The sequence below is a fragment of the Onychostruthus taczanowskii genome, unplaced genomic scaffold, assembly GCF_017590055.1.
Source record: "Onychostruthus taczanowskii isolate IOZ18803 unplaced genomic scaffold, ASM1759005v1 scaffold3, whole genome shotgun sequence".
Taxonomy (NCBI): domain Eukaryota; kingdom Metazoa; phylum Chordata; class Aves; order Passeriformes; family Passeridae; genus Onychostruthus; species Onychostruthus taczanowskii.
The window spans coordinates 7,902,866-8,047,044 of NW_024500349.1; the positions used below are offsets into that span (position 1 = coordinate 7,902,866).

Consider the following 144,179-nt stretch of genomic DNA (forward strand, 5'->3'; position numbering starts at 1 on the left):
CTCCAAAGCAGGTAGAAATGTAACTCAGGAGTAACTGAGGCCCCAGACATGATGTCTCCTCCTTCCCTTACCTTTCCACTTGCTTAGGGAGAGCAAGGGAAAATTCTTTCAGGGCAGGAATGGAAAAAGACCATTGCTGCCAAACTGGGCTACCTCCAGCACACGATGCAAGTGGCAGTGGGAGCAGTGGGAGCACTGGGAGCACTGAGAGCACTGGGAGCAGTGGTCAGGGTCCTCTGAGTGCTGCTCACAGATACCAGCTGCCATCAGTCCCCAGGGCTTTTAAGATGCTGCCACATCCTGTTCCTGTTCCACTTCCCAGCCAGTGATTACTGAGCAGGGGTCAAACCTCACCCCTCACATCTGCACATCTATACAACAAGCAGTGCTAGTGCAATGTCTTCCCTGCTCTGCTGTGCCCTCTCTATATTCCTGTATTTGCCAGCTTTCTGGAGGAGGTTCTCTTTTTTTTATACAGAAACAGTAGTTCTCAATTTCCAGCCACTGGTGCCTCAGTGCTGCTTCAGTACACAGCAGTCATTATAGGAACAGAAAACATGCTTGGAAGATGAAAAAGAGGCTGAGAAAAAAATGCATCATAGTCTTAAATCTAAAATAGTTAATAAGAAAAACTGAGAGAAGCAGAATGTAGTTTGTTGCACATTTGGATGGCCAATACTTGGAATGCTCACTTCAAGTATTCTTGGAGAATTTTATATACATATACATATATTGCAGCAGTTTTTCATCTAACTGTTGAAATACTGTAATGATCACATGTTTCACTTTAAATAGAAACTCCTACTGAAAAAAGATCTGGTAGGTAATTTTCTTTCACATCTGTGATGGGAGATGTATTATGCATTTGAAGTTTGAGCCAGCATTTTCTCTTGCTTCTTTTTTTCCTTTTTTTATTTTTTTTTTCCTCTGAAGAGCCAGCAAGAAAGAATGCTTCATTTTACTGCTCTGCAGTTTTGAAAAATGAAATGGGTTGGACCATGATGAAAAGCTGAATATTTTGATCTGTCTGTGCTTTGGCTAGGTTTTGCTACAGCATGAGGAATTCAGATCTCCCCACAAACAGTGCTCTAATGATAGGGTACCACAGCATAGCCCCAGTGGCAGGGGAGCTCTACTCCCCTTACTCACTCTGGCATGTTTAGTCCAAGTTTTAATTCTTTCAGGAAAGACATTAGAAACTATGCATGTCTTCATCTCTGCTCCATGGCACCATCTTTATGTTGATTTTACCATGTTAAACGTAGGCGTTACATCACACCATAGGGGTGAGGGCTGGACAGGATCAACATCTTTTTTGGCTGCCTCCCTTTTATACTCTGTTTGTTTAGCCTGCAAGTTCAGGCCATGTTCAGAGGAACAGCTCATAACACCCATCAAATTTGGGTTTATTGATCAGCTATTTCAATTTGCAATGAATACAATAAAGGATGTCATCCATATGTTCAAGCAGCAAAGGAAAAATTCTGTGAAAAAGACACATCAGCAGTTACAGCATATACAGAAGGAATTTCCTTCCTTCTTTTCTAGGACTTCCAAATTCTTCATTAAGGTGTTTGGACCCCATCCTTGCCTCATGGACATTGGTACAACCTCATGAATACCAGTGGAAGTGAGGTTAATTGAAACCAGCCCAGAATCTGGAAATCAAATGGCTTATTTTGATGCCGTGAACAATAGCTGAGGCATCAAAACTATAGATAATAATTTACATAAAATGCTAGACTAAAAAAAAAAAATCCCCTTATATGGAATACTTATTTGTTGTTTGTTACATTACTTATGTTGCAAGATGATATCCAACTAAAATACCCCAAATATATGTTTTATAAATATTTTCTGTCCTGCTTTTATGACATCTTATTCTCAAACTATCAATGTGCTTGTTTTAATCAATAGGTAGTGTGGTAAAGCTGACACAAGAGATTACAGCACATGGCAAAGGAATTCTGCTGCTCTACAATGATGCTTCTAGGTGATCTTTGTCTTTAAATGTTCAACAAAAAAGCCAACAGTAATAAAGAATTGCATTTACATCACTGTATTTAGGTTTATATTCCTATTCACAAACAATGAGTCTTGATATCTTCAAGCAGCAACATACTTTATAATGCAATCCAAATACTTTATCTTGAGTTACTACATAAAAATATTATAGATCATCCAACAATATGAGAAAATGTCACTGTATTCATTTAAAATAGCTATCTGTGAAATGTGTGTTACCGTATTTTGCTTGGGGCAATATATTTCCATGCTTTATGAAATTATTAATTCTCATTAAATTCTAATGATCCCGTCTGAAAAGAGCAGAACTAATTAACCGCTCCATTAAAGTTATTACTTACTCCTGATGAGGCCTGTAAATGTTTCTACTTTGTTAGGCCAGTGAAAGTTTTCTGAACCACAGCTCCTGGCCTTACAAGGAAAATTCCCCATTATTCTATAACAGTAAAATTACCAGGTGCTAACCACACCCATATAGCCTCTAAGACTGAAGTATGAAAAGAAATATTTCTCTGAAACAAATATTTTCATCCTCTCACAAATAAAAGAAAATTAAGCAAATGCTGGCAGGAAGGATCTGCAGAACCTGCATCAGACAGGTGATGTCTACTTGGGCCAGCACCTATACAGAGAGCAGTTGTTTAAATATCTTTAAGGGTTTGGACTGCAGTGGCTCTGTACCTCTGCTGTCACTTGTAAAACCAAAATGACTTTGCTGCTTCTGCAGAAGGCTGTGAAAAATGATGACACCCGTGAGGGTCTCAGCTGCTGTGTCTGCTGGGGCTCCACCCCTGCCCACGGACAGAGGGCAGAGCCGTGAGCAGCAGCAGAGCCTGGAGAGCAGCCCTGTGCCCCCAGCCGGCACACCGAGCTGGAGCGCTCAGCATAAACTGGTAATTTCAAAAGGATACAGCCTCATCTTCAAAAATGGGATCTGCTTGACGACCATAACGACAGCAAGAGGTGAGTTCCCAGCGTGCACTAAGGACAAGCAAGAGAGCTTCAGCAGTCTCACACTGCCAGGTCACGATCACAGAACCTCAGTGAGATGTCACCAGTGGAAATGAAGGGAGAAAAGCCTTGATCAGAGCTGACAGGAAAAGCTTGCTGACTGAAACAGCAAACAAAGTGCCACAGTTGCTTTCACAACCACGTAGTGTGCAAACATCCACATGTGAGGAAGATTTTAAAGACACAGATGTAAAAATCTCCCATGATAAGGCTATATGCTGGTCTGGCCACAGAACTGGAACACAGCCCATTATTGCTACTGCACCTCTGACCAAGAGCTACTCCAGACGAGTATCAAATACTTTAATCCATCAGGTAATAATTAAAACAGGAATATATTAGTTAAAGAATTTGAAAAAATTATTACTTTGGTGATCTGTTACATTATTTACATACAATGAATAAATTATGTTTTAAATTATTTGCTCAGCTTCATTATTAAGACATTTTTCAAAGTTAGATTTTTTTTTTTTTAATTCTTTTTGAGGGAATTTTTTTGTGGTTTTTTTCAGTGTTTATTCTTTTCTAGATAAAGGCTGAGTTTTTTAGGAAAATTAAATAGTTCTTAATAATGCTTCTCAGATAGTAAACACAAATCTTTTTTTTGACATTCAACTCCCATCACTCCCCAAGAAACTCTTCAGTTTGCAAGGTTTCTGCCACAAAACCAGTTTTTTATAGTGGCCATTGATACTTTGGAAAGGATCAGAAGTTAGTTTTGCAACCTCAGTTGACAAATACACCCTGTATTTTGACTCATTCCATGCCCATCTCTGCTATTTAGGCTCTGAGATTTGGCTGAGAGTTTGGATGCTTCTCTGAAGCAAACAAATACAATCTGAAATACTGACTGCTCTGGAAATACTTTTTCCTCTGCTACGTCACCCCTTTCAGTCACAATAACAAAATGATCAATTCTTATAATTTGCCCTTGTTCCAGCCTTTTGAAAAATGTCTTGCCAAACATTTGCAGTTACAACTTTTGACAGCACAAGCTTTCCTTAAACCCTTCCCTGCTTTTTCATGGCCTCCATGTGCCCTGGGCATCCCCAGGAAGGGAGCTGATTCCCACTTGAGACAATCCCAAGAGGTTGGTGACCAACTGCACTTTGCTCAGTGATGGTCCACGCCAAGGTCAGTAATGCTGCTTTGGGCCGAAGGCAGCTGTGCAAGGAAGTGTTTCTAAGCAAGGAAATTCCAAATTATTTGAGTTGTCTGAGCAGCAGAAACAGCAACAGGACCTAAACCACACTCACACTCTCAGGCTGGACTCCTCTGAGCAAGCAAGCCCCACGCACAGCCCAGGCTCAGCTGCTTCCTGGGAGAGGCTGCACAATTCCCTGGGGGCACCTGGCTCCATCGCCCACCCCAGCCTGGCGTTCCCACCACCCACGTGCTCCCCGGAGAGCTGTGCCACTTGCCCAGAGCTTCCAAAATAGCAACTTCCCAGCCCATAAGCTTTTGAAAACATTTGCAACCAATTTTACAGTTAATTAAACCCAGATTTGCTCTATTCAGTCATTTGTTCTATAACTTTTAAATCTTTTTTGGTTTAAAGTTTAGGGTTTTTTTTTTAAGTCATGTGCTAGCTTTTGCTGTAAATAGGTTAATTGCAGCTCTGATCTTCCTCCAGCTTCTGCCAGTAAAGACAAACAGTTTTCAAACATCCAGGCCTAACAGGATCACAGCATTTCAAGGTGGGACCAGTCCCATGGCGCTGCCAGCAGAGAATCCCATGCCAAATCATACAGCTAGTAAATAGTATGGCATCAATTCCTCAACAATTTCCATAGCAAGAGTTTTAGGAAAAGATCCAAATACTCCATCAGTAAATCTCACAGAGTAGGTAAAGCCTTTGCAGTTGCCATGTATTTCAAGAGGTCTTTCTCTCACATGTGGTTGCAGTCCACAGATCCAAAGCTTACACAAACTAGATATGCCACAAATTTTGAAACTCTCCTCTCTCCTCTGCTCAGAACAAATTGTATGATGGAAAATTAGTAGGAAAATTGTATGATGCAAAATCACTCACTTTTTCTCAAGAAGACAAAAAAATCATTATTCGTGTTTTTCTTTTAAAATCAATATTTCCACCAAGAAAGAGAAGTAAGTTGTTGCAAGAAAGACTGTCTGGCTTGAGTTTAAAGGCAGGCTTCTCCTAACTGGCAGTTTCCCCAGCAATGTGCCTTTCTCTAGTTCCAAAGCAGAATTTCTTATGACTCGTACCTTGGGTATGTAAATGAGGAAATACCAGTTAAAATTAAGCTCCTGCTCACCAGAGACCAATCATTGATTTTATTCCTGTCTTTATTCAATGAATAGAACAAGCAAGATTATAAAAGGTTTTTAAAACCTTTGGGAGAAAAATTACCCCTTTAAAAACATCTGCAGTGAATTGTAAACACTAACAAAAACCCCCATGTCTTGCCTCCATTTCTGGTGAGTGCTATAATGATTATTTTTTTTTTTTGGGAAATGAGTGATCCATATTCACTGAATAATGTCACAGAAACCCAGTGCCTTGAAGAGCAACTGGACAAGCAGACGTCCTTGGCAGCTGTGGGCACCTATACTTAGCCCTAGCCCTGGACAAAGGAATTCATCCTACAAAATCTGAGGTGTCCAAGTGCATAATGTACTGGTATGTCCCAGAGACAGGCAACAGGTGCTATGGGAGCTACAAGCTGTTCTTTACAGAAAATAATGACTAATTTACTTAAAATGAGAGCTTAAATCCTTCCTATATCAGCTTGCAAGGTGTGAAGTGATGTCCAGTAAAATAAAAAAAAATCCTGTGAACCCAGATCAGTTTCTTGGTTTTGAAAGCAAGTAATTGATTTATTCCTACAAGCAAAGCCCATTTGTGCATTAGAATTATCTCAGTGCCTTAAACAAACTTTCAGAAAAGCTTTCCTATGTAGCAGCCAGTAAAGTGAATTGTTGAAAATTTCATTTCTGACATTAAAAAAACCCAAAACCCTCTGGTGTCTAGTACCTTCAAAGTGATATTAGATTATATTAGAATTCTTTTTTAAAAATCACTGTGCAATTCGTTAAAACAATGACATTGGTGCCACTTACCATCATCTGCTGCTGCTGGTAGGAGACCACAGGGCGGGAGCACAGATGCCAGTGAGAGCCTGACTCAAGGCCAGAGCATCACCCCTGCAATCCTGCCTGCAACAACAAGCAGGGTGAGATTTCCCAGACCACATCCAAGCTCTGGGGATTGGAGATACCTGCCAGTCATTCCCCACCCTGGAGACAACGCCTACTCTCTGAAAACACTGCTGCATTCTAGCACTTTTCTTTCCTAAATTGCACATCCTCACAACCATTTGGTTTTTAGACAGTTGTCTTTATTTTGCAAAGAACACCCTGTGTATTTTAGGCGAAGCTGCACCACACTCTAATAGACCAGAAGTGTGAGTCAGACACCATCCTGTCAATCTGTGGAAGTTTGAGCCATTCCCTAATACTTGGACTCAGGATCCTTGTGGGTCCATCCCAATTCAGAATATTCTGTGAGTGTGTGTGTGAAGTCTGACCACATATACAGCAGCCTATGTAAAATGTGCAGGATATACAAAATCCACATTAATCAAAAATATCACCACAATCTTGATATAAATCAAGACACACAACTCAAAATCCAAGACACTATTTTAAATAAATTGGAGTTCTGTATAAGGATTAAGATCACAAATTCTCCTTCTTCCTCTCATTTGAGGAAGTGTTTGCAGGGCTAGAAGTAAGGGAGTCATATAGAGGGATAATTAACCTTAGTTAACAAAAACAAAAACAAACAAAGAAAAACCAGGAAACCTGCAGATTCTGTATCCAGAATAAATATATTATGCCACTCTCATAAATATTCACTTTTTGAACCCATTCCAAAATTCACCAGAACTCACGCCAGTTTTTCTCCAGTTGCTTTCTGCATCAGTGAGACTCCTGACCTCACACACGACCACTTTCCTCTTTGACATTTTGACATCATCATTTAAAGGCTGTTGTTATCGTGGCAGGTTCTTTACAGCTGGAACAAAGAAACAGTATGGTTTTATTTCTTGGGAAGAGCATTTACTGAACTTCCTACAACCAGTCCTCTCCTAATCCGTGCAGACCAATGGCTCATGTTGTGGGGAAGTCAAAGGATTTGTGGCTAGTTACTGCACAAATCAGAAGGAAAAAACATATAGAGCTTCTTGCTGAAATTGTCAGTGATTGCAATTAAAAGTGAATTAAAGGAGGGACACAGATCAAGAATCACCAACGAATGGAGCATCAGGTAAAAGAAGAGGTAAAATGTGCATTTTTTTTAAAGAGAGAAGTATTCATATTGCCTTCAAGCTGCTGACCAAGATTCCTCTTTTCAATGGGTTATATATTACTGTAACCTGTTTTAATTCCTGCTTAATTAACAAGAATTCTACTATTTTTCAAATGTATCTTTCTCCTTTGTTTTGGATACCATTTTTAATCAATGAAAAACCTATTAAATTTTGAAAAATAGCTAACAGTTTTATGGGGCATACTGCATGAAGTACTGTTTCTTGTTAATTCAGACTTTTTTTTTTCAGTTTCATTGTTTTTGATATATTAACCATTTCTATCAGAGATGTGCAGAATTCAAGTTGCTAAACTAATTTTGAATAATTTATTTTAAAACAAATCAATTTACATTTCTATAAACATGATTTCCTGGAAAAACCTGATAAAAGGAGATTTTCTCCAAAGGATTGCCTGGAATCACTCTGGCTCATTCACGTACATTTTCCTCTTTAATAAGTTTAAGGTACTATGGCCTAATTTTAATTTAACCAAACACATGCTTGTTAAAATTAACATTGAGAGTTGTCATCAAAACTTCAAAATTAATTTTTTAAGAACATTGTAATTTTAAATTTCAAAGTCACATTTAAAAGCATAAGAAATCCAAACTGTAGACAAAGCAAAACTGTATTTATTCATTAATATGTTATTACTAACAAGAACGGGACACATAATTATATGATTGTATTTTAAGGTTATTTTTAGCAGCATCCCTGCCCTTAAGATCAAAAAATGGAGAAATGTATCAGTAATTTATATTGAAATTAGTAGTTAAAACATTTAATGGGATTGTAAATTTTTAATTTTTGTCATACTGTTTTCAGACACCCTGATACCCAAAAAAACCCCAACAAAAATCTAGAGAAAATGACTGCTTGCTCTATTGCTCTTCAGTATGTTTAACAACCACATTTCTGGGCACTGTCATAGCCAGACATACAGGAGCTATGAAATACACTTACAATTTATTGCCCATAATTAATTACACTAGAAATCCTTTACAAGGAAAAAATTGTACCAATAAAATGGAGACCTTATAAAAAGAACTGCGTATTACTTTGAAATGACAGGCTTCTCTAGCAGTTTCACTACTGCTTTTTGGCTAAAATCGTTCTTGTTCAAATGGTGAATTGTCCACCTGGGCCCAGCCCAGCTCTCTCAAGAGCTCTGACTCCAGACTGGCAGCAAAAGCTGCATTCTTCAGCAGCAAAGTTAGCAACCCCCAGGATTCTACTGCAAGCCTTGGTATAGCATGGTCTTGTGATTTTTTTTTTTTAAGCTTCACATCTTGGAATTAACAGATTACATGAAAAATCCAGCTTCCTTTAAACAAAACTAGTTTTCACCTTCACCGGAGAATGAGTTGAAAATAATTTTATGAAAGCTTGGCGATGTGGAAGGCAAATAAGGCCACGGGGTTTTTATACAGTAGAGACTTTTTAGGCTGGTGTATTGGGTTTATGTTCTATTTCATATTTTTAATGCTCAAGATTGACAACATTAATAGCGAGGTTTTATATCAAATGTTAAACACTGCAGAAGAGCAGCCACCCATCAGAGCCAGAAGGACATTTACAGGTTAGAAGAGCCGAGTTCCTCCTGCATCCCTATTAATAACAAAATCCATTGCTGAAATAAATAATTGGGAGGGGATTAAGCATAGTAAGAGCTTTGTTTTGGTGGACTTGTTCAGTGGAAAGCAAAATCGTAGTTAGTATCAACCCACTTACTTGAGAAAGTGAACTGGGACAACAGAAATCCCCCAAACCAGGAAATGTGTTTCCCAAATGATTTTTTTTTTTTTTTAATCTAGTTCTAATTTATTTTAAAATGCGATTCCTGGCTTTCCTACTGCAAACCCTGGGCAATCTCAAGCCCCTTGCTGTTGTCCTCTTGAGTCTGTAAACAGGCAGAATTAAACAACAGCGTTACTAAGTGCGGACTTACTCCATTCATCTTAATGGACTGTTAATTATGACCACTTAAATGCCCACAGTGTTAACCCTGTCACCGCTGGCTGCATTTCACCCAAAAAGGCAGTTTATAGATGTTGATTTATACACAAACAAGTAGATGTAAAATTCTCCATCAATGCACTTTTAAGTGAATTAAACAATTAATAAAGTTATGAATATGGATTATGGAGCCAGTTGAAAAATCTAATAATTGTATTCTGAAGTTTATTCCTTTCAAAGATTGGAGCAAGGTGCTGCTTTCAGAGTCAACACTGCTGGCTAATTGTTTGAGGGTGGAAGAGTTTCAAATAGGATGATGCTGAGTTTGTAGTGAATTTTCATGTAGTGAATTTTCAAGGGCTGGTAAGGGGTAGTTAACTGGTTGACTTTGCATATTCTAAGTGTTGCAGCAATATGTAATGCCAGGATATAATAAGGCTAGTTGACTTTTCTTTAATTTCAGAAATTTTTATAGAGCCATATAAATTATAAAACTATCTATTTTTAAAAGCCAGGAAAATCTTGGGGAAAAAAAGTAATAGATTTTATATATTGCTGCCTATAAAGCTGATGGAATTAACAGGTATGACAAATGGAATAAAATTTTTGGGCACAAATATATATGCATTTGGAGGGGGCACAAAAATCACAGTGGTTTTGAGGAATTTAAGAGAACAATATTTGGAGTACAGTCATGACAGGAATTGTATTTTTAATATTGTATGTACTGCAAAAATAATAATTACCAAAGCCTTAGATTTCATTGTCTCCCTAGTTCTCCACTGTCATTGCTGGCTATTTGAGGAAAATCTGAGCACCAAAAGGAGCCACGTCCATTTCTTCTGTCACACCACAGGTGTTTCAGTCATTCCTTCCATCAAATCTTATGGTTGCTCCATGCTTGCACGAATCCCAGAAACTGAGAGTATGTGGTAAGCTGGTTAGCATGGGGAAAAGCAAGAGCTCACAACACTCATACCATGCAAACCCCTTGTAAATATTTTCTCTGTCTGCACTGGCAATTACGGCCACCACCACCGCAGCGCCTCTGGCCGCCCGTGCAATGCAGATTCTCATTTTTACAGCATAACCACCATTTCCAGAGTCCACTAAACAGCCAATGTGACACTTCCACGACAATTAGAAAACAACAGATCCACCAAGTAAAGCAACTCTGAAACCAGAAACCATAATCCAAACCCCTGAGAATCCAACAACAATTTGTGCTCAAGCGTGCTGTCTGTTTTCCCCATTTGAGCACTTTGGGGTATTTTTTTTTTTTTTAATAAGAAGTAGTTGTAAATGAGCAGTCAGGCCCATGTGGTCAGCACATCACACTGGCAAGAACAACAGCACAAGAGGACGTGGGCCGATGCTTTGGGTGTGCCAGCACTGCCGAGACCCCCCTGATAGTTACCATAGAGATAGCAGGAGCCACAAAGAGCTTCGATCGCATTACTGGCTGGGAGGGGGTCAATTTGTATGCGCGAGCCCTGCTGGGATTGAAAGAATGCAGAGGAGGACAGGAAAGATAATAGAGAGAAAAATAAGTGAAGGGAGAATACAAGAAATGAGAAAAATGAAAGAAAGAAAGGAAAAGGGGGCAGGGGGAGATGGGAAAGCGACCAAAGGGAGTGAGGGTTCTCAGAAGAAAAAAATCCAGCAGAAAGACCAAGGGAAAATGGAGAGAGGAGAGAAAACATGAGTGAGAAAATTCATCTTGTGCAGACAGCACTCGTGTTGCTGCCTGACAGGAACTGCTGCTCCAGAGGAGCTAAGCCAGTAGTGTGGGTAGCTGAAGGAGCAGCAAGGATGGATGGATGGATGGATGGATGGATGGATGGATGGATGGATGGACAGATGGATGCTTGCAGCACCTGACCCACACCAGAAAAACTGCTCCAAACACAGAGCAGAGGAAGGAGACTGAATCGGAGAGGAGAGGAGAGGAGAGGATGGTTTGTTTCTATATGCTCGCATACAAACATTCTGAAACTATTGCCAACTGCACCAGCACCACAAAAACTAACAAATTTGTTTCTTTCTTCTTTGTGCTCCTCGATGAGAGGCATTGAGGGCCAGGGCAGGACAGCTTTTGCCTCTGAAAGCTATGACTACCTAGTCTGGTGGGGCTGGAGCTTCAGCAAATGCTCTGGGGTCTCCACGAGGACAACAGCAGCCTCCACATTCCCAGCTGCCTCCTGCAGACAGCACCTAAATCCCTAGTCCAGAAAGGCTGAGAAAAACAGTTTGAATCACTAACTAAATCAGCAGTCTCCAAACACCAAATTGGGGAAAAAATCTCTTAGGGATGACAGTGACCACTGTAATAAGTGGATTGTGTTGTTGCAAAAGTCTGCTGTTCCTCTGCAGGTTAATAATGTCACGGGCAAATCTGCTTGTCTGCCAAGAGGAATCTTAGCAAGGTCAGAGACAGAGAGAGATTTAATATAAAACCAGTAACAGTTAAAGAAAAACATCTTATTTGGTGATGATCCTCAGCCCTGTACCTTCCAGAAGGTGGGGGTAACAATAAATGTCTTGCTTTGGAGGCCTCATTGATGCCATCGTGCTGCAGCAACTCACCTTGCTGTTCCCAGGACACTTCACAGCCCCGAGCTGGTATCAGCTGGGATTTTATTTTGCTGCCAGAGGAATGCCCCAGAGGTTGGCAGGGCAGCAGACTGCTGCAGGGTGCTGCAGCCCCATGGCTGAGAGACAGGAGAATTTTTCCAGGGGAGAATGATCATCTGCTGAGTTTTCTAAAATACACCTTTTTTTTTCTTCTCTAGCAGCAGCACCAGAGTATTCCTCACCTTGAGGGCCATCCTATTCAGCCCTGTGGCAACAAGACAACATTCCCTGCATTTTCTTACAGAAAAACAGATTTAAATATGTTCAGTGAAAGTTTAGCATGGATTTCAGAGACAACCCCCAGCTGCCAACAGCATCAACTGGTCCATCTGTGTCATGGGCTCAGTACACACAGACCAGCCTAGAAGTGAATGTGAAGGTGCTACTTTTCTTTTTAATGAACCAATACTGGGTTTGTATCATTCCATTTTTCAAGCCAGCTGCCAAACTGACCATAAAGTAGATTTCTCCCTTGCATATTAACACCAATGTCAAGTTACCACTAAGATCAACAGCATTGCTTTTGAGTTAAAAGCACACAGATGTCTGTGTAACAGTAAAATTACTGAAGTATGTAAAAGCCTCTGGAAATGTTGGAAAGCAGCTTTTCCATATATAACAGTGTCACCATTTAAGTCAAATACATTGTGATTTTAGCTTAAAAAGCCCTCCAAAGCAACACACACTAAACTGAAAACACTTTCCATTCAGAGGAATATACTCTTTACATAAAGCTGCAAAGTAAAGCAAGAAAATGGCATGTATAAAACAGTGAAGTGCCTTTGTAGGAAAACCTGAATAGTTTTATGCGCAAGTTTCCAAACTGTCCTGTGCATTAGAGCTACTATCTTTTTTACTGTGATTCATAATACTGAATCATTTTTAAAATGGATGGTGTCAGTCCAGCCACAGATATACGCAAAGATTTCAAAGCCTTTTTTCAGCTCTTCCCTTATCACCACCACACATGTAGGGAGGGGATCCTCCAGTAAGCCCCACAGTTTCCAGCCAAGCCCAGCCCAGCCTCAACAGCCTCAGGCTGCTGAAGTCATTAAGATTTTTATGAACATCTACTAGCCAGATGAGTCCTCATTTCCAAATCCCTTACAAATTTTTCCACCACAAGAATACTTTCCAAAAGCTGGGTAATAGGCCCCAAACAGTTCTTTCAGTACTAATGTGAACTGGAAACTAAAAAACCATCCAGCAATGGTAATTTGCACAAGCCTCTTAAATCTTGAGAATGAGGCTATTCATTTTCTAATAATAAATCTTTACTACAGATAATCTTATCTTCCTTCCACAATAAACTCCTAATTATTACCTTTGCAGCCAGCATATCTGGGATTTTAAAAGTATGTGACAGCAGCAAAAGCAAGCACTGGATTTTAGGACTGAAAAAAAGGGAATAGTTAGGTTAGGCATACAGAAGATCCTTGATTTTCAAGATCTGGACAACATGATAGAAGAGAACAAGTTACAGGCAGGGAATGAACTATTCACAAGTCAAGGACAGCCACGGCCCCACCAGCTGTGGGGAAACTCCACCTTCAGTTTGTCCAGACCTGTGCTGCCCAAAGGAAAGAGGAAAAGTCCTTCCTTTTTTTTTCATCTTAAGTTAGATCCAGTCAAACCCAGAATCCATTGCTAAATATTAAGGGAAAATGAACAAAACATTTTTGCAAATATTTGTCTAAACTGAAAACTTGGCACATCACTAATGACCAGTTTTATCTCTCATTTATGCTGGAAGTACCCCTTGAGGCCCAGGAGTACCGGGCACAGCGTGTGTCACGGCACACACATTTCTCCATCACTTTCACTCTGCCCAGGCTAAGCAAATCATGGAGGGCATCTGCAAGGCTAATTTTTGAGTTTCAGAATATTTATGTCACCCAAGAAAAAAAAAATCAGATAAAGTATGTCCTCATGTTAAACTGAAGATCTTAATTTTGAGTAGTAACCACTTCTCACTGTCTATTTTCAATTGAACCATAGAAGAGGAAATATTTAGAGACATGATCTGAAGAGCACATCTGTCTTACAAAACCAGGAATGTTAGCAGGCAATCTGTGAAGTGGAAAGGAGACCAAAATTAACACTCTAATCCTGCCATTTTACTTCACTGCTTTACAATCATGTTTTAAACAGTAAAAGGGATTTAGCAACACCAACATTTGAGCAGAATATTTACAAACAACTCTCAGCTTGTTAAACCAATTATTCCTTATCAATATATGCACTACTCTAGCAAGCACTTAACAGTTGCTTGCAGAGCCTGATATGCCAATGACACAACAAGAAAATAAAATAACCAGAATATCCTGTCCATTTGGAATAAAATATAAAACATAAAATCACCAGTCCCTTGGCCTCAGTTATTTGGAAATTCCCAGCTACTCACTGCTCTTCTGGAAGGTGTAGATAGAAGAATTCCCACATATTTCCCTGTCTGTTTAACTATGGAGGTGCAATTTAGCTCTCAGGTTTTGCCACCAAAGTTATGATGATGACAAAGGAACTTAACAGAAAAAAATAATCCAAGTCTATCTTATGTAACAATGCTTTAAGTACACTAGGGCAAATGAACTTCATTAATCAAAGTCATACTCTTTACAGGAAAAACATTATACTGGCATTTCTCTTCTTGTGAACGCATTTCTTTGCAGCAAAACATATATTTTGAGCAATCATAAAAATAGTTTTTAAAGTAATTTATATTTATTGATTTCTATTTTAGAAATAAATTTATTTCTTCTACTTATTTCTACAAAATTTCTCTGTCCTTCATATCTGTGGGACAAAATACAGTGTTAAATCTCCTCAGTCCTTCTTCACACCCTGTTTCCTCTCTGGAACCCTACATACCTTTCACACATAAATCGGATTTCCATGACATTTAAATGCAGTTCCTTAAGCTTTCAGCAAATGTGACACAGCTTTCCTCTCTGGGCCCTACAGCAGCCCCCAGTATTACTCAATCTGGTTGTAATCTTCATGTTTCTTAGATAATATTAAAAATTTGAGCTGAGTGTCACTTTCATTTTCAAAAAAAAGACTTGCCCATTAAAAAGTCAGTGCCTGTTTTCCTAGGTTATTATTTCTAGACTATGCATTTTTTTTTCTCACAAGCACAAGTTTGTAATTTTAGCCTTTGATGGAGCTTGTAATTTGCATTTTAGTAATCTTGCTCACTCTGCTTTTCACAAACGCTATTCTTTGGAGATTCCTGTGTGCTACAATTATAAAAAAAATAACTAAGTAGCTGCTTGGTTTCATAGTGCCTTTGATTCAAAAAGTCTCAAGAAATGCTGTACCAACATCAGGATGTGTAGGAAAGAGGTGCTAGATATATTTTATGTATCAGTCCATGGGGGAGAGTATGGAACTGAAAAATTAAAGCAAAAATGTTCAGATACAGAAAGTAAACTGTACCAAGATGCTGAAACAAACAGGAACTGCATATGCAGTATCTCAGAATTTCCTTGAAAAATTAAAAACTTGAATAAGAACAGCACAGTTCTCAATGGGAACATTATCCTTAACAATTAAAACTGCTGCCCAAATTTACTTTATAGAAAGCAGTAAGTGAATAAAATCAAGCAGTTCTGTTTCAAAATCTTATTCTTTAATCTTCAGACAATGGTCTCCAGCCATTTCTGCATTATATTTTTTTAGCTGTCTTTGGGGTTTTCTGGGTTTTTTTTTTTTTTTTTTTTTTTTTTTTAAGTGCGTTGTTTCTGCTGTGCTTATCTTTGAAGGAGTAGGTCCAAAGTAAGCAAACAGCAACGAGAAAAGAAATAAATAAATAATGCCGGGGAAGGAGCCTTTCTGAGCCTGTGTAGCTGAACCACTGACTTATTGTCTCTGCTCTCACCACACCCCCCACTTCAGCCGGTTGTTCCTCTGTAAAGAAAAACCAAAAAAAAAAAAACCAAAAAAAACCCAAAAAACCCCAAAAAAAAAACAAAAAAAAAAAAAAAACCCAGAAAAATAACCAACAAAAAATTTAAATTTTGTGGAGGCCTACCATATTAACAGTCTTGCAATCTTTAGTATGGAAAAAAAAAAAAAAAAAAAAAAAAAAAACCAAAAAAAAAAAAAAAACACAAAAAAAAAAGCCATGGAAAAGCTATTTGTTATATGAAAACAAAAAGCATCTGAAATCAGCATGTTGTATTTGTTTTCACCATCAATTTGAGGTGGGGGAAAAAGAAAGAAAAAATAAAGACAGCTGTTAACCCATTTTAGTAGAAGTGGGAAAAATCCTGGGGACTTCTTAAGCCTAATTTCAGCCTAGAGTGATTTTTATGGCCAAACAATGAATACTTAAAATAATTGGTTCATATCATGAATACATAACAAACTCTGAACCCAGGCCTTGATTCAATTTCCAAGGTAATTTGTAGGAATACCTCCTTTGATTTTGGTGATGGTAACAATGTACAATACCATAAAAAATAAAAAATCTTTACCGATGTGTTCTGGCTGAACACAGAGCAATTGTTTCTTTATGTTGCATGAGCTCTGAGAGTGTTTTTGCAGCATTACATGTGACTTATGTCGATGAAAACAAATCGATATAAATCGTGGGTAAAAAAAGCACCATCACTTAGAGAGGTACTAAATTTCCAGACCACAGTATTCAGATTATGATTATTTATTGCCGTTGTAGGTAGATGAAAGGCTGTGGCGTTCCTTCCAGTCTCCCTGTTCCGCGCCAGCTGAATTCTGCGAGAGGGATGGTGTTAGAAATGGAAGGCTACAGTAATGTTAACTATGCTGTTTCCCTCCAACATCCATTTTGTTCCAAAGAAACACTTGCCAGAGATTAAAATATTCAAGATGGCTGTTTTCTGCACCCTTTCTGCGAGCTGTACAGTTTTTCATCTTTCCAATACTCCGCGTCCCCGTCTTTATTGAGACCACGAATATTTTATTTCCCATCTCATCTGCCTCCCAAGTCATTAAATATTGGCCAAAGTTCAAAGGGAGTCGCTCCGCCGCGGCCTCGCTGCCAGCCCGGACAGCGCGCAGCTCTGCGCCCGCCGCTCCCCCCCGCCCGCTGGCAGGAGGCAGCGGGAAGCCCCGGCGAGGGGCGGGGGCGGCGCGGATCCCCCCGGCTCCCACGCAGAGCCCACGTCTCCCCTGGGGCTTGCCGCGGCGGGGAAGAGTGTTCTTTTGTCCCCGCGCGTCCCCGTGTTTGTGAGTGTCCCGAGCAGCGGCGGGGTCGGCTCGGGCCGGGGGCTCCAGCAGTGCGGGCAGCCGTGTCCTCCCCATCCCCCAGGGCTCCGCTGGACGCGGCGGGGAGGGGAGCGGGACCCGCACCCGCAGGGAACGCCGGCTCCCCGCGTCCTCCATCCCGCAGCACGGGCACGGGCGGCCGCCGGCGGCTCCCCCTCCGCCGAGCGCGGAGCCCCCGAGGCGGAGGACCGCGGCAGAGCTGTCCCCTCTGTCGCCAGCCCGAGACACCGGCCGCCCCAGCCCCGCGTCCCCGTCCCATCGCCGCGCGAACAAAGAGCCGCGGCGCGTTGCGGGTTGCTGGGGTTTATCCGGGCGCTGGTGATGCCAGGTCGAGACAACGGGCGGTCCGCCGGCTCTAGGTTCTCCCGAACGTCTCGACGGCGAGTCTTCTCCAACTGCCTCAGAAATTGCTTGGAATATCGGTTGGGAATACTTACTCTGGAATTTATCTCGGTGTTTGTTAAGAGGTCACTTTGAATATGTCAAATCTTTTTCCTAAAAGCATCAGAGGGTGCAGTCCCCCATCACATTTAGAACAGCGTTTATCCTAGACTGCATATAGATAAATGGATTAAGGCAAGAGCCGGCTGGTTTGTCTGGGTACATTACACAGCTACGAGAAGCTTTTTCCATGGCTAAAAACAGAAAGCTTCACTGACCTCTGAAAAAAATTTTACTTCATACAAAGAAAGCTTCGATTCCCTGTGTAGTCCCAAAAATGTATCAGGTTTCCCGTTCTCCACAACCTTAATTGTAATTAGTTAGTGAGCAGATGGGATGAGGCACTTCCCATGCACGAGCTTTCCACTTCTACAAAATTAGTTTATCAAGCACTGCCTAAATGTCGCTTTGTATTACCGAGCCCGTGATGAGCCCCTCCTGTACACGTGTCGCAGGATCGCGGCGTGGATGCTCGCACCCCGCACCTATTTTTACAGGTTTCAGGGTGCACGCTTGCACAGCGACGTATAGCAACTGAGCCTCCACAAACCCCGTGGTCAGCAATAACCAGCCCTACAGAACCCATCTGTGACTTGCTAAGGGGAGCAAGACTTGCTTTATGGGAGCAGAAACGCCTGTCCTTCCTCATGAGCTATCAGCTAATTTTAGTTCTAAATTGTTACTGGTTTTCCAGACACTGCTGCTTCACACTGACATGATCAATTTTTGGTCGTGGTTCCTGTAAGCTCTTGATGCCTGTCTGCTAGCGCGGCGGTCCAAGCGCTGGCAAATGCAGACTTTTAGATTTCATCCGCTGCGAGGCTTTGCTGGCTGCAGTGTTACCGGGCTGAATACATCCTGCACTGCAAACAGCGTGGAAATATCGAGGAGGGAATTTACCTGAACCACTTTAGTTAAAATAAAATTCTCCCTAACAGCAGGAAATATTTACGGGTTAAGCGTGGCTAACGTGAAAGGGGGGTCCTGCAGAGAGCTACACCTCCCCTGATGCTCAGCACAACTGCTGCCAGTCTTTCAAAATGTTTTACCGAAATGAAAAATATGTGGATGATAGCAAAAAAAATAAAAAAAAAAAAAAAAAAAAAAGAAAAAGAAAAAGAAAAATACAATCATATCAACGATTTAAAGTTTACGACTTTCAAAAGATTTTCGGTGTTTCTAAATACATGTATTTTCTCTGCTATCTTGGCTAGCGAGGGCCGTATCTTGTCATCGATGGTAAATCAATGGCACAGCCTGACCTTTTAGAGGGTTGTATCCCTTATTCAAACCAGGCGGGTTGAACAGGAAGATCTGTGAAATACAGCTTCGCTGGGGAAGGGGCATTTTTAATACGGATCCTGTTTTCTCTAAACTGTAAATAGATCCTCTCAGAGCTGGCAGAGGTCGGGCTGGAAGGCAGCCGGATTTCACGCGACCAGAGCGCTCGCTGGAATCGGCTCTCGGGCTCGGATACGGCGGAGGTGCCAACTTCTAATTGACACGTTTAGGCGAAGCTCCCAGAGTAATTGCTTTTAACATTCATTTATGCAAAGCGGCTTCGCGCGGGCAGGGCGAGCCCGGAGCGGCCGCGCCGCCTGCCAGCAGGGAACGGGCCTGGAACACGTCCCGCCTGGGGCGGCGAGGGACCCGCGGGGCACGGCGCTGTCCCGGTGCTGCCGCCAGGCTCCCGTGCCCCGCCTGGCTTCGCCCGGCTGCGCGGCTCTCTCCGCCGCGGGGAGACAGACGGGGCCGCCGCTCTGGCGTTACCAGCGCGCCGCGGAGCGCCGGCCGCAGTCGCGCTCGGCAGCGATCACAATAATCCTCCTCGCAAGCGGCGACCGTCCCCGAGTCTCGGCTCCCACCCGGGCTGTCCGCCGGCGATCGCTCGAGTGCTGGAGCGCCGTGAGCGCCTCCCGGAGCAAACCCCAATCGCCCCGCAGCATCGCTCGTTATCCCGGAGCAGCTCCAAGACCGTGTTTTCCTTCGCACCTCCCGCCGCGGGAGCAGGGGGTGCAGAAACTCCCAGACACCCGGGTCCCCGTCCCCCCCCGGACAGAGCCCGCCGCTCCAGCAGCCTCATCGCCGCACGCGGGAGCAGGTCTCGGTGTCCCGCACGCCTCGCCCCACCGGCGTGGCACCGCCGTGCGGCCCCGCAGGAGCCGGGGCAGCCGCTCAGCTCCCGCCCCGCCGCAGCTGGGGCCGCCGCGCTGCGCTCCCCGCCGGGGGCCCCCCTGCCCGGCACCACGCGGCGCCTGCAGGGCCGCCGGCGCTAATCTCGCATCCTCCCCCGGCGCACACGCACAAAACGACGGCCGGCGGCGGGGGCGGCGCCGAGCCCAAAAGGGAAACCCGTCCCTGGGTGGGCTCGAACCACCAACCTTTCGGTTAACAGCCGAACGCGCTAACCGATTGCGCCACAGAGACTCCGTTGGTCTACCCTCCGCCGTGCTAACCAAGTGCTTCGGCACCGCCCCTGCCTCGTCCCCGCCGCCTCCTCGCCCCCGCTCCGGCACCGGCGGCCACCGCGGACACACCGAGCCCGGGATCCTAAACCGCGAGCCTCGCGACACGCCGGAAAACACTGAGGAAACAGCCAAAACAGCGGAAAACAGCGGCTTTTCTTCCCCTACTCAATGAGAAACCCTCCTTCTCAAAATCATTGTTCGCAGCAATGCTCTTTATTTTAGGAAATAAATTAGTGAATCAGACTTAAAACTGCTTCTTCTTGGATGCTGCTAACTGATCAGTTACATATGCAAACCAAAATATAATTTCAAAATATCATGGCAAAACTGCTCTATTAATATATTTAGGAGGTAGTTTGAAGCAACTTCAGGGAACAGTTAGACTCTCTAAAACAGGCAGCAGTCCTCTGTGTGTGTAGGTTAAATGTATTTACAGTTCTAAGTAGTGGAAACAGTCGTGAAGAAAAGCTAACATTCCTAGTTATTATTCTATCAAAATCTTCTTCCCAGAGTACCTTACAGTAAATCTATACCCACAGCTCTGCAACTACAAAGTTTTACATCTGAACCTGAGCAATTGTTTCCCCTTTGCTCTCACAGACTGATACTGTTTGAATCTCTTTGAACTCTTACAATATTGTTGGCTTCATGTGGTGCCTATGTCTCCCTGACGCTCTGCCTGATGACTCTTTTGCCCATTAAAAGTCCTCGGAGTCGAGCAGGCACATGGCACTCACAGCACCAGCACAGGCACTGACAGCTTTCCAAGCAGTGCTGGTTATCTCCTGGTATCCACCCATCCACAGCCAAGAAGTTCCAGCTCACTCCTGAAACCAGAGACTCTCATATTTTGCACAGTGCTGCTCATCAACACTGTTTGACTTCATTCCTCATCCCAGTGAGTAACTTTATACTGATCATTTACTGATCACAGCTCAACCTTTCCAGTTTTCCCAATACTTTGAAAATGCCTACATAAATGCCAGCATTATCTCAGGATGGCTCAATTTTCTTTTATTGTGCATTTTTGGTACCTTACTGACTGACACATTTTAAAACCCGGAAGAGAAATATCAGATATGCAAGTCCTGAAGAGTAATTAAAATAATTATTTTGAAGGTTGCTTTTTGGGACACCATGCCTGCTGCTGCATATTTTCCTACCCAGATATCAGCTATTCTCAGGGCTAGAAGAATCAGTTCACAGGCTGGAGCACTTCTGTCTGCTCTGTGTAGGACGACAAGTAAACGGTCCTGTGACTTTATGCACAAGCCAATGGGTATTTGGCTTGTGGAATTTTTAGTGGAATGAACTAGAATATTTAGTGAGTGAACATTAATATTTTAGTGGAATGAACAAGATTTCAGTCTGACTAAAGGCCTAACCCATAGATCCACAGACCTGTAGGCTGGGTGTGAATTTTGGGCCCTGAAATGTTTTACTTTATGCACATGAATAATCACATGAGTTTTAATGAACGTAGCCTATTTTCAAACTCTGTGTCTAGAGGCCACATCTACAAAGGATCTTTGCTGTGCTGATATTGAACACAAGCTCTAACTCTGAGTGTCTAACCTGGTGTAAGACATCCAAGGCTGCCTCCTCAATGCTCTGTGACAGTGAGAGGAGTTGAGGCTACACAGTCACTTGGCACCTTTCTTCTCATCAGTCCTCCTCCCTGAATCTCAGAATCTCTAATTTAAAGTGTTACAAGGTAAAAAAGAAAAGAAAAAGAACACACACAGCTGTGAGTATTACCCCTTAAAACTTGAAACCTACAAATCAGCAAAAGATCCAAACATGGGTGGCTTGGCTGACTGTGGGAGCACTAGCCAGTGAGACATCGTACCAGAGGGCAGAATCATCCACCACTGCTCTGCAGATGGGAAAGATGCATCACCTGCTACTGGGAGAAGGTGTCTGACTGCACCTTTAGCAGAAAGGAAGAGCCCAAGTACTGTTTAAGGCACTCAGAAATCAGAAAGGGCTGCTACTTCAGAATAATCACCCTTCCTATCAGGGTTTTGTTCTTTATTTCTGGACAGCTCTGTTCCTTGATATGCTGTTTCTTGTGGATTATACCAGGAGGTGCTTAGTTCTTTGCAATATCTTGTGTATATAATTTAAAAACTATTATTGCATTCACTACATACGATTCATATTACGGTTTAGAATTTTATAAAAACATAAATTTATAACAATATATTGCATTTTAATATATTAAAATAGAACACTATATAATATGAACTAACTTATATTTTATATAATTTTTTTTTTATTCCTAAATCTGTGTGCTTAAATGTTCATTGCAGATACAGTCTTTGGTTCTTAAATGTCAGAGAAAGTTACTGCAGGACAGAGGGTGAAACTGGTATTGTTTACAAGATTTGTAAATATACCATATATTCATCTGCTGTTCAGAAAAAATAAATCTAGGTTTTCACCCAGAACAATTCCTAAAATCAATTCCATAGGCTACAGCAGAAGAAAAATAATCTTTCCACTTGTATCACAGAATTACTCTATTTCTATAATTTCTATATGGGAAAGAACCATTTCCCCCCAACAAGCACATGTGCCTACTTTATTTATTATCCTGTGTCAGTTTTGGTCAGCTCTTTGCCAGTTCTCAAGTTACAACTCTGCCCAAAAATTCATAGCACAAAAAAATTGTGTAACAGCTACTCAGTTGCTGCCCAAATGCATTTCTAATTCCTTACTTTGTAACAGAAATCTCTAGGTTACCATCCAAATGTTTCTTGTGTTTTCCTCAGAAACATACGATTCTAATCCTTACAAGAACTGGGACATTAAGATAAATGGACAGATAATGCAATTCAACGTTGCTGTTAGAGTTATTATGGGCAGAGAATAAGATTTCCATGACAAAAGATTTTTCTTTATGGAGCTGCAAGCATCAAACCATGGAAAACATTATTCCTGAAGAAGGATTGAAAAGGTTGGAAGAAGCAGATATTGACAATTTTTCTTGACCAATTGCAAGACTTCTGTTCTTTTATTCTTCCAATAAAATGCGTCTGCATGGGGTTTTTTCAGTTGTTTATATACAAATTTGCTGCTTTCCAGATACAAAGATGGTTTATGTTTCTTACAGACTTGGTCAGTTAAACACTTCTATTCTTGGGTCTGTTAATAAAATCAGAGCAGTGTTACAACTGAGAGGACATGCCTCCAAATCTGACCAACTTACTCTAAAAGCAGAGAACAAGACCAAACAATGGTATTTTACTGAGCTATCTAGTTCACTTAGCCCTGGCTTCTCTTCTGATACAAGTCACACAAAAGAGGATGACTAGGTGAGAAAATCCAGAGATCTTGGGTTATTGTCAGCTGCAGACTGCTGGGTAAACTAAGTCATCCATACTCCCAACCTCCACGTTTACCTTTCCTAAAGGAAAGGCACAGGCTGCCTGGTTCTAGATCACAGCATATGTAGTTGTACTTATGTTCGGGAGAGGCAAAATTTTGTTTCAGTGTGACTTGTGATAAAATTAGAACAGCCATTGCTATTATCAGTAATTTGAAATACAGTCTGCAATTGTGGAAAAAAGCCACCAAAACCCAAAAGCCCACAACAACAACAAAAACAAACAAAACAAAAACAACCCCCAAACGAAATAGAGAAGGCTGCATTCAGGATTGATCTTCAGAGCTCAACCAACATACTGTAAGGGGAATTTTATTTTGCCATTCCCTGCAACCTATCTGTTCTGGATGACTACTGAAAAGAGTGCAAGCATTGTGGCAGTCAATTCAATAGTTTACATACATAAACACACACAAAAAAACATAACCAAAACCAAAAAAAAAAAAAAAAAAAAGCAAACCAAAACCCCCATATACGATGTATACGATGTGAAGTGAAAAGACCACCATTTTACTGCCATAAGAATAATAATGATGCTTCCCACATAGCACTTATTTACCTCAAGCACTTCTTATTATCATGATAAGAAAGGGAGAACTTTCCTGTCCTTGCAGGTTTTTTGAACTGCTCATACTAGGAATGCCTATGAGTTCTTAAAATAATAGTGAATATTGTGAAAAGAAGAATGAGTCTTATGCAACTGAACTTTAATGTTGTCTCTACATAACACACATGAAAGCACAGGAATTTCCAGCCAGTGTTTTCAGAAGCACCAACCCGTTCTACCATTTCCTGAAGTCCAGAATTCACATTTAAGTACTCAGCATTTGCCTCAGTTCAGGAAAGCAGCTGTATTTAGAGTAATATGAAATCACATGTTTCCTTCAAGTAAATAAGATTACTAGCACGGTATAAGAGTGCTTTCCTAAACAGGTTAAATTTCAGGGAGAAAAACAAGGGGCAAATTTTAGAGTAGACCCAAACCCATAATTTGTTAAGAAATGAGAAGAGCACAAATTTTGTATCCTTGCCATGCTGAGGCAAACACATCTCTTTGATAGTCTCACCAGTTCAAAGTTATTTTGCAGGTCATCACAAGAGTCAGGTTTACATATGCTGAAGTGCTACAATTCAGCCAGAATGTCTGAAGGAAAGGCAGTGAGAAAGGAACACATGGGTAAGATTTGTGGATCCAGTCCAGAGATTTCCAAACAGGAATCCAACACGTTTGGCCAGGCTGCAGGCTTAAGAAACCTGTGCTGACAGGTTGTGTTGGCAACACCACTTTTCAAAGAGTAAATAATAAACCAAATTCCTGTATCAGTGCTCTTTTCAGGATGCATTTACAGGCTCAAAGTGTTCTTGCACTGACTTCTAGAAAAGCTCTGTGTGACAGATGGCACAGAAGGTTCAAAGAACCATGGAAAAGCAAATATATTTTAATTTCTCCAGCTGCATTTATTTTCAGCTAGCAAAATATCAACAGAGGTTTCTAATCCTGTAACTCTATTGTCAAAAAGGAGGGAGGTTATGATACCCCATCCTGAAACCAAACTTGAATTCCTATGGTTATCGTTATCTCCAGAAGAATTCTAACTCTCTCAAACACCTCCGATGCAAGGAAGTTTCTTCCATTGCTGTCCCCTAGCTGTCCCTTGCAATGTGAACAGCATCCTGTAGGACCTCAGGATACCAAACCTGTCGGTGGTCTGAACCAGCAATAACAAAACCCCCTTCTTGAAGTTGTAGTAAGAATGGTATACAAGAGATTTCTCTTGTTCCTTATAAATACTATGAGAGAGATGCTCAGAATACTCTTAGTAATTCACAGCAGAGAGAAACTAAAGGATACATCTCTCTCTATACTATACATTATAACAAATCCCATTTCTTTATATGGTCTCAGACATGGACAAGTTTCACAATAATGGGGCCTCAAAAACTAAAAGCAAAAGTTAAACTTGACCTTAGTCTTCTCCAATTCAGTGGGAGAGAGAAAAACTGGTGAGGTTTATACTTACATTGGTTGAAATAATGGACAATGTGCTTCTACTCTTCTGTGATAGTTCATCATCACTTAGCATGATGAATTCAGGGGTGCTGGAATATTTAAAGAATAATTTTTAAAAATACCAAATCAATCACCTTTAAGCCCTCAAATTAAATATACCTATCCTAATCCCAAGTCCTGGAAAGTATGAGGTAGAGGAATATTAGAGTAGGGACAGTAAAGAAAAAAGAGACAGATAGGAAAAAAACAAAAGAGGACAACATGGATCATGAAGGAAATGAAAGAATAAAAAAATCAGAAAAATGAAAGTAAGTCTGAATTAGATAATTATTGAGTCAGGCCATGTTCCTGCTGCTTTCAGAGATTTTGGAATATCTGGTGGGAAGGAACCACCACATTTTTTGCAGCTTCAATAGCTTGCAGTGAGAGTGAAGGCAAAAGGATAACACAGAGGGAACTGGCCTGTCTCCTGTTGCTCCTGTCCTAAAGGATGGTATGATTTCCACTACAGCAAAGGAAGAGAGAAGGCACTCAGAGAGTCACTCACAGCCTCCTGTGCCCTCCTCCTCTTCTTGGCCCCCAGTTTCTCAGATCTTTCTATTAAACTTTAATAGTGGGGACCCCCTCACTCAGGGCAGCGCTGCAGTCATTCATTAGTGTCCACCTAGGGAGCAAATAACTCTTTAGCTGCACTGTAGGTGTCCAGCTTGCTTTGTGCCTGGAGGGGGATTTGTAATCGAAACAGGGAAGTGCAGGAGCAGAGAGAAAAAATGGGCAGTAATAACCCATGAACTCGCCTTTCATTCAGGTAACACACAAGACACATGTTAATGATTTCAGCTTAAGTACCAGGCAGAGAACTAACTGTACAGTAACCAGGCAGAAACCACCTGCATGTGCCAACATCTCTCCTAAGCAGGGACTTTCTGGAGAAGGGACAGCAAGAACTAACTTGCTGAATTTGCAGGGAATTGTTTTGCTGTGTATTTTACTCCTCTGCCTTTGCAAAGTCCCTTTTCAGCTCTCACCTGAATGGATCAACGAGATAAGATTTTTCTCAGGTCTGCACACGGTTCCTGTAACTGGATTAGGAGAACCCTGGAGACTCCAGACAGAATGCACTAGGAGTTCAGCAGCTCTGTTCTCTGCTGCGACTGGAATATCAGAATATGTCCTGTCTAAGGCAAGACTGACTTCAGACCTCATGGCCTGGATCTTCAAGATAATTTTTAAATACAAATGTGCTGGTTTTGCTAGACCCACCACAATAAATTAATGAAAAGATAGACAAACAGGAAATGGGTTTTGCCTCCTATAATTTCTGTCAAAATGCATGTGTGTGTGCAAAAACATTCAAGCAGTCTTTATGTAGGCACTGTCCTTTGTTTTCCTCTGTCAGGTTTTTGGTGGTTGCTGGCGCAGCAGGGTGAGGCAGCTGTTTGCCCACCTCCCCAGTGCCCTGGGATGAGCACATCAGCCTCCTCTACATAAAGGTAAGAAGACAGACGAGAAATGCAAGGCAAGAAAGATCTCTAACAGAGGAGAGAAGACTGCAAATATCTTTGAGGACAATGTTTCCCTTTTCATCCCTAAATATTTGCAATCAATAGAGCTTCAGCATTTCACAGGCTAATCAATAATGCAGTGAGCCTGAAAGAGATGTGAGGGTCTTCTTGGCGGCTACAAACTGGCAATGATGCTTTGATGGCTCCTACTGAGGATTCATCATTTCTTGGATAATCTCCTGCAGAACACTGTGGGGTCTGAAAATATAATATACAATATGGCTATAGGAAAGAAACTGGACAGATGATTGCACTTTATCTTAACTCCCTATAGCATCATCTGCCAAGGAAATTAAAGGCAAAATAAAAGCATGATAGATGTCTAAAATTATGACTACTGTGTACAAAGATTGTTGTTTAGACATTTAATATCCTAAGGTGGTCCATAGAAGGTAAGACACAGCAAGAGTGTTATGAGGAACCACTTTCCTTTTTTGCCATTGTTCTTGCCATGAGCAACTTCAGAAGGACTTTTTTATAACTAATATTAGACTATACTAACAATCATTTCATAAGCATGCACAAGCTAATTCTCTCTCCTTTTCCACGTGCATGCAATTCACTAAGTGTGAATAAGATGAAAAATTGCCCTTAAAACATAAACACATGTGCTATTTAATTTAAATAAAATAAAATTTAAAAAAAAAAAAAAAAGAAAGAACAGAAGAGGTCACATCTCCAAAGTTTAATACATTTTAGTTTAGTCAAAATGCCCCTGGCTCAAGTGACCAGAACATTTAGTGAGATTTGCCACCCTGAGGGAAGGGATCTTCCATTCAGACATCTCTCCTGCTATGCAGAGCACTGTCCCTCACACACAGCATAAACCCCCCCTGGAAAGGGAAGCACAAGCTGAGCACAGCAGCACATTCTGGCAGCACCAAAGTCCTCCTCCTTCTCCTCAAGGCTGTCATGTAAGACTCTAATAACAAGCCCAAGAATAGTCAGACAACATGTTAAATCTCATCATTTCTCCTGCCCAGGAACCATCTAGGCCTGAAAGGTCTAAAAGGATTCCTTTCCCCTTCTCCTTCCTCACTTTTCTTTCCTTACATAAAAGCCTTTCTAGATTTCCACAGGTTTGTTTTGCAATTATTGACTGTCTCCAAATCATTATTGCAAATATTTTAAATTCTACTTCATGAAGAAATGGTATATCTATAAACAACCACTGCAACACATCCCAGTCGCTACTGAAGAGACTCCTGATGGTCCAGCATTACAGCTTGTTCCAGTTTTTCAAAAGAACACAATCCAGCATTTTCAATTTTCCACACAGCCGAGCTGTAATCTGGGACCATTAGCTTCTTCTCTATTTCCAGTGTATTTTTTCTAATACACTGTTCATTGGTTCAGCTTCCACAACTAACTACCTAGTGTAAACACAAAATATAAAGTACAGCATATTTCTAAGTATTATAGCCCTTCCTAATCTTGTCATTACCACATTAACTAGCTTTAGAAAATTCTGCTAACACTCGGAGCACTTTAACTGCTTTCCTCATGTATTCATGTGACTGAATTCCAGATTCTCAGATGTTTAACTTTTTTCCTTTCTTGCAGTTTATTAAAAAACAAACCAAAAAAAACCACCACAACCACCACCCTTCAAAAAACTCCCACAGGTGTACCTGACTCTGTCAGTGCACCTGGAAATTTTTTATATTTTTTTAAATTAAGATAATCAACAAAATTGTAATGTTAAAATCACTCTCAATTAAATTCTCAAGCAAACTTAAGACAGATTATTTTTTGAAATTCTTTCATTTTCTAACTCAGAAATTTGTAGAGCATGTTAAAATATTATGCCAAAACCACCAAGCTAAATCACATAAAAAAGAATGATGATATTAATAATAAAAATTGTATTTATTTTCTTTTACAAATCACAGTATCCTGTTCAATGACACACAAGCAGATTTACAACAAAACTAATCTCACAAGACTACAGAAGCCTTTAAAAGCAGCATTTCTGCCATCTTCAACAGGCTTTTGCAGCTTGGTAGGTACAGATAATTTGTATTTCATCAGCTAATGGTCATTAAAGACCACCCCCATATTTCTCTTAAATTGCATAAATTAGAAAATTGTTCATTTCCTCTTCCTCCAGCTCTGTTTTCATGTATGATGAATTTAGGCATGTTTTGCTGAAAATGGTCTAAAGATTATGCTACATAGAGATATGCCTGCTAAAAACAATTCAATGAATTCAAAATAACTGTGGACTGCAACTGACCTTTCATATAAACCATATATCTCTATATTTTTTTTACATGCCTTAATGATTATTAGAGTCTGGCTCAATGAAAGCAACGAAAGAGTACAATATTTAGCATTTGTTTTATATTATTTGTAATTTCAGCGTACTGTTTACAGATGTTTATAATCCCCATCCTGGCAATGTTACTGAGATGAGTAATCCAATCTCTTGATTCTATTACTGAATGGAAGCACTCAAGTATTCTGAATGGAAGATGCAGGAGTGGCTCTTTGGTTCCGACATAAACGCGAGACGAGCAGGCAGACACACCACGCAGATCAGCTTAGGTGGGGGATGCCTCCTTGCTGGAGACAGCAGCCTGCTGCCTGTGCAGGCTCTGGGCAGATGAGCACAGCAGGGCTGAGAGCTGACGAGCTCCGAGAGCTCTGAGCACTGCTGATGGAGACCTACCAGAGCCAGCTCTGCCTGTGTGTCCCCTCCTCCCCAGCACAGAAAGTTCACCGTCTCCAGCACCACTGTGTGCATCGACATGTTTTCCAATATCGTGCTTCAAATGTCACTTCTAGTCAATACAAGGATCGTCGTCTTGGATGTGTTAAATACATCTATTTACCTCTATGAGGGAAAGGGATATCTGTAACATCATTTCCATCCTAAGTCCAGCTTTTAATTAAAATTACCATGGAAATGTAAGTTTTGATCATTTTGATATTAGATAAGTGGACAGTCACAACTGTGAAAAATAATTCTGTGTCTAGCATTTAGCTAAGTTTTGAAAATTAAATTCTGTAAATACATATTAAGATATTACCCATAAGGATTTTTCAATAACAAATCTTAACAACACACGGCATAAGTGTATGTATAAAATGTGATGGAAGTTATACGCATTTCTAGTTCGGAGCAGATGCAACTATGGCTACATCTTCCTCACGGATGATTTTTTGTTTCAGTTCAAAGGTTTGCACGTGAGTTTCATGCACATGGATTTTCTGACATTTTCAGGATCTGGCCTTACAAACACTCGAGTGACTTTCTCCAGAGGTACAGTCCAACTCTGCTCCAAAGCTTCTCATCTGAGCCAAGCTGCTTTACACGTTTGCCGAATGAAGCCTCCGGTATTGACACGGATACACGTGGCTAAATGAGATTTGGCTGCCAATTTCACAATGTGGTATTCTGTATCAGACAAAGCAACAAAGGAAAGGTGACTTGTTCCCCTGTGTGAGCTGTAAATACCAACCATCACACCACTTAATAGGTTTATTTTATTAATAGCATATATTTAAAGACTTCAATGCAAGTTTCTTTTGAACGATGAAAGGCTGGCAAATTCTTAAAAGATAATAATCAGCAGTGCAGCAGTTCTTTGATGGTCTGTAATTACCCAACTGTCCACTATTTGAATGACAGCAGCAAACTACCACTCACTGTTAGTTTATTTTTATTTATAACTTGTACTTTAGGTAAGAATCCATTAATTACAAGCAAAACAAATTGCTTACTCAAAACACTTCCCACAGAGGCTATTTTTTTCACATGCACTAATCTAGCTGAGATATACATGACATTTTAAATGGAGGTTAAACTGATGTAAATAAATGCAATTATTTGAAAGCAAACAGGAATCAGTCACATTTATTTCTGCGCAGGATTACTGTACTTTCTCCCCTAGTGACCAAGCACTGAACCACAGGAATTCTGGAAGGCTGAGGATTTTAAAACTTCCTGCCAACATGAATTTTGAGGGTATACCACTGTACCCTTTATTTTAATTTTATGTGATTTGCCTCAGGTGGCATCTTGTGTAATTGTTTTTCAAATAGAACCACTAAGCTGGAGGCACAGCAAAGGGTTTGGATTTCACACACTTTTGTGCTTTGCTCATAGAAAAGGTGCAGATGAGCCGCCTGCACACGGAGCTGCTGGTCCCTGCTGGAACACGCCCTGGCAGCCACCACCGCGGGATTGCCCTGAGCCGCACCCGGGCCAGCCTGCAGTGCCACCAGCACCCACCCACCAGGCCACGAAGGCCACCCTGAGAGCTTGGCCCTCAGCCAGCTCCAGAGCACACCCTGGCCATCCCCATGGAGGCCACAGCACCAGGGCTCCTTCCCGTTCTTCTCCACCTGGCACCATCCATCCCACCTGGCCACCACCGAGTAATGCAAAGCAAGTTCCCCTGGTCTAAGGCCAGGGTCACTTCAAAGGCAGTGACCAACCCAAGAGACATGACAGAACTGACAGCTGTAATCTTGCCACCTTTTTAGGGGATTTAAATTTCAGAAGTGAATTTGTACAGTTTTGGTGTGCTTTTCTCATGCTCTGAGCTGTGTTAGCTTCGCTGCCGTGCAGCAGCCCTCAATGAAGCTCCTTGAGACAGAGAAGAGTGAGAAATCACTGTACACCCACAGTGACTCTGAGGAGCCACCCAATTTCTATGCTGCAGGCACTGGGAAGCCCAATCCTGGTTCTGACAAAGACAACACAAAGGGGATTTTGCCACCAGTATCAATGGCAGTGAGATCCAGCTGCTCACAGCAGCAAGATTCCATAAATCAGTTGTGTGGTATGATAAAGACTCTACGACACAATGATCTTATTGTAGTCAGGAGGCACAAAAAAAATCCCACCCAATTTAATGCACCAAACCATTTCAGCCAATTTTTGTCTTTTGCCACGGCAGAGGTCTTCTGAAAATTATTTAAAATAATATACAAATATGAGTTCCAAAATGATGTTTTTACATCCTGCCAATTTCAGCTAACATGCCATGTAAGGGACAATGGATAACCTCATAAAATCTAATCAATAAAATCAAAGCATGCAGCTGAACAATTAGCCTTCCACGAGGGTCTTGACGATGGTTGTTTCAAACTACACCAGTTAGGGGTAATTGCAAGAGGGTCAATCTTTCTATAATCAGACCAATGTAGGGACATTTCTGGCTTTAGGAAGGCTGTTCTTGCTGCTTCTGTGTCACTGGAGAAGCACAAGCTCGACCCTGACGTGTTCTTGCTCCATTGCAGAGGTTTTCCAGAGGGTCGTGGTGCTGGGCTCCCAGAAGCTCTCTCCCAGCAGACTGGATCTCACATGCATTTTCGGCAGTGTTACTGGGTAAGGAGTAGTCACAGGCATAGTCTGACCCATATAATCCATTAACCCAACCAGAGATCAATTCCTGGGAGAAGTCTATCCCATTTTTTAAGAATGGCTTTGTCGCCAGCATTGTAAATCTAGCAATAAACTGTTGCGAAACTCTATCCTCTCTCACACTTAAAGAGCTTTGCAGAAAATGGATCTTGAGGGATAGGGAGATGCAGGAATACTTTTCTGCAAATATTTCAAAGAGGAGTTTTTCTACCTGGGACAAAAAACATTTTTGTATTTTTGACTATTTCAGTAACTAGTACATTTTTAGAATGTTATTTTTATCATTATTTCAATAAATCATAGCTTTGTATTGTCAATTCCAAAAAACACAGGCAGGAGTATCTTTGTCAGAGTTACATATTATCATCAGACATACATATTTATAACTCTCCATTTCCTAGAATGCTCCACATAAATAGATGCTCAGTGCTTGTCATGTAACATGTCTTGCAGATAGTAAGAACAAAAGAAAAACAACAAAGACACAATACCAAAAATAATTTTTAAAAATCTGAGCTGAAAACATAAAAGAGAAATGCCCAGGCACTCACTGGTAACAACCACACATTTGAAGCCAGTGTGACTGAGCTGTTTTCCTTTCTTCATACTTATGAATGTGATTGATGTCATGTGAATGGGAAGAAGTTTATTTAAATCTAATAAAATTCTTTATGTAAGTGTATTTTATGTTGACAGACTAACTCAAAACCCAGTCATCTTTACCTGCTCTATAAGTTCCAGCCTACAGGAACTCCAGTGACAGGCTAACCTTAATTTCTTTGCTTCAGTCACATGAACCTGGCCAGGGTCATGAACAACTACATACAGCCTGTCATATGGCACAAGGGTCAGTATCTGCTAATTCCAGCGGCTACTGTTACAATATTCAACCACCAAAAGTTTCAGATCAGAAGTTGAAAGTTTGAGACATTTATGAGTGAGAACAGAGGGTCCTAATTTAAAACGTGTGTGACCTTAATATAGCATTTGGGGGTTCAGAATGTTCTTATGTACTTTGTCTAATACTGCAGTTTTACAATACTCCCTTGCTTCCAGTCGTAAAACCTTATCTGTAAATTCTGTAAAGATGTCTGAGAAAAGCAAATTTACGTTGACTATGTGAACCAGTATCAGGCAAATAGTTTTTCTTTATGCAAAGGCAGAATAAAAAGAACATGCATCTAACCCTTAATTCCAGACGTAAGTCGGCGTTTTTCACAGATGTGTACATTTTTCAGAAAGTGCTATAAATCAGAATGATTCTGTACTTGTCAATGATAGCTCCGTTAATGTAAAATAATCTTATAGCAGGACACCAGAATAATCTATCTTAATCAAAGACAGATTTATATCCATACTGTCCAGTTATTCACAGACTGTAACAAACCATATAAAAATGTAGATCTGACATCAATGTAAGTCTTGCATACACAATTGACTCCTTCGTGTGTTGTATAACAATGAAAAACCAACACCTACTCCTGCTCCCACTGAAATCAGGGACACATTCCCATTTACATCTCTGCCATTTGGATGAGAGATCAACACTAATGTCCAGCTTTTGAAAACTTCTTAAGACTGGGTATCACATGTATTTTAATTACTCTGATTGTTCCACAACTTACTGTAAATATAATTATTTTTCTTTGTAATTAGCCCAAAGAATTAAAACAAAATTTTTTTGAAAACTTCTTAAGATGGGTATCACATGTATTTTAATGACTGATTATTCCACAACTTAATGTAAATATAATTTTTTTTCTTTGTAATTAGCCCAAAGAATTAAAACAAAATTCAGAAAAGGATGGACATGCACAATATTTTCCATAATTCTATCCATACATTTTTCCATAATTACAGCTTAGATTACATGAAACCAACTCAGAAGCCTGGCTTATCTAAGCATTTTCTTGAGGAAATTATTTAATAAATGCCAGTATGAAATAGAAATAGGAAATCAGTAGGCTGTGACATATTTCATTTTCTCTGGTGGGAATTAGTATGTTGTGGATGAACAATATTTGGAGCAAAATCTTTCTTTATTTAATCACATGTACTCTTTCTGAAGCCAAAAGCCAGTGCATCTACAACAATTTAACTGCAAAAATTGTGTAATCAAACATGACCAAAGCCACAGTCCTTATCCAGCCAAAATATCCACTATTGACATGATGACTTTGTCATGGCTGGTTCTCAGCCATGTTTCAACAGGTTTTTTAATAAAAGCCTCAACAGATGAACTGACAATGGAATCATTAAAGAAACACATAAACATATTTTTAACAGCATGCAAAAGTTTAATGTAGACATATTAATTACCTGGTTTATGTATCAATGTTAGTGACATTTCACAAAAGGTAGGTAAAGTCAAGAACAATCTGAATTCTTTAAATGGATTCTTGTTCAGATAAAAACAGTTACATTTTATTCAAAGTATAAAAAAACCACAATAAAGTTTTAGTGAGACAGAACAGTGCAATAACTCAAGAAAATTAATGCCATGAGCAGTTTTTCCTCTCTTTTTGATGGCGATGGTCAACAAAATAAATGAAGAGCAACAAAAGAGAATCAATGCAAAGGCCTAGAGAGTAACTCCAATATTTTTAACTATTAATTTTGCTCTCGGTGTCAAAGGCAATGACAGTAAGCATTGAATAAATACAAAACTTCTTTGGGATTGCTATTTTTTCAAGATGAAAAATGCACTGGCTTGGAATGTTTATTTGAACCAGCTGTAGGGTATTACTATAGAGAGTCAGGAAGTTAATATATTCTTTGGAAGTCCAGTATCATAACATGTTATTCTAGCAGGCACAGGGAATGAACAGAGAACGTGCAATGGGACTTGGCAGCCCATGCACAGACCCTGCAGATGCTCCTATGTTCAAGCTACACAGCAGCTATAAGTTACCAGCAACATGTCTTGCTGCTAATTAGTAGAGTGACTGGTGAAAGGGGCAGAATCAGAATTGATACCCACATTTCCTAGCAGGCATCATGGGACCGATCCACTCTGAACTTTACAGAATGAAATCTTCTGGCTGAGGCCTATCATGCAACAGGATCAGGCTCATAACACATTACACTTTTTTTCATTTATTATAGTGCTTTATTCTGGGCATTTGTGTCCTGTGGGTTATATAACCATGTCCTCATTGTTACAGTCCTAGCAATACAGCAACATGTTGTGATAAGAAGGGCTGGAAAATCAAAGAAATCGCTATTCTGCCAAAAATTTCCATGGCAAGCTGAGTGTTGTAGAGATGGAAAGGTATATATTCAGATATTCCAGTTAAGAACAGTCAAGAAACCTGTTTATATTCTGAATCTCTCTCATAAAGCCATTAAATGTGAAATCCTTCATAACACTACAATCAATCTCTCTGTAACCATTTAATAGCTATGTTGAGGTAAATCAAATTATTATCATAATCAGGGATAAAATCCAACATACTTTGCAATCTATCAAGTAGAAGACCTCTTACTTGTACAATAAAGATTGTAGTGGGTTGACCCTGGCTGGATGCCAGTTCCCCACCCACTCCATCACTCTCCTCCTCAGCTGGACAGGGGAGGGGAATATAGCAAAAGATTCATGGATTGAGATAAGGACATGGAGAGACCAGCCACCAGTTACCATCATGGGCTAAACAGACTTCACTTGAGGAAATTAGTTTAATTTATTACCAAGCAAGTCAGAGCAGGGTAATGGGAAAATTAAAGCTAAATCTTAAAATACCTTCTCCCCAGCCTTCCCTTCTTCCCAGGCTCAGCTTCACTCCCTATTTTCTCTACCTCGTCCCCCCTACACAGGGGCATAGAGAAGGGAGGCTGTGGCCAATTCATCACGTTTTCTTTGCTGGTCCTTTCTCCTCAGGAGGAGAACTCACACTCCTCCTCTGCTCCAGCACGGGGTTTCTCCTGTGGGACACAGTCCTTACCAATTTCTCCAGCTTAAGCCTTTCTCATGGGCTGCAGTTCTTCCCAGCCATCTAGAGCATGGTCCCTTCCCCAAGGCACCATCCTTCAGGAACCAGCTGCCTCAGTGTGCATCCCCGTGGGCTCACAGGTCCTGCCAGCAAAACTGCTCCAGTGTGGAGTTCTCTCTGACAGGGCCACAGGTCCTGCCAGGAGCCTGCTCCAGGCTGGGCATCTGATAAGGTCACAGCCTCCTTTGGGCTCCCCTGCTCTGGCGTGGAGACCTCTGCGGGCTGCAAGGACATCTCTGATCCACCTTGGACCAGGGTAGCCTTCACCACAGGCTCCAAGGGAATCTCTGCCCCCACACCTGGAGCTCCTTCTCCACCTTCTTTCTCCACTGATCTTGGTGTCTGCAGAGTTGTTTCTCTCATACATTCTCACTCTTCTCTCCATGTGACATCTCACAGGATTTTTTCCCCCTTCTTAAGTATGTTATCCCAGAGGCTCGACCACCATCACCCATGGGCTTGGTCCTGGCCAAGACCAGGAGCTGGCTGGCATTGGTTCTGTTGGACATGGAGAAAGCTTCTGGCATCTTCTCAAAGAAACCCCCCATAGCCCTCTCACTACAAAAAGCTGTCCAAGCAAACCCAACACAAAGATCAACTGCTGTGTTTCAGATTATTAATTGTATTATATGAAGTGTAAAGCAAGTAATTTAAAGTTAGAGCTGAATTTCAAAGCTAGATGTATACTTTTATGGCAAGATGATGTAGGAATGTAAGCTATGACACCACAACAACTAGAAATAATAGGGTAAAAGTCACCATAACAGGTGTTTTGACTTTGTCTGCATTCCCTTACTCTAGCTAATGTTGTCTCAATCTTCTAGTTGCCTAAATATGGATTATTGCTATCAGTCATATCCCATCATCCTTAGGCAACTTTCCCAAAAAGGGGAAAGGGAATTTTCTTTGAGCGACAGATGCAGAATAGTGACAGACGCAGAATGCACTATTTTTTATCCTCTGTCTGCTATGCAAGATACAATGTGGAACAGTTCTGGAATACCTCCTCACTGTAAATAAGGACAAAAGCCTCTTCCTCAAAGTACCATTGTTAGCTAACTTTTTTACCTCCACAGAGCAATAGAGACATTAAAAATTTACTGAAATTTCAGATTGTGTAAAGAATGTCTGAATTTATTTATGCTTAAAAATGGGTTATGCTCTAAGCCACTATATCTCCACTTCCTTTAATTTACAGAAGCTATTTGTTTTCCAAAATATGAACAGAGACCTACAATAGTTTAGCTATTTAAAGCAATCTAACCAATAAATGGGACACCTACAGAGATCCCAACTGGGCGTTATCAGATTGTGCTAGGAGATGCTTTGGCTGATAATATTAGTCTAATACAGTCCTGTAAATAACAGAATAAGTGAACAAGTACTCTGGAATGTGCTTACATTTTAAAACTTACCTGATATTAGCTACCTGATATAAGAACACTGCTTAAGTTAATCAAGTATTTTACTATATTCACATATTATTTAAAAACTGGACTAGATAATAGCCCAGATAACACAGGATATTCTACTAGAATAATACAGGAATTCCACTAGATAATACAAGATATTCTAAATTCTGCCTCTATTTTTTTTTTTTTTTTTGAGTACTACAATATCATGATAATATCTCAGCCTAAATAATTGGGTTACTGCCATAAAATGCATACTGGTCCCCACTTCTATATACAAAATACTTCTGGCATTCTTCTAGTGCGATGTGGCACCGTGATCCTAGTGATGCGAGTGGATGGTGGGAAGCACAGAGCAGGACTCTGCCTCAAGCCTGGGCAGCATGACTCGCCCAGCCTCACCAGCTCCGTCACTTCCACGCAGTGAACAGCTTTCAGCACTGAGAAGTTCCAACACCAGCAAAGCTATCCCCAGCACTCATCCTGGGATGCTCCTTCAATGCCAGCATTCTCCCCTTCTCCTCTGACTCTCATTCCTCACAGCCACATCCAAAATATCTTGGACTTTCTGCCAAATGGTAGTTTCCAGTTTTACTCTGCCTTAAGAGAACCAGGAGAGATCAGACAAATCCTAATACTGACTGGGAGGGTTTTGCACTTAGGCTCAGGCCACTGGCTGGGAAATGAAGGTCACAGTGAAGCAGGGCTGGGGGAAAAGGTTTCTGACAGCTTTCCCTGACACTGGGAGAACTCCACAGATGAATGCACTCTTTTCAGTCTCATCATACAGCATGAGAGAGAAAATCCTACCACAGAACCACCCAGGGTTTCCAGCCGCTCAGATGGGCTTTGCCTCAGAGAGGACGCCTTGACAGGAACAGATGTGATAACAAATGACCTTTAGAATTGCACCCTGAGAGCTGTTGACCGTTTCCTGAAAGCTGTTCATCCTCCTGAGCTCCTGGTTTTAGTTTGGAAACCTTGAGATCCTGGCATATAGCTAAAAAGGGTCAACAACCAGAAATAGAAAATAGAGTGTAAGATCCGAAGAAAGGGGGGACAAAACCAGAGTACATGTATATTAAACATTCTTCCTTTGTTTTTAAAGATAAAAATCATAAATCTAAATGCAATGCCAAATCTCAACATCATCTTCTTCTCCAAATCAAGGAAAAAATTCTGAGATCACACAAAAGGCTATCCAATGATAATATAGTAAAAAATTGATGCAAACCTATTTAATTTTCATTCCAATTCAAATTAAACCAAATGTACCATATTAGATAACACAATATTTATATATTTCTGTGACAGTACTTAGATTTGCTATGCAACACACAAAACTGTCTTTCCCAATGACAGCTTGCAGGGTAGGTGGAGCACACAGAGAGCAGTACACCTCGAGGGGTCCAGAGGAGAGGCTGCACATGCAGATGTGTGTCCACAAGCATGAGAGAGGAAGATGGGAGATAGTTTATTTGTTCTCTTTGACTTCAGCAAGAAAATGAAACTTTCTCAGCACTGACTTGAAAATCTCCTTGAAATTAAGATTATGACCATATCCCATAACTGACAGGGAGCAAAAGTCACATTTCACTCATATGCTCACTTAGGTTTCTGTTGAGGTTTTCAGGCTGTCTCCACTGAGTCTTGGGTGGCAGGGGGGGAGGCTGAAAGATTCACAACATACTGGCATTCCATTTTTAAGGCAAGTTCAGGAAAAACCTGGCCCTGCTAATACAATGATATGCTACATCTCATTCATTGCCTGTGAGAGGCAGAGAAGAGAAAAAGGGGAGGGGTAAGCAAGAGACGGAATGAGAGAGAAAGCAAAAGCAGAAACAAAGATGCAGCGTTGGGAGACAAAATGAATGGAAGGATGACATGGGGGACATGCACAGGATGCCTCTTCTTACATTTGTTAAAATTAAACACACACACAAACTATAAAGCTGAAATGAAAAGCACAGGCAAGCTTATTTTGTTTAATCCTTTCAAGCAGTGGAATTATTTTCTCTATTATTTTTTCCCTGTCAGTTCCTGTCATTTCCTTGCAATGCCTTCTCCTTTCTCACTTGTCTTTTCTCCTTTTCCTTTTCAATGCCATCTTGCTTTGTTCCTTTTTCTTTGCTTCTGTCTGCTTCTTTCTTCCTCTTCCTTTCTTCTCTTGCTCTCCCTTGTCTTTTTTGTCTTGCTCTTGCTCTCCCATGTGTTCTCTGAGTACATGAAGAGCACGAGCACAAATAGTTAAAAAGTGGGGTTTTTTTTCCTGATGCTCCCTTTCTGTCCCCATGTGGTTTTGACTGTTGTAGCTCTGTTAGGTTTTAAATGCACATGGGGAACCCACTTGTAGTCCCATGTGTTTTAGAACTATCTACAGTAGCAGACTGCAGGAAAAACATGTGGGAAGGGAATGTGTCAGAAGTTTCTTGTACTCCCTCCAACACGTGGGCCACATTTAACAAGGTCAAGGGACAAGTGTGGCTCACAGGCATTAGTTTGACCGGTATGATAAAAAAGGATCACACATTCTACTTTCTTTTACCTGCACACACTCTGCAGTTAATCACTCACCCAAATACAGCTTATGGAGTCTCAACTGATCGACTTTTATTTTTAGGCTAGATGATCAGCTTAACATATTTTAGGAAGAGATTGTTATAACTTTTTTCCTGATTTGATGATCCCAAGATAATGAAGTATATAAATGTAACAGAAGGAAATCTTTTTTCTTTCCTTTGTCTTCCCTCCTGCATGAGAGCATCATGCACGCTGTGATCGAGCAGACAAGGGTCTGCCTGTTAAGCTGGCTGGCTGTTCCTAAAGGCAGATAATCTCTGCTGAGGGTTCCTTCTAAACTTTCCTGATGCAACACCAAATTCACACAAAATGTCTGTGAACTGTTGGTTCATGTTATGCACATTTTGACACCTTTCAGCTGGCTTTCACAGATTTTCAAAGCACCTGTTCCAATACAACCTGTCTTTTTGGCAGCAAGCAGTACCAGTAAACCCCTGATTTTCTTTCCTCTGTTGCTTAACCATTTCTAACAAAGTACATGTCAAAGAAACATAATTAAGTGAAAGAAGGCAAATGCTGTCCAGCTCTCATAGATACAGGACCACAATTCCTGCAGGAAAAAAAAATGGTGTGCATTGTTAGAGACCAACTAAACTGTTCTTCCCTGTCACTCATTTCTTAGCGGAAAGGTCCGGCTCACTTGCAAGTGGGCTGCTTGCCATGTGAGCAGATGGGCACGGGGTTTGACAGCCAAGAAATGATGGATCAAATTTTGAAATTTGTTGCTCCGTCTCCACTCTAGTAGTTCCTAATTGGCCTCAATGGAACTTTATTGCTGTAAAAATGGTATAATGGCAACAACATTTGCCTGAACAAACACACATCCCATGTAGGTGCTGCAAGCAGAGTTCTGGCTGACAGAGTCAGAATGAATATCTGCCGTGCCGTCAGCGAGTATCTGCCACAAGCTGACGTAGCTCTCGAAGGTTAACATCTTCCTGGCTGAGCATACAGTGGAATTCAAGGCAGCTTCTAATGCTTATTTTGAAAGGAGGTCTAAGATGCAGTCTTTTGTCTGCAAAGATCCTTTTAATAAACATAACCATATAAACAAAGAAAGAGTTTACTCGTGTTGTATAATAAGCATAAGGCAAGAGGAGGGAAAAGGTTTTTTCAGTGATGCACTGTTGATAATACCTTATCTAAAATTGTTATCACCTGTATAAAAAATGTATTATATATTTATTAATTATTATAATAATTGTAATTAGTATTAATAATTATATTTATTTTATTATTAATAATATATTTCTTATAGTCTGTATAATAAATGTAATTCAGGATTTTATATAGAAAATTGACCAAAATTAAATTATATTTGACTGCTACTAAGAAATTAAGAAAATAAGTTTGCCTTTAGAAAAACATTGTTTCCCAGATTTCTAAGAGCTGCTATGGCAGTATACATTCACCTCAAATTCCTGTGTACTCAGTGAAAACATAGGAAATAAAATAACACAGATTTATCATTGATCTCATTGATGGACTTATATAGTTCTGGTTTTTATCATCAATATTTTGAATTATTACTGATTAAGTGTTATTTAACCTATGAAATAGAGGCTTCTTAAATTTCTTCATATTGGTTTTTCATAGCTGTGTAATTTTAACTCTGTCTTTCTGTTGTCATTTTAACTGTATCAGCACTTATCAACTACTACCAGCAGCTGCAAGACAGGATCTTAACATTTTGTTTATACTGTAATTGGAATTTCTTGCCTTGTGCCGCTTTCTTCTCTACATTTTGACAGGTTACTGATGGATTTGCAAAAATAGTTGAATTTTTTGACTGCATAAATAACAAGTGATTATTATTATAATTAGTGCTATCTTTAGAAATTACATTGTATTTTTAATAAAATTGCAGATACAGAAAAGGTGATAAAAATCTTTATAAGCACCTACACAATACATTTCATTAATTTTTTCAAGGAAAAGAAAGCAATTTCCCAGGGTCCCTTCCATTTTTCTCCACCACCTTAGGCCCAGTGCTATTTGGTATGGGCAGATTAGGGTAGCTGATGATTCCTATTGATTTAAATGTCGTGCTAGGAAGCCTAAATCCCCAAGAGCAATAGAATCTCCCCTATCACTATCCTACTGCTTATTGACCTAATTCAGTAACCAACCATCAGGGTTTTCTCTCACAACAAATAAATCTTGCATGAAACAGAGAGTACATGGACACTCATAGTTTTCAGTGGTGTACAATAAATGTAGAGTCACCAAAGCATCCACCTTTGTTTTCTCAGAGTAATCATAATGTCATTTGCTATTTAAAATGAGCAGAAACCACAACTGTATTTTGAAGGGCAAAACTATTTCCACAGCCTGAGGTAAACTTGATGTCGTGTAAATGATGCAGACAATACAGCATGTGTAAAATTCCACGTTCTTCAATGCTTTGATCAGCCCGTGAGCTACTGCTGGAGCATCTGCTGAACAGGTTTAATGGTTGTAGCATCACAGCCACTAATTGAGATACTTAGTCCCAGTGTTTACTGCTCAAAATTCTGATAACTCCTAAATTTTCCGTAATTGAGCCAAAGAAATGAAGAATGAACCAGGGTTTGTTGTGTTACTCTGGGTCTCAAAGAGTCATCATTTCAACTAGAACTTTTAACTTGGAACTCTGCAGATGCCTCTGTGTCTGAATTCACTCTTGGTGATTTTACTGAGTTGAATAACACGTTTGTTTATACGTAAAAGCCAGGATTCTAAACTTAGTGGTTCTGTAAAACGTGGCTGTTGCAAGATACAAAATATGTGCAGCAAGAGAACACAAAAAAAAGCCACTACAAATATTTACAAAAATTTCAAAAAGAAAAAACCCAAACCACATCATACTACTTTGATAGGCAGATCTGTTTCAGAGGAGAGGCCTCATTCTGCTCCCAGTAAAGTTAATTAGAGCAACAGCAAGATCCTAAATTACTAGTCCTCTCATCAATATCAAGTTAAGCTTTTATCAATGTAATTTGAAGCAGCATTAAAAGCAATAGTGCTAATTTATAATTGTTGATATTATCAAAGCAAGATCCTTTGCAACCATACATAACTGTGCCAGATTTTTATCACACTATAAAGGTTAACATAAGTGTTACAAGAAACATCAATGAGCTACGTACACTACGTTTGCTTTTGGTTAGATAAGTATGCTTTGTAGTAGTTGATATTCCCTCTAGATAATGGATATGGGCCAGATTCTCTGCTGACACAGTGCAATATAAGTAATTTGAAGGCTGATATGCTGATTCACACTAGCTGCAGATCTAGCCCTAATATATTTAGATGTAATAAACCATTTAAAGTAAGTCAGTTTCCTAACTATTACTCAGCCATTCCTCACTGTTGCCAAAAGGAAACTGTGAATGCCAAGGTCTGCAGGACTTTATTTATCAAAGCTTCTTTTAAGGCATCTATCATTTTGGCATGCAAGCCTTGCTTTATGACCAGAATCAAGCACTTTCTTGAAACAGCAGGTCTAATCCTAGCAAAAAATGTCACGTAGTTCTTGTTCTTGCTGCAATATTACAACATCTGTTTCAACAAGGTTTTTTTTTAATAAAAACTGTTTATTACATTAGCAGAATTAGATACTTTTGCTTCTTGATACTGTGGAACTGTATAAAGAGAATTAAAAATGTTGTATCAAGTACCTCTAAATACTGGATTAATGATAACTTACTGTCTGTGTTTCTTCTTTTATCTCATTTGATAGGAAACTAAGAAAATCACATTTCTGTTTGCTATATAAATACAAAATTATTTTACATAGCAAAATTAGGTGATATGCTAAATAACATTTTAGTGTCGTGAGATTAAACATCTGGAGACAAATAGTACCTGAGCCCCACAGCTTAATTTTCCTTTGAGGTTTATCTATTTTTACTTACATTTCCTGGATGTCAGCTTATAGTAATTACACTTCTACACACATCTCTAGCACTAATGTGACAGACTGTGAATGATTCTTGACAATAGAACATAATATCCTCCTTACAGGTTTCCACCGGCAAGGCTACAATCTTACCATCATGTGTATAAACATGTAAAAAGCCTTACTTTAAACATTAACAAATTTCAATTATACTTGGCTTACTGTTAAAATTCACATACAGATTAGACTTTTCTCAATAAATCTACAAAATAAAGCTAGAAATAAAGAACTTTGAGTACGTGTGACATCTGTATCTGAGAGCTGCCTCAACTTTGAAGTATTTGTAAATTATGTCAGATCTTTTGAAAAGTAGCAAAAATTTCCCTTTAAGACCTGCTTTCAATAAGTGTTGCTTACAAAGACAGAATACCAATATAATAACTAAAAAGCAGGTCCAAGTATTTTTGTGAATAGGACAAACTGTTCATCTGTGACAGGACTAGATATGGAATTACAACAGTAATTCCAGCAAAGCAGCAGGAATGTTTGTATTTCTCATCTGACATTAAAAGCAGCGTGCTCTATGTAGGCCTCATTTGTAAACCTCCACGAATTTAATCAAAGACATCAGAGTTTCATCCAAAGGAAGAGCAAACACATTCTGAGCTACTTAGCTTTATTTCTCTGTGAAAGAAAAAGAAAGAGAACGACTGAAAATTCAGTAAATACAGGACTTCCATTTAATTAGAAGGACTTAAAAATAAATCAAAACATATAAAACAACAAAGCTGCTACCCTGGAGGATGCACTGTACATCACAGTGACTCTGGCTCACATCCACAGATTTTTACATTCTTTTATTACTCAGTTTTTTGCACGATCTTGGACATAAAGTATGCAAATTATCCCTGTGATTTTTCTTTTTTTAATTTGGCAAGAAATTATAAAATATAATTTCAAATAAATTTTTAGAGTTTTGATTTGTGTTTTAATAAAATAAGGGGGTAAGGGAACTTTTATAATACGTAAGATTTTCCTGAACTGTAAGAAATCAGAGGAACTATAATGTTTTAAGCAGTGGTATTTCTCTGGTTGCCCCTATTCCTGAGTATTTAAATAAGGACTGAAATATCAACAGCTTAAAAGTAAAATTAAAATGTGAAAGCCCTATATTTTTTCCTCTTTTTTTCCTACAATCTAGGAATATCTGGCTTTTTTCATGTATGAAGGTAAAAACAGAAGACTTTAAGTTTTGACAAATATAAGATAAAAGAAAATTAAATAAAGCTAATCAAAATGTAAATAGATAATACCTACTTATTTTTTAATAAATTAATCTCATTCAACTCCAAAAATACTACCTAGTAGAAAAAATGGTTTTCATGTTAAATAGACCAAAAAAGATTAAATACCTGGTAAAAAATGTATTCAACTACTATAGGTTCTACCTTACCAAAATAAATCAAGTGATTTCACATATTTAAATAAAAAGCTAGGGTCCTTAACTGTTAATCAGAGCTATTTGTAAGCAAACAAAGCATGTTTTATTGAATAGCCCTTGTGTCCAGACAAACAATGCATTTATTGAAATTAATACATACCAAAAATTTCTGAAAGCAAATATTTTCTTTTTAATAAGTGACAAGTACTGCATTTTCAGCAGATATGAGGACTGCCTACAATAATCATACCAATTAAATAATTCACATAATTGCCTGGTTCAAGGCAGTATTTTATTTAATATACTGCTCTTTAGTGCCTGTGATTATGAGAGAAATTTTCCTGGACTTTCTGGCACATGCAGATTCCTTTTCTTTATTTCTATGATCCTGTCAGTTACTGGTATATTGATATCACACTGTCTCTAAAGATATTAATCCAGCAAGAAATAATTTTTGTAGAAAATACTGACTTATTTTTACTGTTTTGATCTGATTAAAATATTTTATTCAGAAAAATATATTTTATAGTAAAGAAGGCTTGATACTGACTTAAAAGAAAATTCAATGGGCATTCCATTAATGTGTGGAAGAAATTCTTGGAATTCTGTAATAATTTGGCAGAAAACTGGTGTTTTTCATCTTCTGTTACTGTCTCTTAACTCTATGAAGAGCAATATACAGATTAAAAAATGTTAATCTGAGACTTTTCAGAAATACTTACGCCAGTGTTTAAATTTTATGAATTAGTTCTCTGGAGATGCTAATGATTTCCCTTCATTTTGAACAGCTGAACTATTTTGTTCTAAGTAACAAAGCTCAAGCTGTAAAAATTACTATCTGGCATGGGCTGAGGTAGTCTGTCTCCCTGATTAATTATTAGTCAATATTTATGCATTTCCTTCATAATTTCTTTCTTCAATATACAGTTTAGATTTCTCTAGGAAATTTTAATGAACAGCTCTTTAAAATATGTATATGCTCTAAACAATTAGTAAAACCTCAGAGCAATCTTCCCATCTGAATCTATCTCATTACTTTCTTGTAGGGAAAAAGAAAGAAAAAAATGTCAAGCTGAGAGACTGGGTAGAGGACTTGATAATATAAATTTTGTGATGAAATTGTGATGAGAGTTACATGTACTACATAATCTTACAATGACTCTTTAGCAGTTGTTTCACCTTTAAAGCTAGGTGTTAATTTATAGATTTCAATATGCTATAAATGATAATGGGATGTTGAAGAAGAAATTTCTGTAATGTGCAATCATACCCTGTGTGTTCATTTTCATATATTTTAGGTGACAACCCTTTTTTAAAGACCTGGTCTCTTTACCTTTGTAATTCTACAGCTCAGAACTCTGTCCTCTCCTCCATGTTATGGTTTTTCTTCTCCTCCATTTTATGCTGGCTTTTCTTAGGTATCACGTCTATATTTGACAACCACACCAAAAAAAGACAGAAAGCCTTATTTTGTCAGCCCAACTGCCTGTCACCGCCACTTTCTTGTTTCTAGGGGAATAAAAAAATTTAAAAAGAAATTAAAAAAAAAAAAGGGGGTTTCTGTCTGCCAGACTCTGAAGCTTGCAGTTTGTAAATTCTGTGGTATTAATTTTTATGTATCAGGCCAGAGATAGTATTTCAGACTGTATTCCAAAACATTCCATGCTCATTCTGCACAGTGTCATGAGGCCTAATATTGTACATGAGAGTTAGAACTGAGAGCCTGATCCTGCAGCCAGTATGATTTTCCTCTTTACCTTAGTTTGGGCACAATTAAGACCTAGGTATATAAATGTGTGTTTTTATAACACAGTGGCCAGACAACTCACAGGAGGCAGGAAACTGGAGGCAGAATCTTTTGATAGCCTGCATCCATACTGAAGGAGATGCATGCACTGGCTGGGTTTGCAAAAAATGTTAATTAATTAATATCACAAAAATATTAAAATCACAAAAAAATTAAAAAGAAAAGAAGTTGCTGGGTGGTCTCAAATGTAGCATGATTCAAATAAACACAAAAAGGTGTTGTGGTGAGATGTGATAAAGTCTAATCTTACCATCTGTGCTAGGACAAAGCTGGAACTGGCCTCCAGAGCTGGACCAAGCATTTAGATGGCGGATTGTAATTAGTGAGAGTGATGGATACAAAATTCCAAACAGCTTTTTAGTTAAATCAGCTACCAGTCAATTACCATGAAAGTTCAGAAGAAATGAAATTTTTTGGTCATTTTGACTTGTACAGATATTATTTTAGAATCATGAATCTGCCAAAGGCCTTTATATTTTTTAGGCTGAGTAGCTTTCAGCACTGCATTTCTCTTTAAAAAATGTCCAGCAGAAATGTTTGCTCGATAAAGACTGCCAGGTAACACAGTAACGTTCTTGACCATTCAGAATAGACACACACAAAGAAAAAAAATGAGATCTGAAACATTTTCTCTACATGAACTCCAAAGGTCATATACATCATGATTAATGATTCATGTAACACACTAAGGCCTTTACCTTTCCTGACTACATCAGTACTGATTTGGTCCTTAGCTGAGATATAACCACACAATATTGCATTGCATACTTTTAAGTTACTTAAGTAAACTTTAGCATTTTTGAGGATTATAGCAATGTTTCAATACTTAAAGAATAAAATGCTAACATAAGAGGTTAATACCTTGTGAAGGATTTATTAAATTTTCATGGAAATGTTTTAAGACAGCAGTTGTTCACCTTTCCTAAATCACCACAAATTTTCTATCTGTAACTATTTTTTGGTAAATATCAAACCCTTTTGCCAAAATACAACAGCAATCCTGGCTAGAAAATTACTTTAGGAAAGAAAGGAATTAGTTTAGTAGTAAGCTCACGTTGCAGCTGGCCATAACCACAGGTAAAAATCATGGTTTGATACACAAATCTGTAACTGTGGGGAGAGGGGGGAATATCTGATGATACACATACATGTTTCAGAAGCAAAATAACATTCTTTCCTGGAAGAGTGGTTAAGCATTGGAACAGGCTCCCCAGGGAGGTGATGGAGTCACCATCCCAGGAAAAGTCAAAAAACCGAGTGGATTGTGGCGCTCTGCTATGTTTGGGTGGCTACGGGGCTATCCAGTCGAAGGTTGGACGATCCCGAACGCCTTTTCCAGCCTCGATGGTTCTGATTCTCTATAACGAAGGGATAAGGCTCTGTTCCTGAGGATCTGAGGTTGCCGGCAAGACATTTTTGGGCTGTAAAGCTTCACACCAACACATGCACGCTAGGCATCTATCGAGACACAAGCCTTTAGAGATTTCAAGAGACACGAGCACCTTTAAGATTCATTAAGAGCCAATTACACCCCAAAACACGCCCTCGTGGCGCATCTCCCACGGAAACAGCACCACCACCCACTCCGGACCGCAAGGAGCGGCACTCTGGACACGCGTGGAGAGGACAGCGGCGGAGCTGGGTGGGGCAGGGGAGCGGGGGGAGGCGCGGCCGGACCACCGGCACAGGCGGCACCACCAGCGGGACCAAGAGCAGCAGCAGGGGCATCACCGGCACCGGCGGCACCGGCATCAGCAGCAGCATCAGCATCAGCATCACCGGCGGCGGCGGTAGGAAATATGAACCACTTCCCGCGATCAGCTGCGCGCGCGTCACGTGGGCGCGTGTCGAAGGTCACGGCGCCCACAATGGAGCTGTCGCCGTACGCGCAGGGCGGGTGGCGGCTGCTGGGCGACCCCCGCCGCTTCCCCCGCCGCCCGTTCGCCGCCCTCCTCCGCGCCGCCTTCCGCAGCCTCCTGGATCACCCGCAGGCCGGGCTGGGTAAGGCGCGGCGCGCTGGGGGGTGCGGGCCGCGCCGCTCCGCGGAGCGCGGGGCTCCGTCCGCCCCCGCGCAGGCACGCGCGCGTCCGCTGCCCGCGCACACCCGCGGAGCGGCTCCCGCCCGCGGGCGGCTCCAGGGTGCCGCTGCGCGGGGTGTCATCGCCAATGCTCGCCCGCTGTGTAAAGCTCCGGGCTGTCCGAGATAAGGGGCGCGGGTCGGGAAGGGTCCCCCCGCGCGTTCGTGTCCGCGGGGTGGGCTGGGCTGAGGAGGCGGTGCTCCCTCGCTGCGACCCTGCGGGGGCTTTCGCGCGTGGACACGTCCTGCGGCGACCCCGGCACGAGGGTGCGCGGCCGTGCCATTAATCTGGCGGTGTTAATGACTCCTCCGCGGACGGAGGGAGCTGCCGGCGCCGGGCGGTCCCGGTGCCCCTCCGGGCCGGTGGCCCCAGCCCCGCTTCTCCCATTAAGGGGCTGCTGAGGATCGCGGACGGGGCTCGCAGGGGAAATTGAGGTTTTCCTTCTTTCTTCTTTTTCTTTTTTTTTTTTTCCCTACTTTTTTTCTCTTTTTTTTTTCTTTTCTTTTTTTTTTTTTTTTTTTTTTTTTTTCTTTTCTAACGGGAAGGAGATGTAGAGGCGGCGGGGCGCTCAGCGCCGCGCAGCCCCGCCTGCCTGGTACGGCTTGCCCCAGCCAGTGCTTCAGCCCTCACCTTCTCCTCCGCCTCCTCACACCTTGCCTTCTTGTTCTGTCCTTTCGCTCTGAAACACCACATGTGTTTCATTTTGACGTTTTTGTGGGAAAGATAGCGTTCAAAGGGTGAGCAGCAGCCTTTGGTACCGTGTGCTGGGGTTTGGCAAATAAGTGTGTCATAAGCAATTCATTTATTTTAGACGATCCAGACCTGAAAGATATTGACCCTACAATATTAAAACATTGCCATGCTGCGGCTGCAACGTGTATTCTGGAGGCAGGGAAGCAGAAAGCTGACATATCTGCTATAAGGTACTCATACTTGGAAGCTGCACCATTTTTTAGAGGTTGTTACTTAAAAGTGTACTGCTGAGTTAATCTTAACAGAAAACTAATAAATTCTTTTTCCCTGTAGCACGTGCCTAGAAGACTGCAAACTGGATAAAGAGAGAATAGAACAATTTTGCACCGAATATCAGGTTTTTAAACCAACTTTAGCATATTAATTTTTCTTCTTTCATAGGAATTTATTGAACCTAGTAATTTTTTTTTTCTCTTGCTTCAGAAAAACAAGGATGCATTGGAAATCCTATTGGGAAGGTAGGTCAATCACTCAGCAGAGATATGGTTTCACTTACAGTTAGTTTGAAACTGTCCTGGAAGACACTTCTGCATACTTTAGGTGATTAAAGTAAGTAATATTGTGCCATTAAAAAATAAAGTGCATTTTAAACAAACTCTAGAAAACAGCTATTGAAACTTTTCTTCATTTGGAATTCTACTCTAAAATAACCTTTTAGGACATCCCAAGAAGCGTTACCAGGATCATGAAAGTTCTTTATTGATGGACAGCTTGAGAAAATTACCTTTTCTTTTAGCATAGGGGCCTATAACTGTTGTGTCTTTCAGCATAGGCAGATCTCCTCTCCATATAACTGATGTGTCTTGGCGCTTGGAATATCAGATCAAGGTAATTTTAACAGATCAAGATGTTTCTTTAGACTGTTTTAATGCTGAGACCTGGCTTTTTTACATGTTCTTTGTTTTTAATTTAGAACAATCAACTTCATAAAACTTATCAGCCTTCCTATTTGGTGACCTTAAACGTAGAGGTACTGTACTCTCAGCACCCTCAAAGGAAAAAATGCAATTTCAAGATATTTTTAAAATACAATAGACATTGCTGTTTCTTTGTTGTTTTTTTTTTCCTTCAGAACAGTGATTCAGGATCACAGCCAGATGTTAGTTTTAGTTGTACAATGGACCAATTACAGGTACTTGTTTCCTTCATCTTTCTGTGCTTAGCCCCAGTTGTGGATGTACATGTTTTTAACAAATTGCCAATCAAAATGAAATCATATACACTATTATTAGAAAAAAAAAAAAAAAAGATCCAATACTGAGAGGATAAGAGAATTTTCCATAGAAGTTATCCAAGTGTATTTTTACTGTCTTTTCAAATAAAGTTGGAAAGTAACTGAATTTAGTTGCGTGGGGAGTGTTTTACATACGTGCATAAATATTTTGTCTGTTTTCATAACTGTAATCCATATGTATATGTGGGAGGAAACTCGTCATTTTCTGAAACTCTGATTTCCCGTGCTTCAGAGAAATGATTAAAGAAGCTGGTTCAGTGATTTAAATGTGTCATGATTAAAAATAGGGAAGGAACTGAAGGCTCTTCAGTGGTGTTAATGACATGTAAGAAATGTCCTGAAACAAACGTTGATCTTTGTTTAGCGATTTAAATGTGTAACTGAACAATAGAGGTATTGTAATGCTTGGAAGTGACCAAACTCTGGAGGATCGGGAAGAGTGCTTGGTGGGAGAGAAAAGCAAGATATTAAAACTTAAGGTTTACACCTCCTCTCTATAAGTGTGTCTCAAAAGCTGTCCTTTTGTCAATAATAAGTGTTTCTAGTCGGTTTGCTGGCATAGTAAATCTGATGTGCTTTGGCTGGAGAATGGTCCTAGTGCAAAATTGCACTCAAAATATTTTCAGTGTTTTAGAAATCCAGGTAGTACTTCAAAGCCAGAAGCAAATGTCAGCATTAGCCATTGTGGCAATACCAGTAAAAGCTATTTGTAAATGATAATGATCTATTTTAGGAGAAAATACATTTTAAAAAGTGTTTTCCTTCAGTTTCCACTTTTCTGACTACTTTGTAAAATACAGAGCTATTTAATTATTTGCTTGCATTGTTCATCAGTTGCAACACTTCTTTGTACTACAAGGTGCTGGTTTCACTTGAGTGTCTGTTTTAAAAAAATACTCTGTTCTTCTAGCTGAACTTTAAAAAATATGCTTATTCTAAGACTCTATTTCATCTCTTAGGACTTAGTGGGAAAGCTAAAAGATGCTGCAAAAAGTCTAGAACGAGCAACTCAGATGTGATTGAAGGAAGGTGTCAGCCTGCTGAAGCACTCTCCTTCCTAAGTGTCTCCTAAATGACAAATGTCTTTCATCTCTTGATGCAAACTGGGGTTTAAGTCCTTGGATGTGAATTAAGTGAATTTTTTACGTCTGCACTGGGTATTCCCTGCTCATGTAATTTTTTTTTTATTAACTCCTGTTAAATATTTGCTGAACTGTTGTGTCATCAAAGTATTCCTTCTGTCTTATTTTGTATATTTTTACAACTGTCACTGCTTATTTTTCTCTGTGATCTAATAAAGGTTTATTCGCGCCTGTTGTGCAATTTCTATGGATGAATTAGCCGTACCTAAAAGTGAGGTGCTAAACGTTAGATCAGCTCGGTGAGGCAAAAGCGCCTGCTTCCCGTGCCGCGGCTACGGCGCGTTTGCTAAATCGCCCGCCGCGCTTTGTCATTTCCAGCCGATCTTACATCTCTCCTACGAGGAAAAGTCGGACCCCGGCGCGGGGGGCAGGAAAGGATTCGGTTGAGTCTTGTGGAGCCGGGGCGCCTGGCGGAAAGCCGGCAGAGTCCGCGGAATGGAGCGGAGGCGGGTGGCGGCTCCGGCTGGACGGCGCGGCTGCTCCAGCGTCTCCCGCTCGCCTTGGCAGCGCCGCTCTCCGCTCGCTCCCGCCCGCAGGTGCGGAGGGGCTCCGAGGCGCGGTCCGGCCGCACCTGCCGCCGAGGGAGAGCGGCCCCGCGGAGGATGCGCGGCGGCGGCCGGTCCCTCACAGCGGAGCAGGGTTTTTCCTCTCCGCTCCTCGGCGCCCGAGCGGCGGGCGGCGTCTCGTCCTCGCCGGAGGCGAGCACCGCGAGGGTTTCCCCCGTTCCCTCCCTCCCGCGCTGGGGCTCCCCGTCCCGCCCGCGGGATGCGGGGACACCGCGGGTCCCCGCGACAGCCGCTCCCGCCGCCGCTCGGGGCGGAAAAGCGCCCGCGCGGCCCTCGAGGGGACGCGCCGCCTCGACGCCGGCGGCTCCGCGCGGCCCCGAGGCCGCGGAGCGGATCCCCGCGGGGTCCCCCCGCGGCGGGACGGGGCGTGCGGGGCGGCCGGGGGTGGGAGCGCGCAACAAGTGCGCGGAGGGAGGCGAGGGCTGCGCGGGCAGGGTGCCGGGCGGCGTGTGGGGCCGGAGGGCTGCGGGCCGCGGGGCTGCGGCGCGGGGAGGATGGAGAGGGCAGCGCCGGGCAGGGCGGGGGCGCGGCGGCTGAAGGGGAGCCGCGGCGCGGGCGGAGGGAGCGCGGAGAAGGAGGGCGGGAGGCACTGGGGCTGCGGCGGGCGGGAGCCGCGGAGCGGGGCCGGGGGTCGGGGCGGGCGGTGAGGAAAAGGAGGAAAAGGAGGCATCGGCGGCGCGCGGGCGAGCGCGTGCAGGGCCGGGGGGAGGGGAGGGAGGCGGAGGGGGAGGAGGCGGCCGGGTTGCGGGATTGGGTCACGGGGAGGCTGCCGGGCCCCGGCGGCAGCGCCGCTAATTCCCAGGCCGCCCTTAAGGAATGAGGCGCCCCACGTGACGCTGGCGGGGCGGGCGAACTCCGAGCCATTTTGGGGACGGTGTCAGTTTCCACTGTGTGCCTTCAGCGTTGCATTCTTCCCTCCTCCGCCCTCCTCCCGCCCGCCCGCCCTCCTTCCCTCCCCGGGTCCCCGCCACCAACTATGAAATAACAACAACAATAATACTCGTAATAATAACAATAATAATAAAAGAAGGAACGCGAGAGAGGCCGCGAGGCGGAGCGGGGGGCAGAGGGAGAGACAATGGGCTGGTGGAGAGAGGACCCATCCGGACCGGGGAGACTGTGCGCTCGCAGCGCCTGAGCCGCCCGGGCGGCCAACTCGGAGGGAGCGAGAGAGCGAGGGAGCGAGCGAGAAGGGCCCGCGAGGAGCGGAGGAGACCCGGGCGTTCTGTAACTAAAATGAGCGGAGCGCAGCGGCGGCGGCGGCAATAAGCTTATTGCAATTGACAGCGTCTGCAGTTCATTTCAAGATGGCCGCTTGGCTCACATTCATTTTCTGCTGAACGACTTTTAACTTTCATTGTCTTTTTTGGCCGCTCCGATCATCACCAACCGGCTCCGTTTTCCGGGTACGTATGAAGCGAGGTGTCGCCTTACCAAGGGCGGGGGGCGAAGGGGGCTCGGCGGCGGTTTTCGGCCGGTTTGGGGGCTGCAAAGGGGCGCCTAGGTGTCCCCCGAGCTCTCCGTATGGGAAAAGCGCTGACAGGCTGCTCTAGCCACACACACACATACAGACACGCAGCAGCAGCAGCCTGTGCACTCGCTCGCGTTACGCACCCACATTTGCAAATTTTAGTTCCTTTCTTTCTCCAGACGCCCCCTAAAACCTTTCTGTGCACATGGCCCCCGAGGAGAATATTTATATTTCCCGACCCTGCTGCCAGCCCGGCCCGAGCGCCCTTTGTTTAAAGGCAGATTTTGATTAAACAGGGACGTTCGTGAAATCTGGAGCTGCCTGGGTCAAGTGATTTCAGTCCTCCCCGAAAGAAATGTGTCTGGGGGGGGTTAAAATGTCAGATAATGCACCCATTTTATAGAGACGGAGCCAGTGGGGGGTAGCGATCCTCCTGGGGGGGTTGTTAGGCGCCGGGGCACCCAGCAGAAAATGTTATTAACTTAAGTTGGACAAGTACTTCTGTGAAATTGGATGGGTTGTAAGATGGCGGTTCCCAGTTGTTTCCAATGTCTCCTCTTACATTTCTGCTCTAAATGCTGAACTTTAGGGGTTTGTGCCTACTGGGAGAGGCAAGGGGTGGTCAACGGCGAGAAATAACTTTTTTGGGGGGCAAGGGTAGCACTTTTAATGCGGTCTTGGGGAGCTGGGGCGAGCGGTTTGCTGGAGCCTTTGGAGCAAAGGTGATGTGTCTGCGGGACGCGGAGGGGGGGTGGTGTGTGTGAATTTCTTTTCTCTGGTTGGTATTTTTTTTTTTACCCTGAGCCCGGGAAGGGTAAATCTACATGGAATCCTTTGTCAGATCTTAAAGATGTCACGAGTGGGCTCCTCGTGCTGCTTATGGGCAGCACTTGAAAGTTGCTGGTGTTATGTTTTTATAATTGAATGGCCTTGGCAATATATAAAGCGGGATGTTTCTGTGTGTCTGCTGTAAACATTTGCAAATAATCAGGTGAAAATAAGCAGGAAAAAAAATCGCATTTCCATAAAAGTGAGGCAGTAACTTTTCAGCCTCTAAAAACTTTGATTCACTCCTCCACTCTCCAGGAAAGTCGAAGAAAACCTGGGCATGTGTGCCCATTTGCAAGCTTGTCGCTAAAAGAATTTTTTTGCGTAGTCTGTAGTGGTGAGAGCAGCTTCTGTAATGGGACTGTCCCTAAGACCAGGGACGTTCAGTACAGTCCAGTAAAACTACTTTGAGTGACTCTGTGCAGCCCGTCCTGGAAACTGAGACTTGTGTTGCACTTTGCCAGAGACACGAAGTCTTGACCTACCTGGTCGCTTAGATATTACAAAATTAACATTTTGCTGTATTTTTTAAAGTAGATGGATTGTGTCTTATGCCTAGTCCCAGGGAGGCGATTTAAGAGCCTGGGGTCCTTTTGCACTCTGTTGCCAATATTCAGGTCTTCTCTCGCTGAAGCGAGTTGCGCAGAGATACTTGAGGTTCGTGTGCCTCCTCTGAAAGAACTACTGTCCTCTCCTTTAAAACATATGCGGCCATTCTTAAGCGAAAGAGTAATAACAGGCTCGATAGTACAAGTGGCTCTGGCTGATAATGGGTGAAGATGTAGAATGAAGGCTGCTTTATTCCTGATGAGAGTTTTCCGAGAGGAGATGGGTACAAAGTACACAAACCTACCCGAGCGATGCTTCTGGGTTTTTTTATGTATGTATTTTCTGTTAGAGACCTGTCGAGCAAGGTTTGATAGCTTATTGCCTTTATGGATTTTTAATAATGTAGCTGATTCTTAGCAAGAGAATGCACTTCTGTTTTTCTTCATTTTGACATAACTTGTTTAAGGCCTCTGTATAATCGGTTGGCTGGCAGTGTTTACTTGTAGCAGGTATTATCCACATATATTTTACGTTTAGTTGCTCCGTGTGTCAATGTGTAAATATATATTGTCCTGGCTAAGAGGCTGTTTGTATTTCTGTGAAGTGTTGGCATTCACCGTGAGATCAGCAGGGGCATAAAAAAACATCTGCAAGGGTTTCCCTCGTACCAAGATATTAAACTCAGGCTGATGTAGTAAAATGTCCTGCGTTCATGTTACATCCCCGCGGGCACAGACACGCGTGTGCCTGTGCGGGTGGCTTTTGGGGAGAAATTAAGTGCCTGGTTCAGCTCGCTGGGGAAAATCAGTGATTTTCAAGATAGCTCATAGCACGTTGAAAATGTGCTAACTTTGGGCAATAAATAATCCGCATTTAGGGGTTACTTCGACAAAACAGGTTTCACGGTTGAATTTAATCCCCCTCCATTTAGGAAGGGGCTTCGCCTGCGTGAAATAAACGCGTTAATGTCTTGAAAGGTTTGTCCCAGTCTGTCAGGGCTGGGACGGAATTCTCGGTCAGCCGACTTGTGTGACCTCGGTCACTGCTGGGTTGTTGGTTTTTTTTTTTTTTTTTTGGTTTAGATATTTATAAATTATAAGGTAGTGACTTGAACAAATAAAACACAGAACCGTGAAAGCTGTCCATGTGTAAGTACCTAAAGGGACTCCAGAGCCGCCGGCTTCAGGGCGCTGGGTTCTTCAGAGAGGCGTGTAGAAACTCCGTCTGTGCCTTTTCTGGGAAAAGCAAAACCTCGGTATCAGTTTAAAAGGAAGAAGCAGAGGGTCAGGGACCCTGGAAGCGACATTTAAACCGCAGTACAATGCAGCGGGGGTCTTGCTTTCCCGCACGGTGCTGGGAACAGCTTTGGGGAGCTGGTCTGGCTTGGTGCTTCTGGAACTTTGCTTTTCTTTGTGCTGGCCGGCTATGGTTTGATGTTGGGGAGTTTCATCTGCTGTTCACTCAAGGGTTCTCCTGCAGCAGCAAGAGAAGTTTCCTGGTCGGGGTCGCTCGTTGGCGCTGTGCACACTTCTGACGAATGTTGTACCCCTGTCCTGGTCAGTTTTGCTGACGTTCAAAGCTTTTAGAAACCTCACTGTGTTGCCACTTTTTTTTTTCCCTTTTTTTTTTTTTTTTTCTTCTCCCGCCGCCTAACACTGAAGTTTGCGAGTGCCTGCTCGCATGTTGAGCACTCGGTGCTGCGGTGAGAGGTGGCTCGCAAGCTCTGCCTCGGGAGGAGAGGGGACCAAGGGCAGGAGTTGGTGTGCTGGAAGCACTGACCTGGGGAAATTAATAGCTTGGAGTGGAGCAACGTTGTTACATTACATTTTTCAGGGTCTGGTTGACAGAAAATAATTTACTCTACAATTGACGTGGCTGACAGGGATTTTTCCCTGTGTGTGCTTTTCCCTTTATCTGTTATTCCCTCTCATTTTAAACAGTGTGTATGCATCCAGCGTTGGTGCCAGTGCTTGCGATGGGGTTTGATGGATTTCAGACTATGAAATGACATTTGTTTTTCACTCTTGTCTCCTCATTGTGTTGACAAGGTGTTGATTTAGCTTTAGGAATGATCTGGTCACATGGTCCTTCGCATGTTGTCACTAATGTACCGTTTAAAGTCGGTTTGGGCTTTTCCCCCCTTCTCTGTGTGCTTTATTGCTGAAAAGGGGGGTTACTTGAGTATCCGGAGACTTGTTTTCTCCCGTCCAAGCACCTTACTCTGGTGATGCAAATCTCTTTACACCTTTTACAAAACTTTGCACCGCGCTTTCCTCGTCCGCGGGATGATTTTTAAACAAGCGTCAAAAGGTGGGAGAAGGAAAGAAAGAGAGAAAAAGAGTTGGGGGTGAGAGAAAGGTAGGAAGGAGAAAAGTGAGGAAAACAGAGAAGGAGGGAGCGGGGATGCCGGGGCGGTGGAGCGGGAGCTGGGGCTCGGCACCCCACTGGCGGTGCAGGGGGCTCGGTCCCCGGGAGCGCGGCGCGGTTCTGCTCGCCGGAGGGAGGGAGCGGAGGGGGAGAGGAGCTATCTCAGACCAGCTCCTCGCACCGAGTCGACGTGGAGAGAGGCCCCTGAGAGGATCCGAAATGGCCGAGGCTCGGGAGGAGCCTCTGGCACTCGCCTCCGCCAGGCTGAGACCCCAAAGCCCGGGGCCGCCCCCGCCGGCCGGGCTGCCCCGCACCGCGCCCGGGCACCCTCCGGGCTGTGCCACCCGACCCCGCCCGGACCGCTCCCGCCCTCCCCCTCCCCTCCCTTCGCGGCCGGGCTCCCAGACCCCCGCGGGCTCCTTGGCTCCTCCACCCCCACCGCCAGCCCCCGGGCCCCGCGTCGGGACCGGCCCTCGCCCGCCGCCCGGCCCCGCGCCGCCGCCGCCTTCGTCTTCCGCGCTTGGTCTTCCTCTGCGCCGGGGGATGCGATGCGATGCACGGGGGAAGGGGATGCGCCGGACCGCGGCACCTGGGACGCCGCCGCGCTTGTCCCCGCTGACCGGTCCTCTGTGTGTGTGTGTGTGTCTTTCAGAGCCTCTCCTCGCCACGCCAAAATGCACCGAACAACCAGAATCAAAATAACCGAGCTAAACCCCCATCTCATGTGCGTGCTCTGCGGCGGGTACTTCATTGATGCAACAACCATCATAGAGTGTCTCCACTCCTGTAAGTACGACCGGGCGCTCCGCGTTTTTCCCCCGCCGCTTCCCTGCCTTCCCGGCATCCCGGGAACACACACACAAAAAAAAAAAATCCTCCCAAGCCCAAACCCCCCGAGGGGCTCGGGACCGACGCCCTCCTCCTCCCCGACTAGAGGGGAAGTAGGTGTTCCAGCCGCGGTGCAGATTTTCTGAGGACGACCCTACGGTCTTTGTTAAAGTAATAATATATGTGCTATAAGCGTCTCCTTTTCATGGTAATTGCAGCTTATTTGGGTAGTTGTTTAGCTTAAGCAGCGTGTTGCTGACAATGGACGATTTGCTCTAGCTTGCATAGTTTAGAAAATCGCACCTTTATCTATGCATATCTGAGCGGCACCTAGGAGCATCACTAAAAGCCTGTGGTGTTTGACTTACAGTTTGTAAGACCTGTATCGTGCGTTACTTGGAGACCAGCAAGTATTGTCCTATCTGTGATGTCCAAGTTCACAAAACTCGACCGCTTTTGAATATAAGGTAGGAGAAAGTTGGGAAGTGCGCACTGCATCTCTTTTTTTGCTTTATATGGGGAGACAGCAGTAGTCGGTGTCAATGTTATCTCTTCGTCTGCAATTTAAATCTGAAAGGGCTTGTCAATTTACAAGCTACCTCGTGTGTATGTGGTCTCTTTGGAGTTTCTTCACTGATTGAAACTGAAGATGCCTCTAGATGTTTTTGTTGGCCTATTTTAGCATAGACCAGTCATTGCCTCTTCCCTCTCCCGCATTCTGCTGTACCACCCGATATTTCTTGCCTCTACTTTCTCTGTCCCCAAGACATGCATCACTCCAACCACAGCTCCTAGTCATGAAAACTCCTGTTGCAACTTTCCAAACTAAGAGGCAAAAGCCTTTAAAATATCATTTGCCTTTCAGAAACATTTTTGTTGTCAGCGCTGCGTTTTGCTCTCTGTGCTTTCTAGGAAGGACATGAAGATTTAAGGCCTTCCTTCAGTCTGAGAGACTTCTTTTTCAGTTGTGGTAACATGGATGAGTTTTGGCTCAGAGTGGTATTTAGAGCAGGGTTAGTTTGATTACAAGGTCCTGTAAGTTAACTTTTTATGACTGGCCTCCCACTTTGTAGAAGACGGCTCGTTGTTGTGAAAGTTTATAAGTGAGGAGCTGCCGTTTGGGTTAAAATATTGCTTCATCTGCTTAATTTTATGTTGTGGGGTTGTTCTTTTTTCAGGTCAGATAAAACTCTCCAGGATATTGTATACAAGCTAGTACCAGGCCTTTTCAAAAGTAAGTAGTTAAATCAGGTATTTTATTAAGAGCAGAAAAACAAAACCAGAGCTGCTATCCTTTATCAGTACCGTGAGTTACAGAGTAACTACTAAAAGAAAAATATATGCTTTTCCATCTAGATGAAATGAAAAGAAGAAGGGATTTTTATGCTGCTCATCCGTCGGCTGATGGTAAAAGCTTCTCGTTCACAACTTTAATGTGTGTGGCATTGAGCTAGATGTTTTACTGTTTCCTTTTTAACTTACAAGTGATGTATTACCGTCACAGAATTTTAAGAAGTCAGCATAATAAAAGTTTATTGTTTTAACAGTCAGGTAGCTTTCATTCATTATCTTACTGTGAAGATTTTTTTTTTCTCGTTAGTGAGAATTGCAATTCTTCCTGATTTGAATTTCAAAATGTAAATTATTGTGGAAATTTCTGTGCAGCTGCCAATGGCTCTAATGAAGACAGGGGAGAAGTGGCTGATGAAGACAAAAGAATTATAACAGACGACGAGATAATAAGCTTATCCATTGAATTCTTTGACCAGAATAGGCAAGTTCTGGAATGGCAAAATTTTATGTTTACCTATTTGATAGCACCTGTATTTATTTTTTGTTGTAATTGTGCAATTTCTTCTCACAGACTGGAGCGAAAAGGAAATAAGGAAAAAGAAAAATCAAAGGAAGAGGTAAATAACTTTCCTTTGCTCCAGGGGAAACATATCACACACACACACACAACTTTGGAGCGGGTCTGTAGCTGAGAAAAATACATAGGTATTTGTGTCTAGAATAAAGGAAGCACACCTCCTGTCATGGCGCTAGGTGCAGAAGAGGTAAAGCATTTTCATACAGCTGTATAGGCAGGCAACTTTTTAAAATTCAAAATACCCATAGTATTATTTTTAAAGCAGAATCTGATTTTTCGTCAAAATTTGGGAAAATATATTTAGTAATTTATTAAAAAATAATATGTATTGCATATGTACCCTGAAAAGATATTAAATATAATACAAATATTTGCATATGAATTTAGTTACAATTTTAAATTACATTCTCTAGAACTGTAATTTGCCACTTATTTCTGATGTGCCCTCCAAGACAGCAGGCATTGTTGCATTACAGTTCATAATTTAGTAAGGTGCACTTTTTTCAGCATGAAATACAACGTTGGTGGGAGTAATTGTGCATTCTCAGTAGACTGATTTTCTTTACTATGCCACTAGGTGAATGACAAAAGATACTTGCGCTGCCCAGCAGCAATGACAGTGATGCATCTAAGAAAGTTCCTGCGGAGTAAGATGGATATACCTAACACTTTCCAGGTACCCATGGGGAAAGAGGGATTTGTTTGCTTGTTTGGGGTTTTTGGGGGTTGTTTTTGGTAGGACTCATTTTCTCATTACAGCCGGTCCCAGCAAGTGGAAACAGCCAAGTATTTCTGGTGTGTGCCATATATTATTTGGTTTATTTTTAAAAATCTGTCTGTAGAGTTTGGTGACATATTTTTTTTTAGTGCTGTAAATACCAAAGTATCAAGAAATTGCTGCTTGTTGTATTTGTGATATATGTGACAGTGGGGCTACTTTTACCTTAGGGCAGTCATGTGCTAGGGGTAAGTGCCTGGATGCTCCTTAATGCAAGGGTTCATATCTTGAACAGATCGATGTGATGTATGAAGAGGAGCCTCTGAAGGACTACTACACCCTAATGGATATTGCCTACATCTACACCTGGAGGCGGGTGAGTGTTTCCAGCGTGCCTCCCGGGAGGGTGCAGGTCATGGCCTGGGCAGGGCACTTACCAGGGTCTCCCTTTTGCTTTGCAGAATGGGCCTCTGCCCTTGAAATACCGGGTCCGACCTACTTGCAAGAGGATGAAGATCAGTCACCAGAGGGAAGGCTTGAATAATAGTGGGGAGCTGGAAAGTGACTCTGGGAGCGACAAGGCAAGCAGCCCAGCGGGAGGCATCCCCTCCACCTCCTCCTGTTTGCCCAGCCCCAGCACGCCAGTCCAGTCTCCTCACCCCCAGTTCCCCCACATCTCCAGCACCATGAATGGCACCAGCAGCAGCCCCAGCAGTAACCACCAGTCCTCCTTTACCAACAGAGCTCGGAAAACATCAATAAATGGCTCCTCAGCCACTTCATCTGGTTGATGTGCCAACCAGGCTACCACCCTCGCCCCTCCTTTATATAGATCTCTCCATGCCATTACAGCTTTATAGATGCTAATCCATGTGACTATCATCCAAATTGCTTTCTTTTGTAGTAACACTGAACTTGGCTATAAAAGGCGGACTAGGTGACATTCAGGATGGACGTTATTGGAAACGCAAGATTGAAATGTAAATTTTTCAGAGGACTGGGAAACAAACGAAAGTTACACCTTCACCTGTTCTGAATGATGTGGAGTTGTTTCTGTCCCCATCATCTGGAGCCAGGAGTCTCCAGAAGTCAATACAAATCCTGGGAAGTAGTTTGTTAATCCAGACTAACTCCTCCATTGCGTTCTCTTCGATTGTTATTGTTCTTATACTGTTTTGTGAACCTGTAGAAAGCAAGTGCTTTTTCATCTTGAAATCCAACAAAATTGAAAGAATATGCATAGAAAAATGCATATATGTAGCCATGTCACTGTGAATAACAATTTTTGCGTATTAGCCATTTTGATTCTTATGTTGCATCTTTTACTTCTCTGTTGCTGCGCAGAACCGATCAAAAGAAAACTTCAGTTTTACAATCTGTATGCCTAAAAGCGGGTATTACCGTTTTATTTACTGACTTGTTTAAATGATTCGCTTTTGTAAGAATCAGATGGCATTATGCTTATTGTACAATGCCATATTGGTATATGACATAACAGGAAACAGTATTGTATGATATATTTATAAATACTATAAAGAAAATATTGTGTTTCATGCACTCATGATATGGTTGTTAAATTTCTAAACAGGTTCGACCCTTGCAGATGCCGCCTGTTTGAGCTTTGCTCATACTGCAAGAAACACGTTGTGTGTGAGAGCTACAGTATTGGGGAAGCACATTCAAGTCTCTGATAACCTGGAGGCAATTGGCAATCTTAAAAGAATTTTTCCTTGCTTTGTCTTTTTTTTCCAAGTGGAATATTTTTACTTTACCAAATGTTGAAGTGATACAGTGAAAAAAAGAAATCAAGGGACGTGGAAGTTTTGGACCTGTTTGATTACCTTTTTATTATTTGGTGTGGTGGGACTGTGTTTCTAAAAGCACACGGAATCATTATAGAAGCCATAAACTGTTTGATATAAATTTTAAGGAACCAGCAAGTGGCTGGATGAAGGCATTTTATCTAAATTTGTTTTAATATATATGTATATGGTACAGTACTAACTTCATTAAAATTTAACTGGTACTTTAATATTTCAAATAAATTGTGGAGAATGCCTTCTCTTTAATGGCCTGCAAGTAGGTGCATTTTATTAGAGGCTTCTATGGGTGGGGTTTTTTCAATAGGAGGAACTTTTCCACCATAAAATATGAACAGCCCAGAACACTTTTCAGTTTGTGCTTTGCTTTGGTCGAACTTTGTGTGTGTTCATCACCCATCAGTTATACATTTGTGAGGGTGTTTATTCTATATGGATATTGTTTCATGTTTGTACGGAAAAATTGTAGTTAAACATTTCATTGTCTCCAGTCTGCAAAAGAAGCACAATTCTTATTGCTTTGTCTTGCTTATAGTCATTAAATCATTACTTTTGCATATAAATTGCTGTTACTTGTCCTGCTTGTTTTTATAGACCAGGTGATTGCAAATCCTCCACAAGGTTATTGCTTATTGATGTATATGTCTTGTTAAACAAGAGTTGATATTTTTTCCTGTAGTAAACATGTACAGTTCAATTTCAACAGTAAAAACTTCAGTTTTATATACACGAATAACTTTCATTTATAGCTGATCAAAGAAATAAACAAATAAAAGGGATAATTCATTGAAAAGTAGCAAATTACCTCTGTTGATAATGTGGTGTTAAAGGACAAACATCTTGTTCTCATGGGAAGTATTTCTGGGTGTACCAAAGATTTTAGTGAACAGTTCAGTATAGCACACTAAAATAACAGAGGGAGGAAAAAAAACCCTAGAAATTGTAGTGATTTGTTTTGGTTGCCTGTCTTGAAAACATTTGCTGCTCTTTATTTCACCCCGATTTATTCTTGAAAAAAAGCAAATGGTTCATCCTCACATCCCAGTCAACCACAGGTTTTACCTCCTCTCTGTTCAAGCTTAGCCCCTGTTAAACTGCACTGTCCGGGAAGGGAAGAACTTGATTTTTGTGATGGCGAGTGCAATGTTCTGCCTGTGCTACCCTGGATTACTTTTAAATCCTCAGTGGAACTAAATACGTTTTAATAGTAAGATACCTCTCAATGCGACCGAATGTCTATCTTGGCACGATTCCCTCAGCTACATGAGTGAATCACACTGCACTGGTTGAATTATTTCGCCCAAAAACCAGCACTGAACCTGCAGCAGAGGCTTGCACGTTAGCACACTGATCCAAATGTGCTTAATTTTACTCGAAATAGCAGTTAATCACTACTTCTAGCATCAATGCGGAGCTAATCTCGGTCTTTGTGGAGTGCCCGTGAAGCACTCGGCAGTGAAACAGGAGTTAGATATTTCCCTTCGAGGTTTACTAAGCTCTTACGGTATTTTCGACCTCTCCCAATTTGACATCTCCTGTCTGAACAAGAACAAACGCTCTAGTAGCTCTCTTGCCGAGCTGCAAAAGCCGCCGAGGATGTTTGTGCTGCCATGTGAAACTTTTGTTTTGCTGCTGGCCCTGCGCAGATGGCACTGCGATGCTTATATACTGCTAAGCACAACTGGGAGGACGATCAAAGATAGCATCTTGGTGTTCTACTTGTGAAGCTGCTATGTCAGCTTTCCCGGTTTCACAATATTTTCCTTTGCATATACATAGTGACAGGTTTTCCTTTCACATGTACCTAAGTTCTCCCTGAAAGGAAAAAAATCTCCGCTCGGTACATGTAAGAGGAATATTTTCATTATCCAACGTTGCGTTTATATAGATGGAGGGATAAAGGCGAAGTCTACTGCGTTTTCCTGAGCTTGTCCAACAAGCAGTCTGGTCAAGGATAGAGGCAGGAGTGGTCTGTGCCGGCTGGAAAAGGATGTTTTTCTGCCTTCATCCGACCAAATTTTCCGCCCTGGTTCAGCTGCCTGCAGCTCCAAGCAGCGCTTTTGTGTCCGGCACGAATGGGGATCCAGCCCCGGGGAAAGCAACAGAGAGGAAGCATGAAAAGCTTCTGGAGAAGACGGACAGAAACAGGGAGACGGAATGCAGAAATGTGCCGGGAGAGGAGCATGACGAGCTTTCTGAGCCGAGATGGTTGTCCCCCGGCACTGACCATTTCTCCCAACTACCTGCGCCCATGACTTCCAGAAAACCGACGCTGGCGGGCGGGTACCGCCGACAGATTTCCGACACCGGCAGCGTCCCGTGGGCAGGAGAGGGAAGCGGCGGGCGGCGCCGGTGACCCGGGCAGCACCGGGGGAGCTCCAGGAAACGCCGTGAGAAAGCGATGGTCCCCCATTTTTGAATGATGAGGGGGCATAGAAACCCGACGGCGGAGGCAGCGGCAGCGGCGGGCGCCCTTCCCGAGCAGGCGATGCCTTTGGTCCTCTGGCCGCGGCCGCCGGGCCGCCGCCGTCTCCTCCGGCGCCGCACCGCTGCCCCAGGAGTCGCTGGGGATTTTCAAAGTGCGCCCAAAGCAAGTCTTCCCATGGCCGGTACCGGGGCGAACTCTCCTTCCTTCCGCCTCCGCCAACCCTGCGCCTTTTTTCTTCGCCGCGGTCCCGAACCGCGGGTTCCTCAGCCGCGGCGGCAGACTACTCCTGCCTTCCAAACATCACTTTTGGACTGTTCATCTCTCACCACGCAGGAACTCCTGCAGTTCCGATCTTTGCCACCAAACTGGCTGCCGAGGATCGGGTTGTCTCGTCGTGCCGGGCTCCGATTTCTGGCCCCGGAGCGGGCGGTCGGCGGCGGCCCCCGCCGCAGGCACCGCAGCGGCAGGAGGGTTGCGGCGGCCCCGCCGAGCACCTCGCGCCCTCCCAATTTTAAAACGGTGAAATTCTGAGACAATGTTTACTCAGATAAGTGTTTCCTGTTTCCGCTGTTAATTTTTAACGTTCTTGCTCCTACTCTGGGTACTTGAAACGGATTTCCTTTATTTTACTATAAACAGTTTATTTTTCATCTTTTGTGCCCGTCTCTTACCCTGAGGACGCCTAGAGAAGAGCCTGCCCTCACCTCCCGAGGGCTGTGGATCTCCGCTTTCTGCAGCTCAATGTCTTTGCCCCGTTCCGGGAGCTCCGACCCACGGTTGATTTGTGTTTTATTAACTCGAGGATGGCAAGGATTCTGGCAGCGAGGATTTTTTCCAACTCCGGCTCCTTCACTCGCTTTCCCCGCGACCAACAGAGGAGTCCCGCCAGAAGAACAGAAACACTTGTAAAGCCCGGTGTGGACCAGGCAATTCTCGGTGTCGCCGTCTTTGGGGATGGGATATTTCTATTTATTTAACAGTGATGATGTGGGTTAAAGAGAAAAAAAAAATCAATGTCAGTAACGGGTAGAGCACGAAGGACACGTAATACCCAGGCAAAGGAGGTTTTCCTGCCGGGGTTGGGCAGGGAGAGGGACTTCAATCCCCGCTCGCTGCCGCGAAGCCGCGGCCGCGACGGGCAAGGCAGCGGCAGTCACGGAAAGGCCGCGAGCGGCGGCGCCGGAGGCGGGCGCTGCCCCAGGGGTGCGAGGAGCCCGCGGGCCTCCCCGCCGCCGGGCGAGCGGCCGCTGCCCGCCCCGGGAGCCCAGCCGGGAGCCGCGGTTCTGCTGCGTTTCTTTTCGCGTCGCCTCCGCCGGCGGCAACGCGGCTTCTCGGGCCGGCGAGGAAACGTGGCGCCCGGCGCCGCCCCATCGGCCTCCGCCGGCAGCCTCGGCGGGTGCGCCGTCGTGCCTTTGGCGGCTCTCGGGCCGTGCCGGGTCCGGCCGGGGTGCGGCGGGCACGCCTGGCAGGCAGCACCCCCGGCCGCAGCCGCCCTCCGCTGAGGTGTAGCGGTGCCGCCGCAGGCTCCACACCGTCCTGCCTCCAGTCTGCCTTCCCCGCCTCCTGGCCTTTAGGGTGCTCCAGCCAGCCCGGGCATTTAGGGATGTGCGCAGCGGGACCGGAGCATTCCGGGTTTTCCAGCTGCGGAGCGCCGTTGTCCTGTATCCCGTCCGCCCTGCCGCAAGCACACGGCCTCCCGCTGAGGCTGGCCGGCACCAGCCCTTCCCGGGGCACCGTGGGGCCTCGGGGCGAGCCCACCTCCCCGAGGGATAGGAGGGCGTCGCGGTAGCCATTTGGCGTATCTATTTCCATGGCCCGCAGCTGAATATCGCACCTCGGCTAGAGAGACAAAGGGCTGTGTATGTTCCTATCGCCGGGAACAGGCAGATGCCTTCCCCGTTCCGAACGCCGATGTTCTCAAGGGTGTGGAGGGGGCACATTTTCCGGGAGCGGCCGGGTGAGAACTCCGCCGTGGCAGGGAGGCACTTTCCAGCAGCAGAGGCAGCCGGCAGCCCTTCCCCCTTAGCGCCCGCCGCCGGGCTCCGCGTCCCCGCTGCCTCGGCCGCCGCATCCCCGCTGGAGGAGGCCGAGGCCGGGAGGAGCCGCCTTACATCCTGGGGCCTCCGCTGAACGCAGAGATTACAGGCACTGCTGCCAGCGGTGACATTTCTTACTCCTCCTTCTCCATGTGCTGGGAATGCTCGGGAGTTGCCTTCTCAACGAGGCATTTTCTAATCTGTGAGAAAACATCGTGCAGCTGATGGAGGCCTCCAAGGTGGACTGAGTCTATAAAAAAAGAACCCAACCCAAAACCAAACCAAACCAAAACGTTCCTCCAAAACTCAAACCCAAAAATAATTACAAAAAATAAATTAAAAAAAAAAAAACCAAAAAAACCCCAAAAAAAACCAAAAAAAAAAAACCAAAAAAACCCCAAAAAAAACCGAAAAAAAAAAACCCAAAAAACCCCCAACCCCCAAAAACAAAAAACACCTTAACAAAATAACAAAATCTCCACACTCCACCAAAGAACCCTCAAAAAACTCCACGTACACAATCACAAAAGTTTTAAGGGGAAATGAGGGAAAAAACCCTCCAACAAAACAAACAACAAAACAAAAACTAGTAGAAAGCCCAAACAACTGAAATCAAGATACCCAAAAGGCTAACAGGGTGCTGAAAGGAAGGCATGGCCAAGGTGCAGGAATGCTGAGTGAGTGATGCCCCTGCCAGGCAGCTCTCACTGCGCGGGCTGCGGAGCTTGCGCACACACTGCGCAGCTTCTCCACACCGGCAGCGCGGGAGCCCAGCGGCTCCGCCCGGCCGACGGGCGCTTCGATGTGGCCGGTGGCCTCTTTCGAAAGGATGGCACTTCGATTTCTAGGCTGGGTAGACTGGCTGCAAGGGCTGCGGCTGGAGCCCCGCGGGCACCGCGCTGCTGCTCCCTGGGCTGGGGCTGTGCTGCCGGGCAGGCGGGGAGAGCCGCCGGGCACGGAGGAGCTGGCAGCGGGGCGGACCGGCGGAGGCGAGACAGGGGCTCAGCTCCGGGAAGGATGCCTACAAGCCATGAGCTGCCATTTTGTCTCTTTTAAGAGGGTTGGCTTTCCCCTCTCCTGAAGCTCAGTGCGCGGCGCTGGCAGCATCTCCCTCCCTTGCCCTGCCCCTCGGCCGTCCTGCAGGGAGGCAGCTCGGGGCGGCACGGGAGGTCCCCTCGGGAAAGCGCCCATCAACCCCAGCCTTCCCAGCCCCGGCGCTCTCCCTGCCACCTCCGCCCTAGGTGCTCGGGGTTTGCAGGCTGTTCAGCTGATTTGTTGCTAATAGCAACCACACGACAGCGATTTGCAGCCTTTGCTGCTGCCAGCGCCTCTCGTTACACCTTCTTCTGCAAACCGGGATACGGTCGTCTGGCTGCTGCCTGTCCCCACCCCTCTAACCACAGCAGCCAGGGACAATAACGGTGCAGGAGGACGGGACGGCCTCGGGCCGCGCTGCGGGCTCCGCTGGGCACCGCGCAGATCTGGTCCTTCCACATCGCGAGCTAAATACTGGCTTTCAGCCGCAGCCGCGCAGGCTCCGCGCATTTCGCATTGTGTGGTAGCTTTGTTGAGAGCTGCAATCCGAGCGGCGCGGGGGGGAGAAGCGCTGCTGGGTTTACATATGTAGATGCGGGTAGCGTTCAGAGCCAAGCCAACACACACCCTCCCCCGGAGCATCAGACACAAAGGAAGACCTCGCTCCTTTCAAGTCCCCAGAATAAATTAAGCCCCGGCTTTCAGTTTTGGAACGTCCCAAAAATATTTTTTTTTTTAATGGCACTGCACAGGCGCTGACGGTTCCGCAGGAAACCAGAGGTGTAACCATATGCGCGTGGTGAAAAGGGTTCAGCCCTACCAGCTAATGTTTCCTGGTCCCATCCTGCAAGTCAACCTGACATGTTTTTCCATTTTCCGGTTTATTTATGTCTTCAAATTTTTATTCAGCCTTTCCGATTGTAATGGTGATGCACCAATCTCCACTAGCCAAATCTGTACCGTTTACACGATCACAGTTGTTATAAATATCTGTTCAAATGCCAGCGTCGTCCTCTTGGGTGAAAAAAAAAAAGAGAAGTCCTCTTTCTAGCGCGTCTGAAGTGCCTCGACGTTTCTGTCTTCGCCTCACCGAAATAATTTACTCTATAGGAAGGTCTTACAAACTAAACTCGCCACCGAAAATCCGGAGAGGGGACCCCAGAATGCCGGAGTCCCTGCAGCCCCGAACCAAAGCTCAGGGAGAAAAAAGAGAGAACTCTCCATTCCTACGGTCTCTCTGACAGAGTTTTTGCTAAAATCAGGTAATGGCACAGCCCAACTTAAATTTGAAAAATAAATTATTCAAGGATCCAAATTAATTTTAGCACAGGCTATACGTGCAGTTGGAGAGTCTTCACTCAGTGAACTCTTTTCGAGAGAGCACTTCAGTTGCCTACGTCCCATTCACTCCCACTAACATTTCCAGGTCCAAACTCCTGGCTTTTAAAAACCCAGCACGTCCAGCTCCGATCCGTGGGAGAGTCTGAGCGTTGCTCTTCCCACCAAATGAGCTGAGTGCTGCAAATACTGGACTAAAAGCCCTAATTTCTGTTACGCTATGAATATCTCCCCAACACCTTGAACAATTTGCCGGGCTTGTGGCAGGAGGAGCAGACCCTCCAGAGGCAGCCGGGGTGAGCCAGCTCGCCGCCGACGGGCGCGGGGGGCGGCCGGGGGCGGCCCGGCTCCAGCCCCGGTGACCCGCAGCCCCGGCGGGCTGTCCCGGGGGCCTCCCGAACCGCCGGGGAAGCCGCCGCACCAAGGCACGGGAAGATCTCACCTTTGAATGGGCGTCGTGCGGTTTTAAGCCGTAGCGGAACATCCGCGGCTTGGCCAGCCGGGGCACAGCGGGGCATGAGCCGTCGAGGGGCAGAGAGCCCGATCCTGGCTCGGCCACCCAGTGTCCTCCCAGCCGGGGGTCCTGCACCCGGCAGCTCCCGCAGCTGAGCCACCTGTTGCCTCGCACCCGCGGGGAAGAGACCGAGCCGGGAAAACCCACGCCCTCGGCACGCCTCACCCTCCAAAAAATCCCAGGAGCAACTTCGTCCTTCCCCGTCTTGGGGAAAATGATGCTTCCCCGCCACGTTCCGGGCGTATTTCCGAGTGAATCAAAGTCTGAGATTAAAGAACACCCACCAGAAAGCGAAGGCACATTATTCATTTAGATAACTGTTGCTTATTCCTCTGGTCTCCGGTTTATTTTTTAAGCTGACGTGTGCGGTAACGCAGTCATTACTAACACCACCCGCTTAAGGATACAGGTTTTCTACTAATGAGCACCCCAGCAGTAGGCAATGAAGTCTCACAACTACGTCATTTCCATAAATGATTTTCCGTCTTCAGTACTTTTGCGAGAACCGGTGACATTTCCGTAGACCGCATTTGCATGGTGTTTATTCCTCACTATTATTATTAACCATGCGAACAGACTTAGTATCAAGCAACGAAGTGTAACAGCAAGTCTTGGTGGCACTCAGGGTGCGTTTTGTTGTTCCTTATCCAAACATTAGACTTAATTAGACAGATAAATCAATTTATCTGTAATCGACACATCTGCTGCTTTTTTTTTTTTTTTTTTTTTTTTTTTTTTTTAACCTCTGGAAGTAATTAATCACCATTTGTTTATTTTTTATTTAACTTAGGAACAGAAATAAGTATAAAGAAATGTGTTTAACAGCTGTTCCCTCCTCAAGTACACATGGTGATAATTTCCCAAAATATTTTCTGTGGCAAACAACCTTCTCACCAATCTGATTTTATTTGTCTCCTTTATTTGTAAAGAATAGCACACCACCTGTTTAATTTGTTTGCTTAAAGAGACTTTTTTTTTTTCCCCCCGCACTAAATACTCTTGGAAACACGTAGCTCATTTTAGACCATGATATTGTGTATGTTACCCCTTCTCTTTTCAGCTGAGCAAACACCGACAGGAGTTTAAAAAAATTCAGACGTCTCTCTTACACTTTTCTAAACTTTAAAAAGGCAGCTGAAGTACCTTCAGCATTCCAACTTGAAGGTATGAGACAAAATTTTATATTACCTAGCAGATAATATGTTTATATACTGTCAGTAGTCTGATTTTTGTACATTTGCAGCTTTTCAGGACAAATTACCCGCCTATGAAATCTTGAAGCCACTGTGCAATAATGTGTGGCTACAGAAAGCGACATTCTTTATTGACTATTAAGTCTGATTTTCTGTTGTGGATCACAATTTCACTTGGAACACCCTGATCGATAGCAGAGCTAACTATTACCTTCGTTCACAAGTATCCTGCGTCTTGGGAAATGCCCTCAAAAGATACTGGGGGAGATGTAGAGTCTATTTCTCATCAAACTCTTATAATACTGATTTAATTTTCCAGTCCCACCGTTTGCACTAGTTGCTATACAGACCTCCAAGGTTGTGTCTACTCTTAGATGCAACCACGTCCTTGCCAACCAGTAATTAAGAGATTTATTCGTAATTAGTCCTTATGACCCCACCAAGATGGGAAAAAGTGGAAGGCAGCGCGCAGCTTATCTACCAGAATGATACGCTGGTGGAAAAAAAAAATACCCCCCATCCCCATTATAGGGCACAGGAATAACTTGTGTCTGTGCCCGGCAGAACCAGAGCGCTGCTGCCCGACCATCCTTCCCCACCGCGCCCCTTCCCACGCTGCTCCCCCTGCACGGAGATCGCGGATGCTGCTCCCGGCCACCTGCGGCCGCGCGGGGCGCGGAGCTGCCGCTGCGCGAGTGTTGCGCGGATGGGCGCGCTCGGGCGCATCATTCACTGCGCTGTGACCGTCTGATAAAGCCTTCCCTTCAGCGGGGCACGGCGCTTCTTCCGCCGCATTCCCGCGGCTCCCGGCGCAGGCTGTAGCCCATGGGCTAGCCCCTGCTGCCCACACTGCCCCGGCGCCGCAGCGCTCCGCGGCCTTGCGCGGGACAAGGTCATTCCCCATGAGGCGCAAAAACCCCTTGCGTGGGTCGTCGCGGCGGCGTAAGGTAAGAGCGGAGATCCCCGAGGAGGAATCGCGTCGGTGGTGAGATAGGAAAGAAAAAACTGAAATCAAAGGACACCACTTAATGAAATAAAGGCGCGGCTGGGGGCAAGCATCTTCGAGCTGTCCTTAATTTGCTTATTTAGTTTTTATTTTCCCTCCGCACCCAGGGAGCGGAGGGAAGAGGGAGCCAAGCGGGTGGACCCTCTCTTTGCCGGGAGATGCGCTGGATTTCGCCAGAACGGCGAGTCTTTCCCCGTCTGCCCGCCGAGCCCTTGGCAAGTTGCGCAGCAGCGGAGCGGGACAAGGGACGCGCCCCGGGGGAGCAGCGCGTCCCACCGACACGCACCGGCGGGGCGGCCGCGGCGCCGCTCCCAAATGTCAGCGGGGGCGGACAGGGTCCGGTCCTGCCGTCCGACATCTCCCCGCCAGCCTCCGCTGCGCGGGACTCGGCGATGTGCTCAGCACGGCCAGGACACGTCCCTGTGCTGAGCCCGACGCGTCCCGCGGGCGCTGCGCCTTCCCTGCCCGTCCCCATCCCATCCTTCCCCGGCGCCCCCGAGAACAGCCGCTGCCTGCCGCTGAGAGGGGAGTGCGCACAGCGCTGTACCCCTTTCCATGTCACGTCGTGTCGGTACCCTCCGCAGGTGCCGTGCTGTGTTTGTGCTACAGACGGGGCACAGCGGCGCTCCCCTCTCGGCGGAGCTGCTGGTCCGCACGCCCCCGCGAGCCTCTGTAGGCGCCGATACCCGCACCTGCGCCGGCAGGGAGCAAGTGACACACGTGTGCGGGCCGGTGCCGGCCGGGCACAGCCCGCCGGGCCACCACCACCGCCGCCGCTCGGCTCGGCTCGGCTCGGCTCGGCTCGAGCGGGAGCGGGAGCGGGGCTGGCGCCCGCCCGCCCTCCCGCTGACCCGGCGCCCCGGCGCTGCCGCCCGCAGTGTTCGAGCAGTACCAGCGCGCCCGGTCGCAGTTCGCGCAGGCGGTGGCCGACCTCGCCGCCCGCCCGCAGAGCATCGACACTCTCCAGAGCGCAGGTACGCGGGAGCCGGCGGGGCCGGGCCGTGCGCGGCCGCGGGGTTTTGCGCGCCCCGGGACGGGGGCAGGGGCAGCGCGGGGCCGCCGCGGCCTTTCCCCGGTGTTTGTTTTACCTCCCTCCTCCACCGTTGGCCGCTCAGTTTCCGGAGATTTTTTTTCCAGTAGGATTTGGCCCCCACCCTGCTTGCCGAGCCCCCCTCGTTGGGGTGGGAAAGTAAATTGCGCTGGTCGGCTGCGGGCGGCTGCTCCGCGTGCCTGCCTGAGACCCCCAGGTCATTCCAAGGAAAATTTCTCAGTATAATCCTTTTTCAAATTTACTTCCTCACGGTTCTGATATAGCTTTATGTAAAGTACAGAGATTGGATTTTCCGATGAAGCCAGCACTAATTAGCCAAGGAAATTCTACTTTTAGAAGAAAAAAAAAATTATACCGGCTTTACAAGTTGTTCCTAAATTCTTAAATACTTTCTGCCGGCAGATTGGTTCAGTTTAGGAGGGATTTGATTTTGTTATATTGCTGTCATGGGATGTCGTGAACCAAATTGAACATTTTTAGAAAGAGGAGCTGCGGGAACACTTCTACCAGCTGTTGTGCTGCTGGCATCTGGCAGACCCACTGTGCTCGGCCAAAGTTCCTGAGCTTAAAAGAGGAAAAAGAAGTGCCTGGTAATTGATTACCTGAATGACAGTTTGAAAATGTGCTATGGATCAGTGGTGGGTTTGCCATGTGGTATTCATGAATTTATTATGTTTTGGTGTGTCTAGATTTTGTTCTTAATACTTTTTTCCCAGATCTAATAAAGTTTTCAGTCTTTTCTCAAGTACAATGACATCTAACAAGTAAACGAAAAAGAAAACTCATGTGTAAATATTTGCAACTTTCTGTTATTGTGTTTACAACTGTTTATTAGAATTGTTTTATTAAAAAATCTATCACTTAAATTCTTGCTAAAGAAACATTTCCTTTCATTATGGGAGTGGCATGTTGATTCCAGGCCTTTTGTGTTACCTTGCTGTGGCTCTTGAATCTTTGTTTTGTTTTCCATCTTTTGGTGAGTTAATGACACTGCTGTAGCTTATACAAGTGATCTCTGTTTGCCAAGGGGACATCGTGGCTATAGGAATAATTTATGCCTTATTTGTATGAAAAGGTCCCTCTGTGTCCTTTTAGAGTCCTGGTTTTAGCAGCTCCCAGAGAGAGATCCTGTGTGGGCAGGCTTCTTGCAGCTCAGCATTGTAAAAGTGCAGAAAGTTTCTATTTTAAGAAAACAATCAAAGTGCCAAGCTGACTTTAATTACATTGTATTTCTTTTTAAAATAACTAGTTTAATGTAATATTGTTGGTAACTTTACCTGAGAACTGATTTGTTGCAGAACAGATAATCGGCTCAGGCCTGAAACTTTCTTCTGCACACAGCTGGTGTTGGTCTGAAGGTTAAATTTGCAAGGATCATGCTCTGGGTAGTAATGTGGAAATGTGCATTTGTGTAGATTATCCTACTTGGCTGTTTGTGGTCATGAGCTGCTTTTCCACAAGCTTTAGTTTTTCAGATGCTGGACAAGAGAGGAATGTCTGCAAATATGGCTGTTACAATTTATTTGGATGGCCCACAAATATTTTACCATCTTTCCCACCTGTGTCTTTAAAAATGCTTTGTAGTTATATAATTGCAGTGAGAGCTGTTCATTTTGGCCTTTTCTGGATGTGCTAGATACAAGTTTTAAAACCTCCTTGTAAATTATAGGTGATTAAGTGTTTTTCTTTAAAACCTTCCATGAAATAAAATTGGTCCCTTTATTAAAACAAATATTTTGGGACATTGCTGTCTAGCAGATAACTGGTGTGCTTTTTATGGTTTTAATCCAGTGTGTGCTGGAGCAATGATTTAAGTAAGATGCCTGTCTAAACTTATATCTCTGTATAAGTCTGAATTTAAAAGGATTTGGGGCTTGTTTCTTATTCTGGTGAATAAGAATTCTAGCCATCCCTTATGGAGATTGCTGTTTTAAGAAGATGAGAAAAGTCTTTGCCCGCTGTTATTTTACATTAGCTATAGGAGTCAGGGGCACCTTGCAGGGTTCTTTTGCTGGATCTCAAAAGTTGTCAGGGTTTAGTATCTTTCTGGCAAAAGCAGAAGGCAAAATTACAGTGACTTGAATTTGAACAAAATTAAATCGTTGAAATGTACTGTCATGTACTCTTGTATTAGTGGTCTCAGTTTATATTCCCGGAATAAGAATGAAAGATGAGTGCTCAAGGAATAAAGCATCTGATCCCATTTTAGAAGTAATTTTGATAAATACTTAACATGTTATAAGGAAAATAAATACTTGTTTGAGACCTTATTCTTTATGGAGGTGTCTCTGGACACCATGCTAACATCAGGAAAGATAGAAGTGTTGAAAAAGTAATTCTTTACTACCCTCTAAGCCCTGCTTCTGTGGTATTGAACTAGGTACAAGCAGTGGTATTGTTGCACATTTGGAGCCTGCTGCCTGGTGGGGAGCAAGCGGGCAGGATCAGAGGCACCAGCTCCTCATGCTGGCTTGACTGTTGAGAAACCTTAAGGTGCCAATACTGTGGAGACTCCCATGTATGACCTGTAAGGAAAACTGGTGGGAAGCTGAAAAGACAGGGCCAACAGGAAGCCCACCTTTCCTTAGGGCATCTGTCTTCTGCAGCTTCTGTATCTCATCAAGTTCTGGAGCTGCTTTTCCCACTGGGCAGAAATCTCAATGTTGTAACCAGGGAACTGGAACCTCGCCCTGGGCTTCAACACTTTTATGTGGCACTGGCTCTTTCCTGGTCAAGAATGTCCTGGAGGTTGGTGCCTGGGAGCTTAACAGCTTTCTGGTGGCAAGAAAGTGCAAGGAATCATCAGAGAGATTCTTTTGTTGGAGCTCATTCCTGTGTGTTTTCCAATTCTCAGTTTTGCTTTGATAAAGTTTTTCCTTATGATTAAATACTACCATGAATAATTATAGGATTTGTCATTTGAATGTTTAGTTAGTTGATACTTGGGGAGAAAAGTCTGCTCCAAAACTCCTAAACCTTTTCCATTTAGTAAATATACATGTGAAGCAATGACAGACATTTTATCAAATCTTGTTTCTTGAGGGCTGCTGACGAATGGGAGAAACTACTTTGATGGTAACAACTTTAAATATGCTCTTTAAATATAAATCTGTTCATTTGGTGGCTACTGCTCATGGAGTTTGGTACTGGATTGCATTATTCAGCTCCACACCTCCTCATCCTTCCAAAATTTAAAATCCAAGAAACAGGCTATTTTCAGTTATAATGGCAGATGAACTTGAGCTCTCATTCTTGCATTGAGATTTAGGCAGCTGCCTGTATTTTAGAAGAGCTAGGTGAAAATCTGAAGTGCTTCTAGTATGTGTGTGACTAGTATGTGGTAGTCACTGAGGGTCTAATTCTTAGGTTTTTTCCTTGTTAAGTGTAGCGCTCTGTAAATAAACAACTCCTTTGAAATTGCATTTTCTTTTGATTTTTTTGAAGATATTTACAATTCAGGATTAATACATGTATCAGAATAATTACTTCTGTGCCTTTTTTTTTGATTGATTATTTGATTATTTTTTATTTGTCTTGCATTAGAACATATGGTGATGGGAATGTTGCTTTTAATACGTGAGTTATTTAAGGCTGTCATTGTGAACTAGAAACAGTTTAGTCTCGCTACTTTGACTCTACAGATATTAGAAGATCAGCTCTTTAACCCCTTTCTTGGGGCTAATCACATTCTTAAGTGTAATGACTGCAGAAGTCATGGGGAAAGCTGAGTATGGAACATGGAAAAACAGATGTGTGCTGCAGCAGCCTGTGTGCTGGGGCCCTGCACACCTGGCTTCCCTTCACATTGCTGCTGGGGTATTTCTATCATCTCAGGCACATAACTTCAATTGCTGCTCCTCTGCCTTTCTGGCTTGCTGGACAGTGTGCAGGGTTCCAGGAAAGCTCCAAAATGTCACTGTAAATGAAGACCCTCTCTCAGCGAATCTCTTCCAAGTGTCCTCCCACTCCATCAGCCCACAGCCCTGAGCCCAGGTCTCCCTTCCATTATCCCTGCTTTCAAGCTGCTTCTCAGCCTTACACTCCAGTCCTGAGCCCTCTCCTCCGTTTTCACCTCTGGGCTTTTTCTCCTGTACCTGTTCCACACAACCCATGTTGGCAAGAGGCTAAAGCCTGGAGGCAGGACTCACCTGAGTCACCACCAGCAGCCCTTGTGCTGTGGCAGGTTTCCCCTATTTCGTGGTCTGTTTTTCTGTAGGCAAAGGGTGATGTCATCAGTGTTAGCTCTTTCCTGGCTGCAGACCTATTCCACTGGTGACAGGTTTTAAAAACTGTATTTCCAGATCTCTGGATTGGTTTTAGGAGCCTTTATTTTTTAAGAAAACACTGTTCAAATTGATTTCCCTCTTCCAATTACATGGAATGCTTTTGCCCATGCTTTTTTCAATTTTTTTTCTGATGTGTGTATTTTAAATATACTGTTTTTCAGTGTGACTGTTGGACACTTGGCCCTGAGTAATCAGAACCAGATCATAGGGTGGGATTTTAGGATATAGTTCCATATTTTATATAATATTAAAGAATTTATGATTTGCAGGTTTTGTATGATAGCACTGTGCTTAATAGAAAGCCTGGGAGCATTTGGATCTTGCAGGTGTATACGCACGGACAGACTCCAGTGCCCCCAAGTAGCCAGTTTCAACACTGGAGTTTATGTACTCTCTTTTGTAAGGGATGCACACAACTTTGTGGGTTTTTTGTTTGTTTGTTTTTTGTTTGTTTTGTTTTGTTTTCTAAAAAAATATTAATTTACTGAGCTTTAGCAGCAGAAGTGGGAGAGGATTAATGTAATGTGGCATAAAAGACCAAAGGTTGTCTTTGCAGTTGTAGTAGATCAGGTGTGGAGAGTGGCTTTTCCAAAGGCTTTATGACATTGTGGTGCCTTATGAAGGGAAGAAGGAGGCTGTTTTAAGGAAAGTACAAGAGAGGTGACACAGAATGAGAAAAAAAATGCAGCTGAAGCTACAGGATTGACTTTTTCTGTAGCTCAATCAAGTGAAAGCTCAACTGTTCCTCCTCTTCTCAGTCTCCTGGCCTGTCTGGAGATTTGCAAGTGAAATGTCAAAACCAGAATTTTTTAGAAACTTTATTCTCATCTTAACAAGTGGACATTAAAAATAAGCAGCTCCTTGTGACCACCTTGGTTTTGGTGTGTCTGTACACAATTGCATGGTGGCCACTAAAAGCCCTATAAGTGGTATTTTCAGAAATTTGTCCTCTTGTAACAGGATTAGTTCTGCTTCATTAACGCAGAAACAGGGTCTGGCATCTAAGGAGGAGAAACTTGCTGTTCCTCGATCCTTCAGGAATCTTCAGTGATACTGTCAAGCTGAATCTGCATTATGTCCCACACCATCTGGCAGTTGCTGTACGAATTACTTGATCAGCCAGAGTCTCTGTTACCAAACTGTATTTGTGTTCCCTTGGGTCTCTGGAGGATGGTGGCTGTGCTGTGCATGGAACTGTGGCAGTGAGGAGCCCTTTCTCGTGACAGGTCCCACTTGAGGAGTATGTACTTGAGACCTGCAGACTCTGCTGTCTCTGGAAGAGGCTGTGTCAAGACGAGCAAGTGTGAAAATTCTCTCTCACTGCTCTTCTGGGAAATTTGTTTTAAGCAGGGGATTTAAAACTCACTGCTATGCAGTTCCTAGAAAAAGGTTGTTGAAGATAGGGTGTTGGGGTGAGGCAGAAATAAATTTCCATTTTATTTCCTTGTTAAGTCAGCTGAATTTGACATAAAGAGCTCTGAAAAATCAAGCTGATATGATGAATTTTTGAGTGCTACTGTTAACTCTGTGGATGTTCTAAATGTAACAGGTAGCACACAAAAATTAGAAGATGTTATCTTGGTCGAAAGCATAAATTAGAAGGACAGCATCTTCAAGACAAGAGTGTGTCCAGAGACAACCGTAGTGTAGAATGACTTTTTTCCCCCCACATTTTAAACCAGAAATTATTTTTCCTTTAAGGAAGGAGGATGAGGTAGGAGTAGTCATCTTCAGATGCAGAAATGGAAAGAATTTCCAGCGTAGTGATTCTGTTTTGACAGGGATTTGATGGGGATGGGAGGAGGGTAGAAGTATTTTGCATGAATTCCAGGTTGTTTTCCCCAAAATATCAAAATGGCCAAGCAAAGATTGCCATCTCCAGAATAGTGACTGTTTTTTTCCTGCAGAAACTTAGAATGAAAAAGAAATTGGAACCTTCTCTGCCCCGAGTGATTTTTTTTCTGTTTGTTTGTTTCCCAGATAGGCAGCAGCCAGCACTTGCTTGCTAAAAGAAAGTTCATCAGGCCTGTGTGTAACAGCTCCACTTGAGAAGTGTGTGTTAAGAGTGATTCAGCTTCTAAAGTGTGTCATTCTTTGAAACAAATTTGAGTGGGAAACTGAGGATAGAAAGGGGAATCGTTCCTTGCCCAATGTCAGTCAAGGTTCTGTGATGCAAGAGAGAATATTTGGCAGTAATTCTCTGTTACTCAGTTTCTGAGTGCTAGTGGGAACTCTTCCAAAATAAATCTAGTCCAATAGTCTAAATGCTTTATTTTGTAGTTTACTTTCTGTGTGGTTGCTTTTGAATTAGAGTTAATGAATTTCCTACTGCTGTCACAACAGACGTATTTAGAAGAAGACCAAAGAGTTCTAAAGTTTACAGCAACAAGACGCTGCTACTCCATGATCTGTATGGCCCTGTTCACTTGAGTGAATGGTCAAGATAAAAGGAAGTAGTTGGAAGGTTCTTGCCTATTTTCCTGCTCTAAGTAATGTTAAATACATTTGAATTTAATTAAAAATGCTGATAGGAATCCTGGCTTGGACGTCTTTGGAGGAGTAGACTTTGCTGTAAACAGGATAGATGAAAGGAAGAGATCAAATAGAGGAGGTCACCAAATACAGCTGTCTCTGGAACAAAGAGCTGGGTTGGGCCCAGTGCAGGAAAGCCTCATCCTGTGCCAGGCACATCTGTCCTTTACAGCACTGTCTTCAAAAGTCCTAGAAGGAAAGGTTGGATATCTTGGCTTCCTGTAGGTGTTTTAGTGGAGACTGTAGAATCTCTATGTAGCTGCTTTCACACTCTCAGAATTATTTTTTTAAGTGCTGTAAAGAAGAAATACTAGGTTTGCTGAAGATATAAAAATGATGACCATAGTGAAAGCTCCTGAAGCAGTTGGTCTTGCAAAATAATTGGAGGTGAAGGAAAGCATCTTGACACAGAGAAAGAAAGTGGTTTTAAGAGAAGGTGAAAACTAGAGGTAAAAGTTTTTAATTATGTTCAATGCACAGGCATGGTCTAAGCCTATATATACTTCTCTCAATTCTCAGTTAATTGGATGTGAATATAAGGCTTGTACAGCACCAGGAATTGTTTTTTCTTTGTTTTATTTCTCCAAAACTCATTCCATTGTAATTATTTGTCTACTGTCTCTTCTTACATTCAAGCATGACTTTAAGAAAATACAGTCTCCTTGAGGACCAGCACAGTTGCTATTATTTCTAAACCTGTTTTTTTTTGGTAACTGTGTTGCAACATTTTGTGTCCTTTCTTCAAATAGTAACTCCCATTTAATTTTTCATCTCTTTCCTTATTATAAGTTGTACCAGCTAAAGTAATTTGCAGTAGAACATTGTGTGCTGATGCTTAAATGTCATCACCAAACTTTACATGGTTTATACTGTCATGAAATGAAAGGCATTGGTCATGGGGAGGCATGCTGCTTGGAAGTATTTTCAGACTGAAGGCTTTTTAGGCTGTTCCAAAAGTGAAAGCTGTATCAGCTAATCTTGAAAATACAAAATATATAAATCTTACATTTGGAACAACTCAAATCATGTATGTATGTAAACCGTGTTAAATGTGGTATTACATTTTGCTGTGCCTAGGTATGTCTTAAAGGTCAGAAATGTGTCACATGGCCTGGACCTAGCTCCTGGGTAAAGTGATTCTGGTCTCTTTAAATTTCAGTGGGTTTGAGATCATCAGAATTGAACTGTCTGATACATTCTGGTTTAATGTCCCAGCCATCAGACTCTTAGCTTTTTTAGGGTCAGAAAGCTGCAGGCTGAAGTGTTCCTTTCCCTCTTCCCCAGCCACTTCTGACAGGCTCTTCTATATTAGTAAAATTATTTTTCCCCCTTTCCTTTTTTTTTTTCTTTTCTTTCGCCTATCTATTAAATAATCTTGTTTTTATATTACCTCAAGCCAAGAGCTCAAATGTAGTATCTGTACATTAAATGCAAGTGAACTACTTGTAAGTGTTCCTGCTTCACTGGAATACCTTCAATGTAGATCATAAGAACAGTGTGAGGTCCCCTTAGGAATTTCAGCAGCTGTTTGACCATGCAATGGATGTTAGAGGGAAGGACAAAAAAATACCCTCCCACAGAGGGTGTAGATGACTGGCTAGAAGATAACAGATGATACATGGCATTGGCCCCAACTCACATGTTTGTTTTTACTTCTGATTTGTCATATAAAGTATTTAGTGGTTTTTGATATGAAGCATAACTTGCTAATGACACTATGCCTGCCATGGAGAGTTCATGAGAAGATGGCAGTGATGACCCCATTCTGAAGTACTGATTTCTGCAAGTGCTAAATGAATTCACATTTATCTTACAATACTGGAGGATCTATCTTTTGTCGTTTGGTACACAGGAGGCCTCTTTCAGCTCCCAGTGGCTTTAACAGAAGGGTGAGCAGACCCCAGCTGTATTACAGACCTGTTTCCATAGGTTCAGTTTACTTGCTTTTGTTATGTGTCCCCCTGAAACCTGTGTTACTTTGTCTTGTGAACTGGTACCTCTCATGATGGTGCAGCTTTTGTCTAGAGTATTGACGTTCGTAAAATTTTTTTAGTGGCTAGCATGGCCTCCATGGTTAGTTTTTTGTGTCTTTCTTCCAGCCCCTTCAGAGCCATGTATAGATGATTTGGCTATTTTCTTCTTGCTGGGAGCAATATGGTTTTGGTGTAAAATAAAAGTGAGACTTTTACTGCTCCTCTACTTACTTTTTTTTTTTTTCTTTTTAGGGAAAGAAGTATGCTACAGGTGTAATTTCTTATAGCCTGCATCCCCTTGGGCTATTCCTTGCCCTGAGATCCTCAGCTTTTCCTTGTCATGGAGTGCCTGTTGAATACCTGGGTGCTTGTTGCTTGCCATTAGGCAGTGATCCCCCAGTGTGGCACTGTCACACCAAAAGGCCTTTGTTCAGTGCTAATAACCATAGGAACCCTTGAGAAGGCAAGTCTTGCTTTCTTTCACTGTTGCTCAACTAGATCTTTATATTTGTAAAAAAAAATCAGTGGAAAGGACTGAGAGAGCTGGTATGAAGAGACCTGTAGCTCTGAGTGTTCATTGTTCTGCTGTAACACATCTCAATTTTCAGAGACCTCTGCTTTCTGGCTAAGGTATAAAGTCCTAAATGTTAATTCATGGAGCTGGCTGCTACAGGGACATTTTAAGGATCACAATACAAGTAATTTTCCCTTCCCAGACCTTACGAGTCACATTCTTTGTATAACCATTTGGATCTCATTTCAACCCTTACTGAAGAGTCTGTTAAACTAACATGAAGAGCCTCCACATACAGACTGGTCATCTTTGATCATCCTTGTTCCCTTTCACTGAGCTTTTTTCACTTCTATTTTAGTGGAGGGTATTAAATGTAGGATAGTGATGACCCCTGCTTTAGCCTCTACCCCTTTCCCAATATTCCTGAGCACTCTGTATACTTCTGCAGGTAAAGTTTCTCCTCTACTGCTGAGCAGGAGCTGGGATCTTTATAGAACTCTGTTCTAACACTGAGTTTTTCTCCTGGTTGGTAGTAATCTGTTTGGGGTCCATCACTGCATAAGTGAGGTTGGAGTTGTGTTCCCTGCCTGAGCTCCATTTCACATTCCATTTTGTTATCCACTCATTCAGTCTGTAACTTTTTATAGTTTCCCTTGCTGCTGCTTTCACATTTTTTGTGCTTAGCTGATATACTGTGAATTCATCAGTGAAAACACATCATAAATAATAACATGATAAGAAAATCTACAACTCTTCTATCTGGAGTGTAATGTATTATGGATATTGGTCTTCAGATCAGTCATTGCTTACAACAGATAAAATGTAATTTGGTGTAGTTCAATGCAGAGGTTCTACTGGCATGATGAATGAGGAGCACACCAGTGTCTTCTCACCAGGATCTCCAGATGGAGTTTCCCATGCACGTGGTAACACATGCATTTTATGTATGTTTGAATATAACTGGGTTTCTTGTGTAAACTTTAAGATGTATTTTATAGATATCTGAATACACCTTATTTCTACATGTACCTTTTTTCTGATTTCAGAATTGTTTTTTACCTATGAAAAGTGGGCAGAAACGTCAGCAGTGCCATCAAGTGCCAACTTCATTTCAGTGAAACACCTGGATTTCCTACATGTTCTTATTCCCTGGAAGAGTAATTCAGTAGGTTTTTAGGAATAAAGGCAAATGTTTAGAAAAACTTCTGCTTACCAAATCGGCTTTTGTCTTCCTACTACAACTCAGGTGTAGTGTGTTTGCTGAGACCTCTTTTGCTGGATGTCGTCCCGAGCATCCGCCAGACCGCTGCCTTGGCTCTTGGGAGACTCGCTGATTATGACGTGGGGCTGGCAGAGGTGATCGTGAAGGCAGGAATTCTTCCACAGCTCGTATGTGTACTGCCCGAGGAGAATGTAAGGCGTGATTGTTCTCTTAAGTAATATTTTTAAAAATTATTATACAGGGAAAGGGAAATATTTCTGGATCAGCATCTGCTGTTATTCTAATAGGGCAATAAATGTATTGAAGTCAGAGCAGTGTGTATGTTTGAACCCCTGAGAGATCACTGTGTACTGTATGCCGAAGTCTGACTTCAAGTAAGCTTGACTTTAAAATATTCTATTACCGTTTGATGCACTGTAGGAAATACATTCATTGCACTGTAATATTTTTAAAATGTTGAGTGATGCTTTGTAAAAGGTCCCTCTTCAAAAAGGAGACAGTTTGGAAGCTGTGGTGATAATTGACTAGTTTTTGTCCGTAATACCAGACATGTGTAAAATCCATATAAAACCCCTGAACTTCTGTAATGGAATACTTTGTACGTCCAAATGCAGGCCTTTGGAAATCTGTAGTGTGAGAAATAACAAGCCTCTGACACAGGAAAATATACAGAAAGGTTTTCATCTTAATATTTGTCAAAACCAAACAAAGTACAGTCACAATTGCAATGCAAATAAATCTGTTGGTCTCTTCCACTCCCTTCCTCACATTTTTCTTCAAGCTCTGTGTCTCTTTCAGCTTTGATTTTTTGAATGATGCTAACCTAGCATCATTCAAATTAACAGAAATACTTTCAAGTAAGGTTCCTAGCAGCTGGAAACTGACAGCCGAAGTGTTAAGTGCACTTACATCACAACCACACTTGTGCTGCAGCTTTGATTTATGAAAAGTAGGTTTTCAATGGAAATATAATTTGGAAAACCATATATTTTCATTTTCAGTCTTTGGAGAAAAAAAAAAAGTAAATGTACGAATTGCATACTTTTTGTGCATATGGAAGCATTATACAATTAAAATTGGAAAAGAAAACACTAAAGAAAAACTTTGATGGCAAGATACTGGTATAGTATGAAAAGAAGGTAAAGATTTTAATTAGACGAGGTTATAAACATTTTGGTTATTTTATTTCTATTTTTAAGGGAATATGTGGAACAAAACTCTACCCACTGTTGGTTTGGAAACTACCCGCTGCTACGACTTGAAACCCTCACTAAATTAGCTCAAGTACCCTGAGATAGAGTAACTAGAGGAAGCAACAGCAAGACTTGTGTGAGGTCATGGAAAGCCTGCTATGCCTTGGTGACTGAGGGCAAGAGGAGGAAACTCATCCAGTTCATGCAGAGTTTAGCAAGCAGACAGTTTGTCACTTCCCACAGGCAAAGAAACCTTTTCCATTCCACTCACTTTTAGTGTATCAACATCTGTATTTAAGGATGAGATTCTTTGAGCACACAATGAATACTGTTTCTACTGATTTATTTGGAACAATCACAGGGTAACATCCCAGATCAATGTTTTGTCAATTAAACTGAGCAAAATTCAGTTTTACAGCATATTCAGGCCATGCCTGTGAATACGGTTTGTTTCTAAAGAATGTGTTTTGAATAATGAAAACAAAGAAGTGTTTTTCTTTGCCAGGAACATAATTACTTAACAGAAACAACATACCCATATTTGTACAGACTTATGTAAACAAATATGACTCCATTGAGTTCAGCAAAACTTACAATAACTTACATTATCTAGGGATTGGACTATTTGTCTGTGCTGTTTTCCTTAACTTCTGTTCCCTCTAAATGAGGTTTAATGCTTTGCTTGTAAATTATGTTTAATGTACCTGTTTGTAGACCTTAACTTAGAAAACTGGATTTTTGGCATAAAGGAATTATATCAGTGCTGGTAAACTAAGAAAGGTAAGGGCATGTGTTGGAGCACTGAAAGATGACTGTGCTCATTAATCAGTAGCATGCTCTCTGATGTGGTTTTAGCCAGTACAAGCCATCAAATTACTCAACAATGCTTGGACATGGTTTGAAGGCTAGCACAAGGCAGGAGCAGTTTCCAGTAGCATAGATGAGGCCACTGTGCTTTGAGGAAAGAGGAGTTTAGGTGCACGGATGTGTCATGCTGTGTCACCTTCCTTTAGGGCCAGGGAGTGGGCCTGGGTGCGCTTTATTTCCTGGGGGAGCATTGCAGATACTGTTCTGTTGCCATATCTCAGTGCTTTAGATCAGGCTTTTGAAGGTGTTTGGGTACCTTACAGGATGCACAAAAGCACTCACATGGTTCTTTGTTTTTCTGGACTTGATCCAGAAGGGATGTGGGCTTTGCATTGTTTAATTTTTGGGTGCCTTGACAGTAGGACCAGCACTGCAAAGTGCCCAGGCTCCCTGTGCAGAGCAGGGGAGAATCCAGCATCTTGGGATGAGATCAAAGCCAGCTGGCATACGGAGAGAGCCCTCTAGAGCTTGTCCATAGGGATCATCTGTCAGTGCCCAGGCTGGAGAGCATGCTCCAGGCACACAGACATAGCAGCAGGTTACTTGTGTCCCCAGGAATCATGAGGGAGGGGAACAACCTGTCTTTCTCATGACATGGTTTTCTCTGGCCAGAGTACTTCAGCTGGGCTCTGGATTTTCAAAATGTAAGGCAGTAGAGGAACCTTCAGCTTCTATATCTAATGGTGGGTATAAAACTGCAGGAGGAGAGTGAAATGTGATTTTTTGAGGGAAGACTTAACTGTGCTTTTAGAAGAAATCGCTGCTGCAGTTTACGTGGGAACCCCATGCTGTGTGCAGTGTCATGCATTATATATACATCCTGAAACCATTATTTGGTTCATCACTGAGGGAGATGGGCAGAATTGAGACAAGAGCTTAGACCTTGTGTGCTCTTATGACGAAAGGGCCAGGTGCTTAGTCCTGTTCAAAGTGAGTTTTTTTCTGGACATAGGCAGAAGTAAAATTGCAGGCTGCTTGGTCAAAATTGGGGATTATTGAGTATTGGGTGTTGGTTGGATGGGTTTTCAGTATCCTAGCTGTGGGTTTTAGGCAGTATTTAGGCATTTCAGGATTCAGATCCTAAACTCTTCTATTGGATCTAATTCTCTCTGTCTCAGTTTCCTGTTTGCAAATGTAACTAGTATTTTCTCATAGAGATATTGTGAGGGTATCTATTTTAGAAAGTGGAAAATGTTGCAGGTGTTACAGATGGGTAGAATTATTTTAGGAGCTTGCCCTGCATAACCTGTGTAATCTGGTTAAATATGTTAAGAGTTCTTGTTTTTGTAGCTCTTGTTGTTCACTACTCACTTAAACAAACAGACTTACCTAGACTACTCTCTTTTTCCCATATCCTCTTAGCTCTCTCATTTTTTTCTGTTTGTTTATGCACTTGCTGCAGATTTTATATCATGAGCTGTCCCAAAGAACTGTAGGCTCATTGTTTGTGTGATGTCCAGTGGTCCTGATTTGGATCTGTATGAGATATTGCTGCTACTAAAAAAGTCTAATTTAGGTATGTCTATACTATATTATGCTTCAAACTTCTTAATGTTAGTGAAAGTTTGTTTGTTTCTGATTTGTCTAGCGTTACTACAAGAAAGCAGCTGCATTTGTGCTAAGAGCAATTGCTAAACATTCTCCACAACTAGCTCAGGCAGTAGTTCAATGTGGAGCACTGGAAATGCTGGTGATTTGCTTGGAAGATTTTGACCCTGGAGTCAAAGAAGGTGCATCTTGGGCATTTGGGTACATTGCCCGACACAATCCAGGTAACAAGTTTCATGTGTGCTATTTTTTACCTTAATGTCATATGATAACAGTAATGAATTGTGTTATTTTGGTAAATATAACAAGATGATTTTTCTTCTCTACTGTTACAAAATTTTAAATTTGGGATGAAACCCTAGCGTAACTGTACCATTCCAACAGTGCTGTAGCTTTTTGTGGGAAACTGGCATACCTGATACCAGCAGCACCCATGCTGGTATGTTAGAGGTGCTTTAAGAGAAGATGTTTTGGGCCTGTGGTCATAAAAGGACACTGCTTTATTCCTCTTCATGAACAGATTTCTGAATCTTTATATATTGTGTAGGTGTTACTGCAGAACCAGGTTTCTTTTGCTTGACATTAGTTCTTCTTTGATATACATAGGTGAATGAAGAAACCTAGGGAGAAGCAAGTTTAATTCATTCATTACAGTAGTGTTTGCAGGATAAATAGGCCAAATTTACTGCACTATGTTATCATTAGCCAGCAGACCACACTACTCTCTGGGAGTCAGGAATAGATCCTAGGAATCCAATATTGAGCATTTCACTGCTGTCTCACAGGCAGTTGTATAACTCACTGATGGTGTCATGTTCCTATTTAAACGCTGATCCACGTGGTTGATACTTCTTCTACCAGCTATTTATATAGTTCAAGTAAAAGTTTACACTGTGAATGAAAGAACTGAGGGAAGAAACTGCTAGCTGGAAGGGGTGGGAGAAATGGTTAGTGTTTGTGTTGTTCAAAGTTAAACTAATTATAGGTTTGTAACATTAACTCATGGTTTTATATTTGGTTTTGACTCTAAAACATACATAGACTGATTTTGAAAGTGTTTTTCTTTGTTTTTTAATCAATGCAGAATGTTGGACTGCAGAAGTCATGGGGGATTCCCCCTGCCCACTTAGAGGGTTAGCTTACTGGGACAGTCTCCAGAGTTGTTAGCACCTTTCTAACAGACTGCATTTTCTGGGCAACAAATTAATTATTGGGACACCTCTCTGGTAATGGTCTTTTATCATTTGGTCATCAGGATTGAATTCCACCCTTGATGGAAAATAATTGTTCCTTCCTTCTGAAAGATATTTATTTAAATATCAAAAGTGTTCATTTGTATAAATGTGTGTAGTATGCGTGTGTCTGCGTTAGTCTTAACATAAACATTTCTGCAGTTTTGTTATGTCACTAAATCAATATTGACTCACTTCAATTGCCCTTCATGCTATTCACTGCATGAATGCTGATGGAGCTTTAGGGTGATCCAGTTTACTCTGTGGCAGCATTGTCTGCAAAGATGTAGGTGGTGTGGGGGTATTGAAGACAAAAAATTCCGTGTACAAATTTTTATTCCACGGTTATGAATAATTTATTTGCTGATGGTGAATGGGTGCATACCTTATGTCAATTTACAATGACAATAAGAACAGCATCCTCAGAAATTAGGTTGAAATTGTGAGCTGCATGCATCAGGACATAGACAGATCACGAGACGTAATCACTAAAAACACCCCGAATGCCAACATAAAAACACCAAAAGACCCGTGGAAAAACTGCCCAACTACAGCCAATTCAGGGGATTTACCCGCCTCTGTAACAGTCACAGGATGTCTCTAAAATGATTATGGAAAGTAGAGGAGTTATACTGAGAAAAGATCACACTGTGCATCATGTATTTCTTACATTGCTACAAGCATGCCTTTGCAACATGATATTGCTGGAGATGGGATACAGAGATAGAGAAATGGGATACAGCAATAGCTGGTGTTTACTGTTCAAGAAACTCTGGATTAAACTGACATGCTCCTGTTGACAAAATCTGGTGTTTATGATTTTCTGTCATTGACTGTCTCTGGACACATAATGCAGTTTTAACTTTAAAAATAGACCTGGATGTGAAATGGTTCCCCCCAGCCACAGAAGGTTTTTCAGTTTCAAAAATTGTTAGAGTTTTGAACTGGGACAATATTGAGACAAGACTTTTTCTCTCTCCTGAAAAGATTGGGGCTATGCCCCAGTAAGAAAAGTTCAATAATTAGGGCATGTCTCTAGGATTAAAGTCCTGATCTGTTTTAGGCAGGATGTGAACCTCTGTCCTCGTGAGTGCACTCAAAGCCTCCTGGCATTCAGTGATAATTGTTTGCAATGGTGAGGGTCTCTCTGCTTTTAATCAGAAATTGCATCCATGACCCAGTAAAGCTGCTCAGAACTGCAGTGTATGTTCCCATGAAAAGACTTCCATTTTCTGAAATTGAGGCTTCCCTTCCACCCCCCAACAATGAAAACATTCTCTGCTTAGCAAGTTCTATACTGACTTCATATAAAAATCTTTTAAAATGCAGTTGTTCTGGGAACAGATGTCTCCAGAAGGCCTGTGAGATTTTAGGTAAAGACAAATGTCTCATGAGGTTTCAAGATGTTAGAAATCTTGCCAGGTCGGATTCCAAAATTTAGAAGCTGCTCGTGCAGTTCTGCTCTTTCTTTCCCTTTGAGCTGAATTTCAGATACTAATCTTGCTCCAAAGTGTACAGATCAATGTGCTGTGATTTTGGCATTCATTATTTTTACTGATTGGGTTTAAAAACAAGTGTAAAGTGTTTCAAATACCATAGATATCATCAGGTCCATGAAAAATATTTTGTAACATTTTACTTACACCATATTCAGTTAAAATGCAAAATTGTTTTCTTTGAAGTGTGCAAATAATCTGGCTTTCCGTTTTCTTTGTCTGCATTAAAGGGATAATTTATTCATTGTCTTATACCTGCTTCAGTATATTGTAAATTGGTAGGAAAACAAAAATAAGCAACACTGTTGATACTGAAGCTTATTGCTAAGAGCAGAATTTTGCTCATTTTCTGTCATACAATGGACCATAGCTCAGCTTAGAAGGGACCTTGGAAGATCTCTAGTCCAGCTTCCTGCTCAAAGCAGCATCAGCTGCAAGAACTTCCTCAGCTCTTCAGTGATTTGAGTCTAATCTCCATCCTCCTGGTGAAAGGTTTTCCCACTGGTTCCAGTGGAATCTTTAGCACTGTGGTTGTAGAGGCCTGCATCAACCTCTGATTTTGAAGTGCAGCCTTTGGGCTGCTTGTGGGAATTAGAGTCTTTCTATGTGGCTATAACATGATCACAGAGTCCTCAGCAAAATACAATATTGGTGGTTGTCTTGGTCAAACCTGTTGTTTCATGTGGATGCACCTGCTACCACAGCAAGGTCTGTTTGAGAGCCCTGGTCTGAACTGAAACTTGCATTTCCTTCCAGCCAGGGGTGTTGCTGCTGCTCTACTATGGGCATATAATATTGTATATTGTCAATATAATATTGAGATGATTTTCTTTCTCTGGGGACAACCTGGACATTCACTTTCTCACCTTCATCTTTTTTTATCCTCATCTGCTTTTTATAATCCATGTTATTATTGCCAATGTGATAATATTAGTGGGGTTTTTCTATTAGCATCTTAAACTAGTTTAGAATAATCCTGTAAGCCTTCCCATTGTTTTCAGTGGGTATGTAGGTAGGATATTGACTCCACTTTGTTGGCTTTCCCCTCTGCCTGATCACAGAAACTCATGACAAGTCTTCAACCTACTTTGAATTAATTTCTTCATCCCTGATGAGTACTTTTGTATTGAGGCAAACCAGTGCAACTCTAGTACAACATCTAGTTGTACTAGAACTGGTAGCATTCTCAGACTCTAAAATCTGTCTTTATTATCTTAGTCTTTCTTCTGCATCCATTTGAGTCTTGTCTGCAGAGTCTCACTTGCTAAAATCTTCCTTATGTAGATCTAGATGAAAGTGATTAATTTTTGGCCAGTTTTGAGCCATAGTTCTCTTGTGTCTGAACAAACAGAGTTCAATTTCCTACTTTCACTCACATAGGGAGATGTTCAACTTTATCATCATGTAGTTGGACGAGTTCCTTGAGTTGTACCTCAATGTGAGTTCCAAGCCTGTGGTTTTCATAACCTTCTGTGGAATTAAATGAGGTTCATACATTAGATTTTCTCTGCTGTCTTTCTCCTCTGCAGCTATGGGACTTGTCCTGGCCCTTACAATACAGCCTTGGTGTAGTATTTGGAAGAGTATTTTTGTAATTTGTTTTAGTTATTTTAATTTTTTCTGAGTGAATATTTGCTTTTAAAAATTTCTTATTACCAAGTTTGTTTTCATCTCTAACTCCTTCTCAGTCTAAATTTTTTCCCACCTCTGTCTGTGTTTCCTAATGGATGGCAAAGTTTTATGAATCCTTTGGTGCATAATCTGCATTAAAGATGTTCTACAAGTAGGAAGATTAATTGAGCCTTTTCTTGAGGGAAAAAAAAAGAATTGCAATTTATAATAGAATAATTAATACTTCGAATTGTAATTTTGGGCTGAATTTGGAGGGAAACAAGTTGGGGAGTACTGTATTTCCTTTCTTCCCTGTCTCAGCTTTTCTGTTTTTCTGACAGTCCATTTACAACTTGTCTGTCTTGACACATGGTCCAGCCCTCCATGTGGTAAGTTATTAGCCACGAACCTTATAAACACCACTGGAAGAAAAACCATTTAATTACCCATGACCAACAGTAACCATCAGTATTTAAATGATATCAGACTTCTAGCAGCAAGAGCTGATCTAAATTGAATCAGATTTAGTTTGCTCTTTCGAAATAACTTTTACAGTTACTTTTACATTCCTGAGTGTAGCTGTGACCTGAAATATTGCTCTTTCTCTCCCTGCTTGAACTTCATGATTTTAGCTCCAAAGACATCAAAGAAGCCCATTCTTCTAGCACCATGTCCCTCTTGACATCAGGTTCTTGATTTTAGCACTTCCCAGCAGACTGTGGGCAGTGAAGCTCTGCTTGGTCTGAAGTTCTGAGGCACAACTGGAGGGGTTAATCTGGGCTGTGGGTCAGTAGATCACCATGGATTCCACAATCTGAAGAAGCTGGGGATGGCTTTTTCCATGAAAAGCTGACTGTAACTTATACCACTTATATTGATTAGCTCATTTTCAGGTTGGTTTTTACATACATTTCAGGTATGTCTGACTTCATATTTTTAAAACTGAAGACACAGCATTTGAGTTTGTTGAAATCTTATGATTAGTGTATTTTAAGGATGCATGCACTTTATTTTCAGTCAAATATTTATTTGAAAAATGAACTTCCTAGAGTTAATTTTACAGATTCACAGAATGTTCTGAATTGGAAGGGACCTACAAGAATCATCAAGCTCAGCTCTTAAGTAAATGGCCTGTACAGGGGTTGAACCACAACTTTGCCATTATTAGCACTATGCTCTAGCCAACTAAGCTAATTTCAGGGTATTGTATTAGTTTAAAAATTATTGCATTATTTAATTTTTTGATGTAATATCTATATTTTCTTTAAAATGTTGTATCATAAAGTAACATAGAGTGTAAATATTTGACTTGTCACATGTATTACAGTGTGTGGCTATAACTCACTAATTGAAAACAAATCTGGTCTGGAACATTATTTGGATATTAACAATGTAATGATGACATGATGTACAGATTTCATGAAAAACTATATTAGTCTATGTATATTTAATGAAGTATGCTGTATTTTTCTTAGTATGAAAATCTCTTTATGGATGGACTATAAATCAAAAGCTAAGTTAGAGTCTTGAAATACAACAGCCATATGTTGCCATGGTACTGTAAGTCAAGATAAATGTTAAAGATAATAATGGATATGCATAATAAGGTGTAGCAAAACTGAATGAAGAACCTAATAGATTATTGAATCCCCTATGGTTTTTACCACTTTTTCAACACTATTTTAAAATAGCACAGCTTGGTTATAATATGAATTTTGCTTCTGATACCCAGTAATTCTCATTTTAGGACTGTGATTAATGCTGCATACACAGAGAGAGCTAATGAATTTCTAATAGTGTAATTTTTGTCCATGTCAGCTAATCACATGCTCAGATATTTTTTTTTTTTGTTTAAGGTGCAGTTAGTTAAGGATATTGTGCTAATCTCAGACACACAATATCACTGATGATATTTCTCATTTGTCTAATTGTGATAACATTTTCTTGTCATTAAAGTAAAAATTCTGTCTCATCCCACGTACGGTAGCAAAGACTAGTTTTGATCACCAAGTTCCATTTTTGCAATCTTTTATGTGAGATAAATCTTTTATGTATGTTTTTTGTATTTTTGTTTTTGGCATTTGATCTATGCTAATATCTGCTTATCATTTAAAGAGGGTAAAATGCTCTCTAATTAGCCGGTTGATAAAATTTTGGTACTTTGGCTTTCTGTGTTGTTGTTAGCCATGCATAAAATGCTTTCCTATTGATCAGTGCAGAATAGCCAGGGTTTAAACAGCTGACATCTGCTTACTTTAAAAAAAGAAAAAGAAAACAGAATAACAAACCATTTCAGCCTAATCTACCTCAAATGTGTGCATGTAAATGGGGGTCCATCTATTGACCTGCATTCTTTTCAGTTGTGGATTGGTCCACACGGTTTATGAAACCAGGAGGGCTGATTTGAAATGCAGATGTCGAGACAGTGAACTACACCCTCCCCTTTTTCCTTTGCTGTATCTGTCAGGGTGAAAAATGGCTTGCACAAGGGTCAGTCACCCATACTCACTTAATTACTTTCCTTGGACCTACAGAACTGTCACAAGCTGTGGTGGATGCAGGCGCTGTTCCTCTTTTAGTGCTCTGTATCCAGGAGCCAGAAATTGCTTTGAAAAGGATTGCTGCTTCAACTCTCAGTGATATTTCAAAGCATTCTCCAGAGTTAGCACAGACAGTAGTGGATGCAGGAGCTATCGCTCACTTAGCTCAGCTGATCCCGAACCCTGATGCTAAACTGAAGGTACATTTAATTTTTTTAAATCTCCATTATACCGGTCATTACTTGAGATTGAATCAAAAGACATGGATGTGCATATTTTTTAGAAGCTCTTGGTTTGGGTGTTAACAAAATGTACTATGTAGTTAGTGACAAAGAGTTCTGCACATATTTACAAATTTAGCTACTGGATATAAACTGCAGCTCTGCGAGGAACAGCTAAACTAATCTTTAAAGTGAGAAGTATGCGGTTTTTTAAAGAATATATAGTATATGAAGAATGCAACAGATACTTTTAATAGGTAAGATTTGCACATTTCAGTTACAAAAAAGGTTTTGCATACTAAAGATTATACGATAAGCCAGTTAATAGTGAACATATGGTATTTTAGAATGTATTATCTGATGTGAATAGCTGTTGTCAAATGTTTAATCACTAGTGTTTGACAAAAAAAATTTCTTTTATAAATTTTCTGTCTTACTCTACCAAACAGAAGACAACATGAAAATGCCACAAAAATTTCATAATAGAAGATCTGACAGATCCAATTTATGTAAATAAAAATACTTTATATAGATTTTAGTAAATTTTAAATTACAGTTTAAAATGGTGTGTGTGTATATATATATTTATATATATGTATTTTTTTAAATACATACAAGCTTGAACGGGATAAAACAAAAGAGAAAGTTTTATTCAGGAGCCAGCGAATGTTCTGTGCCATTATATTTGTGCATGAATTGACTCAGTGAATTGTAAAATAGCTGTAATTGTTTTCCCTATCCTGCTTTGTTTTCCTTTACGCAATAGATTTTTGTGTGCAGGGGGAGTGTGTGTTGTGGGATGTTTGTATACTATTGATTTTATAACAATTTTTATTTACTAGCGTCAGGTGCTGTCAGCTCTAAGCCAAATAGCAAAGCATTCAGTGGATATTGCAGAGTTGGTGGTTGAAGCAGAAATTTTCCCAGTTGTGCTCACATGCCTGAAGGACTCAGATGAATATGTCAAGAAAAATGGTGCAACTTTAATTAGAGAGATAGCAAAGCACACGCCTGAGGTAAAACCTTGAAAATGCAAATACAAGGTCATATCATTAGATTTTACACTTTAAATAAAATACAGGATTATTCTGTCATTTGCTTTTCGAAAGGGAGGGCAAATGGCTGTTTGGCATGTTCATTGGAAAATATGGAAATGCTGATATTATGAGATGTGTATTGAATATGAATTGGGTTAGGAAACTGGGAATCATAAAATGTATACCTAGCTACTTCATTCTATGAGATATCAGCACAGAGAGGGAGTTCTTGGCTGACAGTACTGTCAGTCCTAGATATTAAAAATATTATGAGAAAAGCCTCACAGAAGTCATGATACCAGCTAATAAATTGCAAGATCATCCTTTAACAATAATAGATGGTGTGTGTCTTTTTAAAAATCTTCAGGGGTGCTGGGATCATGTTTTAATTATTTTTCCAATGACAGCGAAGGTCAAAAATTCTCTTATTTATTATTAACCTGATGGTAACTTGAGTTTGTAGTTTGAGTTTGAGCATTTGCAGTGTTTTTGCCCATAGGAAGGTGGGGATGTTTGGCAAAGTCAATACAAAATAAATAGGAAAACCATATAATTATAACTATGGTAATCTGTCAGACCACAGAGATAATTAAAAGGCTCTAAATATGACTTTGGAATGAAATATAAGCCACGTATTTGTGGAACACACTAATGCTGAGCATAGTAATTTCAAAATCATGATGCACACTTAACAACTGAGAAGTGTTTAAACATGAATGTTGTGAAGTTTCTTCAGCCTGCCAGTCTTTAAGCTGGTGATAAAAGTTTACAGTCTTGGCACATTTCCTGCTTTCTCTCTGTACCTCACGGGCAATGCAACTTCACTTCCTCAAAAAGTAAAGAAATTATCATTCTCAAAAGGGGGCTCTAGAGTTAGAAGCCAGAGACCAAACTCAGGATTGCAGGTAAAGCCAGAAGAGCTTCTGGCAGCAGATCCTCCACACAAGGGACTGGCCATGCCAGCAGCTCTCTAAAGGAGCACTAGGAGGCATCTTGGTGACTCCCAATGGGAAGTCACAATCCGTGTCTGACTCAGAGTGACAGCGGTGACTGGCCAGCTCTGGGAACTCTATTCAAGCAACGCACGTTGCAGTGGAGACAGGCTGGCAAATGGGATTTTTGGAGGACGTGGCTGTGTCATTTGAGACTCATGGCTTTTGGATCTCGACTCTCTAGCTGCAGATGCAGTAAAATTCATGTGAAGGTCAGCAGCAGAGGGACTTGGAGCAAGGGCTGAGGGACACGGCAGGAGCTCTGCACATCCAGGTGCACTGTGTCCAGATGTAGCACTTGGTTGCCACTGGCTGTAATTCACAATTGTGCTAACAGGTTTTCCTAAGTACTAACTGAAAGTTTCATCTGGCTGTTTCACGAAGAAAACAATCCCCTTTTAAAGGCTTTAAGACAAAGGTGGATTTCATATTTATAGAAATCAACTGGATTGGGAATTCATGTGCTGCAGTTTTGTTCATTTAATTTTGACTTTTAAGAACATGTTCCTTTTGCTTTGGAATCTGTAGGGAGAATAGGATATACCTAAAAACATGGAAGAAAATAATAAGAAATAATTTTGATTTCTATGCATTATTGATATAATACATATTCTACTGCTGTCCCTCAAGTGATGTGACAAGTTTGCTTTTGGTAGAAACCCATGTTGCATAGCTTGATTATCATTTATAAGCAAGGCTATGTCATTTAGCATTCTGGGGCAGACTCCATTACCCATCAAGTGTGTTCCCTGGACACTTCCCTCAGAACATGCTAACGTGGCAGAATGGTGCAGGCCAAGTCAGTTTTGCACATCCAGAACAGTTGTCCTTGGCTTCAAGCCTCGGCGTGAGGGTCCACAAAGGAATTTGTGCCACAGAGGTAATTTAGAATGCAGGTGAGAGGAGGAATGGGCCTTTCCCTCTGTCTTTGCACAGAACATAGGATGGTGGTTTGGGAATGAGGGGCCATAGGATGAAACAGTATCTGGCTCATTAGGTGCATCTTCAAGACCAGTCATGTGATAGGCTGTCATTTGCACATTTCTCTGGTGTGGGATGATGGAGTTGAGAATATGTCATTCCATGCTATACAGCATCAAGGATTCAGAACTCTGATTTCCTTGCAGTAAAGTCAATCAAAAACAAAGTAGCAAATCAGCCTCATTCCTGAAAACTTGATGCTGCACTTAGTTCCCAACAGTCTGTATGATACATCACTCTTATTCCAGCTTTATTTTGTAAAACAGGAGCAATACGTTAAAAGCCTTCTCTGATGTGGTTCTTTATGCCTGTAGATACTTCAGAGTATCTAATCTCTTCTGTTTATCTTTTCAGCTTTCCCAGTTTATAGTAAATTCAGGTGGAGTTGCTGCTGTGGTTGATTGCATTAGCAGCTGCAGAGGGACTATCAGACTGCCTGGCATCATGGCACTTGGTTATGTGGCGGCTCATTCGGAGAACCTGTCAATGGCAGTGATTGTCTCCAAGGTCAGCTATCACTTTGTTGTCTTCCTGTAGTTCTTCAGCAGTATTCTTTGGTACAGATACAAATTAACATAGGCAGAGAATGTATTTTGTGACAGGATTATGTACTTGCTCTTGATGAATGCACTTTCTCCTAGTATTGCTGCTTTCTATGACTGAAATTCTGTGACAACCTGATAAAATGGTGTTGAACCTTTTACAGATCATTGTGAGTTAGTTGGTATTACAGTGTGTGATTTTTCTGTGTTGCAATTGCATGGGTACAGAAAATAAATCATTGAATTTCTGTAGTCTGCTTCCTCTTAAAATGTGTATTTGTGGCTGCATTGAAAGCTTCTTTGGAACAACTGTGTTTAAAGGCATGTTCTTCATTGTACAAGCATGGCTCTGCTAGTATTGCAGGAATATCTTGCAACAGCCATCTTCAGACTTGAAAAGACCTCAGTTTATTATCTATTGTGGTTTGATTCAGTTGTACAAGTGACATTTCAAATGAGTAAAGTTATACATTTTCAGGTTTAAATAAATTCTGCTGGGCAATGATATAGAAGAGGGAGAATTTGCAATGTTTGCAGTAGGTGAAATTAGTGTCTGGCTTAGTAGTCTGATGTGAATAATGCTAAACAATGACAGAAGGAAGGAAACAATTCCACTAACATTTTTGACCCATTTTCACACTATGTCAGTCATTTAAAATGTATGTATGAGTGGAGCAACAAAACAGTATAAATAAAGGAAGAGAAATGTCTTCTAGTAGAAATGCAAGTTGAAAAATGGAAGTTGCTACAACATCATGTAGTGTGCAGGGAAAGTAGGAGTGATCAAAAAAATGATCTTCGGTATTTTAAAAAGAAAGGAACTGATGCTTTTTTCTTGCCATCTCTGGAGGCCCTTCTTCTCTGGATGTGTCTCTTTCCACTTTTAGCGATGCCTAGAGCAAATATGCTTCTGCTTTTGAGTGCTTGACATTAAGTGGGATGAAACCAGAATTAAGTTCTTGAGGAAGCCCCTAAGTTAGAGTTTTGAAGATTTATAATGATTCCTATCATAACTGAATGGAACTGTTGTGAGAGCTGTTGTAGGGATCTGGGCAAACTTTGATGAAATTAAATATGTTAATGAGTGATCTACAAAAGAAATAATAACAAACCTGAATAAATCCAAAACCCATTAAAAAAAAACAAACTGCTTCAGGGGAGATTAAGCTTGTGGAGTGGTACATAGTGCTGAGGATGGGGCTTGTTAAACTGGAACCGTTTGAAAGAAATGCACTGTGGCATAACCGTATGCAGTTAGACACTGATGATGTAAAGTGATAGTTCCATTCCATGGTGCTCTAACCTGAAAGGATGGATTTTGAACAATGATTTTTGGGATCATACTGGACAAACACTTCATTCTGGTCTTCTGCTGTAATGCAGTGGCAAAACCCCCCACAATTTAGTCCTGTCGTATGAAAGAGTAGAAGATGAAGCATTATTGGAAAAGAGAAGGTAATCTATTTGTTTTAGTAAAATATATCGTTCTACTGTCTGTATTTGAAAAGTATCTTGGGGGAAAAACCTGAAACAACAAAGCAGAAAACTGTGCAGAAAAGAGTAAAGAAGGATTAATGGGATGGAGAAAAAGGTTTTTTTTTTTTAATAGAGGTTTAGTAGCCTTGCCTTACCTAAAGTAGCATGAAATGTTTCCTACTGGAGTGTTTTGGCATAAAATACCAGCTACTAAGTAGTTGTGGGAAAAGTATAAAGATCCTGAACCAGAACACCTTTAGTAACAGCTGGATGTGATGTCTCCACCTCTTGATGTCTGCAAATCAAAAACTGAAGCCCTTCTTGAAGTGATTGGGCGAGTCAAACATGAACTACTGGACTCAAGAAAGAGGTTGATAAGTTGAAATTTAGTGCTGTGGATAGTAAAAAAAGAAAGACTCAGTGATTGAACCCTTCTGGTCTTAAACTGATTTCATAGAATCATAAGCACTCAAATTCTTTTATTTTCAGTCTGAGAAAAACTGCCACCTTTACTCAGTACAGCCTGAATTATGTTGTGTATTCTTTTTATACCTTAAATTTGCCTGTTTGTTCAAACTGCTCTCTGACTTAGAACATTGAATCTGTTTATTTTTAACTATATTTATTAAGATTTATAAAATTTCTTACTAATCATGATGCTGTAAAAGTATGACACCACTAGCATGCATTCTCTTACAGCTTTTTTTAGAAGAGTGTAAATAGAGAAACATTTTCTAACTCTCTGTATCTGTTTCGCATTGTCATTCCCTGGTCTACATTTGTAAAGGCTGTGCTTTTGATTAATGCTACAGGGAATACCACCACTGTGTGCCTGCTTGGTGGAAGAACATGAAGATCATATTAAGGCAGCAGCTGCCTGGGCCTTGGGACAGATTGGAAGGCACACTACTGAGCACGCACGTCATGTTGCAGTAGCAAACGTGCTGCCCACGCTGCTCGACATCTTTGTGGACACACGCAGCTCAGAAGATCTCAAAACAAAAGCAAGTAGATTTGTGGTATTTGCATTAATATGGTGTATTAATTGTAATCAAGAGGTTTAAGTGCTTAAAAACGACTGAATTATGTGTTTTTATTGATGCTTACCGAGTCACAGCTTTCCTGGAGGCCATGTCACTTATGAGGGGACTGGCTGGTCCTAATGCATGTGCATATGGTGTATACCAAATCATATGTTACAGCTACCACAGTCTAATCCCTTACTTTTTTTTCCCAGTTTAGATCAGAGTTGCATAGACCCATTTGCTGTAATTTCTTGTGACTCATTTCTAATTATCCACCTCTTTTTTGCAAGTGTGAGCTCTTGTAGAAAATATTACAGTCCTTGTAATAATTTTGCCTACATTTTTATTATTATAATAAAACTGTAACAGTTAATCCAGGCTCTGCTCTTTAAAACATGCAACTGCCTATATTGAGGGCCTTTCCTTGTGTGGAAGCCAGTAGAGTTGCAGTTTAGTAAAGTGTATTTCTGAGCAACATTAAGAGTGTAATAGGACAGGATATGATCTCCCATGTTGCACTATGCTTCTGTACGTTCCACTGAAATACAACATTCCATGTAAAGTACCTTTTATATAGTAATTTCCAGTAGTCCCAAAAATATTGAAGCCAAATTACCTGTACCTGTAATCGTGCCCAAGAAGGTTACTTCTGCTTGTATCAGTCACCACTGAGTTTGTTTTCAGAAATATGCACCAATGCACAATTGTTTCACTCTCTCTTTTCCCCCCTGCCTGGACAGTACTGCACTTTGCTATCCCAGACCAGCAGCCTCTCCTAGTAAGCCACTTCTAAACTACAATATTTTAAAATATGTTTTGATTTAACTTTCTTATTATATTAGAGTACTTCAATTTACCTAAAGGGTCTACTCCAGCTTTCATTATAGTCAAAGGAAAATTGCCATTACTTTGACTGTAGATAACATAATAATAATAATATGATGCACTCTAGGTTTTGAGATTTAATAAATCTAAGTAGAGAATTGATTCTTCATTAAGTGACCTGATAGATATCATAGTTTCTATTCAGAAATTGCTCATTGAAAATTCTGATCAATTTGCTTTTTTGATCAGACTTCAGTGATATATATGAATTCCTGTTGTTTTCATTGCTATCTTACTACAGCAAGTTTATTTTGCATTTCAATAGACTAAGAAAGCCTTAAAGAACATTCTTCAGAAATGCACATATCTTCCAGCACTTGAACCACTGCTTCATGAGGCCCCTCCCGGTATTATGAAGCATATTATTGGGCAGTTTAGTAAGGTAAGAAAAGGCTCTTCTTGGTGAGTAATATGTTAATTGCTAATTGTTTCCCATTTAGCCACTCTAAAGGTGTCATTGTTTTCTCAGGATCCTCAAGCATCCCCTTTCAAAGCAGTTTGGATCCTGTTCTTTTGTCTAATACAGCTGGATACTGTTTCATTTGAAATCTGCCATAATTCATCCTAAAACTGGGAAAACAGTTTCTTATAAGCAAGGTGTTTTTTCCTTCCTTGCCTCTTGAGATTAAGTGGAATATTAACTCACGTGCAAATATTTTCGCTTGAGCCAATGTATCACATAAATCCCAGTCACATCTGTTTTAGATAAACTACAAGCTGTCTGTACAGCAGTGACTTAAGTCAGATATTTTACAATAATATAAAGGCTTCACTCCTTTTATCCTGATTAATTTTCAGCCTCAAATAAGTGTAAAAATTCCAAATCTTTTCCTATCCCTCTCAAAATTTTGAAAGTTAGTTGTTAGATACATTGTTGATTTGAATGCAGCATGTAAAAGTGATACAATTTATTCAAAATATTTAAAATCTCAAAGTAATTGCTAACTAACTGAGAGACTTGCAGTGTCTGTCATGTTCAGCTCATGTTGGGAATCATGTTCAGCTGTAGACTATGTTTTGTGCAATACTCTGCAGTGTAACCTGTTAGCAGGGCATGCCAATTGGTGAGATGTTCTTTCTGGAAATGGCCAAGTAAAACACTCTTGATGCTCAGTTCTGATTATGACAGATCTGGAAGCACTGCTGTTGGTAGTGCAGATTCCTGATTATGTTGCCACAGTTTCATTTCTCTTGTCTTTCTTCTTGGTAAGGCTGTTCAAAGACTGGAGATTTGCACAGAATCCAGTCCCTTTTGCTTCTCTGTTCTGACTGGAGCTGTTAATGAGCCAAGTGCATAGCAATTGGTTATCCAGTGTACATTTGAATATTGCTTGCTATTGAAGTAGTTTTGTGCCCTTCATATCAGCTGATATTTTGTTTTGTTTCAATTATCTCCTTTGCCTATATGTTATTAAACTACACTTGTCTGGCATTTGTTCTTTTGAAGTGTACCCTTAATTTTAAAGTTCTCTGTAGTAAAAGCATTTTTCTCTCCTGTACCATAGCTTGGGAATTTCCTATTCTTAGAGCTGTGGTCTGTTACTTCTGTGTGCTTATTTATGGCACAGTAAAAGCCTTATTTCCAAGCTGTGCTTCAAAATGGGGTGCTATTTGTTTTTCATGCTGGACTGTGCATTTTAGCATTAGTGTTTTCAGACGTTTTAAGAGTCTGTGCTGTCTCAGGTTGGATTGGGGAAGAGACTGTGTCTCAGAGGTGCTCTCTTTCTTTAGGGCCTCTTCCCAGAGAGTTTTCTGTTGTCTTATCCAGCCTGGAAGTCACAGTGTGGAGGAGGAAGGCAGGGAAAGGGCCATATCCTGTCTCCTTGCTAGCTCCTCCTTGGCAGTTCTTGTTGTGGGAGATATGTGAAAACAGACGTCTGTTCAGTTCCCACAACGAAAAAATCACAGTTGTTCCTGACACTTCTGTGGAGCATAGAATAGAATACAATAGTCTTTGTGCTCTTCTGCTTTTTCTTTACCTGTCTGTTGATTTTGTACAGCCTAGAGGAACCACAGAAATGCAGGTTGTTTGCCTGTATGCATGGAAGAAATTTTGTCATTTTTCTTCATCCTTTTAAGCATTCCCTTCCTCATTTGAGGCTCTTGTTTTACACTGAAATACAGTCAAATTTATGGCTTAATGTCTGACCAGTGTGGAAGCTTACAAAATGCTTTTGTCCTCATAATCTGTAATTCTCAGATTTGGTTTTAAACACATCTGGTTTTGCTGTAGATGCAGCTGACATCTTGCATTATCTTTCTATCTTTTTCTCTCTATTTGTTTTTTTTAATAATATTGCAGCCCTATGGGCCTGTGGACTACATGCTGTCATTCTCCCTCGCCTGGCCCAGCCCCCACCTCCCTCCCTCCCTCCCTCCCTTCATTCCTCCCTCCCTCCCTGCCTGCCGTCCTCTGGACAGAGCTGCGTATTGGCATCACTCAGGGAGCACAGAATGTTATTGTCTGATCATTTCTGCTTCTCATCCCCTTTGGCTGCAGAAACTTCACGTTTTTGCTTTGTGTGTGTGTTTGTAAAAGGCTTCCATGGCTACACAGTGTGTTAAAGGATTTTAATATCTAGGAATTTAATAGTAGCATGTAATGCTTCAAGGCTGTATTGTTCACTTGCAACAATTCTCAGTATTGTTTTCATGCACTAATCTATACTAGATCATTATAATGATATAAAATTCAGCTCTACAATTAAACTGTGGGAATTGACATAAAAGACCTGAATAACTTGGTTTAAGTGGAACAGATGCTGTTGTTATTCCATGTTAGGATTCTGTTTTGATTATCCATTTATTCTCCACAATCTTATTGTCTCTGTAGGAATAATTCAAGAAATATTATTTATGTAAGACTAAATATTAAATTAATTCTTTTATATATGTTATGTATTAAAGTACATGATAAATTATGTTGTAATCATAAAGGGCTGGTTTCTGGGTTTTTTTCCCTATACAGCTGGGTGTTATAATACAGTAGTCATTACAGATGTTGTTTCTCTGATTTTCCATTTTATCTGTCCTCTGAATTAAAAACAAATAAGCAATATTTGAGCCTAGTGGCATACAGATGAATTCAAAAGATTTTTTTAACTGTACTGTTCTGTGTGTAGGTGTTACCACATGACGGTAAAGCGCGTCGTCTCTTTGTAACAACTGGTGGACTTAAAAAGGTTCAAGAAATAAAAGCAGAACCTGGGTCACTTCTTCAGGAATATATCAACACTATTAACAATTGCTATCCAGAGGAAATAGTAAGGTAGGAAAAATGAAATTTAAAGCATTCATACTTGTAACATTGTTAGATGTTTTTCACAGGAGCAACACAAAGGAAGGATTTAAAATTGTAATTTAAATCCTACGTGAATTTTGGTTTTAATAAAACCAAAGTGTAACATTTGGTTAATTGCCCCAGCGGTAACACAACCTCTGGACACAAACATTAGAATGCTTTCTCTTTTTGTATTTGGAATAAAATTTCTTTGTCTGTCAACAAAGCCCTAATAATCAGACTCTTGCAGGAAAGTGTGACAAAAAGTCAGTCCTGCACTGCCCAGATGGACTCTGAGTCTTCAGTACAACCACTCATATTTATGAATGTCTGTGGGAAATTTATTTTGGTAACTTATTTGTGGATTTCTTAGGCTCCAAAAATACAGGTGTTGGTGAATCTTTGGTTGCATCCTTGACTTTCATAATAGTGTGTCTGAACTAGAGTATTCAGAGGCTCCTTTGAAACTTCCTCTGATGTACAGAGGGTCCAGAGGCTCTCCTGCACAGTTGGTCTGCCCACAGCTGCCCTTCCTCCCTTAGCCTCATCACAAGGCTTAAGTGTTATATAAAAGGACCATACACCAGCTGTCTGCACCAAGTTGAACTTTGCCCTTAATGAATACAGAAACACTATTAAATAGCTTACAGTCAAAATGTCACCATCCTAAATTGTAATAATGAGAGAAATGCCCTCCTAGATTCTAGATATCCATTTACCAGTCCTTCACTCCATCAACACATCAGAAGGATGTTACTCATGTACTCCCTCTACAGGCTCTGAAAATCTGCATCATCAATTTTAATTACAGCAGCAGAGTTCTTCAGCTAATAGTAGCTAGAAACTAAGTCTCACAAAATGAAGCCCTGTTTGTCTCTACAAAGAAAAGCCAGTGGCTGTCAAATGGCTAAAAGCAAAGTGATAAAGAAATTTTATTCTGCAGCTGGTACTTCAGAGGGAAAGAGGAATTTTGTTTATGCTTTTCTGGATATTAATAATGTTTTTTTGTTATAGCTATTTTTTGCCCTGTAAATGAAAGAAGGTTACTCATCTAGCCTGGGATGTAATAAAGGAAAAGGCCCCTCTGAGCATCTCTTGCTTGCCTGTCTGTGCTTCTGCCTGATGTTGGTTGTGCTGCCTGAGGCACAGCAGCTGTGACAGAATCCAGCTCTGGGTTTGTCCTGGAGACCTGTTATTTTAGGCTGTTTGCAGACTGAATACCGTAATGCATTGGGAAGTTAGCTTTACAAATCACAGAACTAATAAGAGGTTTTAAAAGAGTTTAATTATGCAGAAATTAATCAGAAAAATGAAAATTAACAAGATAAATAGATTTTCCTTCAAGGGAAAGCACTGGAAATTTTTTGGAGTATATTTTAGGTCTACATTACATGAAGGTGTGTTCCTCTCTCTTTATAATTGAAGCTTTCAGGGCTCAGAGGTGGCAATTCACATGCCTGCAAAACTAGAAATATACTGAGATGTATATGTTTTTAGAATAATACAGCATTAAATTTCAGGTACTCTTAACCTGGAAAACAAGAACTAAATGCAGCTTTGATGCTTGCATACTGGGTGCATGTAGTTGGTCCATTGTGGAAAACCAGTTGAATGACAGCAGGACAGTGATGGGACCACAGAGTCCTACTCTAATGAAAACCTCCTGGATAGTGTCCATCCTTGAGTGGCATTAGAGAGAGAAGGTTACTGTGGCAATTTTTTTTGTTCCAGAACCAGTGTCCCTCTCATGGATGTAGGCTTGATGTGAGTTTTGGGGTGTGTGCTAATGTCTGACAAGCAGCAGCAGACTATTGTCATTTGCAGCCAACAGTTCTGTGCAAACTCATGCTTTTTTGTTAAAGGCCATAATTTTAAAAGAAGCCAGCACCTACATTTCTTAGTAAAGATAATGCTTATGGCAGCTGAAGCTGAACCTATCTAAAACGTAGCCACTTACCTACATGCCCTAAAAGAAGCTAAATATATTTTAAAAAGCCTGACTTCCAAGTATAAATGATAATGTAAGTTGAAAAGCAGGTTGTTAAAACATTGTAGGGGAGTAACTGTAGAATTCCTTGACCAGTGTTTAATGCTAGGATTTTTTCCTGATCAGTAGAAATATGCATAGTATTTCATTACTTTGCACAGAACATGCCTTGTAGTCTAACACACAAACAAAATGTTTCTCTTTCAGGTATTATTCCCCTGGATATTCTGAGATACTTCTGGAAAGGGTGGAAAATTACCAACCAGTTTTATAAACTTCAGTGTTTTATTAGAGCTGCATTTCACATTTATGCCTTTATGACAGTAATACAAATACAGCTGTTGAAAGCCTTGCTTGATTCTTAAATCTCTTTTTACTATTTGAACTACTGAAAAAGCTCAGCAATTCTATAAAGCTATATTTTGTTCTTTATAAACTTGTTTGTTGTTACGTTTTGTTCCTTTTTGTTTTAACATTTCTACCAGATATTGCCATATATATGAATGGAATTTCATGCAGGGGTGATGATTTATCACAGAAGCTTTTTTAGAATCAGTCATTTCATATTCCTTCTGCAAGAAAAGTTTGTCATCTCATTCAAATTTTAGCCTTCTCAGTACTATTTTCTCCTTTTGCTTTTGTATATTGTTTAAAACTTCCCAGGCTTGATGAGGGGGAAAAAAGCAGGCCCCTGTGCTTTTTCTAATTATGGAATTCTTTCTGCACTGAGATATCTCCTACTGCTGCCTTTGGGGAAGTAAAGTGTTGTGATTTTACATCTCCAAACATATTAGTAGCAGCTAAACAAAGAAATAATCAGAGATGAAGATGATACAAGGGCTGAATTCTTCATGATATGGTAGTGTGGTGATCCTGGCCTGGTAGATAATACATCTTCTGCAAACGTCCTCCTAATTCATGCAGGATTTGTTGTGGAGAAAGGAGCAATACACTGTTTGGTCTGTGCATGGTTGTTCCTCTTGAGAAGGACGGAGTGAACTCAGAACTTGACGGACACGAAGGGAAGGGCCCTGGCAGGTTTGGTTCGGGGGCTCAGCAGCACATTGGTGTGGCGCAGAGGAGAGGAGGTTTGCTTGGCTGCAGGAACACTGTGAGCAACGTTCTGAGCACATTCAGAGGAAATCTGAGGACACTTAGGTTGCACTGATGGGACTAAGGTGGCTTAGGATTTATCCTCCAAGAGCTCAAACAGCTGAAGAATAGAGTTAAAACACATTTGCAACTTAAGTCTTGAAGCTGCAACTGCATTGACATAGAGGTATAAGCTCTCTCCCATCTGAAGAACATCCTGAAACTATTTTTACCTTCTTTTGGAGAGTGAAAAGACTTTTCCATTCTTCTTACTACTCTGATATATCACACAGCAAACAACCCTCTAGTCTTCCCTTAAATGTAACTGTCATTTATCACTTTTTGTTCTAACCATTTTTCTCTTTCTCATTTGCAGAAGTTTGGGGGAGTGTGGTTTTTTGTTTTGCTTTGGTTGTTGTTGTGTTGTTCTTGTTGTTTTGTTTTTCATTTTTCCCAAAGGCTACTAAACAGTGTTTCTGGAATGGGATATGGAAATACTGGCAGCCACAAGGAAAGATAATTTGAAAACCTCCACTGGAGAGAAACTTACCTACTTTCTTAAACATATAACTGAATGGGTTTATAAAAGAAGGATAGTCTCTTCTATTACTTGTAAAGCAGGAGCAAAGACTGATTGCAGTTGGAAATTATTTAGAGTGGCTTTTCTTTGCCAAATTCCAAATTACTATGTTTTTATTCTTGTCAGCATATTTTTCAACCGTTCACAAAAACATGGGTGGGCTATCATGTGTTAAAATTTATTCCTACAGAGGGCTGTGCTCCTGCTGTGAGGTACTTGGTGCTCTCAGACTCTGCTTTTCAGAAGCAGGGGATGCACAGTGCCTTACTGTAAGGAGACTGTTGGTGCCATGAATGTTGGTATAGAATCCACACCAGATGAGTTCTTTCCTTAGCCCACAGGTAAGCGAAAAGCCTTGGAACTGACTAGCTTCTACCAAATGCGTTTTTGATTTTAGTGATTATATTCTGACATGAATGCTAGGATATTCTGGCACTATTAATGCTAGTGGAAAAACTTTGAGATTTGAACTTAATAAGATTGTTGTTAAGAGTAATACTCAATAATTTTCTCACGTGCATTATGGATATTTAAAAATCAAATCTTGTACAACCCCTGAAACAAAATGCAATGGAAGGGCTTCAAGACTGTCTTGAAAGATCTGAAGCCTCAGTTTTCCCTAACAGAGCAGAAGTGGTGCAGAGGGCTGTCTGTGTGCAGATGGGAGGCAGCAGCTGCATGGAGCTGTGTCCCCATAGCTGCCTCGTGTGCTCGGGAGCACCCCCACCCCACACAATGCTAATGTATATGTTTTGTGCAGAGAGAGCAAAGAGGCTTCAGTCCCCTGACAAATGTGCTCCTGCTGTGTCACACTGTGCTACACTGTAAGGATTCCACAGGGTTAAATTTCAATGCCTAAACAATTTGTTCACAGTCTTTTCACAGTCTTTTTCTGATTCCTGACAAAGGAAATGATTGCACAAGGCAAACCTTCAAAGCGATCTGATTGTGTAGAGCACAATCTAAATCAGACCTAGCATAAATACATCTTTACATCCCTGGGCAGCTCTGGCCTGGGCCAGTGGCTGTTTGGCCTCTTGTTGCAGGATTCCTGGATGATGCCACATCCCATCAGGCTGTGGCAGTGCAAAGTCCTCTCCCACGTAGTTTGAGACCCTGGCAGTTGTTCTTTGCTGGCAGGCTGCTTCTCTGCCTTGCACAAACGCCTTGTGGCCGGGGGCTCCCCTGGAGGTTCACCTCTACACAAGACAGACCTAGGCTTTACAGCAGAATTATTCCTAATTTGTATTTTACTAAAGTAACTGTGGCAAGAGTTGCTTTTTTCCTGTAGTGTCTCAAAAGGTGTTTCTTCACTGTTTTTATTCCATTCTCTCATTTGGTTTAAGTCATCATCTGAAACTATATTAATGTTTGTAATAGCTGTTCTGGCAGGCTTCAAGTGTGTATCATTTGTCTCAATTTCATATAATAAAATGTAGATTTGCATTTTAATTCGTTCAAATGCTGTTTTCATGCAAGCGTGTGACTGTGGTGCTAGAAAAGATGAACAACAGGCTCATTTTGCAGCTTGGCCCCTACACTGCCTTTGGATATTTGTCTCAGCTTACCACTCAGCAGTGCCTACTTTGGACCTTAGGACATACAGGCATTTCAAGTAAGAGTCCCTCTCACAGAGGTGGCTTATTAAGACACACAAAGATAATTAAGCCAGTGCTTTGGCAGAAATAAATGTAAGCCCTTAAATCATTTTGCCTGTTCCTTTGAGTGCGGCATTGTGACTTTTCAACTCAAGTCTCTTAAGATCTTCTCTGGGGGCCTGAGCCGTGATTTCTGTCTGCATTACTACAGTTATTACATCCACAGATGTAAACCAGGGCCTTGACAGAACTTGTGGATGTGTAGAACTTTTACCATATTTCATTCAGCAGATGGATTAACTGCCCTACAAAAGCTCCTTTCTTTATCTGAATGACTGGAAACCTAGAGGATCTGAAAAGAGGAAATTCAAGGAATTCAACTCTTGTGCATATAATATGCTCTCCATGTCCAGAGGGATTTACCAAGGGATTGCTTTGTCTCATCTGAAGTGATCAAGCTGCTGGAGATCTGCATCTTAACAAACAAATGAACAAAATGTTGAAGGAGTTGAACAGAACTGGTGGAGGAAATGAACCTCATATTGTGACACAAAGCATAAAGTTATTGTAATTAGGAAGTGGATGGAGTGTGAGTAGATCTTCAAGTGTTCTTGATTTGGTCCAGGGATTTGTGAATTAGCCTGGCCCAAGGGGAGTTTTAAGCATGGAAAATGCCATGGGATGCTTTCAACTTTGTTATAAATTGGAGTCCTCTGAGTTCTGGGTATGAAGGGGTGGCAGACAATTGTCTCAACATGTGAGGAATCTGTGAAAGCATGCTTGCCTCAATTTCTTCCCTAATGGCTGCTTGGTTTCCAGTATCTTGATTGTTGGAATTTTAGATCTCCCTTTGTGACTGGCGGGAGAAGGAAATACAGAGTGGGACTGGATTGCAAAGCCAGTGGTTCCACTTGTCACACTGACATAGGATTGCTTTTATGGTCTTGGATAATTATTACAAATCCCTATGATTCATCATCTTCATCTGTGAAGTATCTGTTCTACTCCTTTGTTAACTTGGAGAAGTGCTGGGAAAATTAAATTCATATGAGAGATTGATGCAGCAGAACTTAAGTTCTTTATAACTAATACCATATTCAGAAAGAAATATTGTTCAAGAACCTACAAAAATTTAGTTAGATTTTTAGAATTGGAGTTGAACTAAGAGTCAGTGGATTTTGTGAGTTTCCTCATCTGATAAAATTTAAAGGGATCACAGAGAAAGAGGAAATTATTGGATCTTGTGACTATACTAAAACTATTGATGTTATTTTTGTATAATACTTAACTGATAATATTGATGCTACTGTGCTTTATTCTGCAGCCAGCTCTGTAATTTAGCTAGTGAAAATACTAATTACCTTATTACCGCTGTACTGTATTTCTAGATACAGCACAAAAGACTGAGTTAGAAAATTTGTATAAGCAACACTAACACATATTTTGATGATGAGAATGCCTTTTAAACCAGGAAAAGGTTTTGTGCTGCCTTTCAGGGGAAGTTACTCCTGCTTGGGTTAAGCACGTTCCATGGCTGTGTCCCTCCCGCCCGGAGGTCGGATCAGGAGCTGGGAGTGCTGAGGGACTGGGAGCTGCTGGCCATAGCAGAAACCAGTTGTGCTCACTCTCATGCATCAGCAAGCCATGGAGAGGAACAATGCAAGGCTACTAATGTCATCCATTTAGCATATTTCCACAGAGATTTTGAAGGCTTGCTTTTTCTTCATAAATACATGCTTGTTCTGACTTCCACATTGAGTTAAATTATAGGTATCCAGATTAACATTAGCTGTTCTGTATTTGATTCCTTTGGTAACAAAAATTAGACTTCAAGAGGTGAGAGAAGCGTGTTTTAGTGTATTTCTTTAAAACAAAGCTTTTGTTTACTTTTTTGTGTCAAATTTAGCAGCAGAACTCTTCATAATCTTATGATGAAATCTGTGCCCTTTGCTCTGTCTTCACTGATGCAGACCAGTGATGTGTTTTATCCCTGTTGTCCTATTTATAATTTGGTCTGATGCCCTCTGAACATGTTCACCTTTCAATATTAGGTCAGTGTTAAAACCATTATCAACCTAAAAGGTTGGATTGCTATCAGAATCCAGCCTTTGTTGCCCCACAGTGCTATAAATTATATTACAATCTATTGTTAAAATTAATAATATGCAACATAGAGGTCTGATGGAATCATGTTAATGAGAACACTGAAGCTTCATTGACTTGCAATATCATTAGAGCTCTGAGACAGGTTTATAGAGGTTTATAGCCTTGTGCAAACTGTATTTGTGTTGGTTTAGACACAGTATTTATTTGGTCACACCCAGCCAAATGTTTCCTTACTAAATTAAAATAAATGTTGGTTAGTTCAATGAACTACAAAGATATATAGTGTAATTTCAGGTTCTCAAGTCACAGAAAATAAGCCCCAACAATGGAAATCAGCAGAGAATCAAAAATGATGGATATACTAGAGTGAATGTGAACAAAGAGGGAAGGGAGTTCACTGGGTTGGGTGCAGTTAATATTTTGTGACTCAAGTAATGTGTAAAATCTGGAAATAACAGCTCCCATTGGTAGTCTGCCCTGGTCTTTATGTAACTACTCCCTATATAGACATATGTACACACTTGCAAGCATAGTCAACCAAAATGTAATCAAAATTACATCTGCCTGCTTTCACAAGGCTTGCCTCTGTAAAGCATCTTTAGGGGCTGGTGGGTAGTTCCTGTGCTCACTAATGCCAGCTTTATGGTACTAATTTCCATCCAGGCCAGCAGCACACATCTGACTTCCATTGCAGTGAGAATCAGGCACTAGATCTTCATCCCCTGTGCTCTGCTTTTTACTGGAAGCAAAGCAGAAGCAAGAAAGTGACTTCCCTGTTTTTTTCTCCAACAATGCTTCAAATGAGGGAATGGTAGGAAAATCTTTCTAGAACTGTAGAATGGCTCATGCTCTGTGTTGGAAACAATAACCTGCAGCCATGCAGAGCATGAGATGGAAGGGGAGGTTTGAAGAATCAGTAACATGCAGGTGTCGCAGCTCTTACCTGCTTTGGGAAATGGATGTTAAGGAAGCTTCAAGTTCCCCATCTCCTTTCATGGGTAACACCTCCTTGCTGTAGCTGTCCCCGAGTTTGGCCATGGGGCTCTGCCTCCTGCTCTGGGGACAGGTGATTGCTCCAGTGACACCGTGGCAGTGCTGCTCATGCCAGCCAAGCATTGGACCGTGATTCAGACAGACATTTTTATTTCATGGAAATGGAAAGGAGGATAATTTAAGCAATTTATAAGAAGTTTAACAATACAAAACTTTCTTGCTTTCAGTCGCTCCAGAGCAAATCCTATCCCAGCTTATCTGTGAAGGCTACAGGGTCTTGGAGCACACAAGAGACAGGGAAATTTGGCAGTGGGAGGCTGAAGAGGGTTCAAGGAGAGTGGGCCTTGTGCTGGTGCTGCTTGTATGCTGTCACAGCTAGAGGGTGGAACTGAAATTGCTGTGTCCTTAATTGCACGGGTCAAGACCCCACCCTGCCTTGGAGAGAGGTACCACACCCAGAGCACAGGCATACAGGGTTGAGAGATTACAGATTCCTCTCCCTGCCTGCATCCCATGCCCACTTAGCATCAGTGCACCGACCTTACTTAGCTGGCTCTGGCACAGTGAGGACTTCCACCTCAGAATGTCCCGGGGTGATGTTCAAAGTGCTTTGAAGTTGAAAACTGCCATGAGCGCTGTGTGCTGGTACCGTTCATCAGTGCCATCAATGTGTAGCTGACCATAACTCATTTTCCTGTGATAATTCCCTTGGCTAAACTGAAGAAAATGAACTGTTTTGATGACAATGTTTTAAGAAGCTGCCATTTCAGAAGCTATAGCTATGCCTGTGATGTGTCACCGTGACCGACAGCAAGAGCAGAAACTTGGCTTTCCCTCTGAGATGTGGAGCTCCAGTTTGGACCACCTCCCCTTATTTTTGTATTTTTTTAATATCAGACATGACCTACTAGTAATAAAATCTGTTAATTTTTTTTGCCATGGACTCGAATTATCACAAGATCATGAATCACTACTTTAGGCCTAGCCCTCCCCCTCCTAATTGTTTTTTAAAATCCAGATTTGTGTTTATTCTAATGTAGTCGTGCAGTGCAAATGTTTGGTAAAATTGCCATTTAATTTACAATAGAAGACTGCTTTAGCAGCTGTTTTATAGCAGTTTAACTACTCTGACCTAAATGACTGTTCTTAAGAGATTGAAAAGTAATTGAAAATGTAAAAAAGTCCAGGACCATCTTTTTTTTTTTTTTTTTTTTAAACATCTTTCAAATGGCCTATAAACAACTTGGATGGATTCCTCTGCAGAATTCAGATTAGGAAGGAAAGAATGTCAGTTTACTGGGAATTGTTCTCTGACCACCTGAGAAAAATGAGTTTTTCATCCCCTTGAACATCATCTGGAGCTATAATAAAACATGCTCTCAGCTGGATTCCTTCTGTGTGAAAATAGACAGAGCCACATCACAGCACACCTAAAGGAAGCACACAGAACTATAAAAGCAATCTAAAATCTGGATTTTTTTTTTCTTCTTCTCCGAGGCCACAAGTAATTTTCTGTAATCTCAATGAATATTATTTGAATCTTGAAAGAAGAATATATCTCATCCTTCCCCTCAATGTGAGCAGTCCAAATGTACAGAGCTAGACATATTTTATACAGAGTTAAGTCACCTGTCAGTGTGAAAACCCTTAAGCAATAGCTATTGAAGGAACTGTAAAAATCCACAAAACTAAAAGGTAAGACATGAAAATCCACAACTAAGTTAATAAAACTTCAGCTGAATGTTCATTCCAGTTTGTAGCAGATGAATGAAATGTGGTGCTAGTGGTGTTGGAATCCTGTGGTGACAAACACATGAAGAATAGATAAAAGATGGTTGTTAGTTAGCTAATGGTGCAGACAGGCCATCCTACTTGTCTGGGGATCTGGTCCTGAAAACCCTCAGCCAGGGAAAAGCTTTTGTTGATCTGAGGGTGACTGTGCACTGAGGGAAGGTTCCGGGCTGGGGCATATGGCAGTCAGATGACAGCGGTGCAGCTCCCATGATGTGCTCTGGACTGGTGGGATGGCTGGATGACAAAACTCTGCAACTTCACACAAGTGTGGTGTAATCTGAAGCTATTCTGCAGGGGAACCGTAGGCAGCAAGTACAATTTCTAAGCCTGATATAAATTCCATCCTGTTTAACTGCCACCAGTTCTACTGCTGCAGGTGAGCAAACCAAGCACAAAACAAAGCCACGGAGGGAACTGATCTGGCTTCATACTGCAACTGAAAAACTCTCCATTAGAAGAGCATTTGCCATAGCCCCACAAGCACAGAACTCAGGTCTTTGCTGTTGTCTTGCCATGCTGCTGTGCCCTCAGTGGGCAGCTGGTCCATTTGCTTCCTTCCCTTTCTCCTACTGAGTGAAATAGTGGTTCAGTCACTGTCTTCTGGATTTCCTTCACCTCTTCTCTGTCTCTATTTTTTTTTCTCTTTCATTTCTTTAACTGAAATTCAGTGATGCACATATCTCTGACATGATTTTTTTTTTTCCTGTGGGCTAAATGCAGGAATCTCAACCTTAGCTCCCTCCAGTATTTCCCCAGTCCTCATGTACTCCCTCTGTTCCTTAATTCCAAGTCATGATGCACTTAAATAATTTGTCCCCTGTTTTTGTTTATTTGGCTAATTACTTTTCACATCTCCTTCAACCCTTTTGAATTACCACTCCACATATTGCTTGTCATAGTTCACACTTCTTTTGTTTGACTTTGCTTTATCCAAAGCTAGTTACTGAGTGTTGGCAGAATTGTTACAGCATCTCACAAACAGCTGTTTTTGCTGTGACAATAGGCTGATGTATGCTCCAGAGCGAACACACAGCCTGCATATTAAATACTTACAGTGTCGTGACAAGCACAACCAAGTTTTTAAATACTTTTTAAAAAAATTAAGATGGAGATTCAAAATAGGAAATAATTGAAAAGAAACAATCCCAAACTGAGGGGCAAGCATGCCTGAGATGAGACAGTCAGTATCAGCTGTCAGGTAAATATCATATAAGATCTCTTGCAGTAAAAGACTTTGAGAGAAAAACCCCATGATGTCCTGTGCATAGGCAAGGCAGTGTGTCAATGCCTGCAAGTTTCTGCTGGATTGTATCTGAGTAAAGGGATCACAGGACAAATGCAGCTCTACTTCCCCGGCAAGAGAGGATGTTCCTATTTTACAGAATTGATGTATTTCTTCAAATAAACTTTTATCAGACAACTACATCATGGTCACACTGAGAGGATATTTTAATGACTGCTTTGGTTTAAGGCGGTGGGGAGTACACTGCTGCTTTCATCCTTCTCTCTCCTCTTGGTACCTTCCCTCCACCTTCCCGTTACTTTTCCCCATTAGTGTTCGATGCACGCTCTAAGGTATGTCTGTCGGTGGGTATTACTTTCACCAGCCTTTCCTTGCACTAGTATGTCTATAAATGGCAGACAGCATCATTCCTAATTACATGTTGCCCCCAGATGCTCCAAGGGTGATGCTGATGGATTGCTGTGTGGGTGGTGTTGAAGGGGCTGGGGGAGGGGAGCTGGGATGCAGCTCCTCTAAGTGGTAGCAGAAATCTCTCTGGGCTGGGCTCATCAGTCCTCCCTCGGTAAAGTCAGCTCATGAATCTCCAAGATCATGGAGCCGGACATTGGAAAAAGGGGACGCAATGCAGGGAAAGCTTCAGAGTACAGCCCGAACAACCGGGGAAGAGGGAGGAACTGGGAGAGACAGAGGATTCACGCTTCACCTATCGGTGCAGGAGGCGCACAGCACGGAGCGCTGGCACCGGACACAAGCTGCTGCCTCTCGCTGCCCCGGTGCCGCTGTCCCGGCCCGCCTTCCGCGCAGCTCAGCGCGCTGCCCCGCGGCTCGGCTCCTTCCCTTAGAGGTGCTCCGGACACCAGGCACCTGCTGCGTGGGCTCACACATCACCGGCGTGGTACAAGGCAGAGTGGGCTTTGGAATTGAATTTGGCTGCCAGCTGTGGCTGTGGGGCTGGCTGGGCGGCTCCACAGCAGCAGGCCCAGCCCCGGCGGCCTCTGCCCACAGACAGCACCGCCCGCCCCGGCCCGGGGCCCGCATTCCTGCCCCGCCAGGCTGAGGGGGAGAATGGGGTGGTGAGTCATCCTGGACGTTAAAAATATGCTCACTAAACCCCCGGGAAATCCAGGGAACGGTGAGGAGGTGAAAGCTGGGATCTCCAGTCAGTGTTTGTCGGTTTTGAGCAGACCTTTACTCTGCAAGGTCTGATAATGGGGAAGGAGGAAGTGAGAGAATGCACGTGTGCAAAGCACAGCTGCAAGATCTGTTTCCTTCTCGAACTGTTCTGTGGTCCTTGAAGGGTTTATATTTAGTGTGCCTGGCAGGTCAGCCTGCCAGCTGGGCAGCTACAGGAAGACATGGGTGGAATAGGTAGTACTGGCTTTGGGGACTGCAGCAATTGGACTGCATGGGTTTCACATCTCAGCCTTAGTGCCAGGCTGGGAATTTGCTCCATCACAGTGTGCACTGAAACTGGGAAGTGTCTAGCAATGGTGTGCAGAGAAGGTAAGACATCAACTGCTGCATGAGGTCAGTGGTCCATCCAGCCCTGAGTCTGGCAGTGCTGCCTGCAGAGAGCAAGTGTGCCTCTCCTCTCTGCACTCCCCCAGCACCCCCAGTGCCTGGGTTGGGATGTTAGAGACTCATCACTGCCTAGGCCTTCTAGTGTCTGCTTATCAAGCCATTGCCAACTCACCCAATTTTTTAAAGTCTTTCTGGAATTATTTGCGTGAAAGAACTGTGTGACATACAAACCTAAGGACTTCACTGTACATTCCCTGTTCAGGTACTCACTGAAAATGTTGAGTAAAGCCAGTCCCACCATCAATCCCACAGTGTGGAGATCTTGTTGATGCCTGTTTCCCACCCTGAAAAGCGGCTATTGAGCTTCATGTCCTGCCTTCAATTTTCTGTCTGTAAAGAGTCTTCTTATCATGTGGTGAGTTAGTTTCTCTGATATGATTACTTTGCTATAGAACCTAATCAAAAGTTTTTTCAGAATTGAACAGTTCTGTGTCTGCTGCATGCACTCCCTGTCCTTTCTGGTGCACTCTGAGGGCTGTGGTGGGTTGGTGAGACAGGGTATCTCTCTGCAGAAGCCACACTGCCTTGTTCCCAAGAGACCATGTTTATCCATGTCTACAGTGACTTTATTTTTTCAGACTCTACTGCCATTAGTAAGGATGGATGGCAAACTTCCTGGTCTGCAGTTCCCAGGGCCCCTTTTGAAGTCCATTTATTGGCTGTGAGTTGCAATGGCAGGTTGCCAGCCCACTGGCAGCCTGGGCTGCCCTCCCCATCCTCTGCAGCCTGAGACTGAGGGGTGTGGATGAGTGGTACTCAGGGACAAAGAGGAATTCTACTCAGGAGTGGAAATCACCATCCAGAGAACTGTCAGTAACTAATTTTTTTTAACTTCAAAACACATTTACTGCACTTCTGGAGGGAGTACTCAGGTGCCAGTTATTTCTCCCCCTCTTCCGTCCAGAGGGACAAAACATTTTACCTGGCTCCTCACACAATGGTCAGTGAAATACAGAGATGTGTAGAGATTAGGTGGAACACAACTTCTGTCATGGGTCTCCTACCTGCTATTGATATATGATTGGTGCTTGGTGGGATATTCCCTACAGTGTGATGGAAATGTCTGTATTGTCAGTGTATTGGAGGGAAGGGGGAAAGGAGGGACTATACTCTCAAATCATCTAGATCAGGATTTAACAGAAGGCGTGAGCACAAAACTGGATAACATAGCTAAATACAAACCCTTTGGGCTACAGAAACACCACAATAAAAAGTTTTTAATACTCGAGTATTAAAGCAGGTGTCCTATATGACACCCATTGAGGGACAAATGCTGCTATGGAGCCTCTGAGAGCATCCAGCTTGTAAAAGAGACTGTAAGGTTGCAATGTACTTTTTCAGGTAATGCTCTTTCCTGACCATCACCAAAACAGGAAGAAATGAAAGTACAAAACCAAAAAAGAAATAGCAAACAGTAAGTAAAACCACAAAAAGCAAAAGTAACATGTCAATTTTTTGTTGTCCTTGATGTGACTGCCAAGGAGTTTTTTTCTGGAAAGAGAAAGTGCCACAGCATGATGGGAATGCTTGCATTGGATGGGTTGTCATATCTGTCATCATTATAAACATGGACAGATGATGATGATCTCTCCATTCTGTTTCTAGTTTTTCTTAGTCTCCAGAGATGCTCATCCAGCTGTTTTCACCAGAAAATTTATTCAGCTAATTTGTCCACTTTCTTTTCTTGTTTTCTTACAGTGCTTCTTTCCTCCATCAAGCTGGTAACATCTTCTCTGTACTCTCTGCTGCTTTAAGCCTTTCCTGTTCCTGGAAACTCTGACTACTTTCCAGTGCCTGGAGGTTTGTTACTCTTCCTCCTTCACTGATTTTTCTGCACAGTGTGGCATCCCACGGAGCTTGAGGAGGGGGCAAGGTGGGAGAAGAGAAACAGGAGTGACTGGGGCACTTTAAGCGGGTCACTTCTCATCGATACAGGTTCCTTCCTCTCCTCTTACACACACATCCCTCGGGTACTGACCCCACGTTTATTTTCTAGCCTGCAACAGCAGTGTGTCTAAACCCAGGCAGCCGACAGCACAGCTTGAGAGTTCAACTACTGCTGTAAGATTTTGAAGAAAAGCAGGTTTCACAAGGATGTAGCTTAAAGGAAACTATTTCTAGAAGCCAGTTCCTCTTCAGAGTTTTCAGGGAAGATGTGTGTGATCACTGATACTTTCCAGTCTTGGTTTTTGGTAAGTGTGGTGAAGAAAGGTACTCTAAGTATGTTTCTTCTTTTTTTTTTCCCCAAATGATAACTAGGATATAACAATCATTCCTAGTTATGTAGCTCTCCTCATCCTGAGCTTGGCACAGCCTGTGTCTGAGGAGGACCACTTCAATGAGATTCATGTGCATATCATATAATTTGAAACAGACTGATGCTTAATGTCAGGGCATTTCATGATATGCAGAGCCCTAAAATTATGATGCAAGTCGTCTGGGGACTTGCACTGACAGTGTACAAGCCCTTCACACTGGAGTTGTTCCTACCTGCTTACCACAGCCTGCAAAACAAACAGCCACTCATGCAATCACAGTGCAGAGAAAATGCCACGGTGATGGATGATGTCCAGGTGTGACCTTTCACCTGTTACGGTAGCCAAAAATCTTTGTGGGAAGAGTGCATGATGGAAAATTGCAGGATCATAAAATAAAATAAAAAAAGATCAGTCAGGTGTAGAATTCTGTTGTTAAAAAAAGTATTAACTATTTTTGAAACACCCAGCCATCTGACAGGCCAGGCCACACCTGAAAGGGTGACTGGTAAAGCCCCGGTTGGCTGAAGCGGTTCAGTCCAAAGGGCAACTACTGCTGGCAGGGGCAGAGCATATCTTCAGTGAGCTGCTACAATGGATGCAAGACACTGAGCACACAGTCTATTATCAAATGCATGGTGGAAACTTGACATTTCAGCAATGTAATGTGCTTGTTTTTCCAGTAGAATGAGACTAATATGCTCCTTTTCTGTGCTTGATGCAGCGTCATTCACATCTGAGCAAAATTAATGGGGAGGAAGACAATTTTGGTATCTATTCTAGGCATTGCTAATTTTAGTGCCACTAAGGATAGGGATTCCCCCCCACTCTTTTTTTCTTTTTTAAAAAAGAAAATATAACAAAGAGCATGAATCTTAGAATAAAGATCATTTTGAAGGGCAACATCTCTGCTGGTTCTTTGACACTGGCACCTTGGTAGCTGCAGTACATCCCTTATGCTGTCTGGAATGAAAACCAGCCATCAAACTCTGACACAGAGGAGTTATGAAGTCTTTCTTGCTTCTCTGAACCCATGAAGCAAACCAGTGTTTGTGTAGCTGAAATAAATAGAGAAACACCATGAATGAAACCTTCTTAATTCAGTGCCATCAATACAGAAGATTACATCTCTAGACTACATCTCTCAGAGATTACATCTCTATATGCAAGAGGTTTTGAATCCCAATTTTTGAATCAGTCACCTGTCTCTCTTTTGCAGCTCCTTTTTCTACCATTGTGGTAGTTCACAAAAAACCAGATCTGTGTATTGAAGGAAAACGGTGGAGAAAGGCTTGTGCTTGGCCTATCTTCTTTGAAATGCATGCAGACATATTTATTTCCCCTATGATATAGCTCCTATTATGTGCTTTGCATCTTTAAATGTGTGAAGCATCATGCCTGCCTGGCAGGACCCTGAGATTCAAACGGGAGAGAGACAGGCTTTGTTTTCTCTCTCACAGAGATTTTGCTTTTGGTCTTTCTTTACCATTATGTTGGCTTGTTGAGAGAGTTAGTAAAAAACCCTATCAGGTTTTCCCAGTTTCTTTACATTTTCTGTGCACAAAGAGCAAAATGCACATTTTTCCCCTGCACAGGGTAATGCTAGGAAAAGAAAATGTGCAAAACCTCAGTGCAAGAAGCAGTGTCTCCTCTGCTGCAGAGCCTTCTCACAGCAGACAGGCAGGCTGCTTGCTCACATTGGAAACTGCAAAACAAAGAAGAGAAACTCACAGCACACATTCTGGAGTGCCTAAGGACTATTTCTGTTCCTGCCAACCTGCTCCCAGCCTGGACAATAACAAAGGCATCCTGGTGTGGGAGCCCCATACGTGCCACCATGTTTTGCAGATTGAGCATTTGCCATCGCAGTTTCAGATCCTTTCATTTTTCTGCCTGGTTCATCCATATTCTAGAGTACAAGGAAGTAAGAATACTGTGGAAGTAAATCTTCACCTGTGGTAGATTACTAGTTAAACTGGTTAAGCACTGGTCTGATTTTGTAAGGTGTTCCACGTGAGCAAGCAGAGGGGCTGCAGCCAGCAGGGAACAAGGCTTGACTGCATCCGGTGGGGGTGGCTTTCCTGCAGGGTGACAAGTTTGAGCCCAGAGTTTTTCAAAATAAGTTTCCTTTTCTCCATTCCTATATGGGCTTCAGAAGCTGCATGGTGGCTGTTTTCTGAGAGGAGGTGAGTCTAAAGCAAGCCAAAGTGAGTGAAGCCACATTAGCATTAGGGTTTGTTTGTATGGTCAGAGGCTTAACCATGCTGTCAGTCCTGATGAGTTCATGGAGAAGTTGTGGCGATTTGTGGGGAGGCTTTTGCATGAGGTGTGGACTGACTGTGGTTGGAGCTGCATTTTTTCTTCCCCCTGTATGAGTGACCTCCTTGGAAAATAAACACCAGGACTTATGTCAGAGGAGCGTTCTGCATGCATTGAATGGTTCTACACACGGCTGTGGTGTGTGTAGCTGTGTGTGTGTGTACACGGAATAGCAGTGCTCATACCAACATCCTCCCTCAGGAATCCTGCTGCGGGAGGACAGTTATAAATAACTCTTTGGCCACTATAATTGTTCTGCCAGTACAGGCTGCCAGAGAAACACATTGACTCAGCACATGCCTGAGCAAGGTCCTCTCCAGGCAGCACCTCCCACCGTACAAATGTCCCTGCAAAGCCCTGTAGGTGCCTGGTGGGGCAGTGAGCCCATCTGGCTGCTGCTGCAAGCTGCCATGAGCCAGTGCTGAATCAAATTAATGTTTGTAAAACATACTGAAGACAAAAGCACTACTTGGGTACTAGTTATCATTTAGGCACTAGGTAATTATTTCAGTGCCCCCAGTAACGATTCTGTTACTGCAGGAACTGCAGGTGCCTTTCCATGCAGTGGTAACTCTGGGTGCTCTCAGTGGAAAAATGAACATTCTTCTGCCACTCTCACAGAACTGCACTGGTCTTTACCAAGCCAAGTAAGATGGCCTGGCATGTATTTACTGACAAGAGGAACAAAATTGTCTCTCGTGCTAGCTTTCTTAACATCTACTGCTGCAATGGCTTTTATGCCTCTTCTGGCTGCCACAGGCTTACCAAAGACAGCTACCTGGCCCTGTATCAGGTAGGAGGCTACAGTCAAATTTTCTTGCTGTTCCTGAAACTATATGAATTCTTTTTGATAATTACATGGGAGACTCTTTTTCTTATTTTAAAAATTGCTTTCAAAATAGTAATTAGGAAGCGGTCATTGTTCATTCCTTCAAAGCAGGTTCTACATGGAGTAAAGAACATCGAGATGTGATTTACTTTTTATCACTTGGAGTACCAAAATGGCTATAAATGAATCCAAATGTAATTTTCCTGGGAAAATAATTCCTCTGTTATATAGGCCCTTTTTGCTATACATTTCCGGGTCTGTTTTACCAGTGCAATTTGAAATTCTTCAGAAGAAATCCCTGACTTTTTTGTTTGTGCAAGTATCGATTCTCCATTTTTTATTCTGCCATTCCTGTCTTTGAGACTGCTTTTTTATTAATGTCTAAAAGTAATTGCAAACTCTAACTTTCCAAGAGTCTATTTGAATGTACACAGCGTGTTCCCTTGAATGCATGTCTCCATTTAAACCAGTACAATTACTTGGAGGTACACAGATGTACTAGTGTGTTATTCTTATGTTGCTGTATCTCTTTCCTGAAATGGTGATGCACCATACCTTTATATGAATAAAATCACATGTACAGTAAATATATTACCAGTATAACTACTTTGGTAAAAAAAAAAAATCACACCCAGTCTAATTATAGTGAAAATACCCAGGGTGTTGACCGAGACTCACCTATTAATTCTTTATTACAGTACATTTCCAGCTGCAACAGAATTTAAATACCACATTTTCTCTTGTGGGTTATTTTAATTTTTTTCCGTAATGTCACGGATTTATTATTTCTGAATGCAATTACAACATCAGTTACAGTGGGAACATTTTTATCTTTGCCCTATGTCCCATAGAGACAAACCTTGAGAAGTCAAACTGTAAGTTTCAAAAATTAGCTTATCTGTGAGGTTAAACAAGGTGTGGCAACCCTGACATGGGGCTCCTGCATCAAGAAAATGTTATTTTTCTAGCCCCTTGTAGTGGTCCTCATTCTGCAATGTGAAAATAGTTTTATAGATGAGTATTTACATATTTTTAGCACTGCCATATACTGTGTTTTCAATGGAGATGTTATATTTAGAAGTTTCTCAAATTTGGAGCATGTGTTAAGTTTTTTTTGCGTAATCCATCAAGACTAATTTGATTTGAGACCGGTGCCTTTTTTTTCCCCCATCTGTTTGGAAAAGTGCAGTTGTAGAGACATCAGTCATGTAACACTTTCTACAAAACAGCTTTACTGACAGTTGGGAGTTGTCAGTAACCATGTGGATTTCAAGCTCTCAGTCTGGCTGTGATGAGAAAAACCCCCTGACACATAATTTCTACAGAGCCACAGAATCTGAGGCTGGAAAGACCCAGAGTGCTCATCTAGCTGACCTCCCACCTAGACAACCCAGAGGTAAGTCATGTTTCAAGCCTAACAGCTGCAGAAAACACTAGCTTTTGGGACAAACATACACTCAATTTAACAGCATTTACTCACTGATCACCACTGATTTTATTTTGTATATATGTTGTGTACATAATTGAGGCTTATTACCTGTTTCAACTTCCAACCTTTGGGAAAGCTTTAAGAGATTCTGAGTCCGTGTTCCCTGTCTAAATATGTGGAGACCAAGCTCTCTGTTGGGTGAGGGTAGAACAGGCAGATGCCCCAGGAAGGTAAATTCCTGGAAGCAGAAGAAGAATTCTGCTGAGGTAAACCCATGTCCCTGCTGCCCGTGCCCACAGTCCGCTGAGTTTGCTACCCAGGGGCAGAGGCAGGAGCAGTTCTGTTGAGGTAAACCCATGTCCCTGCTCCGGTGCCCACAGTCCGCTGAGTTTGCTACCCAGGGGCAGAGGCAGGAGCAGGGCTTGCAGGGCTTGGCACAGGCTTGGTGGCCTTGACATGGACTTCAGGGCTCTGCCTTTGTGTAGGAGATGGAGGAAAACACTTCAAAGTGCCCATAAAGGCTCTTTTCTTTCCAACTAAGAAGCAGTTTCGCCCCTGGATTGTTGAGAAACGTGGGATTGTCTCTTCAGACCAGTGCAGCATTCTCCGCTGTGTTCACCTTTGCAAAGATACCATTCTGAAATGTTTCCATCTCTCACTGTAAGACGTTCTGTAGCCTCTAGGGCTCTCTCCTGTTCATTTGTGTCCCACTCAGGAGGTGGGCCTGAACAGAACAGCCCATGAAGGCCAATGTCAGAGGTGACATAATGTACTGCATCATACTTGGCCCATATCCATGTCTTTTCCCTAACCCTGGCTCATCAGCATGGGCTCTCTTCTGCTCTGAGTCTTTCATCCTTCTATGTGTCTGAGCTTGCTTTTGGCTGCATTGGAAAGATTATGGTTTGCCCATGCAAATCATCAAGCTGACTATTTGGGTTACAATCTTTCCTCCTTGTTGCATACTGTTGCACTGATTTTGGAGTTTTTTTTTAAAATCTTACTCAGGAATCACTGTACCACATATTTTGTGCAGTGCAAAAATAAGAAATTGTGCATATCCAGCTACCTTTTGCAAATTGGAAATTAATTAACTGAATCTTATTTACAATAATATTTTTCTACCATTTAATATTGTTATGATTTTATTTAGTTACTTCTAGAATCAAGGAGTTCATCTAGGTCAACATCCTTCTTGAAATAGGGTTATGACCAATAGTGGATGAGGTCAGCCACAGTACAGCTAAACCTTGAAACACCTTCAGGAGCAGAAGTTCCACAGGCTCTCTGGGCAGCCTGTGTCAGGGTTACTCTGCCCTCCCAGTGAACATGTCCTGTCCAGACCTCTGTGTGTGTCCATTCCTGCAGCCTTTAGCAGTAAGAAGACAAGTTTGAGTCTCTTCTGTATAGCCACCCTGTTCCAGCAGCGCTCAGCCTTCCCTTGATCAGATTAAACAGGCTCAGCTCCCTCAGCCCCTCTCATGTTGCTCCAGGCCTCTGATGATCTCAGCAGCGCGTTGCTGGACCCTTTCCAAATTGACACTTCTGGCCTTCTGCCCTCTGCAATCCCCAACTCCTTTTAACCAGGATGGCTCCTCAGCAAGATGCTTCCCAGCGTGGAACAGACCATCTTTCCTTGTTGAACATCATGGGGTGTCTGTTGGCCCAGATCTCAAGTATATAAAGGAGCCTCTGCATGGAAGGTTTGCTGTTTGTCAGTGCAGACAGCTCAAGTCATCAACAAATCTGACAGTGTCACCATCAAGGTAGCTGATGAAGATACTGAGCAGTGTGAATTTTGGTACTGACCCCTTGGGTGCACCTCTGGTTGCTGGTCAGGCATGACCAGATAGTTTTCAGTCCCTCTTTCAACCTGATTTTTAGCCCACATCCTTTAAGCTTCCAAAAGATATTATGTGTAACGGTGTAAAAACCTTACAGGGCACAGTACAACTAGCACTTTCATCTTCACACATTCAGCAATTTAATCTTGGAAAGCAGGCTGGTCAGTCAAATTCGGTTTGCCATATGTAAGTCCAGACTATTTGCTCCCAAGTAAGTTTTTGTCCTTTATGGCTTTCAATGTGGACCCCAAGAGGGACACTCTCCCTGATCTTCTAGTGACCAGGATGACGGTGATCAGCAAGTAGTTCCCCAGTTTCCTTTCTTGCCTTTCTAAAGATATATGAGGTGTTAGACTTTTTCCAGACATTGGGGACTTCCCCAATCTAGACCGCTGTCACAGAGTGATGTTACAATCCCACTGGCCAGTTCTTTCAGGAAATGTGTACTCTGCCTCATTTCAGTCTCTTGTATGTTCCCTTTTTGCATCTGGTTTCATCAACAAGATGCTTCTGTAGCCAATTAAATATTCTGCTGAAATTCCTTCTTCCTGCACAACAGGATTATTTTTTGCTGAGCTACTCAGTAAGTTGTCTTTGAATATCATTCAGAACTTCTGGGCACATTTCCACTCCATGGTTGCATCTCAAGGGATTTTATTTAGCAACTCTGTGAGTAAACTGAAGTATCTTCTTCTGAAATCCAGAGTAATTATTCTGTAGCTTACCTTCCCAATCTTGTTCTGGAACCTGAATTTAACAATGGTGATGGAAGATAAATCCTGACTGATACTGTGACCATGTTTACCACTGGAAGTTGAGTGTGATCCCTAGCTGTCGCCTCCAGGATTCACCTGATGGAATTATTACTTGTGCTGTAAAAGGAGCTCCTGGGCTGCCTGGTCATTGCTGTGTTACCCTTCCAGCAGATTCCTGGTTTGAAATGCTTTGCAGGAGTCAGACTAGGAGGACACTTCTGCCGGTTTTCGGTAGGAAGCCCTGCTCACAGGCTCCTCCTGGCTGGCTATGCTGTGAGATGCTGCCCTGTTCCCAGCAGGGTCTGTCCCCTCTGCTCCTCACCCAGAGGTTCATTTCAGTCTCAGCTTTCCTGCTGGAGCTTGGTACAGTCAGGGAACTCCTTAACACAGAGCACAACTCATACTGTTCATTTTTGATTCACTGTGACACACATCTTCTTGATTAATTTTGAATCTCTTGATTCATATCATTCTTGTTTCCTAATCAAGATGTCACTGATCTCTAACCTTACAGTCAAATGCAGTCAAAGATAAGAAATCTAATTCCTTTTCTTATTATCTGGGCTTGGTATAGAACTGTAATAATAATAATTACATATATATTGCTTTATCCTCAAGCTCTTTGAACCTGACCTGCACAGAATTTAGTGTTCTCCAAATCAAGCCATCTGCACATGATGACATCAGAATATGAAGTTCTGTTTGCCATAGAGAACTGCATTTGCACTCTAGAATGCTACAGCTGTGAGGGTGGAAGGTATTAGAGGGGCATGTGAGCAAATCTTTGTGTTAATGAAAGTACTGCACCAACATTAACATCAGACTGAACAAGCAGAATTTTTTCTTTATTGGTTAATACCCCAAAGCCCCAAACAATCATGAAAAGAATAGACTCTTTTGAATGAAAGTCACACATTAACTTTATGTTTTATATTTTCCCCCACACTAGTTGACTTTTTCTTTCTTTCTTTTCCCATTCATTCATTTGACGAGGTTTTTTTGTAAAAGAACTGAAGTAAAGTTGGTAGGGGTTTTTTTGTTTGTTTGTTTGTTCTTTTTGTGGTTTTTGTTGGTGTGATTTTTTTTTTAATTTTTTTTTTTTTTTAAGCATAAAGCTGGATGCAGATCTTGGGCTGTTCCTGTAGCCAGAAGGTGCAGCAGCCTGGCTGCACGGTGACTCATGGCCCTGTGCCACATCGCAAATAATGCTCTTATTAATCTCTCCAGGCTTTGTTCTGGCCCCCCTCCTAGTGGTGTCTGATTTCATGGTGTGGCGTAGCCAAAGGTCAGATAAACTACATGATGGCCAGAGCTGCTACTGCAGAGGGAAATCGGAAATGCCTCTCCTGGCAGTTTCAGCAATGAGAATGGAGAGAAAAATAATTTCTTTTAGTACTAACTTGCCTGGTGCATCATTTTGTGTTGCTGTTTCAGTAGAGGAAAGCTGTGGTACAGCAGTAACCCAGGGAAGCAGCCAAGCCCAGCTGTGTTGCAAATGCTTCTGGATCTGCCTGCCTCAGTACATTTTTCAGCAAATATGTTCTTTCTTTAGGTGTTTGATCATTTGCAACAAATGACAGTCCCAAGCTAGAAGAGATACTGTGCTTTGTTCCTGAGCTGGTGTCATTGACTGATTCATTAATTACCCACTTTTCCCCAGATTAGATTCAACATACTGTTCACAAAGAGATAACCAGTCACAAATTAGTCAAGCTGAAGTTAGATGGGCTTGGCTACAGGGCCATTTTTTTGTTAGCAGTTTCAGATGAGTGATTACTCTTGTGAAACTAGCTAGTGCTTCTTGCAAGTTGTTTCTTTTCCTCCATGGCTACTCAAAGTGTTTGTATTCAGATGACATGGAGCCCATACGCACTGAGCTGGGCACTTTGTGAGCAGCTAGCACAGCCAGATCAAACACGTGTGCTTGCTGTAAACTGGTGCATGGTTTTCCTTGCTCTCATTTGAACCAACATATCTGTGGTTTCTGGTGACTGCTGTCTCTGCTATAGGCTCTGGCTAATGCTGACACATAGAGGACTTATCTGGAAAAAGAGTGTGGAGAACAAGACAGCATCACTTCCTGCACACACAGTCCTGGCCATTTCTATCAAAGGTTGAGACATCACTGAAGCTCTTTCCAAGAGAAGCTTCCTGGGTCACATCTAAATGATTTTGGGGGCAACAGAACCTACCATTGGCTAGACAGATGCAGGAGAACAATAAGATTGTTCTTCTGAAACCTCATAATTTCATGGACAGGCATTGCAATACCAGCCTCATGTTATGACTTTCAGAATCACATTAGTGCAAGTCTGCAGTGTGTGGGGCTCTGTTTTTCTGTCACACGGGGACACTGGCCCTGCTGTGCATTGCTGTGCTTGGGCTTTCCCTTGCAGCAGGGCTCCCACTGCCCACGTAGGCAAAGGGTCTGTTGGCCGGAGCCAGCAGTCACACATTCCCATCTGGAGCAAATGCCAGTGATTGCATAAAGCACAGAAAATGGGAGAGACTGATCCTAGTGACCTGAGTCAAACCTGACCTCCAAGACCATCATGGGCTTTGTGCTGAACAGATTTGGGGCTCGTCAGGCTGTTGGTGCTTCCAAGGGGAGCAGCCCCAGCTCTCACCCTGTTCTCCAGCTGCCAGCAGCCGCCCTGGGCCGAGGCCCTGTGGGCCCCAGAGCTCGCCCTGTTCCTGCACCTCTGCTCACTTGCTGGACTGTGGACCACGCCAGCGACTGAGGAGGTGACAGCCAGGGCCAGCCCTCCTGCCTCAGCGTCCAATGTCCCTTTGTCACTGCCAGCCCCTGCCTGGTCTCAGATTAACCTGATGGTTGGCTGGTGGCAAATTGTGCAGGAGCCCTGCCCTCTTTGGCTCGCTTAGCCAGGGGGGGTTTGTTTTGCGGAGCGTGGTTATTACTGCTCTGCTTTTGTTCTTCGTCGTCAGTCCTGCCTTATTCTTATGTGCATTAGCTGTTAATAATAATGTGAAGCGTTCAGCTTTGGCAGCCAGCTGAGCTCTGCACAAATCCCAGCACAGCGCGGCCGGGCTCACGGAGCGCTCGCTTTGGCCCCCGGCAGGACCGGACCGAGCGGGCAGCGGCACAGGGCAGCGGCACAGGGTTTTTTTTTTTCCTGGCTCCCCTTCGGCCCGGGCTTCTCCGAGCACTGCCCCTTGCGCTCCTGCCCACTCCGCTGGGCTCCCCGTCATCCCTCAGGAAGGCGGCGGGAGGAGGGAGGAGCAGAGGGATGGATGAGAGCTGGCTTTACTCACAGATGCTGCTGCTGCTGCAGAGGGAGGCACCAGCACGGGAATGTAGACGGACAGGCAGAGGTGATTAATAGTGATACATATTATTTTAATTGAGTCATGTTTGGCCTCTCGCTTTGCCAGTACTCAATTTTTTTTTTTTTTTTTTTTTTTTTTTTTTTTTTTGCTATTGTTGTGGTGTGAATTTGGAATTAATTTAAAGTATAATAAGAATCCCTCACCTGGCAAATGCAGGCAAGACTGAAAATTGAAATGCTATGTAAATCTCACAAGATTAGGGCATAAACTGCAGCAGGCAGTGGAATGGCTGAAGCTTCAAGAAGCTGGAAAAGCCTCTCTCCACATTATTCCTGATAATACAAAATCAATTTACATTGAGTGCATTTTTTTCCCAAATATCTATCCACCACATTCTAGTTGATATTACTAATGAATGCAGAAATTGGATCCTAATATATTCCAGGGAAATATTCTGCAGAGGTTTTATTAGTTCTAAAAATACTTGGTGGCATCGCAGTACTTTGTCATTAAAATTGCCAGGTTCTGAGATACAGCTATTGTGGAATTGTAATGAGAATGCTGCGGCGCTGGCAGCGGTAGCATTTTGTTTTGAAACCCCTGGTCCTTTCTGAGGGTTTTTGGAGCACGGTGTGAGACGCTGCCCCCCCCGCTTTCAGCTGTGCCTCAGCCGAGAGCACGGGGATGGCGCAGGGCACAGGGAGGTGTCAGCCCGACTCACGGACAGCTCTGCGCTCTCACACACGGCTCTGCCTCGGAGCTGCCTTGTCTTCCCCTGAAGAAAAGCCAACAACAAGCAATTAGATGAGTTTCTCCCAGCTGGGATGCGGCGGAGGCTCAGGGCTGCACGGTCCCACCGTGGCAGAAGCCGCTCACCTCGTGCTTTGGGGGGCTGCAGGCGCTGGTTGAGGCTGCTTCTCCCAGGAATCCCAGCAAACCCCATCCAAAGGAAGGCATCCAGCGGGTGGAGGGCGGGAAATCCCAAAGAGCCTGACAAGGAGGCGAGACCTCCAGCCCTGCAGCACACCCTGGGCTCACCATTCCTCTCCTCGCCTGGATGGATGGCTGCTGAGATTGCCGGGAGCGGCTGCGTGGCTCAGGGTTGGGGAAATCGCTGCCGAGCCCTCTGCGTGCAGGGCACCCGCTCCGATCTGCCTCCGGCTGGGAGGAGGTGGAAGTCCCCTGCCTTGGCTGTTGCTTGGAGCTCCATCTGCAGCACTGATGAGGAAAGTATCATTCTTCTTGCGCGGAAGCCATTAATTCCCAGCTGCGGAGAGTGATCCGGCACGGGGCAGTCCCAGCCTTTGCCTGGAAGAAGGTGCTGCGGGAGCGGGCCTGGGGCTCCCGGGCGGTCTGTGTCACCACACGCTATTTCTGACCTGCCCCAAAGTGCTGCTTATCTCTGCAGATTAAGGGCAGCCCGAGCGCGGGGCTCCCCTGCAGCCTCTCCAGGCAGCCCCTCCCCTCCCCTGGCTCAGCTTCCTCACCTCGGGAATCTGGATAATAATATCTGCCCGTGGGAGCTTCATCGCTTACAGCCAGTGGCTAAAATTGTCAAACCAAGTGAGAGAAAAGGGCCGTGCCTTGTTAGGTTTCCCATCAAGATTTCCACCCTCCCCACCCCCACCTCCTATTAGTAAGAAAACTACGTGAATTGAAAATGAGACACCTGGAAAAGAAAAAGAACCCCATGGAATCTAAATAAGAATGTTTGTGTGAGGCTTTCTACTGTCCTTAACTATTCTGTTGTGCATACAGACAACCATGCAGCTCCGGCCCAGAGGAAGGTGAGGATCCCCAAAATGAGGGCCGTTGGAGGCACAGCGGACAGATGAGCTACAACAGCAGCATTAATACTATTTTTGACGCCCTTTCAAGACATGGTTGCAGCTCCCATTTATTCTGCTACTGATTAATTTGATCAAACATTGTGAACAAATAATTTGTATTAGAAATTGTGCGAGTTCCACCCTTCCTGTAGTTGGCTTCAGGCAGGTATTTATTGGATAACATAGTCTCAGACTAGTGAATGTTGACATTTAATTAATATGGAAGCTTAGCACTGTGAATATGAAGAACAGAAAAAAAGGCCCAAGAAAATCCTGTGATAATGAAAGGAGACGACAACCAGGTTCTGGTAGTCATACATTTCTGTTGACATTGAAGGGTCAAATGTAGATATCTGGTGGAGGGCTGCAAATAACACTGTGGGTCAGGGTTTGCATGTACAAATAGTTCCACACGATGCCTGGCTTATACTCGAGCTGCTTGCACTTGCACTGGCAGTGCTAGGGTGGATATTTTTGTCATGACTATACTAGGAAGAAGATGCTACCAAAATAGGGAGAGTGGTGTGACGTACCAGTACAGTCCTACAGCTGTGAATACCCACCATGCAACCACGGGATTGCTTTCCACACAATTTAGAGGTTAAAAACCCCCAAAATTAGGCTAGTAAAATTGAATCTCTGTTAGGGGATTAGGTACTGTGACCAAAAAAAAGCAAAATTAGGCTAGTAAAACTGCATTTATGTTAGGGGATTAGCCACCATGACCTACATGCCTATGCCAGCAGAACTCTGGAGTATCTCAAAAGTACTTGTGTCCTGTCTAACTTGTGACGGGTAACATCCGTGCCCAGGAAAAGCAAACAGACTGCAAAGAACATGATTGTAATAAAAAGAGAGTGTTTTATCATAGAAGTGTATGGGAAGTGTTTCTCTTGTCATGCATAAATCAGGAGCGTGGGGTTGCCTGAATTTTCCATTCCATTAACTCTGCACTTTTTGAGTTGAGATGAAAATAGCTGGAGAAAGGAAATATTCTCTGCTGTACAATGAGGATATCACAAGGCATGTTAAATTGTCGTGTTACTTTGTTGGGCATTAGCCTGCTACTAACTTCTGTTTATTACGTGGTTTACCTTACAAAGTAATTGTGTTCAGAATCCCGTTTATTGCACGTGCAGGAAGGGCATTATTTTCTCCTTACATTATTGGGATTTATCGCCTATACTTTGATCTACTTCATCCTGAAATTTGACCAAAAAAATGTAAAAAGAGGTGAGAGTGAGTATTTTTCTCTGTTTCATGTTTAGATTCAGCAGAGAGGTTTCTACTTAGTGGAAACAGATATTCCATTAAAAGTCCACTGCTGCTGTATAATTTAAATGCTTTTTCAACACCACAAAGTACCTCCAGCCAAACAGCTGGTGTTGACTAAGAACGGTATTTGAGCCTGTTACCTGCTGTGATTATTACTTCCCAAACAAGAGTTTATACTTCATTTTCAGTGAAGATTAAATTAATTAGGATGGCAATGTGATACGGGAATAAGGAGGTGAGTGAAATTAACAGTTTTCACCTGCTCTGAGATTTATTTAATTAACTATTTTCATTTGGAAGTGGTGGTCTGGGACTATATTTTAGCAGTAACATTTCTTTTTGGGCAAATAGTACACATCATAGGTCATGCAGGAAAACACAAGCTTATCAGAAAGCTGATCAGTGCTTCCATTTTGACTATGCATGACATACTAAAAGAAAAAAATTCTATTGAACAGATTTAGAAGTCTTTTTTCATAGCATGTATTGAAAATGAGTAGTATCCTCCCAGTAAGTAGGAAGAGTTGTAATGTATGAAGAAATTCTGCTCTTTTGTTATATTTGAAGGAATTCCTTTCTCATGTTGCTGGAAAGTTGTCACACTAGAGAAAGCTACTAATTCCTACTATCTCCATTAAAATGTAGTGAGCGTTCTCCTAAACCATCAATATTATTGCAATGCTTCTCTCTCCACAGATCAGGGGCTATTTCTCTCTCATCAATAATCAGGTTTCATGTTTAAAATCTTATTTCTGCATTTATGAATTTTATCAACAATAATGAATTGTTGATAAAAAAACCCCAAACATATCTTCGCTATCCTTACAGTTGTCTTAAGATTTCATAAGTCATTTAAAAAAAGAAATAAAAATGAAAAACATCTGCTTTAGAGACTAACCCCTAAGAATGTGATTCTACAACAATGCTGGTTGCCCTCACATGCCCTTAATGACCACTTATTGGCAGTAACATAACTTAAGGTTTTAATTGATGCTTTAGCCAGGCTTTTGACTTCAGAGTAGTATTTGTAAAGATTCTAATTATCATGATATAGTAGAAATTAGAAGGCAATTTGTAAATGTTTAGATCAATGTGATTAATACAGTAAAACTAGAGCAGCCTGAACATGTATATAGCTTTACTTGGGGGAGCAGTCTGTGCTTAAAAAAATACTGACAAATAACTGCAAATTCAGGTCTTGAGAGATAAAACACCATCAGTCTGACCAGATTTTCATTTCCACAGAAATCTGGTGTGTAGTACGACTTGTATTCCACCAGTCCCACGAATTTAATTTCCACCAATTATATAAACAAAATTTATCTCTTCTTCTGTTTGAATTTCAACCCCAAATGCATATTGAAATATCTGAATATATTTGTTATTTTAAAATATGTGAGCGAGTAAATGTTAGAGTTAGTCTTCATGAGTTTTTGAGAAGCATGTAGACATCTGAGGTATTTTGACTAAACCTTGAGGAATGTTTCTTGCCATGCAACACAGCCCTGGAAATCTATATTTCCACTGTGTGCTGTAGTAAATTCCAGACTCCCTTTCTATGAAGATTTTCTCACTTTTGGTTAAAAATTACTGTATCAGTGACAGTCTCACCAAAACTGGACAGTATTTTGCCCCTCTGAAGCACATTTGAAAACGTTGGATACAAAAGGAATGTAAGCAAACCAAAAACAAATTAATTAAACAGAAATGTTTCGTAGTAACATTCTAAGGCTTTCTCAGCCTTCTGCCTTAACACTCACCATTTAAGAAAAGACGAGTTTAGATGTTGCATTTGCTGTTCCGCACAAGTGAGAACAGCTTTAGCTGTGCGTTGCTTACAGTGGTACAATTCCTTTAAAAATATAGTCCTTTAACATTCCCTGATCACAGCAGTTTTACTCATCTCCTAAACTGTGCCCTTTGCATGCAGAAGCCAGCCATCAGAGTTTAAATAGTTTTCCCCCTACAATTCTTCTAAAAATTACTTTCCTTTCATAATTTCGGTACAACCTGAGGCACCTTTATTTCATAGAGGCAGAGAGGACAGAGGCAGTTTGTTTCTGGGCAACACGGGTACCTGTTTTGAGTTAGCTCTTGCTTGTCTGACTCCCCTGAATGATTCTATTGATTTCAAAGGGTCCACTTGCATGAGAAAAGTGAGCAGCAGAGACTGGATGCTCCTTTTATTGTTTCATCCAACACAGATTCATTTTATAGGATCAGTTATTCTGTGTGATGAATGGGAAGTGCAACTAAAAAACTGAGCCTAGAAATCTAATGTTAGCAGTGAGCGTACGAAAGCCTGATTGTGAAATATGATCCAGAACACATTTACTAACAGACAAAACTCGAGACTCATTTCTCACATAGGCAGGACTGTTAAAGTCAGTAATACTTTGCTTTTCCATTACAGCCAACAGGATTTCTGCTGCACAAAGGCTAAGCAAAGCAAAGATAGAAGGATCTGGTGCTTGGAGCAGGAACGTTTTCATTTACTAAAACATCGTGTGTGCAGAAGGTAGAATTAATTTAATTGCAAATAAATGTCAAGAAATAAATTAATGAAATAATACTAGATTTTGCTGAGAGAATATGCTATGGGTAAGCTATTCCTTTGTGTCAGTCTTCCTAAAGAGAGCGAAACAAAGGAAAATGGGTAGGAGAAAAAAAGGCTGTACTGAAAGCACATACAGAAATCAAACACAGGAAAACTGTTGGGGACTTAATAGTGCTAGAGGTAAATTGGCCACTATTCTTTCTATCAGAAAGAGACCAGAGTATTTGATTAAGTTAAACAGGAGCCATTTCTTTGTTCCGGAGAACAGAGAAAGCTGCATTTCAACCAGACAACTGAGACAGAGAACCCAGGAAAAAAAATCTGTGAAAGAGATAACAAAGGAGAAAAGCCCTTACACTAATTCTGTCAAAACTCATGAAGCATCCTGAGAGGTTGATAAAGGTGATATTCTTCTAAGGCATGTAGAAGCTATAGTAGAATATTTGTGGTAGGTCCAAAGGATTGGTGATTTCTTTACAAGTTAAAGGCCCAGTAATGCCTATGAAATAAGCTAAAATGATATATTTTTGAGGGTCAACAAAACAGCACTGCTGTGTGGCTTAGAAATTAAATGTTATAAAGACAAAAGCACTCAACCTATGTAATACTGAAGTTATTTCAAAAAGCTCTGTAGAAAAGCAGGCCAGCAGATTTGATGAATGTTTTAGCTGTTTTACCTGGAACAGGCAACTCTCACATCCTAAATGAGGGGCTGACATTAGTATTGATATAAACAAGAACATAAAAACCTGTGATTTCTTGAAGGTGGTCATGTCAAATTAGTATCCTTTTATCTTCATGATAATTTATTATATTTACCAGAGTGTAAAATAAAGCAAACACCTTGCCTGATCCTATATTCACTTAAATCAATGTTCACCCTCAAGCAAAAAATAATTCTAGCTGACTACTGTTACATATTTGTCAGATTTTCAGATGTGAAGAAATAGTCAGTTATCCTGTAAAAAACAAGTCTAATTTTCCTATTTCTGGTAAATTCACACTGACTGTATTTTACAACAGTTCATAAACTGAACACATTTTATGCAAATACAAAGGTATCTTAGTAGGGCTAATTTAGGGTAGATACTGATTTGAGAGAAAAATATGGCCCATCAGCTTCCATATTTTGGTTAATGCAAAGATTTATTAGTCCTCTAGGTAAACATTGACCTTGGCTTCACCTTGGTCAATATTTACTTCTCAAGTTAATAAATCTTTATATTAACTGCAATTGAAGTCACTCTCTGCTTAAAAGATAAAGACCAAACAGGTCCTCATATGAAGACAGCATTCATCAGATAAATGCTGCAGTTTGATTTACCTTTTTGCCTACTTGTCTTAAAAAAATGGTAATCCATAGATGGTGAAAAATGTTCCTCTCTAGAGAGAAACAGGTTTGGGGTTTTTGTTTGCTTGTTTGTTTGTTTTATTTTTAACCTGTAGATTTGTGATTTTACTTACATTACAAGGTAATGGCACCAGCATTTTGTCTCCTGCACTGAGCAATCTTGAGTTTCCAGGATGTTATTCCAAAGGATGTTACATTCCTGCACAATCTGTTTACCTATGGGCAAGCCTGGACACTATATTACTCAGTGGACAGCCCTCTTGGTCGCTGACTTGCTTGCTGTTTGGTTTCAACAAGGTGACAGGTTTAACTTTTGAAATTCATAGCTATTTTGGAAAAGGTGCTGGCTGGGGGTGATGAGAATGACACTGCAATGAAACACCAATAATAAACAAATCAACTAACATGGGAGGACCTTGGAAAAACAGGAAACTTTGAACTTATCAGAAGAGAAAAGACATCAAAGACTTGACTTAATCCAGCTACCAGGAGTGGGAATCTGAATTACTGTAAAAGAAATTGTCTCGAGGAGCATTTGGATAAATTGAGGATGAAGTTGCAATTAGAGATTTCCCTGAAATTATAAGTGAAAAGGAAAACCAGACAAGAACAGATTTACACATCTTCTCTTTCCATGATTTCAAACATTATTGCACTGATTAAAATCTCACCATGCTGTTTTCTCCACATTTAACTTGTGCTTTTGAAAGCCAAAACAAACAACATATGTTTTGTCCATGGGACTCTCTGATTTAGTTCAGATTGGATTAGATTATAACATATATCATTTTTTACTGCATTCTGAACAATATTAAACCTTTCTGCTGGCACAAAAGGTTGAGGACTTGCTGAGAAATATTCAATTACAGAGAAATTAAAAACTGAACTTTCTGAAAAAGAGAATCAAAGCAGCAATAACTTCAGAAACTAAATGGCAAAGCTGTTTCATTTTTAAAAACATATTTAAGATCTCACTTAAATAAACATCAACCACTTCACTTATGCAGGCATTCCCTTTGAAGTCAATGGGATTAGCCATGGATAAAATTCATCCTAAATTCTGTGTAGAAAGACAGGTACAAAGTCACTGAATCACTTAAATCCCACAAAGTCTCAGGCTTAAAAGCTGCAAAGGTTTCTTGTTAGTCCTTTGGACCGGAGTGCTTAAAAATGTGGAAATCTGGGGGGCAGGATTTGTCCTCACTGGAAGATGCTTTAAATCTCTGCAGTTACATTCCTCTGTTCCATCGAGCTGCAGTTTCAGCATCCTCTTGTTTTCTCCATGCAGCGCTGATGAGTTTACAATGATGCTGTGGTGCCTTTCTGCAGGCAGAGCAGGGAAATGTCATGCAAACTCCATTAATAAATCATTCTATTGGCAAAAACTCTTTGAATGGCACAGCCAGCTCTACTAGCAAGGCAATGTGTTGCGTGGTTGTGTGTACGTACAAAAGTATATATACTCATCTTTCAACCCCAAAAAACCTGATCCACGTTTTTATTTCTTTTTTTTCCTCATTGAAAACAGCAGCTTGGTGAGTAAACGATGAGGTATACAAAGGGATACAAGCTGTATAAAATCAATGGTGACTGGTACAATACACCTCTGACTTCCACTGTAAATGGTGTAGCTATTTAGGGCTGTACTTCTCTCTATGCTTTCTTATTTCTAGTTCATGAAAATAAAGCACAGATAGAATTTCAATATAGTTATAAAATCTGCCAGGATTTAAAAATAATTTTAAAAAGAATAAACATGAATAAGGATGGTTTAATTTACTGGCATGAGAACTGAGACCTGGAATGTAGCTGTTTGAAGGCTGTACTGCGAGCAAGTGGCAGTCCTCAGAGACGGAAAACCAAACAAATTATGGCTGCTGACTCCCAATATTCCACTTTAATTGGTGGGGGTTGTCCTGAAGAAAGATACATGTCCTGGAGAAAGATACCTGAGCCTTTCCCGTCGGCAACAGGAACTTGACGTGTATAAATACAGGGGCCCATTTGCGTTTGAGCCTTTCACGCACCCGCGGGAGCCGTTCGCGCGGGGCGGCTGCCCCTGTGCCCCGGGCGCCGCTCACGGCAGCGGACCCGCCCGCAGGGCTCGGAGCCCGGCTGGGGACCGGGACCCCCCCGCGGCTGTCCCGCNCGCCGCGGCAGCGCTCCGCGCCCGGCTCCCGCCGCCCTCCCGGAGCCGCCGGCTTGCGGGAAGGGGGAGGGGGCTCCGGGGCGCTCCCGCTAGTTTTAACAGCCTTCTCCTTTTTCTCTCCCCGAAATCAGGCGGCCGAAATTGCCCGAGAAGCGCCCCCGCCCCCGCGCCAGGCTCTCGCCTTTGTTGTGCTGAGCCCGGCAGCGGCGAAGGCGCCGCTAAATGAATGGTAAAGTGTCTTTAAAAGGCGCTGGCGGGCGATGCTCCGTCCCCGGCGAGCCGGCGGCCGGGGCGGGGGGCGGCCGGTGCCTGGCGCTGGGACACAAGAGGCTCGCTGGGGATTTTTCAGACACCTTTCTTTCCCCTTTTAATCCCCTCTCACCCTGGCGTGACCGGTTCCCCGACACACTGGGTGCCGAGTGAGCCGGACACACAGGGTAGGCAAGGGCGCATGTGTGTAATTAATAAAGTAAATTAAAGGGTTTTAAAAATTAATTCTACTCATTTAGTCACCAATCTGTTAATGAGGCATGGAAAGCCCCCGGGATCGATAGTCGGGAATAAAACCCAAGTAGGTGAAGGAGGTGCCTGCTGAAAGATAAAAGCTTTAGAGAGGAAGTATCCGTATCTCAGGCGATATAAATATATATAAAAGGATGTGTATAAATCTTTGCCTGCTCTGGCGGGGTCTGGATTCCATCGGCGCGATGGAGGCAGCCGCCGTCTCCCTAGTTTATGGGGCTCCGAACTTTCCCTTCGCCGGTACCGCGGGGCTTCAACCTTTGCTCCGCCGCATCCTCTCAGCCACAGGAGCCTCTGGCTCCTACCATAAATATTAATACTCTGCGCTAGTGCGAGGCATAATTATCTCCCCTTAATTGCAAATTCAACCAAAAATTGAGCCTGCTGTCATTCAGGCACCTCTAAATTATTGTAATTAGGGGGTTTTTTTTTATGTCAAGTGAATCCCTGGGCTGAATGTTAGTCCTTGTATGCAGTGGTGCAACATGTAAACCATATGCTGTGCCGCTGCTCGGGAAACCCCACGGCCGGGAGAAGCCGCCCCCGTCCCCGCTCCCGGGGAACGGCTGGGCTCCAGGAAGGGGTCCGGGCGGAGCGAGCAGCCCTCGGGGAGCCTCGGAGGGTCCGCCGGCCGCGGCAGCGCCGTCCAGCACCGGGGCGATGCCCCGCACCGGCACCGGCCGCCGCCTCCCCATTCCGGCACCGACACCGCGTCCCGCGCGTCCCCCGCGAAATCTCCTCGGGGAACCCACCCTGCTGGCCGGCCCCCCTGTGTCCGGGGCCGGAGGGGCCTGGGGTGGGGTCTCCGAGCCAGGCAGGGCGGGCTGGGGGAGCTCCAGCTGGGTGTTGAACCAGCTTCCAGTGCCAGTGCGGGGGCTGCCGCCTGCAGGTGCTGCCCAGACTCCTGTCTGTTCCCATCGTCTTTTGGGAGAGAGAGAATGAGTCGGTTTCCAGCACAGATGCCTTGAGTGGCCTGGCACTGTGTCGCTGAGCCAGAGGTGAGGCCACAGGGCAGGGCCAGGGTGTGGATACGACGCTCCAGCCATGCCTCTCGCTCAGCCAGCCCTCTGAGCAGTGGGCAGAGAGCCACTCCTGTGGCCTGCAGCCCTTCCCGGGGCACCCGGGGTCTGGGGCCTGCTTCAGGATCATGGGATAAGCTTTGTCTTTCTCCCGAGTGTGGTGGTAGCTGGGGACACTGTTCCTGACCAAGGACATGCATCATTCTGTGGGAAGTTGGGGTGCTCCGCCGAAAGGAATACTAGGTTTGTTGGGCCAGCGAGACAGACAAACAAGAGGGGAGCCCAAAGTCCATGCTGAGGACATTCTGCCAGGATGAAGGGAGCTTAGGTCTCTGTCCTCTGAGATTTATGCACTTCATGCAGTAATTCTCATACAAAACACATAAGCAGCCTTTATGTCAGATGCTGGAGTTGTTCACTTGCACGTGGTCTGCAACTGTTTGTGAGTCTTAAATTCTGCCTTCTGCCTTCCAAGATGAAGGGGTGAGAACTAATAGTTCGTGTGGAAACATGGCATCAACCTTTCAGAAACCACTTGCACGTGGTCTGCTAGTGCAACTGTTTGTGTCTGAAATTCTGCCTGCTGCCTTCCAAGATGAAAGGGTGAGAACTAATAGTTCGTGTGGAAACATGGCATCAAACTTTCAGAAAACTGCTTAAAACCACAAGTTTTTAAACTGGTGCTCAGGAAATGATCTAGCAGAGCAGGAGGTACAAGAGCCACGTGAGCACAATGTGTTGCTGCCCAGACAGGAGAGATGCTGCTGGCTCTAGTTGTGTGTGATCTCACGTTTGGTGGCAGGGCTGTGTAAGGAGCTCTTCCCCTCTTATCTCCAGTTTATTCATTCCTGTCCTTGTGCTGCCTGCTGTGCTGGACTTGCAGAGCTGTTTGAGCGTGATGAGTGATGAAGACTGAAGAACTGTTCCCCCCCACCCCAGGTCTAATAACTCAGAATTCTTCTGGGAAATTGTGCACCTCCCTTTCCTAGGCACATCTCTACACTGGGTCTTCATTAGCACAGGCCACACAGGACTCACCTGCAGCTTCTGATTTCCCAAGCCATGTGATGGAGTGCAGGATAGATGGAATTATATTCAGCAAAAAGTTTACTTTTTGTGATGTATAGTGTTCTCAGTGGAAGGTTTTTTCTGAGTAAGAAATTCACAGAATAGAAATAAAAATTACACAGAATGGAGCACTCAAAAATAGGATATAACAGGATGAAGCTTTCCCCTGCAAGTTAATGTGGCCTTACTATAAAAGGGCTTTTGGTCCATTTAGATTTTGAGATTTTACCTTATCTTTGCTGCAAGACTCTCTCATTTAATGCAGAAGATGTCTCCTGCCCTGCAAGTGAGTCCAGATTGTGTTTTTGTCCTTTCCTGGCACGAGCTGCAGTGTTGGGCAGGCAGCAGGAGCAGGCAATGCTTTTCCTGAGGGGAAACCCACAGGCAGCAGCCTTGCCTTTGTGACAGCTCATCTGTCACCTGGGCTGGCCCCTGTCACACAATTTTCTGACATGGCTGTTCTGTGCTGTGCTTAGTTCTGGTCCTCAAAGAGCAGGTGAGACCTGAGGTGAAGAGGACCTGATTTGGGAAAAGCTTCTGTCCAAGTTGTTGGGAGCTATGCTGTGAGTCCATGAAGTACTACGAAACATGAAGATATCACAAGACTCAGCTCCGAGGGTTTTCAGTTTGGAGATCCAAAACTCAAGGCACTGACACGTCTCACTGTGCCTGCCCAGCCTCACCTGGGGCCTCCCTGACCCTGCCCTTGGCCCAGGGCCCTGCCAGCCCAGTCTGTGGCTGCCAGTCCCTGCCCCTGCCCTGCTGGCCCCAGGGGAGCAGCCAGCCCTTGCTGCTCCCTAAAGAAAAACGTTCAAAAGATCTGACATTCCTGCTTTAATTTTTTTCTTTCATTTTATGACTTGCATATACAACTAAGA

General features: G+C 42.4%; 3 protein-coding genes and 1 non-coding gene across 4 annotated transcripts; 3 read left to right on the plus strand and 1 right to left on the minus strand.

Annotated features, from left to right (window-relative positions):
• Positions 1–19,998: 19,998 nt before the first annotated feature.
• TRNAN-GUU lies at positions 19,999–20,072 on the minus strand. Its single transcript has one exon. It is a non-coding gene; the product is annotated as a tRNA-Asn (tRNA).
• Positions 20,073–49,410: 29,338 nt separating this feature from the next.
• COMMD3 (COMM domain containing 3) lies at positions 49,411–52,936 on the plus strand. The gene is made up of 8 exons (XM_041408640.1): positions 49,411–49,561; positions 50,450–50,561; positions 50,665–50,728; positions 50,815–50,849; positions 51,159–51,219; positions 51,305–51,361; positions 51,464–51,523; positions 52,585–52,936. Exons 1-8 carry the CDS (start codon positions 49,429–49,431, stop codon positions 52,642–52,644), a joined length of 582 nt encoding a protein of 193 aa, XP_041264574.1. The 5' UTR covers positions 49,411–49,428; the 3' UTR covers positions 52,645–52,936.
• A 1,333-nt stretch (positions 52,937–54,269) lies between these two features.
• On the plus strand, positions 54,270–63,789 carry BMI1 (BMI1 proto-oncogene, polycomb ring finger). The gene is made up of 10 exons (XM_041408639.1): positions 54,270–54,739; positions 59,201–59,334; positions 59,747–59,843; positions 60,555–60,610; positions 60,733–60,783; positions 61,042–61,150; positions 61,241–61,286; positions 61,824–61,922; positions 62,260–62,340; positions 62,426–63,789. Exons 2-10 carry the CDS (start codon positions 59,223–59,225, stop codon positions 62,753–62,755), a joined length of 981 nt encoding a protein of 326 aa, XP_041264573.1. The 5' UTR covers positions 54,270–54,739; positions 59,201–59,222; the 3' UTR covers positions 62,756–63,789.
• Positions 63,790–73,492: 9,703 nt separating this feature from the next.
• On the plus strand, positions 73,493–111,427 carry SPAG6 (sperm associated antigen 6). Its single transcript, XM_041408383.1, has 11 exons — positions 73,493–74,045; positions 74,183–74,308; positions 84,937–85,103; positions 88,561–88,744; positions 95,394–95,599; positions 96,463–96,636; positions 98,985–99,137; positions 101,461–101,652; positions 102,824–102,940; positions 105,681–105,826; positions 108,033–111,427. The coding sequence occupies exons 1-11, from the start codon at positions 73,493–73,495 to the stop codon at positions 108,097–108,099; spliced, it is 2,085 nt and encodes a 694-aa protein (XP_041264317.1). The 3' UTR covers positions 108,100–111,427.
• The last annotated feature ends 32,752 nt before the right edge of the window (positions 111,428–144,179 follow it).

Excerpts from the sequence above, each read along its gene's own strand:
- COMMD3 (XM_041408640.1), top strand. The coding sequence starts at position 49,429 with ATGGAGCTGTCGCCGTACGCGCAGGGCGGGTGGCGGCTGCTGGGCGAC. Across the intron at positions 50,850-51,158 it reads TTGGAAATCCTATTGGGAAG|CATAGGCAGATCTCCTCTCC; the intron begins GTAGGTCAATCA and ends TGTGTCTTTCAG. Across the intron at positions 51,524-52,584 it reads GTACAATGGACCAATTACAG|GACTTAGTGGGAAAGCTAAA; the intron begins GTACTTGTTTCC and ends TTCATCTCTTAG.
- BMI1 (XM_041408639.1), top strand. The coding sequence starts at position 59,223 with ATGCACCGAACAACCAGAATCAAAATAACCGAGCTAAACCCCCATCTC. Across the intron at positions 59,844-60,554 it reads CGACCGCTTTTGAATATAAG|GTCAGATAAAACTCTCCAGG; the intron begins GTAGGAGAAAGT and ends TTCTTTTTTCAG. Across the intron at positions 61,151-61,240 it reads GAATTCTTTGACCAGAATAG|ACTGGAGCGAAAAGGAAATA; the intron begins GCAAGTTCTGGA and ends TTCTTCTCACAG.
- SPAG6 (XM_041408383.1), top strand. The coding sequence starts at position 73,493 with ATGCGCTGGATTTCGCCAGAACGGCGAGTCTTTCCCCGTCTGCCCGCC. Across the intron at positions 88,745-95,393 it reads CATTGCCCGACACAATCCAG|AACTGTCACAAGCTGTGGTG; the intron begins GTAACAAGTTTC and ends TTGGACCTACAG. Across the intron at positions 96,637-98,984 it reads TAGCAAAGCACACGCCTGAG|CTTTCCCAGTTTATAGTAAA; the intron begins GTAAAACCTTGA and ends TTATCTTTTCAG.